Here is a 102,928-nt window from a genome sequence, read left to right on the forward strand (position 1 = left end):
ACCAAAGCAGCAGCTAGATACTGCTGTTAATTACAAGTAATTAACAAGGTCAAAACACATAATTTTTAATATTTTCTGAAGGTCAAAAGAGTATTTAACCTGAGAATTGGTTTTTTGTGTCCACAGTTACTATAATAAAAGTACCTAACTGGTAACTAAGGATAATAAAAAGTTGAAATAGGCAATATTTTTAGTCATATTTGTATTACTAGAATACTGATATAGCAATACCTGTATAGTCTGTGCTAGAATAATGCTGGGTTTTTTCTTTATTGTAGTCTCCAGTGCATAACCAAGCTTTCAGTCTAGCTCAGGGATATTAAGATGTATGCTTATCAGGAACGTTACAAATTTTAAACTTTGTGTTCTACTTAATTAAGAGGCAGGAAACATATTTTAACAAGATTGTATGAAAACTTAATTTGCATATGCATGGTAGTTCCAATAAAACTCTGCAAAAAGTACTCAACTTTTTGGAATTTTGTCTTTGCTACACACCAGAGCTACACCTATTAATATATATCTTTTATAGTCTAGTTAGTTAGACGGGTGCAATAGTAGACACCTTCATAGGAACCCATAAATATTCCTTCACTAGGGTATCTCAGATCTTCTGGGAGATGCAATGACTTTTTGATGGCATTCCCCAATCTATCTCAAGATTGAAAGAAAATCCAAGAGAGTCACTGTAGGTCTCTTCTCATCACTTTAGGCCTATTTTTAAATGCAAAGGAAAATTCAGAAGATATGGACATATTGGGATGACGTGTATCGGTAACTCATGACTCAATTCAGCAATATGATAGATTGTCCATTTACAACCGAAAAGGTCTCTCCTCTTAGGCCATTTTTGATGTAAGGCTTTTGTACAGTGGCTGCCTGTTTCATTTATGTTTAATAAGTATTTATAGCTAATTCATTAGCATTTGTCAGCAGCTGTTTAACAAGCACACCAGCCATCACATTCTAGATATGTTGCATAAAGTACTCATTAAACTTACCATGCTAACATTTTTAATTACTTGAACTTTTAAATTTTTAATTGTAAAGTATGCCTTGCATAATTGTAGGTGGGAAATGTGTAACTTATTCTTCATACTATCCTAAGTATGTCAGTCCAGTATATTCATGTGCAGCGTGTGATGTATTCAGTAATTATGCTGTATATTTTTTTTATTCCACTTTCTCAATTGCAAAGAACATATTTGCATGGCAGGAGTAGGCCAGCTGCTTGTCTATTAGACTTTCCATGCCATCTGGTTGGCATCTTTCCTTATTTAGAATGCCAACTAACACCTCTGGACAATAAAATATTGTGGCATAGTATATTTTTGATGCCCGGGAACAGCTTTTTGGGTGTCGAATAGTGGTTAACAAATTTATGTGCTTGTGGACTGTCTGAGACTTTCTAATAGTGTATGAAGCACTAGCTGGTCACATAATACTAGCTCTTAGCTATTTTTACCTGTTCAATTGGGTTAAGAGACACTTAAATATATATGTCCTTATTTTTTTAATATAAGCAATTACTGCAGATGCTCCATGGCTGTTATTCAGTTATCCAAGGCAGAGTCAGATCCATAGGATCACAAATATGAGGACAGTGGGCCCATGAAACCCCCTATTAAGATGTGGTCCACATGAAGGAAAACTGTGGAAACTTCATATTTAAACAAAATTCTATTGTACAAGCTTTACATTCTCTAGCTATGACCCCAGTTCTCTTACTCTCAAACTAACTCAACCTACTTCCCCTGAACACCTTACAAGTATCTATATTTTATCTATATTATGAATTGAGTGTTTTCGTGACTCATGGCATACACTTGATAGAGAATTACCAACATCATACCAAGTTTTGGAATGTTCTTATGGAGACTTTGTAGAGACCTAAGGTCCAATACTACTCTCTTAATTCAGGCAAAATCCCATAGGGTGAGTAATGTAGAGTATACTGCTTTTTACCAGGTGACAAATTGAGAAATAGGGAATTTTAAAAATCAATTAGATTATGCTCCTAAAATCACTTAGATGCTTGTGAAGAGCCCACCATAAATCTTACAATGACAGGGTCGTATGGGCCATGATATCTTCCTCATTGCGAAGAGGTTTTAATTTTTATAGGGCTCTGGAAAACAATCTAGGGAATTAGGATTCCTTATTTACCTAATTGCTTTACTGAGCAGGTAATTAGCATTGCCTATTGGGGAATGCTGTTCCCTGCCTCTTATTAGGAGAAACACTTTGGGAGTGGCAGTATTGTGCCATTTGGTTAGATTCTGAACTTTATCCCTATCTAGCTATAACCAACATACTCTAATATTTCCCTCTGTTTTCTACATTTCATATACCCTCTTAAGTAGGTGATACTTAGAACTAGATTTTAAAGGCAGTTAGGCACCAAGATGCTTTCAAAAATCTTACTAGGTGTCTATCTAAATCTTTATGTGCCTAAATACCTTTCAAAATTGGCTCTAAAAGCAGTAGAGCCCTGTTCACATTGATGGATGCACACACAGCACACAACACCATCTGACAAGAGACTGGAAGGAGTAATTTGGCAACAACAACCAGATGGCCCTTCACAGGTAGAGATACAGGAACTGAAACTAATTAACAAGAAGATTTCAGCTACAGAGTCATTCCAGATATGCAGGGCTCTTATCTACTTCTGTTCCAGCACTAAAGTTTGCTCAAATTGGAGTTTAATGGCTATCTTACATAGAAAAGTGGGGAAAGAGGCTAGATCTTATCTACTACTGCCATCGCCAGAAAAAATCTGAATAATAGAAGTCCAATGACAAAATAGCTTCTAACAAAATAATTGTATATTGTTTGACTAGATAGAAATGTGATAATAGAGCCTAAAATGGGTTAGGAATACTTTATTTTAAGTGTTCATTTGGTGCCGGAAGTTGCCTGTAACTTTCTCTCCTTTATATGCACTAAAAATCTCTTGCCAATAAATGAGGAAATACAAACCAGGAGTCAGAGAGTTTATACTCTGAATACTAAGGGATTCTTCTTTGACAAAGTGATTTATTTGCCCAGGAGGCCATTCTAAAAGTTATTTTTGGATCACCTGAGAACAAAATACTAAATTAGTAGAATGACTCATCATAAATATTCATGGAAACAAGCAATATTTTAAAGAGTTTTGGAAATGGAATGATTACCATATGAAAACTGTCTCTACTTCAAAAAGATCTTTCAACTTAGGCTTTAATATTTGGCACAAATCCTCAGACAGAATGTATACAAGACCTACTTGAAAATTCTCTTTCAATTTCCTGGCGAGGGTGCGGGATGGGAGAAGCGTGAAAATGTCCACATTAAAGTTTATTTGTAAAGTCAGTGACAGTGCTCCAGAAAGCACAAGGTAGTAGGAGAAACAAAAAGATCAGGAAAGCAAAACATTACAATTTTATAATGTCATAGCAAAACATTGGTATGTTTTGCAAGAAAACAGCATGCTAGTTTATATATCATAGACTTTTTTGTTTTTAAATTGTCATTGATCAAGCTGGAGAGTGACAAAGAGGATACCTTAAACTCAGAATAAGAGAGTAGTTATTACTTTCAGGATAGTATAAATCCTTTTCTATGAACAATAAACTCAGTCAATGCTGGAATTATTAGAGGGCAGTGGGAGTGACTACTCTCCATCACCTCATGATGACCTTTAGATATTTGTGTGGCATCTTTCAAGCACAGATTACAATTGACAGAATGAGTTGTACAACCAGAGCTGGTCTTAGGGGCCACCATTTTCAAGGGACCGTCGACTGAGCCTGACAGAAACCCGCTCGGGACATGTGGCAATTAAAGGAGCCACGACTGCATTTTGGCCCAACCCCCCCCCTCCGCCTCACCCCCAGTGGTTGCCCGTGGCCACCAATTGGTTAGAACTGGCCTTGTGTACAACACACATTTTCACATAGAGCTGGAGAGTGAGTTTCTCACATAGAGCTGCCAGGGATGGCTTCTGTCCTGTGGACCCAGCATCAAGTCTCTGCTTTAGGCATTGCAGCATGATACATGAGCCATGTCATGACATCATTCACTCAAATTTGGCCTGGCCATCTCTCCATCATGGTGGGAGGGGTAACCAGGCCAAACCTAAATTACACTGCAGCCCTATGCACCAGATCACAACACTAAGAGTGAGAATCCCGGCCCAGCCACATGGCACAGAAGCTGCAACTGCTAAACAAGCATGGGAGAGAGCTTGCTCTTCAGTTGCCATCGATGACCCTTTGTTCCTCTCCTAGGGGTACAAAACTGTACAAGGAAGATACTTTAAGTATTCAGAGGAGAATCCCAGAAAATACAGATATATTTCTAAGTCAAGTCACTGTCAGGAGGAAAATAACATACCCACATACCATAAAATTTCACTGCCATCCTATTTTTGAGCTTTGAGATAGAAATGTGTTAAAATTAAATAAGATCACCAGTGGGCAACCCAATGTATCATGCAATCTAGAGGCCAGAGAAGGGATATGAGGAACTGACTGTTCTATCACACTTAAATTTTATCCCACTGTTCCAGAAGAAAGGCCTTTCTAATGCAGTCTCCTGGCTTCTTTAGTTGTAATTAGCACAGTTTGAAAAATTTCCAGCAGAATATTTGTCCTTTGGAAAGTGATGCTTCATCAAAAATCAATACTATCCTCAGACATAAGTCAATTCTTGTGACACTTTGTTGTTTTTTGTTGGTTTTTTAAAATCAGAACAAAATATTTTTATAAGCTTGTAATATTCCCATTGGACAGCATGTATCTGTAGTGCAGAGAAGGGTATTGTATATTGTGCCTATGCTTAGGAATGTTATGTGTTTTATGCAAAGGATAATTTAGCAGGTATGTACATGCAGAGAAACCTGCCACGCTCCCCCCTTTTCCAATTGGGTAGCTAATCAGTTTCTGGAACATCTTCTCTTTGTTCTCGGAGAGTGTCCAAGGGGAGGGTGAGCTCAGCAGATGGAGGATCAAGGTACAGGTATGTGGTAAACAGGTTTATCTATGGGAATGTTAAACATGATCAGTTATGCTGAGTGTAAAGAATGTGATGAGACTGGACAAAGGTTCATGTGGAGCAACCACTCTATGCTATAAAGTACCGAGGAGGGGACTTGCCTTTCCTAGAGAGCCTGGTTTTGTACCAGGGTGCTCTCCCTTTGTCCACATTGAATAAAGCTTTAAATTGAATAGCACGTTGAAGACTTGTTTCTGCCAAACACCTGACTCATATGGTTGCCATCGAGTATCACAAAAATCCCAACAGAGACATAAGGCTAAATTCAGCTGTGGCATAACCCTCAACAACTCCAGTCTCACCGGAGCAGTAGGATTCCTCTTATGTGTCTGTTTAAACAAAAAACAGCATAATACACTGGCAAAGACAGCTACTCTACTTATGCCACTTATCTTTGTGTATCATTCACCAGGAAAACACAAAACAAAAACATATTTGCATGCTACTGTATTTGTAATGGTCTCAGACACCCTTAACTGTGAAAGATGCCAAAGGGTACTTAATGATCACAAATGATCCTGACAAGAGCCACTGGAAATCCAAAGGAAATGTTGCCATATTCTTTATATATGTTCCTCCCAATAAACAGAACATAATTAACCTAAGCACACTGCTTACCAATTCCTTCAGGGGCTTGCACATGCTGAGAGCACAGCAAATAATATGCTCACAGCAGGCTTTCAGTGAGTGCATCCAGACAAAAGGACCAAAATGAAGAAAAAAAACAAATGGGGCACAAAAGTGGCCTCTTGCATAGGTATTTCTCATAGTTACAGATCCTGTCATCCCATGTGCACAGACTGTTCCTGGCTAATGTTGTTAGGTGTCCCAGAAAGAGTCAGAAAGGGCTGGAGCTGGCTGGGTGGGAAGGGAACTGCACCATTAGCTCAATTAAGGGGCATAACTATGGCTATGATTGGCCTCTGCACACCTGGAATTCCAGGTGGTGGTTTCTCAGAACAGCCTGACTCCATGCAGCTCCCAAGACAAACTTAAGTCCAGAAGGCAAAACTGAACCATTTCTTTCCAACAGACACCACCTAAATGATGGAGCAATGTCTCAATGTATTTCAGTATTTTGTTTGGTTTGGTTTTTAAGAATCTCAGCTCTTTATTTGTTGGCTGCTTCAGGAAATGCCAGATGAAGTGTGATAACATTGTGTTAACAGTTAACAACCACTTAGTGAGGTGTTATAGGCCTTAATTGCTGCTTTTCTTCAGATAATTTGAAGTAAAAGAAAATCAAAATATTTGAGAGCTGAGAAATAAAAAGATATTGTACAATAAATATTTAATAAACATTTGTATTGGGTTGTTTATTGCTTAGTTAAGTTGCAGAATTTACTGATCTCTGGAATCCGATCACCCCACTGTCAAGATGGGTTTATATATCTTTCTACAAAAAGAGTCTGCAATAAAGCTTTTATTTGCTATATTTTGAAAGTGTTTAAGTCTTGGACAGGATGAAAAGGTGCATACATAACTAACTAGCAAGACAACTCCTTCAGCTCTAGGACTAGCAAAAATATTTTGTTTGAATTGGAACATTAAATATTCAAGATAGATCAAAATGGTTTGCAATGGAGAAGGATTATCCATGTCTTTATTGATGCTGTGTTATTTCTCTTCAGCTGACTACATACACAGCTCTTGCCACGAGCGCCTCCCACTGAATCTAGAATATAGCAATATGCAGGTTAGTTAGATATGGAATACACTCCACTAAATGGCAGTCAGCTGATGGTAACAGGCTGGCCTACTACATTGACTGTAAACAACTGAGCTGAGGCTTTTTGAGACACTGAACATTTCAGTCTCATGTAATTGCCTGTTTGATTGTGTGTGGAGAAAAGCCGCTTATTTCACTACCCCTGCCCATACAAATCATTCAGGATTTGAGACAGATACTTTTCCAAACCTATAGAATCCTCAAAAGTTCACAGAAAAAAACAGCAAGCAAATGATCTGGTAGCACTTTATAGACTAACAAAACATGTAGATGGTATCATGAGCTTTTGTGGGCACAGCCCACTTCTTCAGATGATCGGAGTTATGACTAGGGGATAAGAAAACTCAAAATAAATAGGAGAAGGAAAGGTTGGGGGGGGGAGGATAGAAAGATGCTTTGTCACCCACCCCCCTACCTCTAAACATAAAGTATCAGGAGAAAGGGAATTAAACCCGAGTAGATAAAGATCAAAGTCAGTGGATAGATTGGCAAGGCAGGAAGGATACCATTCAGAAAGCTGTTAGCACCTTCAGTGATAAGGTAATCCTTTTTTCTTATACAATCCCTCTTAATCAAACGTACTACAGCACCACCACTAGATAGTGTTGTCTTTTTTCTGGACACTATACAACCAATATCAGTCAAGCTTCAGCTCCTGATGAGAGTTGACAGGACCTAGCAGCCAAGTTGAACAGCCAAACATGGGAAATTTTGTAATAGAAAAGGCAATTGATTTGAGGAAAGAGATATGCCAAATATTAGAACATGTGGCTCCCTTTCATTCATTATTCAAGGTAAAATAAAACCTTAACCCTTCAGAAGCCTGCACATTTTGTTTACGTTTACAAGAGATATTGCTGCCTTCTTCTTATTTAGGGTGTTGCATGGGGGCAGCAGTATCTCCTGCAAATGTAAACAAACTTGTTCACCTTAGCTACTGTTGAATAAGAAGTAGGACTAAGTGGACTTCTAGGATCTAAAGTTTTACATTTGTTTTATTTTTGAGTGCAGTTATATAAAAGCATTCTACATTTGTAAATTACACTTTCACAATAAAAGAAATTGGATTACAGTACTTGTATGTGGTGAACTGAAAAATGCTATTTCTTTTTTACAATGAAAATATTTATAACAAAAATAATATGAAGTGAGCATTTTTTGCGGAAAACAAATCTGAGCTGTCTACATTGGACCTTTTGCACAAAAGATTTGCGCAAAAGGGACTTTTGTCTGAACGGGAGCAGAATAGTATTTCCACAAGAAGCACTGATTTCTTACAGTAGGAAGTCAGTGCTTTTGCAGAAATTCAAGCGGCCAGTGTAGACAGCTGGCAAATTTTTCCGGAAAAGCAGCTGATTTTCCAGAAAAACTGGCCAGTCTAGACACAGCCCATTTGTACTGAGGCAAGGGCTCACATAGGCATGTAACACAAACTGCTGTTTCACCTCTGGGGGTGATTCTTCTAGACCAGATTTGAGTGGCTATCCCAGCCACTGCACTGTTTCACTTGCTGATATTATGGATTAAATTTTAAGAAAACACCCACTCCATGTATCAGTCTCCCTCTTTTATAAAATTACACAGGTCAGATGGTTGGGCACATTGCTTTATAATGCTGCCCTAATACAAAATGGTCATAATGCCACTTTAACCAGTTCCCTGTTTACAAGGGGAAATCCCAGGGTGGTGTAGAATCTGTTTGGTGGCTCTACATCACTTTCTCCTGGCTCCTGAAGAAATGGGTGTTCTGAGGTAAAAGGTAGCTCCTCTGCACTATAGTGTCCACAACTGCAAAAATGACCCATTTGAGCCATAGGCAATGAGATATAACAGAAAAATCCTGAGCATGGTCTAAATATTGTTTGGGACCAAAGCATTCCACAGGTGGCTCCAAGAGCATAGGGGGCATCCAGGTGGTTTGAAGACACCTTTGCCCTCGTCCTGCACTAAGCATAGCTTGGATGGACTGGAAGTTCTAACCCCATCTTTTTTGTAACTGACTTTAATAACAGTACATAAAATGACTTTGTTAGAACTTTGATATGATGTTGGGCTATAGAAAAAATTAAGATTGCTAATGATCTAGATTAGATCAATGCATTCATTGTTAAAATACATAAAGTCAATAGTGAACAAGTGTACAAGTAATAAACATGAAGTGCATTAGAGGCAGAACATTTTACTAAGTGATACACTTAGGAATGGAATCTTTTGTATGCATATTGCTTATATTAATTCTTCCAGAAGAAAACAAATGAGGCTCTTCAGTACTTTATCATTGAGACGACAAAGAGGGGCCAGATGTAAGTCTATCTAGTATCTGATTGATTTGATATTTTTTCTTCATTATGAATCATACCATAAATCTCATGTCTACTTAAGAATTGGAAAAAGGGGTTCAATTTCTTCATAAAATATGAATGTTTTGTCAGTAGACAAAACAATTATGAGAAATCACTGACATTTAATTGCTCCTACACTGTCTTGGGAAGCTGATGAAGAAAGCCCAAAGAAAACATGAACATTTATACCACTTTTAGAAATTAAGCCTTCATAAATTCAGGCTCCCAGGAAACTATCCATATTGAATTCATTGTACAATGATCTCATTGTGAACACTATTCTTTAGAAAAGTAAGTGAGGCACACTAGAGGCCATGCTGAAAAGTGCATCTGAGAGAAGAGTATAGTTATGTAACTGAAAGTAGACTGTGTGAATATTGTGCAGGGAAATATGGAAGTTTCTTGATTGCTTTCAGAGACAGTTGTGAAGCAGCTGCTATTTCCTGTTCAGTGCAGACACAGAATGAGAATGAATCACTTTGTTCTCATTCACTAAGGGTGTGTTTAGACTACAGGATTTTGTCAATAAAAATGGACTTTTGTCGACAAAACTATACCTGCGTCTACAATATTGTCGCGTTCTGTCGACAGTAAGTAGACAGAACGTGGTAGTTTTCTCGACGCCGGTAAACCTCATTTTATGAGGCATAACGCCCTTGTGAACAGAGTTCTGTCAACAAAAAGGGCAGTCTGGACACAGGGGTTTCTTTTGTTGACAGAAAAAGACCTCCAAGGAAACCCCCTGCTAGACAGTCCTTTAGGAAAAACCTCTTGTTCCTGTCTGTAGCCATGTTTTAAAGGCACAGACATACCTAGCAGGCATTCTGACAGAGAGCTGGCCACAGACCAACACAGTCAGCACATGACTTTCCCAGCTTCACTTGCACGTGGCCATGTGTGCAGCTCCAGAGCCACGAGGCCCACAAGGACCTTCGAGGGAGCCAGCCCAAGTTCCCTCAGGTGAGAAAAAGAGAGCCCCAGCCTGGTCAGGGCCAGAGGTCCTGACACTGCTCGAACTGTGGGAGGAGGAAGCAGTCCAGGCCCTGCACACCAGGCGTAGGAACACCAACATCTACGGCTGCATAGCTCAGGGGCTGTCCGATAAAGGGCACCACCCCAAGACACTACAACAGGTCCAGGCCAAAGTTAAGGAGCTTTGGCAGGGCTACGTGACAGTCCGAGAGTAGACTACCTGAGTGACTGAGCAACCCTCTTTCGGATCGCACTGCTCACCTCCGTAGCAAGAGGAAGGGGCTAGAAAAGGTGCCCTAAACATTGTTTGCTTCACAGAACCCTGGCCAGCTTACCGTGGCTGGAGGGGATCCCATTTCATGCGGTCGAACAATAAAACTTCAAACAAAACGCAAGGTGACACCACTCACTATAGGCACATGGAATGTATGCATGCTTCAAGACAACCCCTCAGCAGGTTGACCAGAAAGAAGAACAGCCCTGGTCGCTAGAGAGCTCACAAGATTTAACATCGATATTGCGGCCCTGTGCGAAACTCGTCTAGCCAACGAAGGTCAGCTCACAGAAATAGGAGGCGGTTATACATTCTTCTGGTGTGGACACAGCAGTGATGAACGTTGTGAATCTGGAGTTGGCTTTGCGGTTAAGAATCATCTTGTCCACAAACTTGCCAGTCTTCCCAAGGGCGTGAACGATCAACTCATGACACTGCATCTTCCACTACCAAGAGGAAAGCAAGCCACACTGATCAGCACCTATGCACCCACAATGACGAATCTGGATGAAGTAAAGGACAAGTTTTATGAAGATCTCGATGCCCTACTCTCATCCGTGAAGCGCACCGACAGGCTGATTCTACTTGGCGATTTCAACACGAGAGTAGGATCTGATCACTCTGCCTGGGATGGCGTCATTGGAAAAAATGGAATCGGTAAATGTAACAGCAATGGCCTACTACTACTGAAGACATGTGCGGCTCATGATTTGATCATCACTAATACCATCTTCCACCTGCCCACTCGCAAAAAGACGTCCTGGATGCACCCATGCTCTAAGCACTGGCACCTCATTGATTATGTCATTGTGCGGAGGAAAGACAGACAGGATGTAAGGGTGACCAAGGCCATGCCAAGTGCTGACTGTTGGACTGACCACAGACTTATCATCTCTAAATTAAGCCTTCATATCAAGCTAAAGAGACGTCCGCAGGGAAACAAAGCTGTGATGAAAAAGATCAACGTCAGTAAACTGAAGAACTCCAACACAGCAGCTTCACTGGCAGAAGATCTTGACAACCAACTTTCAGAGCTGCAATTAGAGGAAAATGCTGAGAAGGACTGGGAACGCTTCCGGGATATTGTGCACTCTTCTGCACTAAAGGTTCTTGGACCCTTACACAGGAAACAGCAGGACTGGTTTGATGAGAACGATGAAGAGATCAAGGCCCTACTTGCTGAAAAGCATCGCCTTCACCATGCTCATCAGAACGACCCATCGTCAACAGCTAAGAAAAATGCCTTTAACAACATTCGCAGGACTGTACAGAACAAGCTTCGCAAGATGCAGGATTCCTGATTGAGTGCTAAAGCAGATGAAATCCAGAAGTTTGTTGACAGAAACGATGCCAAACGGTTCTACGAAGTCCTTAGATCTTTGTACAGACCTCAGTCCACAGGGAGCTCCCCTCTACTGGACTCAGATGGTGTAACTCTCATTACTGAGAAGACTCTGATTCTACAGCGTTGGGCTGAGCACTTCCAATCCATACTGAACCGTACATCCTCCATCAATAACGAGGCGATTGATAGAATGTCCCAGGCGGATATCAACCTCAGCCTGGATGTCTCACCATCATAGACTGAAACCTTACAGGCCATCAGCCAGTTGTCCAGTGGTAAGGCCCCAGGATCTGACATGATCCCAGTGGAAGTCTATAAGGGTGGTGGTGCAGTGCTTGTCAACAAACTCACTCAGCTGTTCCAGTCTTTCTGGAATCAAGGATCTATTCCTCAGGAACTGAAAGACACGTCCATTGTACATCTCTACAAGAGGAAAGGAAATCAACAAGTCTGCGATAATCATAGAGGAATATCACTGCTCTCCATCGCAGGCAAGATCCTTGCACGAGTGTTGTTGAATCACCTGATTGACCACCTGGAACAGGGTCTATTACCCGAGACACAGTGCGGCTTCCGCAAAGAGCGTGGCACTGTGGATATGATCTTCGCAGCCAGACAGCTCCAAGAGAAGTGTCAAGAGCAGAATCGTGAACTATATACCATCTTTGTGGATCTCACCAAGGCTTTTGACAATGTTAGTCGCGAAGGTCTGTGGCGCATCATGTCAAAGTTTGCCCTGATAGATTCATCCTGATGGTACGTCAGTTCCACGATGGCATGACGGCTCATGTTCTGGACGATGGAGAAGCTTCAGAGGCTTTTCCGGTCACAAACGGCGTCAAGCAAGGGTGCGTGCTGGACCCTGTTCAGCATAATGTTTTCAGTCATGCTGTCAGACGCCTTTCAGAACAGTTCCTTGGGAGTCAGCCTGAGATACAGGACTGATGGGAAACTGTTCAACCTGCGAAGACTCCAGGCTGTCACCAAGATAAAGGAGACTGTGCTACAAGACCTCCTTTTTGCTGACGACTGCACCCTGAATGCTGGATCAGAGCAGGAAATGCAAGCCAGCATGGACAAATTCGCAGCAGCATGCGACAACTTCAGCCTTCTCATCAACATAAAGAAAACCGAAGTGATGCACCAGCCAGCTCCGAAAGCCCAACATCAAGAGCCCACTATCACAGTGAAGGGACAAAAGCTGCAAGCAGTGGACCAATTTACATACCTTGGCAGCACTCTCTCCCGTGCAGTGACAATTGACATCAAGGTCAACTGCAGAATTGCCAAGGCAAGCTCTGCATTCGGCAGACTGCTGACCAAAGTGTGGAACCGCCGTGGAATAAGCTCTGTTACAAAGCTTAAAGTCTATCGAGCAGTAGTGTTAACTACCCTGATGTATGCCACTGAGACTTGGACTGTATACAGGAGGCACGCTAGGCAACTGAACCACTTCCACACAATTTGCCTCCGCAGACTTCTGAGGATCCGGTGGCAGGACAAGGTGCCAGACACAGAAGTCCTTTTTAAAGCAGGCCTGCCATCAGTTCACACCCTGCTGATGAAAGCCCAGACACGCTGGGCTGGCCATGTTGCAAGGATGCCAGACCATCGCATCCCTAAACAGCCCTTCTATGGTGAGCTGTCTCAAGGAAAGCGATTGCACGGGGGACAAAAGAAGCGATACAAAGACACACTTAAAGACTTTCTCAAGTCCCTGGATATCGACATCACCTCCTGGGAGACCCTGGCACAAGATCGATCGACATGGCACATGCTGATCCACCAAGGCTGTCAAACTTCTGAAGCCAGAAGGACAACCATAGCACAAGAGAAGCGAGCACTCCGTAAAGCCAGAGTTGCAAACTCTGCAACAGTGGTGCCTACACATGTCTGCCCGACATGTGGCAGAACATTTCGTGCCCACATTGGCCTTATCAGCCATCTACGGACACACTGTGGACAGCCCACAACTCGTTAGATGTCAAGGTCCTCTTCAAACACGATGGACGAACATCATCATCATCAATAGAGACTGTAGATATTTGTTGTTCTTTTATTGTTCTCTCCCTTAGACAGAAAAACAGCTAAAAATATTATGAAATACCACATGATATCTAATAGTGGTCCTTCAATGGGCAGGTACAGCAACTGACTCTTCATAGTATCATAGTAAAAGAGACAAACAGCAGGAAAACACAACAAAGAAGGGATCCCTCTTTTCAAACTGCAGAGCTCGTTCTTAGTTTTGCTGACCTCATACATTTAAATAGTGCAAGTCATACTGTAAGAAATCATGACTGACTTAAAAAAATCTCATGATTTTTTTTAAATTCTGGGTTCTTTACATTTGTCTTGTGTTGGGGGAGTAATCTTTTGCATGCATGTGATGTTTTCAAGTTTTTCTCCACAACCACAACATTTTTTTTTAATTTGTTTAAATAAATACTCACCCACTCACATGCCTCCCACAGCTGGGACTTTACAAAAATGAACTAACATTAAAACCCCCACAAGATTTACAATAAAATTGTGAGAATTGCCAAGAATAATTTCACAGCTGGGCACGCCAAAGATAAAAGAATCAATCTACCACTTCTCCCATGATATTCCAAAATTTTACGCTATGAAAAAGCACTTTTCTGGACTAATACCTTCAGCCACCCCCCTTTTTCCTCTGTCACAAAAGCCACTCAAGACCCTGCTTGACCCTAAAGAAATCTTTCTAAAATGAGCTTCCCTTAATGGTGACCTGAAAAGGAACATTTTTAAAACTGCACTTCTGTTCATTCTGGCTTTTTGTGGGTATAAAAGAAGGCCTGAAAGGTTTGGAGAGGATTTTTTTTTTATTTGCTTACTAGATACATGTGACAGGAACACATTCTGCTGGCTTATGTTACTGTCTGCAAAGACTATGGCACAGAGCTAGTGGCATCATGAGGCTCAATAGAACAAAAAAGGGAGCAGCTGAGATAGAAAGGAAATTTAAAGAGGATTTATTGAAAACATTGAGCCCAGTCTTGAGAATTACTCCACAGTGCAAATCCCTGCAGTTTCAGTGGGATGTCTGGGTACAGTGATTTCTAGGGTAAAGTCGAAGTTTATTTATTGTTGACACCTGTGTAACATCATTAACTCTTGAGATTTTAACAAATTAAAGACTCAGCATCGCCATAACACACAGACTTCAGCTCTCCCTATTCTCAGACTAGTACTCTATTCACCGGGCTTTCAGCTATTCTGGCATAGGTGGCTCTCAGTCTGTCCTATATCATAATTTATAGATATAAGGCAACCAAATTAAAGTAACCTTAATTCTGGCAATTTCTATCTTTTGAGTGTTTGACTATGCTACCTTAGTAATGTTATTTTTACTTAGTTCATGTATGTAGTTGTAGCTTAGACAATAATCACATCAAAGAACAAGAACTGCTAGATGTATATAGGTCTACGACTTTCCAGGGTTAAAAAGACAAAATCTGTGTGTCAGTTATTTCCACTGTTTTCTTACCAAAAACTGAAAACATTACCTTTAAAGGACTGTAACCTATATTATGTTCTGACCAAAAAAAGCAGCAAGCATGATATCTGAGAAATGTTTTTAGTCTCAGAAACTTTACAGTGTCAGACTTTGGTGAAGTCTTGCTATACAGCGCACAGATGAGATACTGAGCTATTGATTTCTATTTTCTGCTTCTCTTTTTATTATATACTAAGATTCTAGCACAACATCTGGAGAGCTGAAATGTTGTTATTTTAACAAAAGGCACAATATGACCGGGTGAATATTAATAGAAATAAATTTGATTTACCTTAAGATGTGTATAAAGAACATTTTGAAATCTTACAGTTGTCAATAATGCAGTAGAATTTGTACATAAAATAGATGGTTTTCCCAATTTTAATTGCGTGTGTGTGCGTGTAAGAGAGAGAGAGAGAGAGAGAAACTAGTTGACTTTTCAGTATAATACTTTGCACTTGCATAACATTTTCTATTAAAAAGATATCAAAACTCTCTTCAATATCATAAGTGGAGATCAAGCATTTTTAATTATACAGCCACCTGACTTTGAACATTTAAACCCCAGTCCTTCAATTGATTCCTCATGGATACAGAAACAGAATCCACTGACTTCAACAGTATTGTGCACCCTCTACGGTTGCAGATGACGTTCTTGAGCAAAGCCCCCAATGACCTTCTAGGGATGAGCTGAGAGACCCTCCCAATTTGCATGAGGTATACAATGCCATCAAGCAGATGAAGAACAACAAAGTAGCAGATGCAGATGGGATCCCTATTGAAATCTTAAAAGATGATGGATCAGAGTTAATTTGGCAGCTAAGCCTGCTTATCCTTAAAATCTGGATAAAGGAGGAAATACCAGTGAAATAAGGGACGCCTAGATTGTTACCCTCTTTATGAAAGGGAATAAAGCAGACTGTGGAAACTATTGTGGTATCCTTCTACTTACTGTTGCAGACAAAGTTCTGGCACTTGTTCTTGCAACCCATCTTCTACCCCTGTCAGAAGAAATTTTACCGGAGTCACAGAGTGACTTTTGACCATGTTGCGGAACTGCTCTACGTGGATAGAAGTATTACACAATGGCTCCATGCATTTTAAATGTGCCTGCCGACAAGCTGAGGAAGAGAAGACAAGCAGAAGGAGGGGGATACTGGCTTCTAGTTGTGGTCAAAAGCCTCTTCCTGTACCTGTAAACATCTGTCCTCATTGTACAGTAATCAAACTTCTGGTTCAAAGGTCGGCTTTCTCAGCCACCTGAGGGTCCACAACTCCCATGGAAGATGATCATATTTATCAACAACTGATCGCCATCATCAAGTGCAGGAGCAGAATTCTCTAACTTACAGTATTGTGCACGTGCACACCAATCTACCCACATTATCAGTGGTAGGCTCAGGGTCTAATAATTTGATGTGTTATAAAACAATTTCACATGAGCTCAAAGGGATTAGACTGATTAATACATTTATTCATGTAGTTAAGTGACTGTTGGATCAGGTTGCAGGTAAATCATGCTGCTATTTTGGTCAGCTAATGGCCTATATTTTTGAAAATGTTATTAATAACTTCAAAGGGGAAAATAATTTTGGCAGCAGTCCAGTTATACTGGCAATTTGACTCATGATTTAATGTTTTTTTCAAGGAAATCACAGACAGGAAGGAACCTCAAGACATCGTCAAGTCCAATCCCCAAGATCACAAAGATCATGAATTGAAAGTGTGTTTGAGAAAGGGTAGAAATCAAGAAAAGTATCAAGCATTGCTTTCATTACATTTATTGTTATCAACAACAAAAAAATCAAAAACAAAAAAAGAATACTTTCTTATTCTTCATTGGGTTCAATCTTGTAGACTTCAAGATACTCCATTCCCTCAATATGTATTTTCTGATAATAAGGACAGTAGCTGTAGGCCTTGATTCAGGAAAGCACTTAAAACACATGTTTAAAGTGCTCTGCTGAATCAAGACTTTAGTGAAATGTTTCCCCCCACTCACACATACACACAAACCAAAAAGACTTGGTAGTCCAGATTGCATAAAAGGTTGAAATATTAGGATTCTAATAGCAATGTGGAAAGTTTCATATCACTGAGGATACCAATTATAAATCTTGTTCTTGCCAGTTTTGTGAAAGTGTACAGTAGATGGTTATATCTCAGAGTGTATTTTTCAACTCAAAAGTGAATGTGTGGTAGGAAATAATGGTCTCCTGGAGTTTCTTGAAAGAGGTACACAGTATTAGTCAAACATACATACATTGATGACTGGGCATATATTAGCAATGGGCAGCCCCCAGAAGATTTGAAAGTTTGGTTTGGATGACTTCTTTGATGTGGAAATGAGACTGGAGATCTCAGAACAAGCTTTCACAAGATTAATACAGACTTTCAGTTTCAGCTGGATTGGAAATTTTGAGAACAGCCTTAGTAGTGATCTATAGGAATTTTGTTCCAACCAAAATTAAGGAATGGTGAGGTTTACAAGTTTTTCTTCTTTGCATCTTATTAAATGTATTAATTATATTTTATTATTATTATTATTATCTTCAAACAAGATGTAGGCTTTCTCACTCTAAACAATCTAGTTTGATGTTCACTTAACATATCTTGTTTATTATTTGTGTTGTCTTGGTGCATAGAGGCTCAAACCTCATTGCGAAGGAGTTCGACAAATAAAAAATACAGTTTACATGCCCAAAGAGCTTACTGTCTGAATGTAAGATTTGTTATAACAAACCAGGTAATATAGGGAGGGAGAACAATTTTCACTTTAAACCAGTTGCATTAGATTTTGCTTAAATTAATGTGCATTGAGAAGATGGAGGATAGAGTGATAATAGGAACTTGGGAGACTCAGTTTCAATTTTCTGTTCTGTCAGATGTCTAGTGTAATCTTGGGCAAGTTATAGTCTCTGTCTGTCAGTTCCCTATCTGTAAAATGAAAAACATTGTACTTCTTGAATATGACACATAGACCTCTCAATAAAAGGCCCCCTGTTCTTTGCAGACAATTCTAACTTCAGATCTGATAAACTAATTTTGTTACACTATACACATGTCTTACAGGATATTTATCCTCTAAGAGTAATATGTTTGTTATCTGCAGAAAGAGAAGAAATTGTCAAGATTCATAATCATTTCTAGATGTATGTATAAGTAATATTCCTAGAGTAAAAATTAGTCACCAGGGATAACGTGTCTCAGTTATGGCCCATGCAGCCAAGAGAGAATTGTCAACTTACCTTATGTAGCTGGTGGTGCAAAAGAAGATTCAGTTGCTTAGCTTTGCTCAATATAAAAATTGTCCATGGAAAACCATCAGGCCAATGGCAAACAGTTGAATCACTTGAAGGTAAAGAAAAATAAAATTCATAATGAAACTGGAGTTCTCCCTGTCTACAAAGAGAAACAAAAGAACAGTTTCACTATAACAGAGGAGGGAGAGGTTCATTGTATCCTTTCACTGAAGAGACATCTTAAAAACTAAGTTTTTTCATTAAAAATGGATCCTGGAGATACTGAGGAAATTCTCCAGCTTCCATTTTGTATGCCTGACCTCCATTCTGAATCAGCAAGAGTTACTCCACCATAAAATAGAAGCTAAAGATCCTGAGCATGCTTGGTACAAAAGTAGGATAATGGTCTCAAAAGGAGGTCACATAAAATTGACGGGAAGCTTAGAATTACTAAAATCACCTTGTCAAAAAGCCAAGCGGGGTGAAAAGTTCAGTGAAGGTAAACAACTAGCTAAAATGGCACCTTGGCAGAGAGCCAAACATCAGCAGAATCTTAATTCTGGGGTAAACACCACCAGTGAGCAAGTAAATGAAAGATCTGACAATATAAAAGGCAGACAGTCATCAGGCAGAAGTCAGGAGCTGACCAGAACACCTTCTGGAAACGAGTCAGAAGAGTGGCTGTTGACAAAAACAGAAGAACAGACACAAAGCTGCAACAGTACTAGAGCAAAAGAAGCAGCTGAGAGGGAGCCCAAGGAGCAACAATAGTAATTAGGAATGGAGAAACACAGCTGTCTAGAGGGAGCTGCAAAGTATCAACAGCATGCAGAAGCTACAGTAGGAGCAGCAGCAACAACAGTAAACAATGCAGCAGAATCAACATAGTATAAGCTTGACTATGTTTGTTCATTTTAACTCTAGTATAGCTATAATATAGTATAGTGTACAAGTTGGACCTCCCTTGTCCTGCACCCTCGGGACCTGACCCGTCCTGAATGAGGGAATTTTCCGGATATGGGAAGGTCCCCTGTCACCAACCTCCTAGGACCTTCCCCCCTCCCTGCAGTTGGCTCCACTCCAGCCTCATTGCCACTGGGCTCCAGCCTGTTGGGTTCCAGCTTCCATCTGCCGTGGCCCCATTTCTCCCTCACCTAACTGGGAATCACCAGAGATGGGGTTTGCCAGCTGTCCCACTTCTGGCAGGCCCCGGGGATGTGGCTTGCCATCCCCCTTGCCATCCCCACTTCTGCTGTGCTTTGGTGGACCATGGATGTTGCTAGATCAGAGAGTCCCAGGTTTCAGAGGGTCAACCTGTAGTATTAGTATGTATGTTCCTCAGATGTGTGTGTCTGTGAATTCATTATTACCTATTGTCAGCAATGTATAGGTAGTACAGGTTGAATCTCTCTGGTCCGGCAACATCTGTAGCATGGCAGCCTCCAGGGCCAGTCAGCAGATCTGGGAGCATGGTGGCATAGGAGAGACTGGAGTCCATCAACAGGATGGCTGACCTCCCCTGGTCCTGCAAACTCTCTCTTTCAGGACTGGACAGGTCATAAGCATGTCGGACTAGGAAGGTTCAACCTGTACTGGCCATCTGCAATACAGCATGTTACTTAGAATCATTTAAACGATACACTATTGTAGTTTAAATGCTCCTGAACTTACAATAATGGATTTATGTAAGAGATTCAGGTCTAATTTATATTTTTAGATTACAATGTAGTAGTGATTATTAGTTACATCAATAAAAATATACTTTGTTCTGGAACGCGTATGGCCTTTGTCATTCACTATGTCAGCAGATTATTTCTGTGTCCTTGTCAAGGCTGTTCCCTACTCTGGTACTATGAATGCAGAAGTTGGGGGGCTCTGAGAGCGCTCCAAAATCTTGCCTCTACAGGCACTGGTTACAAAAACTTTCCCCCAAAACCCTAATACCCAGATTTTGGGGAACCTGCTGCCACCATCAAGTGCTTTTGATCCCCAAAGTAAAAAAAAATGGGGTGGAAACTTGAAACCAATCCCAGGGGTACCCCAAGCTCTTTTTCCCCAGTCAGAGGCATACAGATACACACAAACAGACCTTCCAGAACACCAAACAAAACTATGGTTGCAACCATAGTAAATTGACTAGATGGAAAGTGCCAAAATTTGATATAGATACGCAGGGAAAGTTGCTGGCATGTAATCCTGAGCTACAGAAGAGTAAAACTATTAGCCAGCTCAGACATGATTTCCAAACCCCCAAACAAGGAAAACAATAAACCCTGTTGGACTATCTAAACCAGTGTTTCTCAACCAGTGGAGAAGTCTGGAGGGCTACATCAACACAACTGAAATTTGTAGAAAACGGAATTTTTGTTTTAAGTTTAACAGCTCTTTATTGTTTTTGTACTTTTTACACCCAAATATTTCATTGCCCGCTCAGCTACGATTAAGTTGTTTAAACAAATGGTTTGCAATCATAGAAAAAAAAATTGGTGTGTCTGAAAACTGTATGTACTGAAGGTACTTATAATTTTTTAAAGGGGTGCTTTATAAAAAAAGATTGAGAAACACTGATCTAAACTGTAGATTGTTGATAATGCATTGGAGGGGTTTAAGTTGTAGACTGAAGGTGATGACAAGTGGAATTCTGTTGTTTTCTCTTTTTGGCCTGCCTTGAAGTAGTTCATGTCTGGGTACTTTTTTGACTCTATCGATCTGTTTTTTAAACTTCTCCAGGTGGGTAGTTCAGTTTTATGAATGCTCTATATAGATCATGTAGGTGTTTATCTCTGTCTGTGGGACTGGAACAAATTGAGTAGTATCTTAGGGCTTGGCTGTAAACAATAGATTGAGAAATGTGTCTGTAATGGAAACTAGAGGCATGAAGATAAGTGTGGCAGTCGGTATGTTTCCGGGATTGGGTGGTGGAAATTTGTCCATCATTTAATTATAACGTAGTGTCAAGAAAGTGGATCTCTCATGTGGACTGATCCAGGCTGAGGTTGATGGTGGGGTGAAAGTTGTAGAAATCCCTGTGAAATTCTTCAAGCTTCTCTTTCCCGTGGGTCCATATGATGAAGATAGTGTAAGTCGAGTAAGGATGCTAGGGGGTGAGAGCTAAGGAAGCATTGTTCAGGTCAGCCATAAAGATGCTGGCATATTTTGGTGCTATGCAGGTGCCCATGACTGTGTCGCTGACTTGAAGATACAAATTGTCTCCATATCGAAAGTAGTTGTGGGTGAAGGCAAAGTCGCAGAGCTCTGTAACCAGATGTGCAGTGCTGTCATTGGGGATGGTGTTCCTGATAGCTTGTAATCCGTCTTTGTGTGGAATGTTGGTATAAAGAGCTTCTACGTTCATGGTGACCAGGATGTTTTTTTCAGGAAGATTATTGATGTTTTGTAGTTTCCTCAGGAAGTTAGTGGTGTCTCGAAGATATCTAGGCGTGCTGGTAGCATAGGGTTTGAGGAGAATCAATATAGCTAGATAATCCTTTTGTAAGTGTGCCAGTGCTTGAGATGATTGGTTGTCCAGGATTTCTAGGTTTGTGTATTTTGGGTAGCAGATAGAAAACTCCTGGTCAGGGATTAGGGGGGACGTTAGTGTAAATTTGGTCCTGAGCAGCAACAGGGAGCTTCATGAGCGGTTGTTTCAGTTAAGTTCTGCCCACACATCTACACTAGCGATTTAATCACTGGACCCAACCACATCAGCCACCAAATCAGAGGCTCATTTAACTGCATATCTACCAATGTGATCTATGCTTTCAAATGCGAACAATGCTGCACTGCCATATATATTGGCCAAACTGGATAGTCTCTACAGGAAAGAATTAATGGACACAAATCAGGTATCCGAAAAGGCAGTACACAAAAACCTATTAGACAACACTTTAATCTGGACACTCATTGGTGGATCTCCAAGTCACCGTGGTTTTTTAGGCCAATTCCACAAGCCAAATACACAGAGAAGGATTGGAACTTAACTTCATTTACAAGTTTAATTCTTATGCAAATAGTATGAACAAGAACATCAGCTGACTTGCACACTACCTTCCATATCCTAATATCTTAACCAACCAACCAACCAAACAATGGAGATGCTAATTGTTCTTATCAGCCTCTTGTAACTATTTGAACCATCTACTCAGTGTCTCTTTCCTTCCCCTCCCCCTTTTTCCCTACACCTTCATATATTTATTCTTGGATCTGGACTTCTAATAATCCAGTCATCTGAAGAAGTGGGTTGTGCCCACGAAAGCTCATGATACCATCTACAAGTTTTGTTAGTCTTTAAGATGCTACTAGACTATTTGTTGTTTTTTTAAGTTTTTCCTGTTACAGACAAACTCAGCTACTCCTCTGCTTTTATTTTATTATAAGGGTTCACGGGTTCTGTGTGATTTACATCTGCAGTGGTTCAAGGTAAAACTAGTAACCAGATATACACCACTCCTTTGGGGACAGAATATCTGAGATTTCTATGAGCTTCAGGGGGTAGCTGAGTTCGTCTGATACAGAAAAAAACAACAAATGGTCTGGTAGCACTTTATAGACTAACAAAACATGTAGATGGTATCATGAGCTTTTGTGGGCACAGCCCACTTCTTCAGATGACCAGAGTTATGAGTAGGGGATATGAAAACTCGAAATAAATAAGAGAAGGAAAAAGTGGGGGGAGGAGGGAGAGCGGGAGAATGATGCTCTCCCACCCCACTTCCTGTTTTTTCTTTAAGTATCTGGAGAATGGGTGCTAAACATAAGCAGATAAAGATCAAAGTCAATAGATAGATTGCTAAGACATGAAGCATACTACTCAGAAAGTTGTTAGCACCTTCAGTGATAGAGTCCCTACCAATTTAAATCACGATTGAGTCCAATAGCATGTGAATTGAATTCGTGTATGTAATGTAATTCCAGGCTTTCCCTGTGAATTTGGCTCGAGGAGCTGGCCTGTGACAAGACCGCCACCTGCAGAGCTGTCAGATTATGGTTAGGCAAGCAGAAATGTTCTCCAATGGGCTTCTGAGTATTCCCTTTACATATATCCGATTTGTGTCCATTGATTCTTTCCCGCAGAGAACTTCTAGGTTGACCAATATATATATAGCAGAGGGGCACTGCTGGCATTTGATGGCGTAGATCAAATTACTAGATGTGCAGTCAAATGACCCCTTGATTTTGTGGCTTATATTGTTTGCTCCAGTAATGAATTCACCAGTGTAGATAAGTAGGCAGAGTTGGCATCTTTTTTGGTTGCAGGGATGGGTTCCTGGAGGCTTATGATGTGGTTGTATGGTATGGTTATCGGAAAGAATATGTTTCAGATTCAGGCCTCTGAGAGTGAGGGATCATTTTCCAGGATGGGTTGTAGATTGTGTATAATGTGTTGGAGGGGTCTGAGTTGTGGACTGTAGGTAACAACCAGAGGAGTTCTGTTATTTTCTCTTTTGGGTCTGTCTTGAAGTAGTTCATGTCTGGGTACTTTTTTGGCTCTGTCAATTTGTTTTTTCACTTCCCCAGGTGGGTATTTCAGTTTTATGAATGCTCTGTAAAGATCCTGTAGGTGATTGTCTCTGTCTGTGGGGTTGGAGCAAATCTGGTTATATCGTAGGGCTTGGCTGTATACAATCCAGTGTCAGGGGCTGAATATCACAGGTGAACAATTCAAAAGGATTTAAGGACTAATCTGTAAGATGAAAGTGGGGCTGGCATAGCACAGAGGAGAGTGTTTATGTGTTAGAGCAACCAGCCACAAGCAAGACTACCTCATGCTAGAGACAAGAGGTAACAAAGTGACCACCTTGAGAACCAACACACTATCCTCACAGGGCACTAAGAGAATTGCAAGAGAGCTTAGACTGGAGTTTTTGTTTTGTGTTTGTATGATGATGTATAGAGGAGGGCCCTAGTCTATAAAAGGGATTTTTAGGCACTAATGCAATACAAATTGTAACCAATAATATGTACATTAAAGATGAAGAGGCATTCATATAAGGAAATCATACAGGTACATAAAGTAGGTTTTAAGTCAAGCTTTCCCACTTCATGAAATTTGTATAACTAAATAAATCCAAGCAAGCATGAGAGAGGGATCTATCATAATTCACAGGAGACAGGAAATGGTAAGCAATCTTGTCAAAACTCATTATGTATCATTGAAATGCCATCAACGGTTTGTGCTTCTCATTGAATAATACTGCTCTCTGAATGTATCCTGCCTTTTGATTAGTAAAAAGTGGCCATTAACAACCAAAAAAACATACACCTTTAAAAAAAAAAAAAAAAAAAAACCTCAGCTCTCGTAACTCAGAACACTTAAAATTAAAGGAGAAAAAAAATGTCCCTACAGTGTAACTCAAAAGAAAAGAAAAGGCATCCCCTACTGAGGTGAATATGACTTGTGTGTGCACAGACAATGTATGGCACCAGCAGGAAATTTCACTTTATTTAAATATTATACTACTGGTTAAAAACACACCGGCTACGTCTACACTGGCCCCTTCTCCGGAAGAGGCATGCTAATTTAGAACTTTGGAATAGGAAAATCCGCGGGGGATTTAAATATCCCCCGCAGGATTTAAATAAACATGGCCGCCGCTTTTTTTCCGGCTTGGGGAAAAGCCGGAAAAAAGCGTCTAGACTGGCGTGATCCTCCGGAATAAAGCCCTTTTCTGGAGGATCTCTTATTCTTACTTGCCTCTGGCTACGTCTACACTAAAGGCTTTTTGTGCAAGAACAACTGTTCTTGCGCAAAAACTTGCAGAGCATCTACACTGTACATGCGTTCTTGCACAAGTAAATTTACAGTACAGCGTTGGAAAACAGGGCTTCTTCTGGAAGAGTTATTCCTCTCCCCACGAGGAATAAGACCTCTTGTGCAAGAGCTCTTCCACAACAAGGCAGTGTAGATAGGCAACACGAATTTCTTGTGCAAGAAAGCCCTATTGCTAAAATGGCCATCAGAGCTTTCTTGCGCAAGAAAGCGCCCACACTGCCACGGACGCTCTTGCACAAAAGCTCATCTCTTGCACAAAAGCACATGGCAGTGTGGACACGCTCTTGTGGAAGACCTTTTGCACAAGAACTCTTGCACAAAACAGTTCTTGTGCAAGAAGCGTGCAGTGTAAACATTGTCTTAGGTTTTCACAGTAATGGCTGAAGACTACAGAATGATAACCAGCTAAATCTCAATTCACGCACTGCTAAATATGGACTGACTTATCTTTCCTGAAGGCAGCAAATATATTAAGATCTTTACTATTTTTAAGAAAGAAAATTCAGAGTAAACAATGGATTTGAAAATCATTACTTTGACACAAACTAACAAAAGTCAAGAAAGTAAAAGCTAATACCAGACCCTTAACTTCTACTGTTAACCTTTTAGATTTTCCTGAATTTTGCATTGTTTGTCACACCTTTCACATTATTTGAATGTAAAGTATCATTTTTACCTGCAAACCATAATAATTTCTCTATACAGGCTTCCAGGGGGCAAGTCTTTCATTTAGAAATGAGCCCCAGCTTGATAGTAGTAAAATATGAGTCTTTGCTATTTTTTATTATTTTGTGTTCCATGCAAAATGAATGAAAGCAAATCTTATGTGTTTTCAGGCTATTATGTCCATGAAACATGTAAATTTTCAATAGGAAAGGAAAGACTTTTCTCTAAAATGAATGTTATATAGAACTTTGACAGCGAGATCAGAACTTTGTAAGGGGGAGCTGTGAGAGTTGTATCTTTGCTGCCTGTCAATTGAAACTAATGTATCACACACAAAAACATTAGTAACCTGGAATTAACAGGGCCTTTGACTCCCACATACACACCACCACCACCACACACACACACATTAGAAATCCAGGAAGCGCTCAGTGAAAGGATTCCCTACATAGTCTTTTGGGAAGTATTAATATTACAAAAAAACTCAGCTATAAAAATTACAAAATACAGTTAAGGTGCTGCTTCACACACATCCCACCTATACTTTCCCCTTATAGAGAAACTGATTGTTCAGCTGGAAATAACGAAGACTGGCAGTCTCTGTCAATCAGCATCAATTCCTCCTTGTATCAATTTGTTGACTGTGTAAATTGGTGATCTGATCTGGAGTTGGTGTGGCCACAGAAATGAGCATTTTGTGTCAGGCAGGGGTAAGGTAATACTCTAGGTTCCTGGTGCTTCACATACTGGGATATATATGTATGGGAGTAATGACTCATGCATCATAACTGCCTGATATACACACTGTTTCCTTATTGCCTGTCCCCAAAACTTTCACCTCTTCCAGCTTTTGCTACAGTGTCCATTTAAATATATATTTTCTTTCAAATGAAATGATTGGTGCTCTTTGATCATATTTTCACTATACTTTTTGGTCACCTGCTTTCACTCTTGCATTGTTCCACCTTTCTCTAGTATCTATTTATACTGTTCTGTTGGCCTTCATATTTTGTTAATCCTGTATTTAATTCTCAGGTGTTTTACTTGCTGCTGCCATTTTAGCACTCAATGTCCTAGTCTGCTTTTCTTCATAAAGTGTACAGCTTGACACTTCATATGGCCAAAGGAAAAGCAGTCCTCTGCCCAAAGATCTGGAGAGCTTTGGGATGTCAGATAACCAGCTGTACAGAGCAAGACAATGAAGAAAAAATGGAAAGATAGAAAACTCTTATTCTCCCAAGAACTTCTAAAATAAAGGAAGATAATTACAGAACTCAACCTGATTTGAATAGCTCTAAATCCTGCTATTACCGCTTTATTCCATTAATGTTTATATGGTTGCTCAGTTTGTCTCTAACACAAAGAAATCCATGTGGATTTCCTTAGTATTTGTCTAGCCACGTTAGCATTCAGATGTATGCAATGGTCACAATTAAAAATGTCAGCTTTTGTCCAGAATTTTTCCCTAACAACGTAAAACAGATAAGTTATGCTCCCAAATTCAGCCTGGTGTGTGGCCTTAACTCTGCCCCTTATACATAGCTGCTGAAAATAGGACAATGGAGGAGAAACTCTAGATGACAGAATTATTGTAGCAGCTTCTGTGCCACCATATCGCCCAGTCCCTAGCACAGACATGGGCAATAATATATGACGGGAGACTACCCAAGAATTTGAAAAGTTTTCAAGGGCTGTGCTCTTCCAGGATATTAATGGAGGAATTATGGGGTCTGGGATGGAGATTGAGTGCAGAAGGGAGTTTGGGGTAAGGGACTGAGAGGCAGAAGGGAGTGTGGGATCTGGGAGGCAGTTTGGGTGAAGGATGTGGTTGTGACCTGGGGCAGGGGACCGGGGTAGGGAAGGGAGTGAAGGGGTTTGTGTTGTTACCTTGGGCAGGAGGGGGTTGTGACTGGGGTGCAGGGAATTGGGGTGCAGGTTCTGGGAGGAGATATGGGTACAGGAGGGCAAAGGATTTGGGTTATGTGAGGTAGAGGGGCAGGAGTGGAGGACCAGAGGGTTGGGAGAGAAAGGGTCTTGGGTGCCAGAGGCAGGTTCTGGCTGGGAGACTTACCTGGGTGACTCCCAGCCAGCAGCAATCCCCCCCGCCCCTCACTCCCCCCCCCCCTATTTCTCAGACCCTGACTACACAGCCTTGGCAAACAGGCAGCTCCCCTTGGCTGGAAATGGCCAATGGGATTGTGTTGGAGTGGGGTTAGGTCATGAATCCTCCCCCACGCTCACAGCTATTCAAAGACAAATGGCCCCAGAGCCATTTTTCTGAGCAGCATGGGAAGAGAGAGGCAGGAAGCCTGCCTGAGGCTCCCTGCTATGTCTGTAGGCAAGATCTGGGAGCTTGGCAGTATTTTGGTGGCCCTATTTTGCCCAGTGCTGCCCTAGCATACAGAAGGTAGCAAAAGAGAAAAGGGTGTGAATGAGGTGCCTCTTCTTTTTCAGCCATTCACAAATATTAAAAATCATCCCTGAGATCTACTATAGTTTAAAGTCATCATAAGACTGGCATAATCTATACTAGGAGTTGGACACGCACATACACACCATAAATATTGTAAACATTGGCTGCCGCTAATTATGGGTACATTCTGCAATAGACTTAAATTCCTGTTGTTCTTTTTCCTTTTCCACACAGATCATCTTTTCCTGTGAATTTTCACAATGTTAGTGTTCATAGCCTTTGAAAGTTGTCTTGTTTATTTTCATAAATTCTTTAAATGAGAAGAGTTCTAAATCAGTCTTCGGGCTGCTTGTAAAATAGGTATATTTTACAAGCATCATATATCTATCTACACACTAATTGGAAAGGAAGTTCATCTTTATTAGACCTGGTCACTTTTGGAAAGAAACATTTAAGATTAAAGGTAATTCTTTTTGCTATTATTCTTCAAAAATGAAAGTTTACCTTTCCAAGTCCATGAATGAAATCCCTTTCAGATAAACTTCAAAGAATTGCCTTTTTCAAAGAGGTCACCTTCTTCCACTGTTCTCAGTGGGAGCGAAGCTATGGGCACTCTCAGGAAAGATAACAAATTCCCTATAGCCTGTGTAGGAAGCAGTTTAGGCTGCCCTTTGCTACAGAGATCTCTTTCCAATTTTCCTAGTTGGAGCAAGTCAGGCTTTCAGAAAAGTTAACGCGTTCCACTCTCCCCCTGCCACCAGTATAGCACTGTGAGAAACGGGTGAATATTGGGGGATAATTGAGAACCAGATGAGGTGAATGTGGGACAGACTGAAGAAATTTGGTGGTGGGGGGGAGAATTTGGAACCCAAGAATTTTGGATAAGAATGAAAGCAGTATGTGAGTGGAGGGGATGGCACAGGTAAGATTTAGGATGGTAATAAAGGAGGAGAATCATAATGTCAGCTTTTCCACCCAAGGGTGAAGGAGTAAGAAGAATGCTCCCCCAACAAAAGCTCATATTTGTTCATTTAGTATTGGATTTTGAATCTGAAAACTTCATACAAACTTCATACAAATTGAAGGTTAGCAGGTGCCCCATGAAGCCAGAAAGTGGCCAAAATAGGGACTTGGTTTAGGTCGGTCCCTTTTAGTGGGGAGGGGGAGGGAAGTAAGGAAGGAGTGATTATTTTTGAATGAAGGTATATGGTAATACTGCTTCTATCATTCTCAGTCACTCTTCCCACTGTAATCCCCAGTTTTGTGAAGGAAGATGGTGAACAGCTGACACCCCTAGAGTGGGGAAAGATAAGATAATGATGTGAGCTGTGGTATATGATAGAAGTGAGGTAGGTGGAGAACATATATTGTTATCTGATTTAATTTTTCCTTTCCTTATTTTTATGTCAGGTAAAATATATGTGCCCCAACCTTAATTTTTTCACAAAGTTGTATATTCATACACTTAGAACGTTCCAAAAATACCTCTTATGTTGCTGAAATATACTTTCTAAGTAGAAAACCAACTTTTTTTTTTTTTTTTTTTTTTTTTTTACAGATGGCACAAAAGTCTCAAATCCCATTTACATTTCATTCTTTTTGAATTACAACTTTTTGTATATGCCCTTAGGTTTTAAACACTCAACCTTACATGTTCACTATCTTTCAACTTTTTTAAAATACTTTTTTCATAAGCATTGAATAGCCTCCAGTCTTTCTGGCTGCTCAGTGAACTGTGCAGAAATATTATTGTACGGTCTCAAGGAATATCAAGGTTTCTTTTGTGCTTTTACAGTTGATATCTTAATTAGTGTTTTGAAAATTGAAACCTATCATATTCAAATCTTCCTACTTTTACAGATTCTCTCTCTTATTCTGCTTTCTATACCTGCTGTGGGAAGTCTATGGCCAACTTCTAAGGCCATTCTTTCCCACTGTATGTTTTATAAGTATAATCTGATCTAATCCTTTCATATGTAAAAAAAAAGAATCAAAGAAAAATTGCATTGACATATAAAGATGTGGTGTTGGAAAAGGATTGACTTTTTAAATGGTTATATCAAAATCCAGTTAGGGCAATGAGATTAACTGCCAATTGAATGGAGAAGCACTGTTGGTCATCTGTCTCCCACTGCAGTTTGCTTTTACTAATGGTTCAAAGGAGTCAGATATTGTCAACATGCCAATTATATATTGTACTGTCTATATCTGAGGCACTTTACATGAAAATAGATTGTTTTACACCTTGTTTTGTTAGTCTAGACAATTCGGTGGAGTCTGTGCATGATAAATTAACTATAACTAATGAGAGATTTTGAAGTGAGAACACAGTAAATACCACTCCTTCATTAATTTGGTGAAAGGAAATATTTCATAGAGTAGCACTGTATAGAATAATGCTAAGAGTAAACATCTTTTAAGTCCTTGGGACTAAGGAGAGTTCTAGAGATTGTACTATCAATCTACTTTTAAATAGCATGGTGATTCCTATTCTCAATTGGACTTTGGTACCAGTTGAATAAGTCTTATCTTTTTTAAATAGTATTGAAAATTATTTGGTCTTTTTTACACTAGTACTTAAACAGTTTTACATACAGATTCAAAAAGGAATCTTGCTGAAAGCTTATTTTGGGAACATTTTCAAAACATTTGTAGACTGGAAATAACTTGTATTTTGAAATGAACATAAAGTTGATGTGATATATGAAAAATAAAGGAGAAAAAGCTATATTCTATATACTAGATGAAATTTTGCAGTAGTGTTTGGCCATAACCTCATGGGGACCACACAGAATTAATTCACAGAAGAAGTAAAAAAGTAGGAGCGTGGTAGACTTCCTATGCTTTTGTCTCATACCACTTCTTGAATTTTTGATCTAGTTTTACACCTGATAATTGTGAAAGACTATACCAATAAAAAAATAATAATTAAGACTTGTTTCATTCACTGGCAACTAGACACTTTTTAATGCTAGAGATTCTAAAAATATTATAATTTGGTTATCTTTCCCCATTTCTAGCATAATTATATCAGTCTTCTTTTCATACACACTGTGTAGCAGACTTTTTGGATGGGTGGCTTCTCACAAAGACTGGAAATCAGAGGCAAGTAACAAGCACCATGATCTATTATTATTTTTAAATGTCATTGTTTTAAAGCTACTCTCATGATATTTCAAATCTGACTCATGATGTATGGAGTCCTAGATTTGGCTAGACTACACCAGCAGCTTCAAACAAGCATAAACAAATGCACAAATAATCACACAAACAAAAAAGGCAGACACCAGATTTCTAGATATAGTGGAACTAACCCCACATGAAGTTTTATAAAATTAATAAGCCTTAGCCTAGACAAGAGAGAGATCCTTAGTAAACATAACCTAATTCTCCAGTGCCTGAGCACCTTTTGTGATCATTCACACCTGTGCGAAGTGTGGAAAAATAATTCTGATCTGGTAGAGTTACGCACTCAGTTTGCAAAAGTGCATGTGACAACCAAAGATGCAAGATATTGTAGAGTTTGGCTTTGTTTATGTGTAGCAAAACAAACCCAAAAACCACCTAGTGAGGATGCAGTCATGATGGTATAGCTTATTGTTGTTTAGGCACGCAAAATAACAGCTTGTCTACTCTACAGAGATTTTTCCTTAGCTATTACCAACAGAGACCTCAATAAAAAAGCAGCTTAAGCCAACAGAAAATATTTTGCTGTCATAGCTATGCCAACTTCCCAAATGACATTTGCTATACCCATAGAAGCACTCTTCATCGGGGTGGACAATAAAACGACAGCAGTTTGCCCTGGTGATCGTGGTTCCCAGCCAATGGGAGCTTCTGGAAGTGGCATGGATTGAGACACCATTTCCTGCAGTTCCCATCATCGGGGAATGGTGATCAGCAGCTAATGGGAGCTGCACTCATCTGTAAGTCTCAGCTTGACAAAGCCCTGGCCGGGTTGATTTAGTTGGGATTGGTCCTGCCTAGAGCATGGGGCTGGACTTGATGACCTTCTGAGGTCTCTCCCAGCTCTATGGTTCTATGATTCTATGATACCTGCAGAGGTGCAGGTAAATAAAGTGGCAGCAGCTTGCCAGGAGCTAACACTGGGGAACTGGATCCAACCTGTGGGCCAGTATTTGCCCAACCCTGACATGGTTACATCAACACCTAGGGCTTTGTAATGTAGATTAAGCCTAAACTGTTCCAATGTAAAGTGCCTTAAACCAGTACAACTGCATGTACTCTAGAACTCTTACCAGCACAACTGTGTCAGTAAGTAAATAACATCCCACCACTTTGACAGTTATGTAGATACAATTTTAAGTGTGTAGACCTGGCTTTAGGTCCTGATTTGAGTCATCTCATCCTAAAGGACTAAGGATTGTATAGAAAAAAGCAAGGCAGTCTATTTTTCCAACAGCCTCCCTTCTCTCTCCATTCCAATTGTAAACTCACACCACTCTAAAAGCAAAATATAAGCCTAACATTATCAGCAAATAAAAGGCACTTCAATGAGTGACAAAACTGAGACTTCTCTTACCTCAGCAATGAAGGCAAACAAGCTCCATGCACAGACAAAACAGCAAGAAGAATGCCAAGCACAATTAATGAGTCAAACCCAGCTGGAAAATAGCACACACATTCTAAACTTAGAACAAACACCTAATTGCAAATGCAGTCAGTGTTGAACAAAGATACAGTAAATGTCAGTTCAAAAAGAAAGCCAGCATTATTTTCTACTTTCTCAAATATGTTACATTACTCATTCCATTTTAGCTCTGCCAATCAACAATATAATAGAAACTTAGCATTTCTGAAAGTCAGTTTACATACAAGAACAATGACATTAATAATTGAATAATTGAAGGGAGCGATGTGTGTTACCATCTCTTCTATCCGGGAGTCCATAAATAATGCAATAGAGGAACAAGAATTAAAAGAGTTGGACAAAAGCAATCAAGCAAAACCTCTTGGGAAGGAAGTGACCATGAAAGCAGAGGTAGAATTAAGGGAGAAGCGGTGGATGTCATATACCTAGACTTTAGTAAAGCATTTGATACGGTCTCGCATGATATTCTTATTGATAAACTAGGCAAATATAACTTAGATAGGGCCACGATAAGGTGGGCGCATAATTGGCTGGATAACTGTAGTCAGAGAGTTGTTGTTAACGGTGCTAAATCCTGCTGGAAAGGGATAACAAGTGGAGTTCCGAAAGGGTCTGTTTTGGGACCCGTGCTATTCAATATCTTCATCAATGATGTAGATATTGGGATAGAGAGTAAGCTTATTAAGTTTGCAGATGATACCAAACTGGGTGGGGTTGCAACTTCTTTGGAGGATAGGGACATAATTCAAAATGACCTTAGCAAGTTAGAGAAATGGTCAGAGGTAACCGGATGAAGTTTAATAAAGAGAAATGCAAAGTGCTCCACTTAGGAAGGAACAATCAGTTCCATACATAAAAGATGGGAAGTGACTGTCTAGGAAGGAGCATGGCGGAAAGGGATCTCGGGGTCATAGTGGACCACAAGTTGAATATGAGTCAACAGTGTGATGCTGTTGCAAAAAAAGCAAATATGATTCTAGGTTGTATCAACAGGTGTGTTGTAAGCAAAACTCGTGAAGTCATTCTGCCGCTCTACTCTGCACTAGTTAGGCCTCAGCTGGAGTACTGTGTCCAGTTCTGGGCGCCACATTTCAAGAAAGATGTGGAGAAATTGGAAAGGGTACAGAGAAGAACGACAAGAATGATTAAAGGTCTAGAGAACATGACCTATAAAGCCAGGCTTCATGAACTGGGCTTGTTTAGTTTGGAAAAAAGAAGATTAAGGGGGGACATGATAGCGGTTTTCAAATATCTAAAAGGGTGTCACAAGGAGGAAGGAGAAAATTTGTTCCTCTTGGTTTCTGAGGACAGGACAAGGAGTAATGGGCCTAAAGTGCAGCAAGGGAGGTTTAGATTGGACATTAGGAAAAAATTCCTAACAGTCAGGGTGGTCAAATATTGGAATAAATTGCCAAGGGAGGTGGTGGAATTTCCCTCTCTGGAGATATTTAAGAACAGGTTAGATCGACATCTGTCAGGGATGGTGTAGACGGAGCTTGGTCCTGCCTTGAGGGCGGGGGGCTGGACTCGATGACCTCTCGAGGTCCCTTCCAGTCCTATGATTCTATGATTCTACGAATTAAGAGAGCCCATACAGATTCTGGAGTGGAAGTTTAGCATGGGGCAATACAGATTAGTGATATCAGTATTCACCCTAGTTTCTACTAAATATTTTAAGTTCTGACACACATATTCACTCAACTAATCTCCAAAGGATATCCTTCTTAAATGACTATAGCCTGTTCACTACCAGCTTGATTCTGATGCTTGAATCTCATGATGATACTTTTTCACACCAATCATATTTGTTTAGATCCAACCTAAATTCACTCACTTTTATCAAGGTGATTATCTTAGTCCCTACAATTTATACAAGAAAACTTAGTATTAACCTAGTTTATCAAGACAAAAAGGAAGTAAATCTACAGTATAATTTTGACATGCTTCCTATAATAGCTCAAAGACAGAGGGTATGTCTACACTACCCCGCTAGTTCGAACTAGCGGGGTAATGTAGGCATACCACACTTGCAAATGAAGCCCGGGATTTGAATTTCCCGGGCTTCATTTGCATAAGCCGGCCGGCGCCATTTTTAAATGCCGGCTTGTTCGAACCCCGTGCCGCGTGTAGCCGCGCGGCACGGGGTTCGAACAAGCCGGCATTTAAAAATGGCGCCGGCTGGCTTATGCAAATGAAGCCCGGGAAATTCAAATCCCGGGCTTCATTTGCAAGTGCGGTATGCCTACATTACCACCCTAGTTCGAACTAGGGTGGTAGTGTAGACATACCCAGAGTTAGTAAAAAATTTACAACAAACACATGATGGGAAAATGACTTTTCCTCCTCCTTGTTGCCTTGTTTCTAATTTGCATCTGAAAAAGGCAGAAAAGATCATAAAAAGAAATTCACAGGGAATTTTTTAAAGTCTGTTTTTTCCCAAAAAACAATTGGCATTTTTAGACAGCTCCACTCAGTGGCAATCTGCTTAGAGAGTTTGGGCATCTTTGAGAAAAGTATTTCTGATCTTGGTACATCAGAGTTAGTGAGGAGCTATCAATATATTCTTAGAACTTCAATACGGTTATATAAAAGCCAAGATATAGATCTATTACAAGTGTGATCATCCAAATAACCGCTAAACACAGAATATATTTGGTTGTAAAATCTAGCAGATCCACAAGTACACGTATTAACATTGGGGGGAAATAAATTCATCCTCTTGAGAGAGATTGAATAGGATAAAATATTCCCCACTGAAAAAAGGTTGGATTAAAAAAAACCATGGGATGAAGTCGGGAAAGAATGACAGGGTAGGTTACATTTATATGATTAATAACAGTGATATCTGCCCACTGTATTTTGAGTCTCATTCAGTCAACATGAAGGGAGAAGATGTTGCCTTACATATAAAAAACATGTACCCTTGGACTGAGGTTGAACTAGAAATAGGATGAAGACATGTTCAAAGTCTCTGGGTAAAGGAAGAAAAGGATAAAATACAATGATGTCATGGTAGGGGTCTACTGCAGACTATCTAACCAGGAAGCAGAGATTAATGAGCCTTTTTTAGAACTAGCAAAAATCATCCAATGCACAGGACTTGGTGGTGATAGGGGGATTCACCTGCTCACACATCCGTTGGACAAATAATGCAGCAGAGCAGAGCTTGTCCAATGAGTTATTTGAATGTATTGGATATATTTTTTTTATTTCAGAATGTTGATAAAGCCTCTAGGGGAGAGATTGTTCTAAATTTGATTTTGACAAATAGGGAGGAACTGAGGGACAATTTGAAAGTGGAAGACGGCTTGGATGAAAGCGATCATGAAATGGCAGAGTTCATGATTCTAAGGCGGTGTTTCTTCTCGTGGCTCACCCCTTGGCTGCAAATGGTGAACTGGAACCAATGGGAGCCTCAAGGCTCCATGGCTGCAAAGCCAGTAAATAAACAAACTGGAGGGGCCAGTTAGCAGGTTTCTCAAAGTGGACCACTTTGAGAAACACTGTTCTAAGGAATGGTAAGAGGGAAACAGCATAATAAAGGTAATGGATTTCAAGAAGACAGGCTTAAATAAACTTAGGATGTTTATAGGTAAAATCTAACGGGAAGCAAGTTTAAGGGGGAAAACAGTTTAAGAGAGACATGATTAAAGGCACAAAAGCAAACTATCCCACTGCATAGGAAAAATAGAAAGTATGGTAAGAGCACTATCCTTTGTTAACCAGGGTATCTTCAATTATCATAACATTTAAAAAAAAAGAGTCCTACAAAAAGTGAAAATTAAGTTAAATTACAAAGGATGCATATAAAAAACACGACAAGTATGTAGGGGCAAAATTAGAATGGCCAAGACACAAAACAAGATTAAAGGAGCTAGATATATAAAGAACAAGAAAACATTCTTCACATAAATTAGAAGCAAGAGGAAGACCAAGGACAGAGTAGGCCCATTAATCAATAGGGGAACAAATAATATTAGAAAATATGGAAATGGCAAAAATGCTAAAAGACTTTTTTGTTTCAGTTTTCACCAAAAAGTTTAGTAGCAATTGGCTATCTAAATGAATATGCTGGTGAAAATGAGGTAAGATCAGAGGCTAAAATTGGGAATGAACAATTTAAAAATTACTTAAACAAGTTAGAAGTCTTTAAGTTGCCAGGGTCTGATGAAATACATCCTAGAATACTCAAGGCCTGAACCATTAGCAATTATCTTCAAAAAGGTCATGGAAGATGGGTAGGATTCAAGAGACCTGGAAGAGGGCAAATAAACTGTAAATCTATGAAAAGGGAATAAGGATAACTCATGGAATTATATGAGACTTTTGATACTATCTTGCATGATCTTCTCAAAAACAAACGAGGGTAATAAAAACAATATGGAGCGAATATAAAGTGAACACATAACTGGTTAGAAAACTGTTCCCAGAGAATAGTCAACAGTGATTCGCAGTCAAGCTAGAAAGGCTTATCAAGCAGAGTCCTTCAAGGACCAGTAGCTATGTCCAATTCTGTTCAATGTCTTCTTCAGTGATGTAGGGTACGTCTAGACAACATCCCTTTTTTGGTAAAGGGATGTAAATTAGGCACGTTAATATGGCAAATGAAGCCGGGATTTAAATATCCCGTGCTTCATTTGCATAATGGCAGCTACCGCTTTTTTTTTTTAATGGGGCTTATTTGAAAAAAAATGGCAGCTTAGATGGGAATCTTTCGAAAATAAACTCTTTTTCGAAAGATCCTGTAAACTTCATTTTTTGAGGAGTAGAGGATCTTTCAAAAAAGGGTTTATTTTTGAATGATTCCCATCTAACCTGATGCATTTGTTTCAAAAAAGGCCCCGTTTTGAGAAAAAAATGGCAGCTGCCATTATGCAAATGAAGTACAGGGATATTTAAATCCCAGCTTCATTTGCAATATCTACATGCCTAATTTACATCCCTTTGCCAAAAAAGGAATGTAGTCTAGACTTACCTTTAGATAATGGCATAGAAAGGATACTTATAAAATTTGGGAATGATATCAGCTTAGGAAGGATTGCAATTTTTTTTTTGGTGATAGGATTAAAATGTAACATGATCTGGACAAACTGGAGAAATGGTCTAAAATAAATAGAATAAAATTCAAAAAGGACAAATGCAAAGTACTTCACTTAGGAAGGACCAACCAGTGGCACAAATACAACATGGGAAAATACTGCCTAAGAAGGAATAGTATGAAAAGAGATCTGTGGGTCATAGTGGATCACTAATTAAGTATGAGTGAAACACTGTTTCAAAAAAAGCAAGTCTCATTCTGGGATGTATTAGCAGGAGTAATGCAAGCAAGACAAAAGAAATATTCTTCTGCTTTACTCTGTGCTGATTAGTCCTTCACTGGATTATTGTGGCCAGTTCTGGGCACCACATTTCAGGAAAGATGTGGACAAATTGGAGAAAGTCTAAGAGGAGCAACAAAAATTAAAATTCTAGAAAACATGACCTGTGAAAGAAGATTGAAAAAAAATTATGTATTTAGAGAAGAGAGGACTGAAAGGTGACATGATAGTAGTTTTTAAGTACAGGCAGTCCCCAGGTTACGTACAAGATAGGGACTGTAGGTTTGTTCTTAAGTTGAATTTGTATGTAAGTTGGAACTGGTACATATTGTAGGGGAAACTCTAGCCAAACATTTCTCCAGAGCTCAGTTTTATTCTCCCACACCTCACTTCCCTCAGTCCTTTATTCTCAAGCTGAGGTGCCTGCTGAGAAAAGCCGCTCCGTGTCTCCCTGGTCTGCTGGGGGTGGGGAGGCGCTAGCTTCGCGTCTCCCTGGTCTGCTGGGGGGAAGCAGCTAGTGCGGGGTTGCCTCACCCCGTTTGTAAGTAGGAATCCGATGTAAGTCGGATCCATGTAACCCGGGGACTGCCTGTACACAAAAGGTTGTTATAAGAAGGGAAAAAATGTTCTCTTTAACCTTTAAGAGTAGAACAAGAATCAATTACTTAAATTGCAGCAAGGGAGATTTAGGATGGACACTAGAAAAAACTTCCTAACCACCAGTGTAGTTAAAGACTGGCATATCCCGCATTCCAGGTTTTAAAGAGCAGGTTATACAAATCCTTATCAGGGATGGTGTGTAGATAATACTTTGTGTTGCCTTGAGTTCAGGGGACTAGACTAGAAAACTTTTCCAGGTTCCTTCCAATCCTACGATTCTATAATTCTGTGAGAAAATAAAGACAAAATATAAGTATTATAGAAGTACAAATTACAGGAATTTGGGGCCACTCTGAAAGTTTGAAGTAAGGTCTATGATAGCACTTGATACTTTACCAGGAAGATGTCTAGAAGAGGTAGGAGAGTGTACTTTCTTTTTCATGCATATGGAATAGTATAATTATCTCTATGCTAACAGAGCTATAGACGAGGAAAGAGTATTCAAAGAAAATGATTTTGACATTTGCTTGAATTGCAAGCTGTCTAGTTCCCACTGAATCAGACATATTTTATTTATTCGTTTATATAGCATCATTCACAAGAATTATGGCATTTACAGAACTTTAAGGTATAAATGCATTAATAAAAGGTATGTGACAAATAAAAGCTGGATTTGTCATAGAAAATCCAATATTGTAGACAGGATTTGAAAGCTGGAACAACATTGAATAGCAAGCAAAGATAAAGGAATATTAAGGAAACGTGAATAAGTTACCATATCATGTAATTAAAAGTGAACTTTTGTGCATGTGGCATGAGCAAACAAGAAACATCTTTAAACAGCATGAAATACTTCAGAACTTCTACATTCTGTTCTGTGTGAGTAAGTCATAACAATGGAGTCCATCAAGTTGAAAGATTGGGATAAAGGGATGAAGAAGTCGCTCCCAGGCACTTAAACCATACTAGAAAGGTAAAATCAAAGTGGCGTTTTCCCATGTATGCAGTATGAAATGTGTGTTTCAGTGTAAGTTACTTTTATTTCAGATTATACAGAACAAACAGACTCCATGCAGTATAGATGGGACTGTATCAGTCCCATGATATTAGTGGTGAATGAGGCAATATCTTTTAATAGATCAATTTTTCAAATAGTGACCAAGGGAGACATGTCTAGATGGTGGATGACATCCTGGGTTCATTAAAATGAATGATAAAAATCTCACTTTTTTAATACTGTATTGATCAGACCTGCTTGGAACTGGGTTATACAACATTGTGGTGAAAGTGACAACAGTTTGTCTCCTCAAGAGATTTTGCTTTTGGAGATGCCATGGCAATAAATCCAAAGGCCAGGTCTATACTAGTGGAGAAAGTCAACCTAAGTTAAACAATTCCAGCTACAAGATAGATTAGTTGGAATTGACATACTTTAGGTCAAATTTCTGTGGTGTCCCCACTGTGAGAGGTCAATGAGAGAATCTCTCCTGTCAACTTCCCTTGCTCCTTGTGACCTGGTGGTACACCAGAGTTTATGTAGGTACCATCAATAGTCAATTTAGCAGGTCCTTACTAAATCTGCTAAATCAAACCCTGGGAGATCAATCTCTGGAGTGTCTATCTTGGGGTAAGTGGAGATGAGTCCTTAAAAAAATACTAATGAAGACAAAGGCCATGGGACAGTTTTCAAAAGTCTATTTTGCTGTCTGGATTTTTTGTCTTTCATTAATATTCAGCTCTCTCACATTATCCTTCTGTTCCTAATTATAACACCTTGAACTATGCTTATTCATTCTTTGGACTCTCATTCAGGAGAAAACTTAAGCCCTGCTCATGTCCCTTTGAAGTCAATGCTTAAATGCTTCTATGAAGAGGAATGCTGTCCTATATCAGAGCCTTGGTGTTTAAACTCTTCAAACATTTGTATGCAAAATATCCTTCATTCCTCTCTTTCACATCTCTTACTCAAAATACACATTATTTGGGGAAGGGGTCACTGTTCCAAAAGTATACAGATTTTTAAACAACCCTTTATTATTATTTATGAATTATTCCAGTCATGCCATTAAAAACAAAAGCTACACAGCTTATAAATTAGTAGTACCCTAGCTAAATAACTGAAGACAAGCGGTAAAGTTCTATGTATAAAGTGGCAAGTTGCTCTGTTACTCGGAGAAATATCATAGGTCACTGTTTTGAAGTTTATTGTAGATGTCAGACACTCACTCAATGGATAAAACACCGATAAGCAGTAGCACTGTAGCAACCCAGATAAATATATGGCGTGAGAAACAGAAATACTGAAATCTGTTGCTATGGCGACCAAACCCTAATTCCATTTCCAAAGGGAAACCAATTCCTAGATAAAAATTAAAGTGCTTTCCAAAGCAAGTATTGGGGGAAAGGGACAGTGTTTGGGACCAATGAGTTTTAAAAAAAATATAGAAATTAGTGTGGTCGCTATACAACTATGTCTCAGGACAAGATACTTCCCTTTATTATAAAGTCATAGAATGCATCACTTAGATTTAAAAAAATCATTTCAGATATTTCCTTTGAATGTCAGTGACTTAAAGGTACGCCAATTTTTTAAAAAGTAAAACTTATGATTTTTTAAACCTACTATTGTCAATTATTGCCTTAGATTATTATAACTGAAGGGATTCGAGAAACATATTATTCTTTGGTTTGCTTACTTTGAATTTGACAGCACTTTGTGTATAGCGAATATTGCTGTTTTATAGTGGTCCCATCTCCCCATTTGAGTGGGCCTGAAGCAGCAACAAAGGTGAGAAAAGGCTAAAAATATAAATATAATGATAAAGCCATAATAATTTTCTGGGACACTCTGCACAGGTGTAGTACACAAAACAACTTTTAATTCATGCTTTGAAATGAATTATATTTCAGGTTCACCAGGACCAGTTAAAAAAGGTCACACCCCATTATGCAAACTCGATTGTCATCCAAACATTCCCACTGAACTTCAGACTCTAATTTAGTTTTAAAATTGCTGTCATTTCCCATTGGAAGATATGAGCATCTTCAACCTCCTGGATATTTGCTTTAAATTTGACATTAAAAAACCATGAGCATGAAAGCTCTGAACATCCCAGCCATAATTACTAAAATCATATTAATCATAATTAATAAACATCCAGCAGCATTAATACCAATTCACAGATAAATGAATTCTGCCAGTGAGCAACCTTAAATAATCAAATTCAGGTAGCAGTTTACTTTACTCAGAAAACAGAAAAGCTGCTCACCCATAAATCATGGCCAGGAACATACCCTCATCTTATCCCATAAACTCTGAAACAAATGGCTTTTGCAGCATTCCTATAAAGTCACCAGTTTGTTCTATATCAGAACAAGGTGTAGCAAATTCCAGATACCTGTGCCTCCCCCCCCAAAAGACAATTTCAAATTCCCTCTCTTTTGCTGACTGCATCTGTGACAGAATATCAAGGGACAGAGGCAATCTGCTCACCTGAGCAAATAATGTATTATTCTTTTTCAGCTATGCCACCATTGACATACAGGTGAAAAATAGCTCAGCACCCTTTCTTCCTTGTATTGCAAGTATGTCCTTCTGTAGAAGACAGCAGTTCTTAAGACTTTTTTTAACTACCAGAAAAGAGGATCATAAATCATATTGCAGTGGATTGAGTTACTGAATGTGTACCACTACCATCTACTGGATGACATCCAAAATCTTCAACTGTGTTATAGGCCCTGTACTGCTAACAGGTTAAGATTCTTCTTTAGCTCAAATGACAAAGGCTATTGTTTTTGGGAGAGGAGGATCTGGATTCTGTGATTCTTCCAAAGTTCCAACTGGCCATGGAATGCAGTATAAGGACATCCATGAAATCCTTTGTTGTCACTGATTTATTACACTACCTACATTTTATTTATCAGCATGTATTCAATGGCTCAAAGAAGACCAGACAGTGGGGCCATTATTAATCGTTTTGAACAAATGCATGAACAATTGGTTCAGTATGAATACATCTTGAAGCTTGTGTCTCAGTCCTCTATATTCTACTATTGTCTCTTAAAGAGGCAGTGATCTATGACCATAATTATCTTTTATTGGTAAGGGTGAGATTTACAAAAGCACTGGCCTAACTCTGTAATGGAAGCAGACTGAGGCCAACTCTGAGAGTTGTTGAGAAGTCCATACTAGCCCTACAAAACTCTTTCCTGCCAAGAGGAATTATCCCCATATTGATATAATTGAGGAAAAGGGATTGTTTCCTGCAGGCAAACAAAACTGTTTTACCCAAGGAATGGAAATGTTATTTTTATGAGATTCAGTCTTCTTAAATAATTGTGCATTTTTGTGCACTGTACACAGTAGCACTTTGTTTCATACACTATCCAATAACTGAAGATGTTCAGCAGGATGGCACTAGGATGTGTGAACCTCAGCCTAAGCCACCACATTTTTAAACTTTGTAGCTGGCTGGCTGGCTTCTTTAAGATATATAATCCTGAATCATAAAAAGTTTTTCAGATGAGTACTGTATGAAGTGAGGAAAACCCAAAGTGGAAAAACAAAAGCAATAGTACAACAATATTAGAATTCAATTGATTATCTTTTTAGCCCTTTTATTGCTTCTCAGGGCACAAATACACAGCAGGGCTAAAGCCAAAATAAACTATGCAGCCTGAGCTATGTCAATTGCATAGCTTAAGGCAAAATAACTTAATTCGTTTTTTGGCACTGTTTACACAGCAGGAACTTCAAAGTAGACCACTCGTCCTCTGACTTTCCTGTAGCCCTCATTTCAAGATGAGTAAGGGGTTGGAGTAAGAAGTCCTCCAGCTCAACCTTATTTTGACATTATGTCAAAATAACTGCTTGTAATGCAGATGCAGACTATGTTATTTCAGATTAATGTCAGTTTTTCCTAAATAACACTCCTAGGGACCCTCATAAGAACATAAGAATGGTCATACTGGGTCAGACCAAAGGTCCATCTAGCCCAGAATCCTGTCTGCTAACAGTGGTCAATACCAGATGCCCCAGAGGGAGTAATCACAACAGGTAATCCTCCCTCAATCTCTCCCCTGTCACCCACCTCCAGAGAAACAGAGGCTAGGGACACCATTCCTACCCATCCTGGCTAATAGCCATTGATGGACCTAACCTCCATGAATGTAACTAGCTCTTTTTTGAACCCTATTAAAGTTCTAGCCTTCACCGCATCCTCTGGCAAGGAGTTCCACAGGTTGAATGTGCACCGAGTAAAGAAAAACTTCCTTTTGTCTGTTTTAAACCTGATGCCTATGAATTTCATTTGGTGACCCCTAGTTGTTATATTATGGGAATAAATAAACAACTTTTCCTTATTCACTTTTTCCATACCAGTCATGATTTTATAGACCTCTATCATATCCCCCTTAATTTCCTCTTTTCTAAGCTGAAAAGTCCAAGTATTTTTAATCTCTCTTCATATGGGACCTGTTCTAAACTCCTAATCATTTTTGTTGCCCTTTTCTGAACCTTCTCCAATGCCACTATATCCTTTTTGAGATGAGGTGACCACATCTGTACGCAGTATTCAAGATGTGGGCATACCATGGTTTTATATAAAGGCAATAAGATATTTTCTGTCTTATTCTCTATCCCTTTTTAATGACTCCTAACATTCTATTTGCTTTTTTGACTGCCACTACACACTGAGTGGATGTTTTCAGAGAACTATCCACAGTGACACCAAGATCTCTCTCTTGAGTAGTTGTCACCAAATTAGTCCCCATTATATTGTATATATAGCTGGGATTATTTTTTTCCAATGCACATTACTTTACATTTATCAACATTAAACTTAATTTGCCTTTTTGATGCCCAATCACTTACGGTATGTCTAAACTACATCCCTCTTTCGAAAGAGGGATATAAATTAGACATATCGAAATTGCAAATGAAGCCGGGATTTGAATTTCCTGCACATCATTTGCATAATCACATCACGGCTTTTTTTTTTAAAGGCTTTTCTTTTTGAAAGAACCATGTCTAGACCGTGGTTTCGAAATAGCATTTTTCAAAAGACCGTCATGACATGATTATGCAACTGAAGCACTGGAAATTCAAATCCCGGCTTCATTTGCAATTTCAATATGTCTAATTTACATCCCTCTTTCGAAAGTGGGATGTAGTCTAGATATACCTTCTGTTTGGTGAGATCTTTTTGAAGCTCTTCACAGTCTGCTTTGGTCTTAACTATCTTGAGCAGTTTGGTATCATCTGCAAATCTTGCCAACTCACTGTTTACCCCTTTCTCTAGATCATTTATAAATAAGTTGAATAGAATGAGTCCCAGGACATACCCTTGGGGGACCCCACTAGTTACCTCTCTCCACTCTGAAAACTTACCATTTATTCCTACCCTTTGTTCCTGTCTTTTAACCAGTTGTTAATCCACAAAAGGACCTTCCCTCTTATCCCATGACAACTTCCTTTACTTAAGAGCCTTTGGTGAGGGACCATGTCAAAGGCTTTCTGGAAATCTAAGTATATTATATCCACTGGATCCCCCTTGTCCACATGTTTGTTGACCCCCTAAAAGAACTCTAGCAGATTAGTAAGGCATGATTTCTCTTTACAGAAACCATTTGTCTTTCCCCCAACAAATTATATTTATCCAATGTCTGACAATTTTATTCTTTATTATAGTTTCAACTAATTTGCCGGTACTGACGTTAGATTTAGCAGTCTGTAATTGCCAGGACCAACTCTAGAACCCTTTTTAAATATTTGCTATCTTCCAATCATTAGGTACGGAAGCTGATTTAAAGGATAGGTTACAAATCACAGTTAATAGTTCCACAATTTCACATTTGAGTTCTTTCAGAACTCTTGGGTGAATGCCACCTGGTCCTGGTGACTTGTTACTGTTAAGTTTATCAATTTGTTTCAAAACCTCCTCTAATGACACCTCAATCTGGGATAATTCCTCAGATTTGTCACCTCAAAAGGATGGCTCGGGTTTGGGAATCCCCCCAATATCCTCAGCCATAAAGACGGAAGCAAAGAATTCATTTAGCTTCTCTGCAATGATTTTATCATCTTTGAGTGCTCCTTTAGCATCTCGATTGTCCAAGGGCAACACTGGTTGTTTAGCCAGCTTCCTGCTTCTGATGTACTTAAAAACCATTTTACTATTACTTTTTCAGTTTTTGGCTAGGTATTCTTCAAACTGCTTTTTGGCTTTTCTTATAATATTTTTACCCTTAATTTGACAAAGTTTATGGTCTTTTCTATTTTCTTCACTAGGATTTGACTTCCACTTTTTTAAAAGATATCTTTTTATCTGTCACTGCTTCTTTTACCTGATTGTTAAGCCACAGTGGCACTTCTTTGGTTCTTTCACTGTGTTTTTTAATTTGGTATGTACATTTAAGTTGGGCCTCTATTATGGTCTCTTTGAAAAGTTTCCATGCAGCTTGCAGAGATTTTACTTTTGTCACTGTACCTTTTAATTTAACTAACTTTCTACAGACAATGTAAAATGATGAAGTGAATCTCAGATAGCATATGAATAAAGATAATTGTGGGGAGATATGAACATATAGGGCTGGGTTATGTTGTGTGTTGCAAGTGCTGCTTAAGAGTTAGTGGCAGGGATTTCTTAGGGTTTTGAAAAAAATCTTTTTTAAGATCGGTAACAAATGCTACTTTAAAGTTAAATTTTTATAGAGAATTTAATGAAAATAGAAATTGGATGTTGAGATACTGAATTTACTTTTCAAATATATTAGGATATTTCTCCGAAACAGCATTCAAATTATTGATAGCTGCAAGAAAATAGCTAATAATATATGCTGAGCATCATAATCTAGAGTATAATATATAGGCAACTTTTTCCCACTCTAATTAATTGAATTTTCACAATATACAATGTCAATAAGATAACAAGGAAAAAATGGATTATCTTGGGAACACTTTTTTACTAAAGGTTGATTTTTAACAACTGATACACTTTCAAATTGAATTAAATTTTGTACAGCATCTAGTAGTTCCCCTTTCTTACTTAAGTAGTGCCTGCTGAAAAGCAGCTCTTTCACAGACATGCGAAGTAATCCTACTAGTCCAAAAAAGTTTGGTAGTGAAGCCCTTTTGGCAAACACTTTAAATCCATATGAGAATAAAGTAGTGTACAAAGCCTGCAGTCCCTGAACCTTTGTTTTTTAAAAAAAAAAAAAAAAACAACAACAACAAAAAGCAAGCAAAAATACACCACAACAAGCCTAGCAGGATAGGCAGTAAAAAGCCTAACATGCATACAAATAAGGCCCTGGAATTTTTTGTTCTAGTTATGTTTTGTAAAAGAGATATATACACCTGGCTACATCTAGAATGGCATGATTTTCCTGAAATGCTTATCCGTTAAAAGCATTTTGGGAACAGAGCGTCTAGATTGGCCACGGACGCTTTTCCGCAAAAAAGCCCCGATCGCCATTTTCGTGATCGGGGCTTTTTTTGCAGAAAACAAATCTCAGCTGTCTACACTGGCCCTTTTGCACAAAAATTTTGCACAAAAGGGACTATTGCCCGAACGGGAGCAGCATAGTATTTCCGCAAAAAGCACTGATTTCTTACAGCAGGAAGGCAGTGCTTTTGCAGAAATTCAAGCGGCCAGTGTAGACAGCTGGCAAGTTTTTCCAGAAAAGCGGCTGATTTTCCGGAAAAACTAGCCAGTCTAGACACAGCCCCCATGTTTCTTCTCCATAAAGAAATAAAGGAGCATGCTACTGTGTCTTAACACTACCAGGACCCCTAAACATTGTGTTTATTTTGCACAGTCCACAGTATATTCTACAGTGGTGCCAGTCAGAGGGCCAATTTGTTTGATCTTTTCATTCCCCCAACACAAAGAATAAGGCTTTGTCTACACTTAAAAGTTCAAAGTGCAGCCATAGCAGTGCTTTAAATTGAAAGTGATCATGAGAGCTGGAAGAAAATAAATCACCTCTATGTGGGGAGCAGCTAACAGCTCTGAGAGCACATCTCCCAGTACTGTAGCCTGGTTCACACAGGTGCTTCACAACACTGTAATTGGCTGCACTCAGGGATTGTTTTTTCACACCCCTGAGCCAGAAAGTTATAGCGCTGTAAAGTACCAGTGTAGACTTGACTAAAAAGAGGGGGTGAAGTGTTCTCCCCAACTTCTGAGATGAGTCTTTTCAGCTGTCAGTCCAATTCTCCCGAGCAGTGTTGCTAAAGTACTTAGAGAGTCCATCCATTCTCTCCCCATCTGCAATTCTACCTCAGAATTGTTTGCTTTGGTCAGTTACCTCTGGATTGGCAATGAGTCTTTGGAAGTATATCATCTGTGGAAAATAAAGAGTCAAGAGCTCTGGAGACAAAAGTAGGAAAGCACCAATGCTCAGAGCAGAGTGGAGATGGGAAAACATTTTATTTCATAGGATGATTTTTTAATCTAGATTTTTCTCCTCCCCTTCACACACATACTATAAACAGCTTTACTCAAAAGCGGTTACTTCCTATTTCAGTGAGCAGAATTAGACCCTTAAAGTTCAAAGGTAAGGGCAGCAGCAATGCTAAATGAAGAGCTAGTTAAGAGTAAAAAATGTTGCCAGCTACTGTGATTTTAATCCCAAGTCTTGCAACATTTGGTTCATTTTTAAGCCCCACCTCTTGGAATCATAGTTTCAAGTAAAATTTCAATTTAAAAAGCCTGAATTTCTAGGCTATATGGTTGCACCATCATGGCAAATAAAAACAATATCTTAAATAATTATTTAAGCCAATCCACTGCTTTTTATACATTTTGAATAAATCATACTGCAACTAGGCAAATTATTCAGACTCAAATTTGCCAAAATGTTTTAAACTGTCCGCAATTACATTCTGATTCTCTCTCTACATCTTCAGAATTTATTTCCATTTAGAACTACTGTGTTCAAAGCATCTCTCCACAACTTTATCCATTCCCAGAACAGCCTCCAGGTTGTAATTTAATAATCTGATTGTTCGCAAATATATAGAGGCAAATAATACCGCAGGAACAAAATGGTTGGCTCTTTTCCCTCCTCACACTCTGTGTTTCATGTTGTATTTCATGGCCCTTGTTGGTTTGTGTCTGTGGATCCTTTTTAGAATGTTACTCCATTGTATATTTTGTGCATGCTTTAGCTCCATCATGTCTCTTTGAGAAACCTAAAAGTATATTCCTGCAGCCAGAATCTGAAACAGCTTCACCTAATTGCAATCAGCTGGATGAAGGAATAGAATATAAACACAGGAATTGGGCTTATTGTAAATTGAGGACAAAAGGTTTTGTGGTGCTTGAATGTGCTGCATAAAGTATGGAACTGAGGACCTCTGCTGACAGTTGGACAGAATTATTTCTTCAATATCACAATTCTAATTTAAGAGGGGAGCACAGAGGTGATTCTTTTTGTCTGCTTATTACAATTTCTCTTTATTTAAAGTTCTTACAGGAATCTTATTAGAATTACACTATTCTTATATTTGCTTCTGAAATAGTATTTTGATTCTAAATATAAAATTCTCTCTTTTTTCCCCAGTGATTGAGGTTTTTTCCTTTGAAAAAGGTATGAGATGTACCTTGAAGAAAGGAAAGAAATCTAGAAAAATAGTTTCTAGAACCAAAAATGATGTGTAACCATTTTGGATTTCTTCTGCAATGGTAAATGTTTTTGCCCTGTACTAGTCACCACGTATAGTCCTGCTTTAGTTTCATTTTCTAACATGCCAATCAAACCAACTCTTGCAAAACAACAATAGTTACAGCAAAGTGAAAGTTGTACATTTGAGATCCTCTTACTTTTCTTCAATCTAAATCAGTGTTCCTCAAAGTGGTACATGGAGGAGAAAGCTGCAACCGGGCCACTCTGGTTTGTATAATTACTGACTCTGCAGCCGTTTGGCTGGCTAACATTGTGGTTAACATTTGCAGCCAAGGAGAGCCACGGGAAACAGCATAACCTGGGCCACTGCTTCCCATGGCTCCCTTTGGCTGCAAACCTTGAACTGCTTCCCATGGCTGCAGAGCTGAAAGTAAACAAAGCAGGGTGGCCCAGTAGCAGCTCTGTCAGAGTGAGTCCATATATCACTTTGAGAAACACTGACCTAAATGGACATCAACTTACCTTAGAAGAGAAGTGTCCTCAGGTTCATTTATTGGAGTAATCCTCAACCCAGAGCCTTCTTTTGAACCTAAAGCTGTAACAGTCCAAATTTTAAACTTGGTTTGTTTTGAAAATGACATGAAAAAGCTGCTGTATGTGCAAGTTGAACAGTATTTTGGGAATGTCAACATAAAATAGCACTACATTTTCAAAAGAAGGGCCTCTTTGTTCACAGAAAAATGCACTAATGTGCCTAATTAAGCATCCTGCTTCACTTATACATTCTCTTCAGTAGTAAGCTCTAAGACTATAAAGCAATTACTAATGTTGCCACCTGCAGAGGAGAATGGATTTGAACAGGTGTTTCCTTTCTCTTAGGTAAGTGCCCATACCAGTGAGCTATAGAATATTCCTGAGTCACTCTCTTTATCATGCCTGTTGATGTCATTCCACTTTGTATTAAACATTCAGTGGGAGAAGTCAAGTGGCTCTAGCATCACCATGCAGTAAGTAAACCCCTGTTCGTATCTCTTCTCGCGAGACTGAGGAGGGAATTGAATTCAGGTATCCCACAACCCATCTGAGTGCTCTCACCATTGGGCTGAAGATTATACAACAGAGGCAAACCTGGGGACCAGTGGAATGAGTGCTGGCAGCAGGTATCCATCCCTCCGCCCCCCAGCTGTGGTAGAGTAAGCAGAGCAAGGCAACCCCAGCTGCTTTGCTCCCTTAGCCTCATTGCTCTGCTTCCTGACGGATAGGGCAGAGGCATTCCGTCCTCCTTCCTCACAGAAGCATACTGAGAGAGAAAAGCAACTTGGTCTGCCTTGCTCTGCTTCCCCCCTCACTACTGATGAGTGTGGTGGGGCAGATCTTTCTGGTGGGTGCCAGCCACCTCCCTTTATTAATCTCCCCACCAACTGCTGGCCGACTCCTTCCACCCACTGTGTTGGGTCATGTGGTCCCTCATGCCCAATCTTGTGTGTCGCTGTGTTGCCCCTGTAAGTACATCAACTTCAGCTACACTATGCTCCCGTAGTGTATACCTGCCCTTAATTTTGCAACATCTAAGCTTTTTTTGTGGATGGGCTTTGTTTCCAGCACAGGCTCCTGACCTTCAAACACTAATGCTTAGCTATAGTACTTGACTGGGTCGTTGAGAGGTTTAACTAGCTTTCAAATCCATTTTAAAAGACTCTGACAAAAGGTGTAACAGAAATGCACAGAATTATGTTCCATTCTTGACTGTAGCAATGTTCTAACTGTTCACAAAAAGGTATAAGTCAATGTACCTAACCCAATAGAAACTGTTCTGGGTTTAAAATGAGAATATGGAATTAAGTGGATAAATGTGAGAGCTTGACCATCAATTCAAATAAGTGAAAGCCTGCACTAGACCATAAAGTCTGAGCAATAAGAGACTCTCTCTGGGGCATGTGTAATATACCCAGCACATTCTTGAATGCTTAACAAATAGGTACACAGTCAGATGAATGACTATAGTTATGTATTCTTACATGTTGCTGATTGTGACATATATTAGTATTATTTTAGTTCTTTGGGCCACCATTTAATGGGGGGTACACACTGGAATCATTTGTAACATCTTGTTTAAGGCATTATAATTTAGTAACATTTACAGACTTGGAAACGTGTCATTTAGATGGACTGATATAAGATTATAAAAGTGATTACTAAAATGTTTGTAAATTTTTATTTTAATAGAAAAATGCCCATCTATTCTACAAATTGTTTAACAACTTAAATGTTGTATTTTATATTATTTAGATTATTTTAGTTCTAAGGAAATTAATTTTAATATAAAAGGTATAAAAATAATATTCAAACAAGACATGACTACATATGAGTATTAGTCTTGAATTGACATACAAAATTACAAAGAAATATGGAAGTGAACATTTGAAAACGCTATGAAGAAGTGTCACATACTCCTGCATTTCTCCCATTACAGCTATATTGCAGTATTTATTTGCAACATGGTTATTTTTAAGTGCAATAAGTAGATCTAGTTTAAGAAGAAAAGTTTTCTGTAATTATGAGCACCATTTCAGAACTTAAAAGCCATCCATGGACCAAAATCTATGGAGATTATTTTTTTAATTGTTAGTGTTCTGTCAGACTGCAACTGTATTTTGGACATTCCAGAAAGCAGGAAGCCACTGAATTCACACATTTGTCAGGATACTCTACCAAGAAGGAATAAAGTTCTAGTTTTCATTGAATTCAGTAAAAAAACGGGGGGGGGGGGCAATAAGCAAAGACACCCACAAACTATCACCATTTGCTAGGATTCTGTTAACACTGAGAGGGCTTTGAAATTCATTTATTGATCTCTGGACACAAGAACTTGAAGGTATCATGAGCAGAAGCCTCACTGTAATTTTAAGCATCAAGACAGCATACTGATTTCTTAACAAATTTCAGGGGGTCTTTGAGAATAAAGGGTTTAATATTTTTTTGCCCTGGATAAAGGTATAAATGAAAATCCAATAGGCTAAACTGATTCATGTGAATTTTGTAGGGGGCATGGCCACAGGAAATGAGACTACGTAATTTATAAACTGGATTCATATTTTTCCCTGCATGAGTTCTTAAAAAGTAAATTAAAAAAATCTAGTGTTTTGATAACTCGTACAGTATATTAGAATAATACTGAAATCAAACAGAAGACCATTATTTCATGGGCAGCTAAGGCATCAATGCTAGTATTGTCAATCTATCATATCTGGATTAAGATTAACTCAAATTCAGTAAAGTTTATGTCTGAAGATGCATTGCATTGAACACGCAGTAGTGTATGTTTTATTGTGCACATACACTTTCTGTAGTAAGAGGAGAATTTTAATGTATAGGGTGGACCTTCGTAGTCTGGCACCCTCTGGGCCTGACTGGACCTGAATGAGGGAGTTTGCGATACCAGGGGAGGTCAATTCTATCCCTCTGCTGATGGGACTCTGGGCTTTCCCAGGGTCAGTCAATAGACCTAGTGGAGCTCACTTGCCCTCAAACCACTGACTCCCAGCTCCATTAGCCAGTCCCTGCTGCCGCAGCTCTGCTTCCCTGGGACCATCAGGCTCCACTCATCCTAGAGCTGCCACAGCTCCAATGCCCAGCGATTGCCAGGATGCCACTGTCCCAGGGCCACAGCAGCTGTGGCTCTCAGGCACCAACACTGCCATAGCTCTGGGGTGTCAGGACTGCAGTGGCTCTGGAGTAGTCAGGGCTCCGCTCCCCAGGGCTGCTGGACTCTGTTACACCGAAGCCATCACGGCTTCCCGGATACAGTGCTGCCAGGGCTCAGGGCACTGGGGATAGGGGAGGAGTTTGGGGCTGCTGCAGCAGTCATGGCTCTGCTCCCCAGAGCTGCCAGGACTCCACTACTTGGGCCACCAAGGCTTCCACAGCTGCCATGGCTCCGCTCCTTGGGGCCATGAGGGCTGCCATGACGTTGCTGTCTCAGGGCTGCCACAGCCAGCCATATGGTCACCCAGTCTTGGTGCTCTCTGGTCCAGCAATATCCGTGAGCCTGCTGGACCATGGACGTTGCCAGACCAGAGAGTCCCAGACAACAGAGGTTGAACATGTACTTCCTCCGTTACCAGCACCAGTTCTTTCTGTAGCATACAAAGGACTGGGCCTACTGAGGCTCCACATGACTATGGGCTTGTTCTGAGCGGAACTTGTAACCACAAGGAATCTCCTTGAGTGAGGATTTAGAGCACTACTTCTGCCAGAATCCAAATCAGTGTTGGAATGAACCCTTGTAGGTTATTAGCATGCTTGTAAGGTTTTTTTTTTAAATGTTTTTTCCTGGGGTGATTTTTAACCTTACAAATAGAATAGGCTTGCATAGAAAGAACAGTATGATTCTTATAACTGTTGACAATCACTCTGTTACCAGTCTCTGAAGAGAAATAGAAGCAGGTGTATTTGGGCAGCTGGTCTCATAGACTTTAAGGTTAGAAGGGATCATTATGATCATCTAGTCTGACCCCCTGCACAGTGCAGGCCACAAAATCTCACCCACCCCTCCTAGAATAATCCTCTCACCTATATCTCAGATATTGAAGCCTTCAAATACTTTGAAGACCCCAAGATGCAGAGAATCCTCTAGCTGTGATCTGTACCCCATGCTACAGAGGAAACTCTGAGAATAACACACAACAGGCATAACAGCAGGCAAGAGTGAAACTTGAAAATACACTGCTCAGAAGAGAGAGTGAAATGTGGGTCTCCACCCACAAACGTAATAACAAAGGAACTAAAAGCCTGAGATTTGCCCTTGCTTAACCATTGAGGCTAAATACAGGCTCACTTGTCAAATCTTTAGGAGGGGCAGGCAGTTAATATGTTACTGTGGCAACAGCTATATGCTAGAGGACTACAGCAGACTTTAAATACTTGGAAAGTCTTCCCCCTTCACCAAAGTGTAGTTTAGTTTATAGGGAAATTTTATTTTCAGGGGAACAAAACTACTGTACACAGAAAAGACCACTTCAGTATTAGTCCCATATTGCCCAAAATGGAGACTGAACAGATCAACTTCCAGTCTTTGTCTGCTGCAGTAGCAGTCCATATCATCATGAAAAGCCTATTAAATCTACTTCTATAAAATTCATTCATTCACATTTTTATTGTATGAAATGGGAGAAGAAATATGGAAGCAAATTGTTTTGTTAATGTATTCAAAAGTTAGGCTAAACACATTAATTAATTAGTCAAAATTCTGCATTTAGTTCTGCCCATGTGATCTCACAATTACTATGAAAGGCAGGGGAGTTGATTTTTAACTGTTGTACAGCAAACAGAGTAGGATCTGTCTCCATGTAGAAGAATTACAAGTGAAGATAGGGGGGACAGAATGAATATTGTGATCTCATTTTCAGTGTGACATAGCAGTAAGCCAAGTTTAATGTTCATTTCAGTTGTAGAGTCTGTAGATTGTTTGTATGAACAGCAATTGAAGTTGTTGATGGTTGTTCATGTAACACTAGTGAAAGCAAAAGGAGGAGGACAGCAGTTAACCTGCAAGAGACCTTGAGCAGCAGAGAGCTATTAACTAATGTCTGTCCCTGCCTTTCATATAAAATGATATTCAACATGTGACTGATTGGTGCAGATAATACCAACTCAATGTCACATTTGTAAATTATGTCTGTGTCCATCTGTAAATTTACATGTGTCTGACAGCAGTCCCATACAAAATATGAAGAGGAGGACTCTTTTGGTTTATAGCCCCTTGGCAGAGGTGTCTAGACACCTTCCCTTCTGAAAGTAGCTTCCTCTTTGGGATTCAGTCTTCAGTGAAGAAAATAAATTATGTTAAAGTTAGATAGTGTACAAATCATAGCGAACTTCAAACTATGCAATGATCCATTTGTTAGAACCATCTTGTCTTTAAATAAGTGACACAAGAGGGAATTATGCATTTAGTTTTGGCTAATATACTACATGCACAAACCTTTTTTGGTCCCAGGATTTCCAGGTCTCTTAAATTGTTCATCAGATCTTTTCTCTGAACCATTTCCACTCAATAGTTTGTGTTTGTTCCAGCAGGGCAAGATTACATCCACAATTCCGACCAGCTTTTTTTGGTGTAACTGCAGGAAATATTCTGTTCTCTTTCTGTTAAATCCTCTTCCTCATTCTTTCCCCCTGCCAAAAATAAACAACCACCACAACATACTAGTTTAGCACCAGATGGCAGTTTTTTCTCCCCACTCCACTTTCTTGCCTCTAAATCTAGAGTTCACTTTGAGTTTCCCTGCTCTTTAGTCAGCCTTGAATTTAGAAATAGAATTTTGGTTTGTTTTATCATTGTTCCTGGACAGAGGTCTCATTATCTCAAGACTTGTCTGCATGGAAACTCAAGTCACTGAGTCTGTTGTAATTCACATCTTTAATCATTTCAGTGCATCTCTGCATTTGGATACATGTATTTATATGTAAAATAAATCAGAGTGACATAAAAGGTATAAATTACAATTGACAAGTTATTTTGACTCCAATTTCTTTCTAGCTAAGCTTTCAGTCTACACTATAAAACAACTTGATTCCTTTAATAGGCATTAATTCCATAACAGTATTGTTATCATATGTAAATTAAAGAAACACAATTCTGTCACAGACAGAAGTACAATACAACAACCAGAATCCAATATTTACAGATGCACAATTCCATGGATTATCTCTCATTTCTCTTTGGGCTGTCAAATGTAACAAACCACAGCCAGATACATATATTCACACCAAGGTGATCACTCAGGAGCACAGCTGGGACTTCCAGTAGCTAGCACTGATTCTTAAATAACTCCATTAGCTATTAATAAATTGCTAGAATGACAGCTGCCTGGAGCTTGCCATTAAGATCAGGGGGAGGTAGGAGTAAATCACATACATGGCAAGCCAGTATATTACACCCAACTGCATACTGAGTAATTAACTGAATCACTAGAAGCTACTCACTTAATTGAAGCAACCAGTTTTGCCAGAGTGAAGAGAGATGAACATGACCTTTAGGAAGAGTGATTAAGAGTCAATTGCTTACCAAAAAGCAACCCTATCCTATCCCTTTTTGAAGATGCCACTTATTTCTTTAGAAGAGATGTTATCAATATAGCTAAAGTAATGCAGTTAAGTGGGTATTTGCTATAGCAAGCACTTCCCAAACACCAGAATACTGACTTGTTCCTCTTAGCAACTTCCTGGTTATAAATTGAGAAATACTAAGGATAAAATAAAAACCAAGTTCCTGCTACATCTGTGACACAGACATTAATTGTAAAAGTTGGACTTTTGATCCTTGCAGGGTTACCTGTCCCCATTTTTAAGTGCCTTTGACTGATTGTTCACACTGTTGTTGAGCCCCAATGCCACATAGCAGCAGCACTGCTGCTCTCCACCCCTATTAGATTAAGGGAAAGATGGAAAAGAGGAGCCAATATTTTCATATTCAAAGACCTAGTTTGCTAGACAACTGTCAAGAAATCCTACCTTTGACTTCCAGCTGCTGCCCACCTCCCACTGAAAGAGGAGAATGTTACTTTAGCGGGATAGCTCAAGCAGGGACCAGCAATCCATACCTTATCAGCAATGAGAGGGGAAGTAGTTGACTGAAATCTATGCAATCCAGGGTACAGGAAGAACACTGAGATGACCAAACACAAGAAGGCAGAGTTAAGCAGTTATCGAAAGAGTAAAAGTGGCGAGGAGTCGTGTGGCACCTTATAGACTAACTGAAGTGCTGGAGCATAAGCTTTCGTGGGCAAAGACCCACTTCGTCAGATGCATGTGATGAAGTGGGTCTTTGCCCACGAAAGCTTATGCTCCAACACTTCAGTTAGTCTATAAGGTGCCACAGGACTCCTCGCTGCTTTTGCAGATTCAGACTAACATGGCTACCCCTCTGATACTATCCAAAGAGTAATCTTCTTGCAGAGATCCAGCCCCAGGAGATGACCCTGAGACCAGAATGCTGGTTGAACTCCTTCCTGTGGAAAATGTTTGTATTTGATTTGTCATCTACTCAATGTTGGGGTTTGCTTCCATGTGGGATGAAGGGGAAAGTCGGTTGGCTTTCCTAGGGCAGGAAAAAAAGGGAAGAGGTTTTTTGTTGCAATCTGAAAAATGATTATTTGAAAAAAATTAGAAAACACACTTGTGAGTTTTTGAAAATTAATGGAATACATATGATTATTTTTGACAAGCCCTGTAACATGCTGACCACAAGAACAGGTGTTATAAGGAAATGAGGCATGGGCTGAAATCTGCCCATCAAGGAATAAGAGTCACCAGGCTTCAGTTGGAGGAATCACAAGGCTAGGTCCCATAAACAGGGGAGTCAGGGTCAAAGTCAGGCTGGAATCACAGAGCAGAGACAAGGCAAAGTCAAAGATTGCCAGAGGCTGAGATCTGTCATTGCCCAAACAACTTTCTGTGGCAACCCATGGGGTCCAGTTGAAGTACCTGGTTAACCAGATAGCAGCTGGGTCCTGTCTCTGTGGCTCTCATGGGCAATACTTCCTGCAGTGCTTACTCTCCACAGTGGTCCCTGGGTAAGCCCTTCTATGGTCTCCTGGTGACACTGTGGGATTATCAGTCACCCCAGGGACTAGGAACCAAGTCTGCAGAGCATATGTCTGGAGATGCAGCAGAAACCTGGACAAAACTGAAGGTGCAATTGGAACTGTTTCACTGAGGAGAAAACTAGATTTCTTTGATCCCATTGCAATCTTGACCCCAGTGAAATCAATAGCAAAATTCCTATGACTTCAGTGGGGATGGGATTTCACTTCAGTAATAATTGTTCTCATGAACTAACCACATGTGAGAGTCATTTACTGTTCCATACCACTTCCTGTTATCACAACCACTGTATATCACAGACTATGCTCCAAAAACCCAATCCTGACCCATTTCTCCCCACTCTTTTATGAATACACTCCTTTTCCAGCTCACTTCCTGCTGTGGATATTTGGTGTAATGATTGATTGTGTTGTGTCTGGTGAAGAATTATGTGAAAATTTGTGGTTAAAGAGGTTGATGAAAGGTTGGCACTCCTGGGGGCTGAGTTAAGATTATATACAGGTTGGAACTTTGCTGTCTGAACTTCCCTTGTTCAGCAACATCTGTGGTCCAGCACCCCCCTGGATGCTCCTGGGCTGAAGCACTCATAGGCTGTGTCCAGACTCAGGGTTTTTTTCGAAAAAAGTAGCCTTTTTTCGAAAAAACTTCACCTGCGTCCAGACTCAAGCCGCGTTCTTTCGAAATTAAATCGAAAGAATGCGGCTTTTCTTTCGATGGCGGTAAACCTCAATTTACGAGGAAGAACGCCTTCTTTCGAAAGTTCCTCTTCCGAAAGAAGGCGTTCTTGAATGTAAATAGGGCTTCTTCGAAAGAGAGCATCCAGACTCACTGGATGCTTTCTTTCGAAAAAGCAAGCTGCTTTTTCGAAAGTTCAACGTGCAGTCTAGACGCTCTCTTTCGAAAGAGGCTTGCAGTCTAGACATAGCCATAGGGAAAAGCTGAAGCCCTGCACTTAAAAACTCATCCCCCTCCTTCCCAGAGCTTCTGGAGTGTTGCAAATAGCTCAGGAAAAGAGGAGGAGGAGGAGAAGGGATGGGGGAACATTTGGGGGAAAAGGCCGGGTGCACGGAGCCCTGTGTCTGAGGGTCAGGAGCACAGCTCCACAAGCAGTGGAGGCCAAAAGCACAGTCTGGTGACCATGGGGCTCAGTGCAATCCTATGGGACTGCACTCCTAGCCCCCATCTGTGGGGCTCTGCAGCAACCTGGCCTCTTCCCCAGAGCACTCCCCCCTCTCTAGTCCCTACTCAATCAATGTGACCCCTCTGCTGCCACAGGAACAGAGCCCCAAAGCTGGCAACAACAGAGGAGCCAGCATTGACTTCTCTGATTGAGCATATTTCCTGGTTCAGGACTGGTCAGGTCCTGAGGGTGTCAGATCAAAGAAGTACAACTATACCACAGAAGTTGTGGTGATAGTTAGTTGTCTGTTTGGGGGGCAAGAGTAGAAGGTATGGGCTGTTAATTGGCTTAGTTTTCCATTGTATGTGACACACACATAATGCTTTACCACAACGTCTATTAATAAACCACTGTACAGGATTTGTTTGTGTCTCAGCCTTGGTGGCTCTATATTTCTGTTGCTCAACTTCCAGTGTTGACATACTCCTTGTATTCATTTCTATACTGGATCAACATTGCAATTGTGGTGCTGAAATATGCAGAGACATTTTTTTAAAAAAAACCTGTTTTCCCCATTATATTATTAGTTGGCTGATCTAATAGGGCTAGACTTACTCCTGTGATCATTTCTTTACTTGAAGATATCACTTGACATCTGATTCTGTTGATCTCTATGGAACACCACTTGACGCAGGTCTGGTGAGAATCAATGACTGTAAAGCATTTTTGAAGAAGAACAATGTGAGCTCAATAATAATAAGGCATGGAGAAGCGTTAAAAAACACTTTACCAACTAGTAGGTAGTAATCAGGTGAATTTCTGCACGAGAAGCAGGTAATTTTAATGTATTTGCAGGTACAGGTTGGACCTCCCTGATCCAGCACCTCGTCACTGGCCCCCTTGCTGCCGGCCTGGCCAGGCTACTCGGCAGGGTTCCTGGACTCCATCCTCACAGCCGCTGGCCCAGCTAGGCTGCCAGCTTTGCTGCCAACCACCAGCCTTCCTGCCTGCCACCAGACTCCCAGCCAGGGAACATTCATGCCAGACCACAATTGTTGCCGAACCAGAGAGTCCCAGTTTTGATAGGTTCAACCAGAATTATAGTACAAACATTTCCCCAGTATTTATTGCTGGAACACTATATTGTACTAATTCTTTTTAGTTACTTAAAATGGAGCACAGCTGATATTTCTTTCTGGCTCTTTTTACCACATTTGCAAAGTGTTGGCAACAAGTGTAAAAATCATTTCCTTCATTTGCATAATCTATATAAAACAGCTGCAGTTATTTACAAACTCTTACAGAATAAAACTGCACTTCTTATGTTTGTTAATTATTTGGTAGAATGAACATGATCTGACAGTCATTTTGTGAATGCCAACCTGCCTGCAGTAGTTTGGAGACAAAGGAAGATTTGCAAAGAGAAATGTTGCCTGTGCCTTAAGTAATTTTATGTATTTAGATAGCCTTCCCCCCCCCCACCCACCCACCCACCCACCCACAAATTACATAGTATCTGAGCACTTCACAGTCTTGATTATCATATTTCTCATCACAGTAGTCTGGGAGGTAGAAACCACTATTATACCCATTATATAGAAGGGGAATTGAGGTAGAAAGAGATTAAGTGACTTGCCATGACCATAGAGAGAGTCTATGACCAATCTATGTCTGTTAAAACTCTGTTGCCCATTCCTTCCTCCCCTATTCCCTCTGAATTTTGTTTAAGACAAAAAAGTGGCTTTGTCTTAGATTACTTTGTAAACTCTTTGGCTACGTCTACACTGGCCAGTCTTGCACAAGAACATATGCAAATGAGGCATAGTGATGAATATCATTGCACCTCGTTTGCATACTTAATGAGCTGCCATTTTGCGCAAGGGGCTTTTGCGCAAGAAGGAGCAATCTACACTGCTTCTTCTTGTGCAAAAAAAACCTCTTGTGCAAGAGCCATTCTGCCGCTTATTTTCAGACAGAATGGCTCTTGCACAAATGGAGGTTTTAGCACAAGAAGGAGTAATATAGACTGCTCCTTCTTGTGCAAAAGGCCCTTGTGCAAAAATGGCGGCTCGTTAAATATACAAATTATGTGCAGCGATAGTCATCGCTGTGCCTCATTTGCATATGCTCTTTCACAAGACTGGACAGTGCAGACATAGCCTTTGTGGCAGGGATGTCAACCTCTAAGATTTTAAGGGCCAGAAGGAATAACTAGTACAATCATCTCTGACATCCTGCATAACATAGGCCATAGAATTTCACGCAGTATTTCCTGCATTAATCCCAGTAATTTATGGCTGACGTGGAGCCTGTTTTAAACATATAAAATTGTGTTGGGCTGAGAACAGATCCCTGAAGGAGGAAAAAAGTTATTCCTACCCACTGATGCTATATTAAATTGTTCTGAGAATTGTAAGTTAACCAGATTTCAATCATGCAAGATGTGACATTGAGTTAGTAATACGACACCTTATTTAAAATACATGTTCTAGACAAAATCAATTACCTAACAAAAATCAAAATATTAAATCTGTAACATCTATCAGCCAAACTTGCAATCCCATCAAAAGCTGAGCTAATGTAAGTACATCTATTTTTCAATTTGATCATGTTCATTGGCACTAACTACATTTTCATCTTTAGTTAAGTCTTTGTAATAGCTATTGCATTTATTTTGGATGGGGTCATTCTGTTTACCTTTTTATAATATTAAATTTCTTCCATTTCCTCTAAAATTACTCCAGCTTCACAGGTGTGACATAGACTGACTGTCTTCTCTCCTGGCTAACTCCCAACCCTCCCTTTCCTTTTAGTGGAGAGAGCCTAAAAAATAAAGTTTAAGCAGGTAGGAAGAAGCTATAAGTAGTGTCTCATGCTTTTAGATCCAGAAATCCCAGGTTCAGTAATTGCACAGGTACATATAAAAGAGAACATTTGGATAACATTCTAAAGAGCTCCTTGGCCAATTCTTGAGTGGTAATTACCTGAAAGCTGTTCATTTAAATCAGTTTAACTAGCATATAGTGAAATGGAGCCTGAATCTTGATTAGAGACTCTAGATTCTACTGCAGTATAAAATAATATTCATGTGCAGCATAGGAAGTCCATAGGAAAACTGTAACTTGTCAGAGGGCTTCCTACTTTCTACAGCATTTGGGTGTGGCAAACTAGAAATTTTACTACATTTTGAGGGAACTGTTTTTCCAATAAAAATTTTAATGGATTAACATGCAAGTGATCAGTTTATTATCCCTTGTATTTGTTTTATAGTTTATATTAATATAAAATATGATGCAGACCTCCAAATTTTCAGTTTAATGTACTGAAAACATAGAAAAAAATTGCATTCCTCACTATATATTACACAGCAAGTATAGGTAAATTAATGTCATAAATAGTATTTGGGAACAAAACTTCACCAATATTCTGAATTTAATTTAATCAAAGTAGATAAAATATGAGTGGAAGTCTTGAAGGTTCTGATGGGTTTTACATCATGTTTTGACAGAACACTCATAGAAGAAAAAAGTGGAACTGAGAGAAGAAATGTATTTTAAGATAGGTCATTTCCACAAGGAAGCCCATAGCAAGCCAAATGAGACTTAACGTAAGAACATGTGTATGTGACAGCTTCCTGAAGTCCCCATCCTATTCCAGTACATGCCAGTACTGAACTGATACACAGAGGCTGTGTCTACACTGGCAAGTTATTCCGGAAAATCAGCCGCTTTTCCAGAAAAACTTGCCAGCTGTCTACACTGGCCGCTTGAATTTCCGGAAAAGCACTGACGATCTAATGTAAAATCATCATTGCTTTTCCAGAAAAACTATGCTGCTCCCGTTCGGGCAAAAGTCTTTTTCCAGAAAACTGTTCCAGAAAAGGGCCAGTGTAGACAGCACAGTAGTGTTTTCCGCAAAAAAGCCCCGATCGCAAAAATGACGATCGGGGCTTTTTTGCGGAAAAGCGCGTCTAGATTGGCCATGGACGCTTTTCCGGAAAAAGTGCTTTTCTGTAAAAGCATCCTACCAATCTAGACGCGTTTTTCCAAAAATGCTTTTAACGGAAAACTTTTCTGTTAAAAGCATTTCCGGAAAATCATGCCAATGTAGACGTAGCCAGAGAGTCTGAACTGATGTAAGAAAAGCTTTATAAAACAAATGAGCTGTTTGGAGAGCTTTTGAAATCTGATTTTCTGTAAAATTACTATTATGCCTATATAAGAGAGGGACCCATGACCAAGAGTTGGCAGTTTTCTTCTTCCCATTTGTGACAGGGCGCCTGCCCTGTACTGGCCCTTTAAGGGCAGAACTCAGGCCCCCAGCAGGGGCTGAAAGCAAAGACCCAGCTGAGGCCGTTAGGGCTAATGAGAGCCCAGCTGGGGGCTATATAAAGAATTACAGTTTGCTAGGGTGAAGAGCAGACAGTGGAGAAAGCAGAAGGCTCCCAGAAGAGAAAACAGTAGTGGGGTGGCCAGGCGGGGCCAAGGGAGTGCTGGCCAAGGTGCTCCCTGGTTATAGGGCCTGGGGCAAGGCCCGGGGCTTGGAGGGTGGTAGCAACGCAGCCCAGGTAAGCGGGGTGGCAGATATACACCCTGTGCTGGTGATGAACAGCCCATACAGACTGCAGCTTGCCCTGAGATGGGCTAGATGAAGACAGTCAGTGGGTCACTGAGGCATGGTGGGGAGTACGCATCCTAACAGATGGTGGATAATGTGGGCACTATAGTCCCTTCTCCCCCCCCCCCTCCCATTTGCGAAAAGGGAGCTATTATGGGCAAACTTTGGCCCTTGGGCCACACACGAAGAGCAATAGAACTGAAAGAAAAAAAAAGAATAGATATTGGAGGGTCTGAGAGGCCGAACGGGCTGAGCAGCGGAGAGGACTGAGCTGGTCCCTACAAGGACGGGCACCTGGACTCCATAGTAAACCAGGCACCAAGAGCGGGCAGCTAGGGCCGAGACTTAGACCTTGTTTTGCCTGCAGGCACGGGGCCACCTGAGGAGGGAGTGCCCCTATGGGATGGGAGTAGGGAGGCCCCCCCAGCTATTAGGGATAATGGGAGAGCATCCCCTGTGAAGGCAACGGGGGGAGTCACAAACACGTTGGGCCTGAGGGGAGCCTGGAAACCTAAAGAAGGGGTGTGCTAGGAGGACTTGCAGGACCCCAACACGCCCGGAGGGAAGGGCGAAGCGCCAAATGGCCTGGAAGAGGACGCGGGGCCACCAACCTTCGATAAGGTGGTTTGGTCACTGGCGAGATCGATAAGCGAGGGAGGCCAGACTGGAAGCCCTCCAGAGGGTCTTATGAGCAAGGACAAGCAGGACGCTGGCAACCAGGCGACTCCGGCACAGACTGTGCATACGGCCATGGCTGCTGATCTCCATGTGAGACCCCCAGGATCAGACAAAGGTTACCATTCAGGTAAGATTAAAGGGAAAGCCGGTGACTGCCCTGGTGGATTCTGGGTGCAGCCAGACAATGGTCCGAACGGAGCTGGTCCCAGAGTGGGAGGTGGCAGGTAGTAACGTCTTGATGCAATGCATACACGGAGATGTCAAGGCCTATCCCACAGAGTGGGCCCGTCTGTCAGATGGGGTAGAGGAGGTGATCTGCAGCGTATCATTAGCCCCGAAACATGTAAACCCTGTACTCCTGGGGCGGGACTGGCCGGGATTTGGACGCATCCTGCATAGCTGGGATGGGCAGGGGCAACCGCCACCAACAAAGACTGAGGACTTGAAAACGGGAACATCCCGAAACCAAGGGAAGGATCACGACCCCGAGAAAACCCTTGCTTCGGAGAAAGTAGGAGGGGATGAAGAACAACGGGAAGATCCCTCCTTAATACATGCCTGGGAACAAGCGGCGGAAGGGATGGGGGACCACAGCGCGGGAACAGCTACTATCCTGACCCCTGTAGCCAGACAGAAACCCCCCCTTGTAACATCCATTTTTGCTTGCCTGGAGCATACAGGGCACACAGAGCAGAAGGCCCAGGCTGTGTGACCGTGACTGGCTGTAAACAGAGATACGCCAATTGCTGACCAAGAGGCTGCCAAGGAGTGCCCTTGACTGAAACCCATATTGATACGAACACACATCCATCCGCGGGGGGAGGAATCTCTCGCCCAGTAAAAAAATGTCTAGTGCTCACAATTTAGTTATCTCTCTTGCAAGTGTAAATTAACTTGAAACTTGCTTGTAAGAACTAGCGCCACAAAACGGACCAGTACAATTCGGCATCTTAGATAAGAAAGAGAATACGGGCCCCCAGGGGTATAAAGATAGGTCCAGCAGCGCATTCTCTTTGAGTGTCAATCTACCATCTATCTGCTGGTCGGGTTTGGTGTTTGATCTCCCGAGGTTCCAAGGGGACGCCCACCTCGTATTCGTCTTTCCTAGGAATTGAGAGACCGGCCCTGGCCTGACACGCTGGAGTCGAGAGGCACAGAAAGGGGTAAAAATTGTACCTGGATGTGGTCCTTTGTTTAAGTATATATATACATAGACTTAGAGCTCTTTAAAGATTAAGCTGTCACTTAGTACCATTATTTCTATTTTCTATCTTTATTTTCTTTGTAACCATTTTTAAAATCTGTATTTGTTAGCATTTAAGAAATAGAGCAATAGCCATTGTAACCATATGCTTTTATAAGTCTTTTAATAAACCTGTAACTGTTTAAGTTTTAACCTGACTCCTTCAGTTGCTGTAACAGAACCAAGCACAATTTAAAAGAACTTCAGCCGGTCATAAAAAGACAGACATAGGGAGAGCTTGGGCGTTTGGATCTGTGTCACTCCCAGGTGACAAGATCCGTTGAGGCACCTTTCCAGCCTTTCCCAGGCTGCCCGCTGCAAAGGAACCCCTGTGTTCTAGCAGTTAAAATCTAAGGTGTAATAAGCTCTTCCTATATAACGGGGCGTCTGTTGGCCTGCTGGCCACCCTCTGCGACGGGACCCCGGTCCTAGCAGTAAAGACACAGACGTTAAACCTTTTCTCAGAAGCATACACACACACACTGCCCTGACCGTCGGCTGACAACCCCACAATTTGAGGTAAAAGCAGACCGATTGTATCGGATTGTGTGGACGGCCGACGGGCAGACCGAAGTTAGCCAGTTGTTGGTCCCATAAGATACCGGAGGCAGGTATTATACCTTGCACGTGCTAATCTCTGGTCAGGACACTTGGGGTGGGGAAAAAAACTCTCCAGCCATAACTCAAAGATTCTTTTGGCCAGGGAGTTTTAAGGAAGTCAGAGATTTTTGTGAGTCCTACCCTGAATGCCAGAAGACGGGTCGGGGTGGTGCCAAAAGCCCCCTTAGTTCCTCTTCCCGTAGTGGATGTTCCATTTGACTGGGTGGCTCTACATTTAGTGGGACCCCTGGAGAGGTCCCGACAAGGACACCAGTATATTTTGGTTATAACTGACTATGCCACTTGGTATCCCGAGGCTGTCCCACTCAAAAACATGACAGCGTCAACACTGGCAAATGAGTTAGTGCAAGTATTTTTGCAGGTGGGAGTCCCGAGGTAGATATTAACCGATCAAGGGACCAACGTGACTTCTAAACTGATGGAAGAACTGTGCCGCCTCTTAAACATTAAGTCATTGCGTACCTCAGTTTACCATCCACAAACAGACGGACTTGTTGAACGTTTTAATAGGACCTTAAAAGGGATGTTGCGGTGGCTTGTTGAGCTAGATCCAAAGGACTGGGACCAGTTACGGCCGACACTGTTATTTGTGGTGTGAGAGATGCCCCAGGCCTCAACAGGATTTTCCCCATTTGAGTTACTTTACGGCAGACAACCCTAGGGAAAACTGGACTTATTGCAGGAGACACGAACTCAAAGGTGAAGGGTACACTACCTTATATTTTGGACTTACAACAGAGACTCCGTACAGTAGGGGAGTTGGCTAAAGAGAACCTAATAAGCACAAAATAAGCAGGCCTAATATTATAACTGAGGGGCCAAACTCAGAACATTCCAACCAGGTGACAGGGTACTCCTGCTTTTACCAGCACCGGACTCGAAATTATTGGCCAAATGGCAAGGACCCTTCGAGGTCATACGACAGGTGAGACCAGTTGATTACGAAATCAAGTTATCGGGAAAGTGGAAGGAAAAGCAGATTTACCATTTCAATTTACTAAAGAAGTGGAGGGCACGAGAGGGTATGCTTATCACCTTACAGCCATCGGAACCGGAGCTGGGACCCTGGGGAGGCGATAAGAAGGAACAACACATATCGGGCAGAGTTGACGGAAAAATAGCAAAGAGAGATGAGCACCCTCCTATGGGAATTCAAACATGTCCTAGCTACACAACCGGGTAAGACCCTTCTGATGAGTCACCATATCACGACCACCCCCAGGTAAAAAGGTCTGGGATCATATACGACCTCTCGCAGTCTAGACGTAGCCCTACATTGCTGCTTTGCAGTTCTTTGGCAGCTAACCAAAAAGAATTGAATATGTTATCATTACACTAAGTACCACTTAATAAGTACTGCTTAATAAGCATAAACAGCCCTTCCTGTCATAACAGTGATGTGATATAAAAATAGAGACCTAATAACTTGGTTGTCTTCATTTTGGGCTTCTTGCTAATTTGTCCTTAACTAGAGGCTGTCTTCCCTAGCCTAGCTATCTGTGCCTGCCCCTCAACAAGTCTCCTTTCCTACCAGTCCACCTAATATCATTGAGACAGTCACATTCTCACTAGGAGGTGGCTGGAATTTATCAATTTATTGTTTTTCACTGAATAAGCCAAGCTAGTTTATCCCTAGAAACAGTTGATCTCAAATCTTCCAGAAGACACAAGAGTAGAAAACCACCCATCTAACAAAAAAGTTGTTGAAAGAGTCTGCTACATTAAGGGTTTTAAAAAAGCCATTAAACAAATGCCTTCCCACCAACACAAATGCCTTCCCACCAACACCAAGTATTCTTTCTATATTCCAAACAAGTCATTTATTTCTCAGCACCAGAAACAGTCATGTACTGTAGCAGATCCCATAACCACAGAAGTCGCTATCAAAATAGTTTCTGTGGGGGATGATATTTTCTCATCATGCTGTGACAAGCACATAGCTCTAGAAGGTTTATTAACTATTTTACAGATGTTAAAATGCAGCGATAAAGAAATTTCACATCTCCCTTTTCTGTTATTACACCATTTAAGTAATTTTGCTTATTTCCCCAGAATTGTGGGTGGAAGTATAAAATAATGTCATCCTTGGGATCGCTATAGAATCTGTTTTGATAGTCAAGGAGTTGCTATGTAATAACCTAAGAATACTGAGATGGAATCTTATAAACACCATTTGTTACCTGGTTAGTGAAGTAAAGTTGTCATATATTGGCTATGTCTGTAGGACTGTATTGATCTGGCTTAAGAGTGGGTTGTGGGGAAGAATAAGCAGAGAAACACCACACTCTTCAAGTAAACGTTGGGAAGCAGACCATTACAAGACGATGTTCTATTTCCAGGCCAAGACCAAAGTGACACAGCTATTTTGTCTGTGCAGTGATTTTACAGATCAGAGGCCTACAAGTAGCTTAAAAGTCTTGCTCAGGAAGAGAAAAGAAGAGAAGGGGAGTGGTCAGTTGTCCAGAGGGAGCTGTTACGGAGACACTTTGCAGTACTGTAGTTTAAAGGAGCTGGGCCTTTCCAGGCACAGGAAACAGTAAGTCTTAGAGAGAGACAGGCATTCATATAGACCAGTTCCTTGTTTTAAAATCTTCTTTGTCTTAGATAATTTTGTTCTAAATAAATAATAGTTTGTTTTAAGTATGCTGTCAGGTCACTGAATACCACTGGCATTGTTCCCAGAGGAAATGGAATTATAGACTGCAGAGGTAATTAGTTTACCACAGGGAGATATAGCCCAAGGGCCAATCTGAGAGAGTGGAAGAGAAAGTGGAACTGGGAGTACCCTCTAAGGGTATGTCTAGATTGCGGCGCTATTTCAGGATACTGGAGGTATCCCGAAATAGCTATTCCACATCTTTTAAACCAGCCTGTTATTTTGAAATAGATTTTGAAATAATGGTCTTAATTTTCCAATGTCCCTGTAACCCTTGTTCCACAAGGGTTAGTTTGGAATAGTTTATTTTGAAATTAGATGGATATAAGATACGCAGTTTGCGTAGTTCAAATTGTCTCTCATTTCGCCCTAAGGGTGCAGTGTAAATGCACCCTCCAGGACCTGGACGAGCCAGAGGTGCTGCTAACTCTGTAACACTCATCACTAATATCTAAGAACCAAATATGGCAACAAGTTATTGAAATGCACAGCCTACATTGTTTACATGTTGAATGAATTGTTACTTTCCTAAATCACTCAGGTTAAAAATTTGATTTATTTCTCTACATGAGTAAATTATACACATGCAAATATTTATAACCATGTGTATCAACTACTATTGGTCATGCCACCCCTTTCCCCCCCCCCCCCCCCCCCGCTCTTTCCATCCACCTTACTTGCTTGTGATAAATGGGAATTAGAAAACATTAAAACTAGGAGCACGATTTCATTTCTAGTTTTTTGTTTTGTTTTTGTTTCTTTTCAGTTCCCCTTTTCACTTAAGTTTGTAAGCTTTCCCCTCCTTGTTTTCAGATTCTGTTCTCTCGGTCAAATGCCCTTAAAATTATTTGTAAATGCAGAGAATCCTGATGCTACATGCCCTCTTGGCGGGGGGGGGGGGGGGAGGGGGAAGGATTGTTGTTCTTATGAAGCTTTAAAATCCTGAGCAAATAATCAGGGATATACATCTGCTTGAGTATGAAAAGAGATATGAACTCAGGTCTTTATTCCTGTAAAGGTTAAAGTTATATCTCTTATTTATTTTAAGGATGAAGTTACCATAGTGAGGCAGAAATCAATTGCTGCTTAGATATTAGCCCAATTACTGATTAATTGTAGCTTTTATAAAAATCAATCATTTCTGCAATTTGATCCTGCAACTCTTACACTGGCAACAGTTATTTAACACACATGGGGGTTCACCTTCTGGATGAATGGAGGACTTATGTGCATAGCTCATTAATGATTATTGTTTAAGCCTCAGGCAGATCTAGAAGAGTGTTGGCCCATTTTTTGGACTGGACATGAAGCTGGTACACTTCCTGTTTTCAGTAACACAAAGGGTCCATTGCACCATAGATTGAAATAAGATATTTAATTTGTACTACTCAAATTGTGTATTTTATTTTGGTGTTATTTTGAAATAGCTTATTTCGTTGTTTGGTGCTGTCTACACAGCACTAAATTTTGAAATAAAGCTCTGTTCCGAAGCAACCCTTACTCCACATAGAATGAGGTTTACAGGGAAGTCAGAATAGCAAACCCAAAATAATGGGCCTGCTGTGAAGATGTGGAATAGCTATTTTGGAATACTCCAGTATCCCAAAATAGCAGTGTAGACGTACCCTAAGTTACCAACATTTGTGATCTCAATTGGGATCCTTGTTATTTTTCATGTTCCTTAAAGGTATGAGCCATGGTAAGTATTTTGACTTTTTAAAAAATCCCCTCCTCCTCCCTCTCCTTTCCCCTCCTCTATTCCTCCCCCCCCCCCCCCCCCACACACACACACACACACACTTCTAGTCCCCCATGGTTGAGGAGAAAAGCTTCAAAATGTGACTGAAGGGAAAACTCACCATTAATTTCACCTAGTAGATGAAAAGGAGGGTGGCAGTTTGTTTTCCTCCTGCACATCCCCTGTTTTTTCTATTACTCTGCCCGTCTCGTGACTGTCTTCTAGTCAGGTCACATTCATATCAGTCCATTTCAGGGTATGTATATAGAAAGTCCAACAATGGGAAAAACTTCAGGATTAAGTGGGAAACCTCAGAGGATATGTCTACACTGCAACTGAAAAATGACAACTGGCCTGTGCCAGTTGTCTCAAGTTTGCAGGGCTCTGTCTAAGGGACTGTTTACATGTAGTATAGATGTTTGGGCTTGGGCTAGAGCACTCAATCTAGGACCCTGAAAGGTCAGAGCATCCCAAAGCAAGGACTGCAGCCCACATGCCTAATGTGCAATTAAACACCCCTTAAACTGAACCTTGTGAGCCCAAGTCAGCTGGCATAGGCTAGCTGTGGGTTTTTAATTTCAGTGTATAAATTCTTCAGGTGCCCTCTCTCCCCTGCTATGCATTGAGATTCCCATCTCTACCCCTTTTACCTTTAAGATCATCTCTCCCCACCCTAATTAGGGTCAGCAGTAGGCCTCTGTAGTTATCTCTCTATAGGGGCACTGGATCCACAGGCAGTGTAGACAGATATTTATGTAGCTGAAGTCATGTAACTTAGATCAATGTCTACACTACTGTGGGCCTAAGCCTAGGAGTTGGTAGAGGAGCCAAGTCCCAATGGTAGGCAGCCAGTCCTGCACTCTGTGTTGATATGCAGCTGCTAACCTGCATTATATCCCATCAGTTCCTTCTCTTTCCAGAGGCAAAAGCAAAGATTTACACAGTCTCTAACTAGAGAGGTGCATTGGTCCCTTCTTTTTAGACTTAGACCACTGTGGCCAGACCTCATGCAGCAAGCACTGCTTCTCACAAACTCAGACTATGGGTCAACTCTCCTTCCCTGTCTGCTTGCCACAGACCTCCTCTGTTCCCATTTTTACAGGTGCAGTTGGGCAGAGACCCCTGAGACCAGAGAAACTTTTTTAACTTCTTTTTTTCCAGTAAAAGATTCAAACACCATCACGGTGACCTAAGCCCATCATGAAAACTCAAGAACCAGAAGTCAAATAAAATACTTTCAAGATGGACTTGGGTCACTGTAGTGATGTGTTAAGCCAAAGTCTTCATACTTTTTGGGCACCTCACTCATAAATTTTGGTCACTTGGGGTGACTCTAAAGTTGATGCTAAACTGAATGATTGAAATACAACAACTCATGACATAACAAATCATATTAGTGCATGTGAATGCACTAAGTCAGTATTTCCCAATTTTATTTGGCCACCGTACTCTTTTCAGCTTGAAAGAATTTCAAGGAACCCCTAGGATTGCCAGGGTAAAATTTTTCAAGCAAAAAATGTATAACTATATATGGAGTGAGAGTTTCCCTGCATTCTAGTTATACTAAAATGACACTGATTTTTTTTATCACTTGCTCTGATTTTTATTGGTTGTGAAAGATTTATGTTGACGTGGGTGATGTTGATGTTGTTACATCATCATGGTCTGACATCTCTCTGGTTACTGATTACGATACATTAGAAACCAACATTGATTCTGTCTGATTTCCACTTCTCTTATTCATTAGAATAGTTCTTAGAAGAAGATATATCCCTTCTGTTCAACAGCACATAAAACTGATCCTTTCCCCAGGCAGTGCTCATTTTGGTTAATTGCCAATGTCTTTGGAGTTTCCACTTTAGAACCAATGAATTTAGGATGATATAGAAGATGTATTAGCACAATCCCCATGTCTGTTACATAACAGGCAGCAAAGTACAATCTCATCAACTGATGTGGCATAATGGGTATGTAACACTGGTCTACAATTTTTTTAGAAGTTGTCTGCTTCAGAGATAAAATGTGCTATTTATTATGTATTTTGATGTGCTGAATTCAAATATGACAATTAAAACAACTGATTGGCTACTGTTTCCAAAATATTTAAGTTTTTACATTTTACGTCTACGTATATTGTATAGATAGAGTTTTAATCATAAATTGTAAACCTAGGTCTTTTCATGTGTTTATGGTTGCTTTACATGATAATATTTCACCTGTCCTGTTTATGTAACACTTTAAAAATCAGCAAAAGGGTTATATAAATAAAATTTATTATGAAACATAAAGCAAACTACGTACATAGTTTAGTCTTATTCAGTGACTATACGGCGCTTCTTGGCTTCTCTTGTATTCACTAAATAGAGCATCTCTTGTCACTGTCCAGCAATAGTCTGTAAGCATTGATGGGCTCCATTTGCCCTGATGGCATTTCTCCATTGTTGCAATGTCCTGGTGAAATCGCTCACCGTGCTCATCGCTCACTGCTCCGCAGTTCAGTGGAAAAAAATCTAGATGACTGCAAAAAAATGTATCTTTAGTGACATGTTGCAACCAAGGCTTTTGTATGCCTTGAAGGTTTTCCACCAACAACCTGTGGTTGTCTGCCTTGTTGCCGAGAAAATTTATTGCCACTAACTGGAAGGCTTTCCATGCCGTCTTTTCCTTGCCACGCAGTGCATGGTCAAATGCATCATCTCGAAGTTCACGAATCTGAGGACCAACAAAGACACCTTCATCTTAGCTTCACTTAACCTTGGAAATTTTCCACGGAGGTACTTGAAAGCTGCTTGTGTTTTGTCCATGGCCTTGACAAAGTTCTTCATCAGACCCAGCTTGATGTGTAAAGGTGGTAACAAAATCTTCCTTGATTCAACAAGTGGTGGATGCTGAACACTTTTCCTCTGTAAAGCAGAACTGTAATACCAAGGTTATATCTATGTAATAGGTAACAAGTATGTAACCAAGTGAATATAAGTGTAACATCTAGTGTGAGTCTATAATGTAACATCATGTACAGTGTATGTAAAATACAGGACTGATAGCTATGTATCTGAATGCCTAACCACTGTAAAATCTATGTAAGACTAATTTTTATATATATACACGTCATAGTTCAAAATGGAGTCCAATACTCCATTTTAAGTTAAGAATTCTATAGACATCCATTTTAAGTCAAGATCTTGTCACGTGCCACAGATACCTGTATACATAGCTGTTGGGATTTAAAAGTAAAAGCTAGTATACCTGTTGAAATTTGAATGATCTATGAATATGCATAAGCTAAAGTGTCAACCAATGACTTTAAACTATGCTGGAATAGCATCTTTTCTAAACCAATCAGATCATACCGTGGAACTTTTGAATATGTATGAGCCCAGACTATATAAGCCTCTGCCATGCAGCAGTTGCTGTTGCGTCGGGTTTTCGGGTTCCGTCGGGATAGGTCTTAAGGCTTAGGTAGAGAGAGAGAGAGAGTTCATTTAATCTTGTCCTAGGTTAGAATGAAAGAGGTCCTGTAAAGTTATTTCTTTTGGAAAAGCTGACGGAAGGTCAGACCTCCTCTTTCTTAGATTAGGTTTTAGTTAGATTAGTGCCTTAGATTAGATACAGTCATCGAGTTTGTCCTGCAGGCTGCGTCGGTGGATGCATATCGGCCATCGTCGAGTCTGTTCGTCAGGCGCGTCGCGGTTTAGATAGGGTTTTGTTTTTAGGATAGGTTTAGTATAGTACAGAGTCTTTCATCGCCTGATCCTGCCGCTCCGAAGTGCGGAGAAGAGGTATCGAGGGCCAGAGGCTTCACGGAAGGTGAACCGACCGCCATCGCTCTCTACCTGTACTTCGAGGGATCTCCTCTCCTGTGGTTTTAAACTAGCCAAAGGATTGAAGGTCGCCAATCGTCAGGATCATCCGTCGAGGGACGCCTGGTAGTTCCTCCCGTAGTTAAGGCTTTCAACTAGCTACGAGGTTGTAGGTCACCAGCAACACCTCAATCGCCCTTTGCGTCTTGGACTCTGTAAGTTTTAGTTAAGTGAGGGACTGCCCCTCAAGCTCCTTTCAAGGTATTGTTTGTTAAATTTGCTGTTAAACAATATAGTCTTGTGGTTTCCACTTAAACGTATGTTGTTAAGTTTTTATTTTATACGCGTCTAATATCACTGAGGAATTATACTCTACCGGTGATCAGATACGGTATGAGTATATGCACCTAATATACCATCCCTAGCGGATGAGACCAGGTTACGGTTACAAAGTAACCATCTGGAGTAGCTAGTCTTCATGACACTTCTCCATTCTGTTAAAAGATTACAGTAACACCTCCCAGGCTCCAATTACTGTCAGAGTAGCCAATCTATCTTGATGTAGTGGGAATCTCTTGCACGACTATCCCATTCGCAGAGAAAACAGCAGTATTTTGCGTATCCAGTCTACAGACCAAGCAAGAGAGCAACAACCTTCAAATCGCCACAAAGCTGCCACTGATGTTGGTCAAAGTTTATGCACCTCAAAAGTTTTCATGTTGTCATAGGTTTCCTTCATATGGACTGCATGACCAACTGGAATTGATGGCAAAATATTGCCATTATGCAGCAAAACAGCTTTAAGATTCGTCTTTGATGAATCGATGAACAGTCTCAACTCATCTGGATCGTGAACGATGTTGAGGGCTGCCATCACACCATCGATGTTGTTACAGGCTACAAGATCACCTTCCATGAGGAAGAATGGGACAAGATCCTTTTGACAGTCGCGGAACATGGAAACCCTAACATCACCTGCCAGGAGATTCAACTGCTGTAGTCTGGAGCCCAAGAAGCTCTGCCTTACTCTTGGATAGTTCCAAATCCCTGACAAGGTCATTCAGTTCACCTTGTGTTATGAGGTGTGGTTCAGAGGAGGAGGATGGGAGAAAATGTGGGTCCTGTGACACTGATGGTTCAGGACCAGAAGTTTTATCCTCTTCCTCGTCTGACTCAAGTGAGAATTATTCTGGTGCATCAGGAACCGGCAGTCCTTCTCCGTGAGATACTGGGCGTACAGCTGATGGAATGTTTGGATAATGCACAGTCTGCTTTTTTCTTCTTTGAGGCACCATGCAGAAGTAACAATTGCTGGTATGATCTGTTGGCTCTCTCCAAATCATTGGCACTACAAAAGGCATAGATTTCCTTTTCCTGTTCAACCACTGGTGAAGATTTGTTGCACAAGTGTTGCAGCATATGTGTGGGGCCCACCTCTTGTCCTGATATCCAATTTTGCAGCCAAAATAAAGGTGATAGGCTTTCTTAACCACAGTGGTTATACTGCGCTTTTGTGATGCAAAAGTCACTTCACCACAAACATAGCAGAAGTTATCTGCACTGTTCACACAAGTACAGGGCATCTCTGCTCACTTTGGCTAAACAGAAATGTGTCCCTTTGCAAAATCAAACACTGACAAATAAGAGAGCACAACACTGTATGATTTCTAGAGCTGATATTGGGAAATTTGTTCAGCAGAGTAATGTAAGCTTCGTTATGATTGCATCATCCATGACTTCTAGGAATAACATGATGCAATTCATATCATGTATGACCCAATACCTGTTTCAGATTGCATCATTCATTGTTTTACCTAAAAAGGAAGTACTGTCCAAACCCAGTCATAGATTTGTTCACAGATCCAGTCAAAGATGTATTTTAGTCATTTCTGACTAAACTCACTTATCCTCCGCCATTCACAAATCAAGGGTTGTATATACTGACCCAATAGCATATCTTGAAAACTAGAGCCAATCAACAATTTTAAGCATCATTTTCGTTCTCAGTGACCCAGAATTAGTAAAGTTTGACTACATTTATTTCAGAAGCATTTTGGCTGTAGAGCAGTGTAATTTGGCTCAGCATTTGTGTCACATTGTTTAAAACAGACTTCAGCTTGACTGCATGCTTGAAAATGGCCCTGAATCCAATAACATGATTTTACATCTTCTATAGTAATAGCTGCTGACAGCAAAGTGTTAATCAGGACAGGTAATGCATAGCAACACATTTCTGTTTGGCTACGTCTAGACTGGCATGATTTTCCACAAATGTTTTTAACGGAAAAGTTTTTCCATTAAAAGCATTTGCGGAAAAGAGCATCTAGATTGGCACCGACACTTTTCCGCAAAAGCACTTTTTGTGGAAAAGCGTCGGTGCCAATCTAGATGCAGTTTTGTGCAAGAAAGCCCCGATCGCCATTTTTGCCATCGGGGCTTTTTTGCGCAAAACAGTTTTCAGGTGTCTACACTGGCTTTTGCCTGAATGGGAACGTCCAAGCATTTGCGCAAGAAGCACTGATTTTGGACAGTAGAACATCAGTGCTTTTACGCAAAATCAAGCGGCCAGTGCAGACAGCTGGCAAGTTTCCACAAAAGCAATCGCTTTTGCGGAAAAACTTGCCAGTCTAGATGCAGCCTTTGAGTTTAATCTCCTGTATAAATGTAGCCATGTAGGAAGCAGAATCTGTGTTAGTTGTAGTCACAATTTCCCAACTTCACTGGTACATCTCAAATATGTCCATTATTGCTGCCTCAACAAAATGTGTGTCAGCAAAGGAGATGAAAGTCACATTAATACAAAACAATATGGATTTATCTGCATTGAAATCAGACGATGAAAACAGAAGGCCAAGAACTGGATGGTTCAATGCATCAAGAAATTCATAAAAAAGATCAGACTACACACAACATTTCCATCAGTTTGTTACATCAATGTAGATACTAAAGCATCATCATTTTCTTTCGGATAGTTACAAGTGAGATTGCTGTTAGATGATATTATTGCAAAAAGTCACCAATAAGCCCCTCTGCAATTAAGAGCATCTGTCCGGCAAAACAAAGAGCATGCATGAATTCATTGATGCAGTCGTGCTGTACCATCTTTTTCATGAAAGTCCTAGTGATAGCTACTGATATTGACCTGCTTATGCTGAAGCTCACTCTATTCTTTAAGCTTCTTTGTCACTTGCTTTTGACATGCTCCTTTATTCTGTCAGCATGAGCACTGACCTCAATGCTGCAGAACTTGCAGTGCAATACATCCTATTCACTTCTGTCTTCATTTTCTTGAAAATTTCTAAGCACAGATTTTCTTCTTGGTATTCAGCCATCAGCTTGAGATTTTGTCCATGTTTACCTTTTGTTTATTTGTGGAGAATAGAGTAAATGGATGCAAAGGAACAGGTGGGCAGCATCTCCTTGTGAGCCAATCATAGCACTATATTAATATTATTGGTTTCCTGACCTACATCATGTGTATTGTGTTTTTACCCAAAGAACTGCTTCAGTCTCAGAGCTAAGGACAAAATTAGCACCATCAAAACCAAGAAAGACAAACCTGTATTTTCCACTCAACACAGTAGTAGATTTTAACACAAATCTTGAAAGCCCCCTCCAGGGCCGTTATTGCTCCTTTCTAAGTCTCTCCTTGGTCTCTCTTTTCATATTGTTCCTTTCTTTGCTCCTTCCTAATACCGTAACATTTCTAAGATTGCCATTACATTGTTTTTCCCCTAACATACTGAATGAGCAAATCAAATTTTCTCTTACATCCTCTAAGTTTCTGAATCAGGTATTTCTTGAAACAGTGCTACTATCCTACTTTTGGAAGGTCATAACCAATCCAAACCAAAATCAAAGACTTGAGCACCCTCACACAAGTCTATCTTTATAATATATGCTGAAATTAAAAACATTGATATAGTCTTCAAATGTAATACAACTCCTCTACATGTTTTTGAAAATTCAAATTTTGAAATCCACATTATTATATTTTATGTTTTGTTATAAAAAAAGAAAGTAGTGGTGATGGGATACTTTGACCAGATTTTCAATAGAGCTAATGCCCTGTCTGAGATCTTTGGAGAAACACTGCCTTACGTTTACAGGTGCCAAGCATCTCTGAAAATGTGGCCCTTATTTAGGTGCTTGAATGGGGACTAAGCTCTAATGTAAATCTAGCCCAATTGAGAGTGTTGAGCACTGAAAGCCTAGCTTTAATAGTGATGGTAGTTATGTTCATTACCTACTCTGTAGGTTTGTGCATACTCTATATACCAACAGAACCTCTGCTGCTTAAACTGAAGAGAGATTTGCTACACTCAGATTCAGAAGAAGCAGAAGCATATAAATGGACTGGTGACTTTAGGGAAAGATAGTTTGAACCCTTATCACTCATTGCTCCCTGATCTGCTCCATTCCCACATTCTACTCAACAGCCCTTCCATTCCCTGTTTCTGCACTATGTTGCTTCAGTTCCCAAGTGCATCCCAGAATTCTTTGCACAAGCTGTAGCAGTGTTTCAGAAGAGATGCTATGGAAGTCAATGGAAAAAAAATGGGAATGGATTTGAAACTCAAGGGCAAGGACAATGGAGCTTCCCAAAAGTGGGGGGGACCAGGTCCCCAACATCCTGAGGCCCTACCTCTTCTCCCATGGCTCCACCCCTTCTCAGAGGCTCCATCCCTAGCCAAGCCAGAGCGGGACCAGGGTGCACAGCTTTTCCACCCCCACCCAGGGAAAGTGGAGGGACCCAGCAGCTTCCCAAACATCTGCCCATATGGCTCATTCCCTGGATGGGTTCTAGCCAGGGTGAAGGGCCTTGGAGCCACAGCCCAGCCATGATAAAATCTGTGCAAATAGCTACAGGGAGCTACAGAGCAGATCCTCCACCCACCTAGGTAGGAGGCTTGAGAGCAGTCCCTGGTCCATGTCCCCATCTCCCAGGCTGCTTGCCCAGGCAGGTGGAGGGTCCACATTACAACTGTCTACATGGTTCTTACTATGGGGAGTGAGTATGGAGTTGCAGACCCTCCACTTCTACCATCCCTGAACTGGCCAGAGAGCCTGAGTATGGGGATTATGCCTGGGGGCTCCTCTCAGGCCCTCGTTCCCTCCCTCCCCCACTGTGTCAGATATAGGGTGGAAAGGAACATGGCCTATCCACTTTCAAAAGGAACATGGCCTGTCCATGAATCCTTCCTTCTACCTCACCCCTAGTTCAGGCGGCATTGCTCAAGGGTACTTGCTGTGCAGGAGACAGAAAAACACGGGGACATCTTCTTTTAAAGACTAAGTAGGTGGGAAGAAATTCTGTAGCCAGAGAAGAGAATTTCAGGACTGGCCTACTAGGGAACCACCATGTTTATTCCAGTGGGAATGGGTGATGAGTTATTCCAATAGTTCCACCTAAATTAATTGCTCTTGTCACATTATTGGATTTTAAGGAGAGCAGCCAGATCACTTGTGTGCCCATGGGGAGGGGAGAGTGTTTGACCCAAAGTCTATACAAAGGGGGCCAGGTGTCAGATGAAAGCTTATGTTCTAATGAGTCTATGTATGCTACTAATGTGTTTGTGTGGAGTTATGAATATGGACTCTGTGCTTGTACTGTGAATGTTCTCTGTTCGAGACAGAGCAATGGGTCTGGACTGCCTGTTGTAAAGAAGGATTGTTCAGTCAATAACTGTGCTAACTAGCACGGCCTCAAGGACAATGATTCTGAAAGTGGCCAATACACACCTGAGGAATGCATCTGTAAACCTGCAAACCAGTCAGTATCTCACGGCTGCTGGATCTGAAATATGCCATCATGTGACCAGCTCCAGCTTGGGAGACACCAGAGATATATAAGTGCCATGAGGCAGACTCCATTTTGTCTTCAATCTCGCTACTGATCCCAGATGCAGCCTTGCTAAGGACAGAGAGCTGGGAAGGATTGCTGACCCATTCTGACATAGGATATTGTAAGGCAGAAATGTAATATGCAAATAATTAAATGTAAATGCAAAATGTTTGATGTAAACCCAATGTGTGTCACCCTGTACAGTATAGGACTGATGTTATTGATAGACATATATAGACCAATCCACTCATTTGTAAAGTTTGTAACCTTGAAAATATGTAAAGTTTTACAATGTCCCAAAATGGAGTCTGAAACTCCATTTTGAGTTTAGTACTTTCCTGGTAGCATCCATTTGAGTAGCGCATGCTGTCACGTCCGCAGGCAGTTAGAGTTTAAAACCAGCAACTCACCTGCCTGTCAGAATTAGAATAACTTATGAATATTCATTAGCAACTTCCATCAACCAATCAATTTGAACCACGCTATGACAGCATTTCTATCGACCAATCATTTTAAAAGTAGAACAGTCATGAATATTCATGAGCCCTGAGTATAAAAGCTTCTGCTATGCAGCAGTTACCTGTTGCATCGGGGCGTCGGGCTTAGGGATAGGTCTTAGGTGAAGAGAGAGAGAGAGAGCAAGGTTCTAGATACTCTTGTCCTAGGTCTAGTATGAGTGAGGTCCTGTAAAGGTTATTTTTTGGAGAAGCTGACGAAAGGTTATGCTTCCTCCAATTCAGTAAATTTAAGTCTTAGAGTTAGGCTGACGGAAGGTCAGACCTTCTCTACATTAGGTAGCATAATATCTAGATAGGTTAGTTTTCGTCGAGTCTGTACGTCAGGTCACGTCGGTCAACGCATATCAGCCGTCATTGAGTTTGTAGGTCGGGCACGTCGGGTTTAGATAAGGTTTTTTCCTTTTTGAGTAAGATTAGGGTAGTTAAGGTACAGAGTCTAGCATCCATCCCTGATCCAGCCGCACCAAAGCGTGGAGAAGGGATCGCGAGGACCAGAAGACTTCGTGGAAGACGAATCTACCGTCATCGCTCTCTACTCACACTTCGAGGGATCACCTTGGTTGTTCCTCCCTGATGGCTTTCAATTAGCCCGAAGGTTGTAGGTCGCCAAGCACCGGATCAGCCGACGAGGGACACCTGGCAGGTCCTCCCCAAAAGCTTCCAATTAGCCCTAGGGTTGTAGGTCGCCAGCGCCCATCAATCGTCTCCGTCACCGTAGACTCTGTAGTAGGTGTAGGGGCCTGGAGGGACTTCCCCTCCTGGTCCATTTAGTGTAAAAAGGGGCTGCCCCCTCATCTGTTCATTCGAGGTATTGTTTTGTTAAATTGTTCGTCTTTAATAATATAGTCTTGTGGTTGTCAGTTACAACCCACGTCTCCAGTTTTTATTTACGCGTCCTATAAATCTAAGATTAGCACTCCCAGTGATCAGATACGGATTTGAGGGTCACTACCTTATATACCATCCCTTGCGGATGAGCCGAGTTATTAGATAACTCTCGGGGAAGTTGTCCTTAAGACATCCTTCCTAATTCTGTCAAAGAGATACCGTAACAATATACAGGCAGTCCCCGGGTTACGTACAAGATAGGGACTGTAGGTTTGTTATTAAGTTGAATCTGTATGTAAGTAGGAACTGGCGTCCAGATTCAGCCGCTGCTGAAACTGACTGCCAGTTCTGCCTTACATACAGAATCAACTTAAGAACCCCAAGCGTCCCCAAGTCAGCTGCTGCTGAAACTGATCAGCAGCTGATTCCAGTAAGCCCGGGGCAGAGCAACCCTGCCTCGGGCTTCCTGTAGTCAGCGCTGGTCAGTTTCTGGGGCAGCCCAGTTCGTAACTGCGGATCCGACGTAAGTCGGGGACTGCCTGTATACCAGAGACTTCTAAGTTATCAGGTTGTAACATCTCTGCTAAGAGCCTGCATCAAGAACTTGATGATTGGTGCATGTAAATGTATTCTCCTTAACAATCTTACTCTCTACCTTTTCTTTCTTTTGTTAATAAATCTTTAGATTTTAGATTCTAAGGGATTGGCTAAGCATGCTGTTGTGGGTAAGATCTAAAGTGTAAATTGACCAGGGATCTGTGGCTGGTTCTTTAGGACAGGGAGAACCCATTCAGGGTAGGTAAGATTGGGTTCTATAACCTCTCACCTGTGTGTAGGCCTGGGGCTGATTGTGGCACAGGGAGAGCTGGGGTGTCTGAGTGGTTTTGCTCGTGAGGCTTCCTGCTGGCTAGATTGGCAGCTGAAGCACTCTGTGTGACTGTGTGACTGGTTTGTAGCCTATATGGGAAAGGTCTCCAGTTGAGGGCCGTAAGTAGCCCTGGTTTTGAGCAATTCACCCTGAGAGGACACCCTCAGCAGTGCCCAGACCTGGCTCAGTCCCTCACAGCTCTGTGTTGTGTACTTTTGCCTTTGTCTCCTGCAAGACTATTTAAGACGTCAACTTCAATGTGAGCATGCGTGGCCAACTAAACTCATTAAATATCTAAAAGCTCTTATGCCATGAAGACAATGGTTGGATAGAGCTCTTACACAATATATGCAAAACACAGTTTCATTTGTCATAGAGTTATAGAAACAAAAGCATTAACCTCTCATTTAAAAGAGTAAGAGAAACAGTTATACTGATATACTTAAGCCCAACTCAGTAATTAAACTTCAGTGGTTGAGACATAGGCAGCTTCCCAGGGATTCATGATAGCCTGGAAGAGTTCACCTCCAATCAGACATTCTCCTAGGAATTCATCTTTGATCTCACCGTTATTGTAACCAACTGCATTGTTGTTAGGTTAATATAAATCTGCCTTTTTTTTCATTTCTTCAGAGTCAGAGGAAAAAGGAATGTAAAGGACTGATTTTTATTGGGCATCTCTGCGAGAACAGTTGTCAATCATAACTGCTACTGAAGTCCATACTATTTTAGTTGGATTATAATAAATATATCTATAAATAAACTTAGATGCCATAAATTAATCCTCCAAAAATACATTTTTGTGGGATTTTTAGGTCACGCTATGCTATAATTTATTTATTTATTTATCACATCTGTACAGGAGCTCTGGGATCAGAAAGTAAATCACAAATATATTTCAATTTATTTTAAGAAACACTATAGCTTTGAGTTTCGAATCAGCATGAAATGGAATGTGAAGAACCCCACAAGATTATACTATCGGTCAGATGCAGTTTATGCCTGTTCAGGCAACTTGAAAAAGGAAAACGGATCATGTCTTTACATTTTAAAAAGCACTTTGAGAAAATGGACAAGTGAATCTAGGACTTGGATGTGCTATCTTCTCACTAGTCCTATGTGACACATATATAACTTATCATGGCTGGAGTGGACATTATAAGTGAAATGGCCTAAGACTGTAAGAAGTCAACAGCAAATCCAAATGCTGGTCAAGTTCCCTCCGTCCTCCCGCCCCCTCCGGTAACCAAGGTACAATGATTCTTGCATTTCACAGCACAGGGAAAGTATTTAATTAGTAGTCACTCATTTTGGGGGAGGTTTTGAGAGATTTGTTATTTCTTGAAGGATCAAAGGTGAATAATAAACAATATTGTTTTAAGCCACCATACTTCAAGTGCCAGACAATAAACCAGAATAAACTAAAGCAATAAGATTTCAATAATCATTACAGTGACAGGGTTTAAATAGATTCAAGGAGACAAATGGCACTCTGATAATGTATAGAATTGAAAAATTCTATTATATTTTACTCATGGAACTAATCCCATTTCAACTAATGGAATTGCTCATGGGAGTGAAGTTTATACCATCTGGTCCTAAATTGGTCAGTAAGTTATGCTGTTATTGATTTAATAAATGGCAGGATGAATCTTTTGCACTCATGCTAAGTTTTGCTCATTTTGCTTCCCCCCCTCCCCCCCCTTGTTTGTTTCACATATTTGATACATCCTGCCTGACAGGGAGGCCCCCAATCCTGTAATGTGATCTATACAGGGAGACTGCTTGCACAGAGTCATGCTGAAATTAATAAGGCTCCACAAGGGCATAAGAGTCTGCCAATACAAAACTGAATTCAGGCCCTGGGTTGTAGATCAGTGTCTCTCAACCTGGGCTGTAAGAACCCTCGGGGTTCCACAAGGGTTCCTGCTTCATTGATCAACTCCTCCCCTCCTTTTCTGAACTTGACCCCTCCCTTTCAGTGCCATGGAACAGCTGCTTCATAGTTTGCATGAGGCACTGAGAAGCAAGTGAGGTGTGGAGACAGAGTGCACTCTGGGAGAAGGAGTGGTCCCACTAATCAACTCCTCCTTCCCTCCTGGATGCTGAAGGTGCTGTTGGGGAAGGGGAGGAGTGAGGACAGGGTGCACTCATGGAAGCGGGTGTAGAGAGGAGGGGCAGGAAGAGAAGGGTGGGGCTTTTGGGGAAGCAGAGGAGTGGAAGTGGGGCGGGGGGGGGGTCATTTAAGAGCCTACAAAAAAATTTAAATCAAAATGAGAGTCCTCAGATTGCTAAAGTTTGAGAACTGTGGCCCTAGATGTTGACTCTAGAATGGGGAGTATCTACTTCATTTGTATGTTGCCTAGCTAAATGAAACTTTAATATTTGGTTCATTTTTCATGTGAGGCCAGAAGAAACCATTATCCTCTTGTCTGACATGCAAAACAGACCAATGACCCTCACTCAGTTTCTGCACCAAGCCCGTAATTTCTAGGTATAGTGTATTTTCTAGAAAGAGATCCAGTTTGAATTTAAAGACTTCAAGAGATGGAGTACCCACCACATCCCCAGGTCAGTCATTCTTGCAAGTGGTGGTTTCTTCCTATAAGATTTATATTAAGCTTTTCCCTTATTTAGGTCTTTTGTGCAGGAAACCTGCAATATAGATAAACTAAACAGCTTTAAAACTTTACTCTTCCGTACAACTGAATCCAAGATTATCTTTTGCAAATAAAAATAAGTCAGTCCTAAATATTCATTGCATATATTTGAATATTTTCTTTTCATGTGCTCTTTGAATATATCCAATTTAAATATTTGCAATTGATTAACTCAAGGACCTAACAAATGCCGTTTCATGAATTTACAGTAGCAAGTGTTATCAAATGGAAGAGAAAAGAGACTATTTTATTTTTTAGTTATTCTGGTTTACTGTCCTTAAAGGTGGCTATCCTTATCCGCTTGTCAGCCACACAAACGTTAACATTGCCATTACCAGATTACTGAAAATTTGTTTCTTGAATAAGAAGCTATATTTTACAGTCACTAGTAATTTGACGACCTTTAAATGGACTTTTTGGGATATTTCTTTAGCTAAAAATTATGCAGGGTGATGAGCCATGAGGGTTTATATGGATGTGAAGAATTAAAGACATTCATTTCATGATATATTCTAAGTAAAGATGAGGGCAGGGAAGAGTGGATTTAATCAGGCTAATCATGAGGAACTTGTTTTGCAAAGACAACAGCTTAATATTCTGGTGTGATTCACAGGCTCTCTGTTGACTCTTCTAGATACCTTGTTTGCCACATATTCATTTAGCGCTTTGGCGATGAAAATAATATGCCCTGAAATTTCCTGATGTACATTTATTGGGGCTCAAACTGCTTCTCAACTTGTCAAGTACTCTACCAAAGTGGTCACTGTTTCAGAGGAAAACTGATAAATACTGAGCTATTCAGGTGATGACTTTGATTAATGCAATGCTGATGTCTCTGTGCATTAACCAAACTGCTGACATCCCAACGTTGAGGAACTAGTACTAAAAAGAGAAGAATATATCTATGGATGTGTACCACATATTTCAAGCACAAAAGCAAAACTATGTGATAATTTATGTTCCTAGAGAGTAATTTGCAAATCTATACATGTTTTAAATGTAAGCCCAAAATTACTGAAATTATCACCATTGAATAGACATCCATGTAATCAGGGCTTGCCGAACTGTGGCAAGCCCCACTTGCCAGCCACACTGTCTGGCGATCTGCGCATGTGCAGACCACCCAAAACCAGCTCTTGCAGGTTACAGTCTACTCGCCACGGGCGAATAGATTGTATTATTTGTTGAGCCCTGCATGTAATTATAAAACAGTAAATCATTTTTACCAAAAGAGATACCCCACAAGGGTATGTCTACACTCCTGAGAAGATTGAAGCTGTCTCTGTCGATCTTCCAGGGTTCAAATTAGCGGGTTTAGTGAAGACACGCTAATTCATACTGAGGGGGCACTCTGGTCGATTATGCCAATAGTCCTGGTTCCACAAGGAGTAAGGGAAGTTGAAGGAGAATGTTCTCCCTTAGATTTCCTGCAGTGAGGACAGCACCAAAATTGGAGTTAATTTACTTCAACTTCAGCTATGCAATTAACATAGCTGAAGTTGCGTATCTTAATTCGACCTTATCCCATAGTGTAGAACTACCCTTTAGAGACTAACAAAAATATATATAGTATCATAGGATTTTGTGGGCAAAACCAACTTCTTCAGATTACATGATTGAGACATTTACCTTAGTTAAGTCAGACCAGTGCACATAATCACAATGCAGATTTGAGAATCACTTCAGATGTATGTTATCATAGTGTGTTAATATCCTGCTAATGTTGATCACATTAATGTTTTAGGTACATATTCAATCTAATTCTCTGTTGCCTTGCATCTTGTGTAGTCATTTACAGCTCTGATAAGGGAGCACAAATACTATCAATCTTACTTTATGATGTTTTAAACCATTTGCAAGTGATTACTCAAGTCCTCAAAAGCAGAGAAACAATAAAACAATAAAACAGGGAATTGGGAAAACTGCATTATTCAAGCATCTGTTAATGGCCACATAAGACTACTACTAAGCACCACTAGTGTAGCCTCTCACCACTTAGTTATACTTTGTGAAAGTACAAGTGTCATGAAACATTAATGACTCTGTGTCCAGGATTTAAAAAAGAGAAGGACACGAGGACAAACAGACAATATCTACTAACATCTGTCCTAGGAAATCCTGAGTCATTTCTCCTCTCCCTTATACCATTAAGGCTACACTTACCATTAAGGCTACACTTACCAGGAGATCAGAGCTATGGTGATCAATACCCCAGGGGTCAATTTAGCATAGGAGATTCCAAAAGAAACAAAACCAACAATACATTTATGGAATGATTTTAAAGAATTCCTTTTACTTAGTAGTTTAAAAAGAAAATGCATATTGATAATTTTCTCAAGTACCTTATCATAAGGAACAAGTCTTTAAAGATATGTACTTTAGAATTGACTTTCCAGAACATATGGAGTCTCTTTCCTTTGTTCTATCGAAAGGTAGCTGGGAGGTCCAGGTTCCAACTAGCTAGTAGAAGTGGTAACATAAAAGTGAGGCATGGGCTCTTTTTTCACAACACCAACCTGAAAAAATTCTGAAAGCAGACAGTATCTCAATACAAAGTGCTCAAGGAGGAGGAGTTCTGTATAGGAAGAGTTCTCAAGGAAGCTGAACTACACTAAAAACAAAAGACTGGTATTAAGAATGAGCAACTGGAAAAGCCCTATTCTGAGAAATTGTCAGTAAGTTTTGGAGAAATATATATATCTATTTTCTAGTCTCCTTTCACAATCTGTATTTGTATATCTGCTAGGCTGATATCATTTTAACGCTGTGTATTGAAGTTCTGTTATGTTTTAAGCTATGTGTTGAGCATGATTTATTATAGAAGATGCTTTTAGAGCTGGTCAAAAGTTTTTTCTTTTTTCAAACAAGTATTTACTGTTGGAGAAACAGGCTGTTGTGGAAAAGTTATCTTGAAACCTCCCCCCTTCCCTTTTTTCCCCCAAAAAAACTAGAAAATGAAGATTTTTTTTTTATGCTTTAAGTAACAATCAAAAGTAGAGATAAGAAGGTAGAAGAGAATCAATAACAACCATTTTCACAACCTACAGAACAATTACTACTAACTTGTTTCATTCCTTCCAACTGCTCTCCCCCACCCCCATTTTGGTGAGTTTTAGCCTGCACTAGGACGAGTCACTGCAATCAGCCTTCTTTTCACATGGGGGGGGCCTATCCTAGTTAGGAGGAGGCACTAAAACTACATACCTACAGCTGAAATTGTGACAAATGCTGTTATTTATTATTTTTATTACTATAGCATTTAGAAGCCTTAGATGCACACTATGACCCCACTGTGCTAGGGGCTAGTTGCCTTATAGTCTTGTCTATGGGATTTTTCAGGAAATTTCCTACTGACACGCTACCACCAGATTGTTCTTTATCTCTTTTTGCTTCAAGTGCAGCATTATTGGTTACTTCTCTGATGTTGTTTATACTCTTTTCTATAGGCATTTTGTTCTTTTGCCATATTTCTTGATTTTATTCTCATTTTGTTTCCTATTTGCCCCTCCAAATTAATGCTGGCCAGCCTGAAGCATATACTAGTTTTGCCTCTCTCTCCTTCTGAAGACATCCTCTTCCCCTCCCCCTTATATTTCTCTTTTACTCCCATCCCTTTGAATGTCCCAAATACATTAGTACACTATGAGCAGCTATTAATCTGGACTAGTTGCTCCTGACATACCAAACCTTAACTTTGTTTCTCAGCTGTTCAAAGAACTGAAGATGCTTCTCCTCTGGCAGCCACACAGGAGAAGGCTGCTAACACCTGGGGTACGTCTAGACTACAGGCTTTTGTCGACAGAAGTTTTGTCGACAGATACTGTCGACAAAGAGCGTCTAGACTACATTCAGTTCTGTTGACAAAGCAAGCTGCTTTGTTGACAAAACCCTGTAGTCTAGACACAACCCTAGATGCAATAACACCTTCTGTCGACAGAACTCTGTCAACAAAAGGCGTTATGCCTCGTACAGAACTCAGCGGTAGTGTAGACACAGGTATAGTTTTGTCGACAAAAGTCTACTTTTGTCGACAAAATTCTGTAGTCTAGACACACCCCTGGTTTTGCTGGGCAGTGTTTTTTCTTGTTTTAGTTCTTCCCCATTCTCTGAACCATGTGTTTTACTCTTCTAGAACAGAGTTTGGAGCATTGATGCACTATTTGTTGCAGGGCTAACCATACCTTTTTCAGAAAATGGTAAATAAATCCACAAACACAATAATATGGGGAAATATGTGTGCATGTGAAGAAGTTGGTAGATGAAGTAAAAGAAAGTGCCAGGAATTTTTTAAATTTTCATAATTACTATTTAACTTTGATACTGGTATAAGCCTCATTACCATGGTATCCACCTGTCCCATAATCTCTAGTATATTTATCATCATACCACCGCTAAGGAGAAAAAGTATTCTAAATCCCATTTTTTAGAGGAGTTGAGGTGAACATATCCTAAGGCCTGGTCTACACTTGAAATTTTTGCCAGTATAGTAATGTCTGCTAGGAGTGTGATTTTTTTAAAAAAGTGATTCTTTAAAAAAAGAATGTGATTTTTTTAAAGAGTAAGAATTACCAGTAATCCATAATATAGACAGTTAAACTGACATTGATGCTTTTGTCGATAAAGCTTATTTCATGTGAGGTATCAGTATAAGTTATATTAGCAATAGCATTTTTTGTTGATATAAAATCCCGACATGCTTTCTCACAAAAATGGCCATTATACCGCTATATCTTTTCTAGTGTAGGACTGGCCTAAATGACTTGTCCACCATCTGAGAAAGTCTGTGACAAAGCAGGAACCTTAACATGGGCTTTTGGGGCTCTTCGTTTAGCGCCCTCATCTCTGGACTGTCCTTCCTTTCATAGAAAAGATATTTGTATTAATATGGTTGTTAATTTCTTGGTTTCATGCAATAAGAAGAGGTCAGCAGAGTCTGCAGACAAGTGACAATGAGAAGCATAGGAATTAGGAAAGTCTCAAAGCATATGTTGCACACCATTTTTAGAGTACTGTTGAACTATTTCCGAATTGGCTACAACATGTTCAGTAATGAAATAAGTAGTGTAAAATTCGGACAGTGAAAAGAAGAAACTTGTCTGTACAAAAGATAAAATACTTGAGATCTATCCCTAAAAGAAGGGAAATTCAAAACTAAGTGGTTCTTTACTCTGTAAAGGATCACATATGCCTGGTATTTATGGCACAAAATTCTGCACTAAGTTTTGTATACAGAAGTTCTATGCTCCATCAATGTAATACATTAAATGGCTTGGAATTATTTTTTCCAGTGTCTCCTGATTGTGAATTGGAACCATTTCTCCACTAGAGGGACCCAGAATCTGTTGTTATTAATTGCCAAGCATCTGAAGCAGAATTAAATGTGTGTTTCATTACCATTTGTCTAAGTTCTTGTTAATAGTTATTGCGACAGACAGAAGTTAAAAAGTTCCCTAATTTGAGTAGTAATGACAAACTTACAACTAGTGCACTTTGAATTTAAAGGATAGTTTTATGGTGTCAGATGATACACTTCTATCTTGGAAAGGAAAAGAAAGTTATTCTGTGTCTTGAGCCCCACAGCTATTAAACCATAATCATAATAAAGTGTTTGGCAGTTTTTAAAGCCAAAAAAATGCTATATAATTCAACTTACTTTTATCATGCCTTATTCATACAAATACCTGATAATGCACAGAAGTTACAGCAATGGCAATCTGTAAAATCAAGGCACACATGAATTGGGGGCAAAAGGTAAAGGGAGACATGGAGGAATAATACAGTGTGGGGAATGTGTTGATTTTACTGGCCATAAGCCAGTTAGTTTTAAAGTGCATTTTAAAAGGGAATAAGGAAGCTGTTGTGGTTGGAAAGGAGCCATACAGCCAGTTTCAAGCAGTTTGTGACTGCAAGGAGCATGCAACCCACTGGCTCTTCAGTCCCTGTTAAGGGATAGAGGAACCCAGGTGCACACACTCCACTGGGTTTCGGCTCAGGTCCCTTAACCAAGGCAGGCAGAATCAGTCCTCAACAATTCTCCTGTGGTACTTTGTGCACCTTCCTACCCTTTTTCTCTCACCTTTTTTCCCAGCCCCCACTCCCCCGTTGGTTCTATACACTGTGGCTTTGGTCTTCCCTTCTTGGTGTTGTTACTGTGGAACAGCTTCTCACTAACCTGCTGGCAGGATTTTCTTTCTCAGGCCTGCTTCTTGTGTAGTAATCTGCTACTCGGTTCTTTTATTCTGACTGTTGTGAGGCTGTTAATCAGTGGTGGCTGACAGTTTCTCCATTAATTCCTTGGTTACCAATCCCACATGGGGTCTACACACCCCATGTAGTTACCTAGAAATAAGAAATTCTCAAATCAGCCCTTTTCTGATACATTAATGTCTTTCTTGAGACATCTTGCACAGTGAAATAGTCTTGAGAAATAAAACTTCCAGAAAGTGGAATCTGCCCAGTGAGACCTAAATGCTAACTAATCTTGAAAAATGAAAGTAAAACCTTCTCACCAACTTCTACCCAGGGACCAAAATATTATGTTCTGTGTCAGGCTAGATGTTAATTGTAAAAGAGTTACCGTACTACCATCACCTAGGAGCAGACGTTTCTTTTCATTTTTCATACTATCCAATTCTAATTCTTTTAGCAATAACTTTTCATTTTATTTACAAATTAATTTATTTTTTAAATGAGGAGATTTTTGCTGCTGTCTGACTTTTTTTTTTTAATATAGAAGAAGGGAGAAAGGAACAGATTCCCATCTCTCTCACAAATAAATTCAAAGTAACTTAACTGAAGCTAATGGAGCTGCTTCAAAATTATACTGTTCTGCTGAGAGCAGAATTTCGCTTCTAGACTTCCATTGCATTGTGCCTTGACTATCCAACTGTACATTAGTGAAATTCCATGTTCTTACAATATCTTAAATTGGGACATAATTAACACTGCAAAAATTCACCTCAAAGAAATAAACATTCATTTTGGGAATGAGGAGATTAAATTACAAATAAAAACATTTAAATTTAAATGGTGCATATATAATCATGTAAACAACATCTGAAAGTCATTCAAGTTTATTTCTATATGAAAGTCAAATCAAAACAACATTAACTTAGTTTTAATAGTTGAAATTTCACTAAAATAATAACTCTTCAAACAATGTCTGCTGGCAAACCAATACATAACTGGCTGAGAGTAATGTCAAATATACCTTTGTCATTTATTATTATCATCTGTTAATCCCAGGTTAGGCCCATTTACTCTGAGGATTTGGGGAAATCTTCCACTATTGCTGAAGTACTGGCCTCGTACAATCGGTACTAGCAAAATTAAGAGTATTCAGTTAGGGCTTGTCTACACTACAGAAAAGATTGAAGCTGCCCTACTCAATCTTCCAGGGCTTGAATTAGTGGGTCTAGTGAAGACATGCCAATTCAAACTGTGTGGGTGCTCCTACTGGTGCTTGTAGTCCTCTCTTCATGAGGAGGAAGGGAAGTTGATGGGAGCAAGTGTTCCCATGGACCTCCTGCTGTGTGGACAGCACCAAAACATGATTGAAGATACTTTGTGTCATATCTTAAATTGTGTATCTTAAGTTGACTTTCTCCTTTAGGGTACATCTACACAGCAGCATTATTTCAGCTGTTATTCCGAAAAAACAATGCGATCGTCTACACCGCCATTCCATTATTTTGAAATAAATTCAAAATAATGGACAGTTTATGTCAACTTCTGTAAATCTTATTCCACGAGGAATAATGCCTATTCCAAAATAGCTATTTCAGAATAGCAATAATGTGGATGCCACACTGCTGCTATTTCGAAATAGGTTCTCCCCAAGGCATTCAGAGTAATTACTCCCCAGTGCATCCTGGGGCTCCATATCAAGTTGACATGTCCACATTAGGGAAGCTTGCCTTGGATTAATTTTGAGTTTTCCCTTAGTGTAGATGTTTTATTTCAAAATAAACTATTTTCGAATATTTCTTCTGAAATAGCTTATTTCAAAATAAGCATGCAATGTAGATGTACCCCTAGTGTAGACCAGGCCTAAGAGCCACTGCTAATGGCTTTACAGCCATTGTATCCGGAACTGCTCTGAGCAGAATTAGAAGATACTGAATAGTAAAACATCAAAGTCTAGTCTAGTGCTAGCACTTCTACCATTGGAGCTCCCATTCTGTGTGGATATGCAATGCAGTTTACATTGATTTCAAGGGGAATTTTCTTTGAGTGAGGAGTGCAAAATCTCAGCTTTAATTTTGCTTGGTCGAACTGTGTTCTAAAATATGTTAGAAATCTAATAAATTTATATAGAGAAAATTATGAGGGGTAAACAGAGGAATAAAGGTGTCATGATCAAATATTCTAAATTCTGGCCTGTATACAACCTACTCATGTTAGATTTTTAGTATGCTCTCTGGTTCAAGACAAATCATTCCAAACAAGGAAGAGTGAAGATATATATCCCTGTCCATCCCTGTCTTCAAAGCTCTCTCAAAACCATTAAGAATCTAAAACACTTCTACTTTAGTTCAAGTAATGTCACAAATAATAGTTTTATTGGCTTTGTGCATGTCAGTAAAACATTCAGTAAAATTACTCCAACTAGCAGTCTAAAAGCTGGTCTTTAAAACATTATGCATTCTCAAGGCATCCACTGTAACAGAAATTAGAGCATCATTTTTACTTTAACTGTCCCATCATTATGAATTCATCTGACAGTGAAAGAGCTCTTTGCAGAATAGCATTTGCTATTCTTATGGATGCCCGTCTTTCCATGTATGTTTCATTTTCATGTATGTTTCATTTAGTTAACTATTAGTTAATGAATGTATCAAATAAAATGAGCTGGAGATTAGTACTCATGTGCCAATACTGTCAGAGCCATCAGCCCTATAAAGTAGGGGTAGCACTAAACATGCAGGTTTTTATTAATGTGGTTTAATCCATTATTGATTCTTCTTCTTTTGTTTCTTTCATTTTTTCGTTGTTTCTTTTTTTTCCTTTAAAATCCACATTTAGTTTGTTACCTAGATCAAGAAAGAAAACTGGGAGAAAATGTATTCTATTGTCATATAACACAGCATAATAAAGAAAAGCAAGAAAGAGTTTGAATGGTTGGCGTTAAATAGTGCATGTACATTTTTAAATGTAAATTTAGTTTATATTTAGGCCAGGTTTTAAATAATCCATGAATTTTTGTACCCATAAGAAATATTGGAAGTTATGGTTTTGATTCATAATTAATAATGTTAACCACATATTATAATGCTTAGCCCAGAAATCTCTTGTTTAGTTTAGCATTTAGTGCCTTCTTGCTAAGTGAGATGCTAAAGATTTGCATCATTACAATTGCAGACTCTCAGAAGATTAGTAATAGAGAGGTAGCCATGTTAGTCTGATCTTGCTAAAACAAAAGGAAAAACTATCTAGCACTTTAAAGACTAACAAGATGGTTTAATAGAGAGATTTCAGGAGACCATCCAGTCCAATCTCCTGATCAAAGCAGGACTAACTCCAACAAAATCATTCCAGCCAAGGCTTTGTCACTAACTTGTGAAAAGCTATTAATTTGAAAGTTGTTATTGATAAATATCAGTTCCCCAGCTGGTAATATAGTGCAGGGATAAAATATTTTATACTGACTTTGATGTTATTTCCAGGTGTGATTTAAAGAGGTGGTGATCCTTCACTGTACCTTTAACATCCATAGAACGTAGGTAAATATATCTTTTGGTTTTGATTTGAATCAGACTTTGTGTGAGCTTATTTTGAGTCAATTTCAAAATAGTTTATTTTGAAATTTGGCACTTTCTACACAGCAATTATTTCTAAATGAATCACTATTCTGAAACATCCCTTACTCCTCATGGAATGAGGGACATCGGAATAGCAAGCCTGTTATATTTTGACATAACAGATGTGCTCAAAAGACATGGAATAGCTATTTCCAGATAACTCCAGTATCCCAAAATAGCACTGCAGTGTAGATGTAGCCTAGAAGTCCCAGTACTTCCATAATACTTCCTCAGCCTCCTGTTCCTCATAAAAGTACTGACCCGCTTGAAAAAGAGAAAAACACATTCCCACCTCCCCATCTCTGGTCAGGATGAGATTCTAAAGCTAAGAGGAAGAGCAAAATTAATATTATACTTTGCAAGAAAAATCTTGCGGAAACTTTCATTTGCACTTGTTTGCAATGTGGTTCAAAGATCTGAGCCAAAGCCTTAAGAAAGTTATAAAACTATGTTTTTCCGTTCACACTGGCAAAAAAAAACCCATCTGTATTATTTATAACACATGCTCTTCTAGCAGAGGTAGAAAAATATGTGGTTTTGCACATATTCTTTCAGTGTAGGTGGAACCTACGTACCTTAATTTTAAAATATTAAGCATGTTGTCATTGCTGAATAAAAAAAGAGCTTTCACAAATGATAATAGTTAATAGTTCTTGTCTGGAGGAAGAGAGATGAGAAATTACAAAGCATTTTATCTTTATGCAACCCACTATGGTAAGCTGCCTCTCTTCCTTGATCAGGTTGATACAAAACAATGTCTCATCATTCTCTGAAATCACAGTTTGTATATGGAGATGAGTTGGCAGCACTGGAAGGGAATTCTTTTCAGATTTAGTCTTTATGGGAAATTACTGTGCATTTGTCTACACTGTGAGCATTACAGTGGAAGCATTGTAGTGTAGATGCTTTTCCTACAGTGACAGAAGGTGGTTTGCTATCACTAGGTAATCCATGTCCCTGACAGTGGTACCTAGGGTGATGGAAGCATTCTTCTGTCAACTTGGCTTTGTCTATGCTAAGAGCAAAGTCAGCATAGCTACTGTGTTCAGGGAAGTGAATTTTTCACACTCCTGAATGACATAGATAATTTGATCTAAATTAAGTGTAACCCTGTGAAAATGTTGCACCCAGAAACTTAATTTTTTTAATGACTATTTTAGTTATCTAATTTTGAAGACGGACTTCTATTCTCACATGAAAAAAAAACTTTTTCTTGCCTAAAACAGAAATGTCAAAGAACTATCCTTCCATTCTGGATATAAAGGACTGTCTCCATACAAATCTTCAATGTATGGTTTGGGAATGAGATACTTAGAAGAACTATGTAATTGTAAAGGAAGTATAGTGTTGTGTTTAAGGTTCTAAGATTACTGGGGTTTAATTTCTAGGTTGGTTGTAGGTCTCCTGTGTGCCCACTCAGCCCCATATAGAAATTGTGACTTCAGAGAATGATGAGACATTGTTTTGTGACATCCTGATCAAGTAGACCGATAGCAAGCCTGGAAACTGAACCCAGGTCTCCTGTGTGACCTTGGAAAAATCTCTTAAGGCCTTTTTTCTCCTTTTACTCACATTGATGAAAATCGTGAATTACTTCACTGAAGGCAATGGAATGTCAATAGAGTAAAAGTCAAGTGAGTATCAGACCCATTATCTGTCACATGGAGATTATATTAAATGTATCCTACCTAGAAATATTCAAAACATTTCAAACATTTTTATCAAAAAATGTTTTGTCACAAACATCCAAATATTCATGCACAATTATCCATTTTAGAATTTTTCACAACATATTTTGTTTAAAAATTATTGTTTTAATTTCCTTTTGCTTGTTTTTCTTTTTTTAAGTCATTTTGAAATAAATAATGACTTGGGAGGAAGGAAAAAGGAAACAATACAAATTTTGGAAATAAAAGCAAAGAAATTTTAAATCCCAATAAACAAAAATAACATTGAAATTTTTCTCAGTTTTTATTTTTCATTTTTGTGACCATCCTTTTCCTTCATTAGTCTCACTCCCATCATTTTCATTGGCTAGTCTTCACTACAAAGGCTTTGCTTGGATAGCAATTTTGGCTTAACTATATTGAAAAGTTCTTGAGTGGAGATGCTGCTTATAATGCAAACAGTTATTTTGCTGGCACAATTAAGCCACTTTCTCTAGCAGCATAAATTATTCCAACAAAAGGACACACTGCTAGCTAATATAGTCATGGTGGCAAAACTTTGTAGTGTAAACATGGCCAGTCTTTCTTGTCTGTTTAGGCTCTGGTCCAGCAAAGACTTATTCCAGACCCAGATCTATGCTAAAAACTTTCATTGCCATAGCTATGTTGGTCGGGGATTGAAGAAAATGTGATTGCTGACTGACATAGCTGCACTAGCAAAAGCAACTTCAGTTATACAGTAAAACCATGCTTTTGCCAGTATAGCTTATTTTGAGTGGGGAGTGGAGTGATAGCTTTGCCAGTACAAGCTATGTCCACATAAGAACATTAGTGAGTATAGTGTACTGCTATATCTATACTAGCAAAGTCTTCCAAGTGTAGACCTGGATTACACATGCTTAACTTTCAAGTATCAAAGGGGTAGCCATGTTAGTCTAAATCTGCGAATGCGGTGAGGAGTTAGTCTATAAGTTGCCACAGGACTCCTCGCCGCTTATACTTAACTTTATATGCTGTGAATAATCTTGTATAATCAAGGGGACAAGTCCCAGAATGTAAAGTTAAGGACATGTGTGAGGACTCAGTTATATGTAAAAGTTACATACTTAAACTGTACCAGCATAATTTATGCCATACAAGTCTGCAGTATGGATGCACTTGTATCAATATAAAAATGCTTCCCAGTACAGTATAAACTCATTCTTTTAAGGCAGTGCTTCTCGTAGTGGTCCATGGACCTACTCTGAGAAACCTGCTAACTGGACACTCTGGTTTGTTTATTTACTGGCTCTGCAGCCAAGGGGAGCCACGGGAAGTAACGGCCCAGACCATGCCACTTCACAATGGGAACCACGAGGCTCTGTGGATGAGTAGCTAGTAAATAAACAAACCAGAGTGGTCAGTTAGCAGGTTTCTCAGAGTGGCTCATGGACCATTTTGAGAAACACTGCTTTAAGGCAAGGGAAATAACAATACTGATATAAATAACCTTGGGTATGTCTACACTACAAAGTTAGTTCGAACTAACAGACGTTAGTTCGAACTACCTTTCATAGGCACTACACTAGCTCTCCGTTAGTTCGAATTTAATTCGAACTAACGGAGCGCTTAGTTCGAACTAGGTAATCCTCATTCAACGAGGATTAAGCCTAGTTCGAATTTACTAGTTCGAATTAAGGGCTGTGTAGCCCCTTAATTCGAACTAGTGGGAGGCTAGCCCTCCCCAGGTTTCCCTGGTGGCCACTCTGGCCAACACCAGGGAAAGTCGTCTGCCCCCCTCCCGGCCCCGGACCCCTTAAAGGGGCACGGGATGGCTACGATGCCCGTGCCAGGTGCAAGCCTGCCAGCACCCAGCCAGCAGACCCTACTCCTGGCACGGATCGAGCCACCCACGCGATGCCCCCCAGCCCTCCCCCTCGTCCCAGGACCAGGCTGGCAGCCCCCGGGAGCTTGCCCGGGACCACAAGAGGCGGGCACCCGCCTGGGCTAGTGCGGACATAGTGGACCTCGTCCACGATCTCCGCACTAGGCACAGGAAAGTGGCCGGCTTGGGCAGGAGAGCTGCCAGCCTGGCCACCCAAGAGCAGGTGTGCATGAAAATCAAGGGGGTCCACTGATACCCCCGACCCTGAGCCCTGTGCCCTGAGCTTACAATGGCCGTCCTGGGTCAGACCAAAGGTCCATCTAGCCCAGTAGCTTGTCTGCCGACAGCAGCCAACCCTAGGAATCCTGGAGGGGATGGACCGAAGACAGTGACCAAGCCATTTGTCTCGTGCCATCCTCTCCAGACTTCCACAAACTTTGGGCAGGGACACCACTCCTACCCCCTGGCTAATACCACTCCATGGACCCAACCTCCATGACTTGATCTCACTTCCCTTTAAACTCTGTTCTAGTTCTAGCCTTCACAGCCTCCTGCAGCAAGGAGTTCCATAGGTTGACTCTGCTTTGTGAAGAACAACTTTCTGTTACTAGTTTGAAGCCTGCTACCCATTCCTTTCCTTTGGTGTCCTCTAGTCCTTCTATTATGGGAACTAATGGAGAACTTTTCTTTATGCACCCTCTTCACCCAACTCCTGCTTTTATAGACCTCTATCATATCCCCCCTCCGTCTCCTCTTTTCTAAGCTGAAAAGTCCCAGTCTCTTTAGCCTCTCTTCATATGGGACCTGTTCCCAACCCCTGATCATTTTAGTTGCCCTCCCCCCTTCCAGCCTCTCTCTTCCCCTCTCCCACCTCCTTTTCCCAGTCTCCCCCAGTTTTGTTCAATAAAGACAGATTCCATTTTTTAACACAATTGTCCTTTATTTTGTACATCAAGAAGAGGGGCTAGGGAAGAGTAAGTGGAAGGAGGTGAGGGAGGAATGGGGCACGAGCCCCCGATGGGGAGGACTGGGCTGGCTCTGCGGGCTTTTGGGGTGGAAGCTCTCCTGCAGCCCCCCCGATTGCCCCCTCTCCCCAGATGGCAGCCTGCGGCAAGTGCAGCCGGTCTGATGGCCGAGTGCTGTGATGTGCCCAATGTGGGCACTCAGGGCACTCCAAGCCAGGACTGCTTGGCAAGCGGGGCACCCCTGAGAACTGTCTGTCCGGGGTGGGGGTCGGGACCCTTTAAGCGCAGCCCTCGGCTAGCCTGAGACAGCATCTCCACGCTCTAAGTCCTCCTCTGATGCCCTGCCGGCACTGCTTCCGGCCATCCTTAAGCCCTGTTCAGGGCCCACTTAGGGTGTGTCTAGACTACATGCCTCCTTCGACAGAGGCATGTAGATTAGCCAGATCGGAAGAGGGAAATGAAGCCGCGATTAAAATAATCGCGGCTTCATTTAAATTTAAATGGCTGCCCCGATCTGCCGATCAGCTGTTTGTCGGCAGATCGGGGCAGTCTGGACGCGACGCGCCAACAAAGAAGCCTTTCTTCATCGGCACAGGTAAGCCTCGTGAAACCAGGCTTACCTGTGCCGATGAAGAAAGGCTTCTTTGTCGGCGCGTCGCGTCCAGACTGCCCCGATCTGCCGACAAACAGCTGATCGGCAGATCGGGGCAGCTATTTAAATTTAAATGAAGCTGCGATTATTTTAATCGCGGCTTCATTTCCCTCTTCCGATCTGGCTAATCTACATGCCTCCGTCGAAGGAGGCATGTAGTCTAGACACACCCTTAATGTGGACATGCTAGTTCGAATTAGCAAAACGCTAATTCGAACTAGTTTTTTAGTCTAGATCCGTTAGTTCGAATTAGCTTAGTTCGAATTAACTAATTCGAACTAAGTTAGTTCGAATTAACTAATTGTAGTTCGAATTAACATTGTAGTGTAGACGTACCCTTTAATACCAGTGTAACGATCCACAGTAAGGCTTTTTCTGATATAACAATTTTGGTAAAAGAAGTCACACTCCTAGCCAAAATAGTTAAAGTGGTAACGTTTTAAAGAGTAGACATTGGCTAAGTACTCACAGGATTGGGATCTTCCATTGTAAATCCAAATTTGTCACAGTTTACGACAACTGCATTTATATCTTCACTCGGTGGTTCAGAAAAGGCACCTACTCTCACGCCAGGTCTACACTAGGGGAGAAGTTTGAATTAAGATACGCAACTCCAGCTACTTTAATTGCGTAGGTGGAGTTGATATAACTTGAGTCTTACTTTGGCACCATCACTTATTAAACCATCTTGGTAGTCTTTAAAGTGCTACATAGTTTTTCCTTTTGTTTTAGCACTAAAGGGTATACCCTCAGCAGTCGATTTAGCTGGTCCATACTAGCCCCACCACTAAATTGAATGCCAGAAGATCTGGAGCATCAATCTTCTAGTAAGTATATTTGTGGACTCAGGCTTCCAGCTTGGTAACTATTGCCACTTTTGGGTGAAAACATGGTCTCTATCTTTTCACCAGGTATTTTCAGCCTAGGAAATCTACTTCACACTTATTGTTGCAATAAGGCCTTTGAACTTCTTCATACCTTCCAGAGATTAAATTAATTTTGTCTTCTGCTTCCATAAAACCTCACAATAGTTCATAAACATTTGCTTTTCCAATAGAATGTACCTATAAGTTATTAACTATTATTCATTAAGATTTAATTGAATTCAAAAAGGTTTGTTCAGGATATTACCGATACTGTCACTGTTACAACCATTACTAAGGCTATGTCTACACAACAGAGGGATCACAGTACATCACGAGTGCAGGTTCAGTGTCCCATAATGCAGTGTCCTCTGTCCCGTTACTCCATGGACTTCATTTCACATTATTTCTTAATGGCCCCAGTTTACTATGTACCTACCATCTGTGCCTCAAAGAATGGATCCTGCACTGCTCTGTTCTAGTGTGCTCAGAGCTATAAACATGATGCAACGGAGCATGCAGTATATGATGAGCTCTGAATCTAAACAGGAATCGATAGTGCCTAACCTGTTGTGTTCCATGGAAAGAAACAAAGCCTGATACTTGGGCTATTTATGGAGCAGTAACACATGGTAGACTAATGAGCTTGGGAAACTACCACTCAGTGGTGAGATCCCATTATTATATAGGTCTGAGATGATAAGCAATGGCTGCAGAACTTCTTGATATGCAAAGTCACCTTATTGGAACTATACCCTAGCACTGCAGTGCAAGGTTACTGAAATGAGAGTTGCCCTCTGAGTGAAGAAGTACATGGCAATTGCTGTGTGGAAGCTGCCATCTCCAAACTACTACCAGTGAGTTGTGAGAATAAGTTTGGAATTGGGTAGTCCACAGTACAGGTTATGTTCACACAATTGTGCAGGGCTATTAATTGCATCCTACTACAAAGGACAGTGGCTCTTGGAAATGTGCATTAAATTGGACTGCCTAACTACAACAGGGCAAGAACTGGCGCACATATCACAATTTTGGCCCCAGACCATCTTGTGATGGAGTACATCAATAGAATATGGTGCTTCTCTTTGGTGTTGCAAGCTCTGGTAGATCACTAGGGTCATTTCACTTATATCAGTGTGCAGGCCATCTTAGAAGATGCATGATGCATGGGTAGTACTATCAAAGTTACTACAGTTGGAGAAAAGTAGGAACAGCACCGTCTCCTCTCTTCATTAGGCCCAGTAGAACTAATAACAGTTGTTTCCCTCTAACAGGAGAGAATGTGTTATGTGGAGACATCATGATCAGCTGGGAAGATAAGATGTGAGCGCTCCACACTGGGCAAACAGGAAGTGAAATTTTAGAAAGTCCTGGTCCTTTAGGGAAAAGGACAGTTGCCTGTGTGCTTGGATGCAAGTCAGCAGAGTTTGAGTAGCTGACCAGAGTGGTCAAGATGAGCATTGTGGACCACCTGGAGGCCATTTACAGCAGCATAATAAAATGCATGTCTATACTAACACTTTCTAGATCTAATTTTGCTACAAAAAGCTCTTATGTCTCATGTCAAGATGGTTTCATTTTGTTGATAAAACAGGAGAGTTTTACATCAGGAACACTGTAGTGTTAACACCTCCAGTGTTTTGTCAATGAAAACTAACTTTTGTCATCAAAAACTCTGTATTGTAAAAAGACCTTGCTATGTGTCTGTACAGTGCCTTGCAGAAGAGGGTCCTGAACTTTATTGGAGTCTCAAGCATTATAGTTAATACCAATAAAATATTATAGTTTTATTGTTGGTAGCCATACTAATTATTTCATAGTTTAACAATGAAATGCACAACTTGATG

General features: G+C 40.3%; 1 long non-coding RNA gene across 2 annotated transcripts; it reads right to left on the bottom strand.

The window, feature by feature from the left end:
• Nucleotides 1–17,821: 17,821 nt before the first annotated feature.
• On the bottom strand, nt 17,822–57,005 carry LOC142829899 (uncharacterized). 2 transcript variants are annotated; one of them, XR_012904804.1, is made up of 4 exons: nt 56,459–57,005; nt 55,455–55,648; nt 49,994–50,066; nt 17,822–18,621 (listed from the first exon to the last, which is right to left on the bottom strand). It is a non-coding gene; the product is annotated as an uncharacterized LOC142829899 (long non-coding RNA). The 2 variants fall into 2 exon arrangements; XR_012904805.1 differs by lacking the exon at nt 56,459–57,005 and adding an exon at nt 56,159–56,288.
• Between the last annotated feature and the right edge of the window lie 45,923 nt (nt 57,006–102,928).

The sequence above is a fragment of the Pelodiscus sinensis genome, chromosome 6, assembly GCF_049634645.1.
Source record: "Pelodiscus sinensis isolate JC-2024 chromosome 6, ASM4963464v1, whole genome shotgun sequence".
Classification (NCBI taxonomy): domain Eukaryota; kingdom Metazoa; phylum Chordata; order Testudines; family Trionychidae; genus Pelodiscus; species Pelodiscus sinensis.